This window comes from Physella acuta, unplaced genomic scaffold (assembly GCF_028476545.2).
Source record: "Physella acuta isolate Inbredline_101_S28 unplaced genomic scaffold, ASM2847654v3 ptg001386l, whole genome shotgun sequence".
Lineage (NCBI taxonomy): Eukaryota > Metazoa > Mollusca > Gastropoda > Physidae > Physella > Physella acuta.
In genome coordinates, this window is record NW_026732901.1 from 10,968 (window position 1) to 151,160 (window position 140,193).

Below are 140,193 nucleotides of genomic sequence, written 5' to 3' on the forward strand. Positions count from 1 at the left end.
CTCCGTAATCGATACTTGTACTCGATCTCCGACCACCAGTTGCGTAGTTCAAACGTACAGACCGTAAAATAACATCTGCGTCCTATCCATCAAAGTTGACAGGCCGTCTGAATACCGTTTCCCAAAATAGCACGCGTTGGCTTTGAGGTTGTTATCAGCCCGACCCAATAAGCCACCTGTTATCGGTTGCATCAGACCAGCACTGTGTCTCGGCTTCTCGTTCGTTATCATTTGTAACTGGTAGTTAGGCCTACCCCAGTTACATATATAACATTTTATTTTTCATAAACCAAAAAAAATCGTTACAATATAGACATTTTACAATTATAACTAAAGACAACCAAGCTTAAAACAGGTAAGTTCCGTTTTAAATCTTATCTTGGGAGGACTGCAGGGAGCCCAACACTACAAGAACTTTTTTTATTGTATTCAGTGTTTTTTTCCAAGACTTTTTTTTTTCCCGGAAGAACGGAAAGCACTAAAAATTTTCTAAGGGTGAGGGGGGGGGGGGAAGAGTGAGGGGGGGGGGGGCTATGTCGTAAAGTACAAAGTAGACTCGTGCACTTAGCAATAATTTCAATAAAATGTGATGCACTTGCAAACTGGAATTGAAAGAATTAGTACAAAAATTAGATTTTGATGTCTACTTATAACGTGTATGCAATTGATAATAAATTACTATGTCACTTTTAATTAAATGTTTTCTTATACATATGTTTTAGTAATTAATTTGTGTGAAAGAGGGCGTTTTAATAAGTTTTGCCTAGGGCGCTAAATAACCTGGCACCGGCACTGCGTATCCCCCACAAAGGAGGAAATGGATTCAGATATTCTCTGCAATTCCATGTACCCCCCCCCCCCCCCCGACCCCCGAAAAAAGTCTACCCCCCCCCCCCCTCGAAAGAAATTAATTTTATATAGAAAATATATACTTTTAACAGTGTCCGCCCCCCCCCCCCCCGAAGAAGGTCTACCGCCCCCCCCCCCCCCCCCCGAAAATTTCAAGAAGTGCCCCCCCCCCCCCCCCACAGGTCCACAGACATATGGTAGTTGACGTGGTTTAGGCGATAGCTAGACCAGGAACATCTTTAGTCTTTATGGTTTACCGTTAACATAGTTTGCTAAAATATTCTCAATTAATAATTTACATAGGTTATGTTAGGTTAGCCTGTCGTCCATCCAAGGACATAGGCCGCTGACAAGAGCTTTCCAGGCGTCTCTGTCCAGGTCTAGTCTCTCCAACTGTCCCCAGGTGTATCCAATCTTCTTGGTGTCTTCTTCCAGGTCACGTCTCCAGGTCTTACTTGGTCTGCCTCTCCTCCTCCTGCCCTGTGGATTCCAGGTGAGGGCCTGTCTTGTTATGCTGGATACAGGCTTCCTGAGTGTGTGGCCAATCCATTTCCATTTTCTCTGGAGGATCTCTACTTCAACTGGCAGTTGATTTGTCCGTTGCCATAGAACATCATTTCTGATGGTTTTAGGCCAGCGAATTAGCAGGATCTTTCTGAGGCATGCGTTTATAAAATAATTTACATAATGTAACGTTAATTCTTTTTTGATAGTTTTTTTAATTTATCTATTTGTTGGCGTTTTGAGAAATACTGGACCTATTTATAATTGTATTTTTTTTTCACAAATTTATTCTTGGTGAATTACTTGTCGTATTTATTTTTAATACACATTTTTAATGATTTTATTATTAAACTAAACTCCGTTTAAATCTTTACCATTCATGTTTTTAATTTTTTTTTGGGTTATATTTTTCTATAGTAAATAAGACAAGCGAAAACCAGTAGATCTATTTTTTTTAGTTATTCCCCTCATTGATTTTTTAAAAATTGAAGCTAAATTATAATCATTTCAATAAGTAAACAAATAAAATAAAATTTTCCATACAGTTTAAACACAAAGAAAATCAAATGATTACATATCTTGTTTAATAAATATGTACATAAACAAAAGATATCAATCCAGTAATATAAGACCCTTTATTTATTTATTTATTTATTTAAATTTATGGCCCTGCAGTTGCCATGTATTTTGTGCCCTTGTTATCCCGTAGTTTAAACTCTCGCTGTGTGTCACGTGACCATGAGACCTAAAGATGGCGTCTCTCCAGCCAATCAACAATCACAGGCTTGAAGTGCTCCGCCCAGTAAATATTTTTCTTTATACTGTCTATGGCCAGCCTGCGATGGCCTTCACTGGCTCCTGCGTCTGGGTATTGTGCGAAAAAGTCTTTCACCTGTTAAAACAGTGGGTATTGTGCGAAAAGGTCTTTCACCTGTTAAAAAAAGTGTGTATTATGCGAAAAAGTCTTTCACCTGTTAAAATAGTGGGTATTGTGCGAAAAGTCTTTCACCTGTTAATATAGTGGGTATTGTGCGAAAAAGTCTTTTACCTGTTAAATTGTTTGGTTTTTTGCGAAAAAGTCTTTGACCTGTTAAATAGTGGGTATTATGCGAACTTTGTTTTTCCTTTTAAAGTAATGGGCATTGTGCGAACTTGTCTTTTTCATGTTAAAATAATGCACTTCGTGCCTATTCACATGGAATAATAAAAAGGTGGGCGGGACGGGGGTGGGAGCGATCTGGACGCCACCACTGTCCACGGATGCTGTGGGGGTTACTTTAGGCATTGTAATCTGTGGGAGTCAGGCCGGCAATAGTCTGGGTGTCCCAAAACTTTGGGCCCTAAAAATATTGTAGCTACATAAAGATGAGAATCATCATTGTGGGGAGATCACCCAGGATCTGTCTGACCAATTTGAGACAAGTGCTTGGACTCGCCCCTTATGTTAGGGGTGTGATGTCTGTTAATGGAGGAATGTTGGTGCCAGCTGTGGGATCGGCGTGGTCGAGTCGGTAAAGTTAAACCGAAAAGTCTCGAGTTCGAACCGTCGTGCAGATGAGGCTCGTTAGCTGGGGACAGCCACTCTTCTAGGAGAGACAACTCCAAAATCAAACAACAATCGACATATTGTCCAGTTACCTTTTATCACAATTACCAATTACCTTATGATTGTCCAGTTACTTTATGATCAATCTGGTGGTACACTTTTCAGTTTCAGAGTATGAATGAGTCGGGTTGAGAAGAATACACACGTTACTTCAAAAGTAAAACTCAGTAATCATTTTTCTTAATTCAATGTTAAAATGATTATTGGTGGAACAAATTAAATTTCATAAAGGGAAATAACGACACATATGTTGCCAAGGGTAACAGCTCACATGACTAGCTATTAAATAATTTAGTATAGAAAGATAAACAAAATAATATCAATCGATCGATCATTTTTTTAATATTTTGTCTACCTAAACAAATTAAACTTTTCAAAGCCAAACAATATCATAAGCATCCACTGTATTATTTTATATCAAAACATATCACCATAAGATGCAAACAGTAAAACGCTTTAGCGTTCTTTCATTTTCTTTTTGAACTGAAGATCCAAACATCTTCATGTCAACACTGTCCACTGCACTGGAAACATCTCAATGAGATAGTCCAGGGGTCGGCAACCTGCGGCTCGCGAGCCGCATGCGGCTCTTTTGATATCAAGATGCGGCTCTCCAGCTCCTTGCACAAATACTAATAATCTTAATAAAAAAATAAAATATTTGAAATAAAAAAAATGTTAGTGGCTCTTTAAAACCAGGGAAATTTTGAAAATTGTAACTTTTGGCTCTTCCGCTTCAAAAGGTTGTCGACCCCTGAGATAGTCGGTCCCTACAGGGGACTCTCACACCCTTGTCGAAGTATGATGAGATCCCTGCGACTGTCGACATTGATGATGTCAAATGTGCACATTTTTTAATTACGGGATGTGACCTACTTAGGTCTGTTTGGCTTTATGTATATTTAATCTCCTGAGTTATGTATTTGTCCTTGGGAGAATTGTCAGTTCACTGGTACAACCCGGTCAACTGAACGCTGTCACGTCAGGTGACTGTAAGTTTAATCCCTGGCAGACCCTCAACCAATGGACTTGCGACCGTGAGGATCCTTGACTGACCCTCAACCAATAGTCGTAAGACTTTTGAGTTATTTCCCCTTACTCTGAGTTATATTTAATCACGGGATTCTCAAGTTCAGAGGCCGCCAGATTGACCTAGGGACCAGGAGAGGTGTGCCAGTGGTTAGGTACGCCATTTTGCAGTATTGTTATTTTGTGACATGATTTCACCTTTTGTATAAGGAATTATGTGACTAGTTGTAGTTTACTGCATTTGTGTTCTGGTGTATTATTACACCTTTTTGACTATCGGTGATAGTATTAACCTGTATAAGGATTTCTATTGTGGTAGAGGCAAATTGTCTCTCCTTGGTCTTTTGTTGTAATTATTATGAGGCCAGTTCAGTTGTGTGTATTAATGATTTATCACAGCTGTGATGTATTGTGATTTTTCCTCAAACTGTAAGTTGGAGTTGAGTTTATTTATATTACACTGAGAATCTGTATATTTTGATCTTACCTAGTGTCATTATCTTGTACATAAATTAAAAAGGTATTCATAGTTTAAGTCGTGTGAGTCTCTTCGATTTGTCGTGTTTTATCCCTAGACTGAATTAACGAGCTCACGGCAAGTTGTTGAGATTCCGTTACAACGTCTTCTATCGGTACCATACCAAACGAACCTGGGGCGTCCGCTTCCTCCGCGGCTGTCGGAGGTCGGACATAACAAGTGGGGGCTCGTCCGGGATTTTGATTTGTGTGCAAGTTTGGCACTAGTTTGAGTTTGTGATCAAGAGTTTGGTCAGTAGTTCGAAGAAGTTGAACTAGTTATTGAGTAGTTGTTTTTGTTATCAGTTGAAGGTAAACATTGTTACTTTGTAGCTATGGAGGCTTTGTTGTTAAGTCCTACTGTGGAAGCAGTTGAGAACTTAAGTAGGAAAGAGTTGATAACAGTTGTCAAAAAGTTAAACCTAGACTATATTGTTACTCAGACCTCTAGGGTGTTGAAGGACAAAGTTATTGTTTACTTCATTAATGAAGGCATGTTAGATGAGAGTCTCCTTTCTGAAGTTTTGGCACGGGAAGTGGAAATTGTTGATAGGGAGTTTGAGGCCAGACTAAAGTTAGAAAGAGAAATTCAGATGAAGAGGTTGGAATATGAGTTTGGTATTATTGACAGTAGTTCAAGGTCAGGAGGTCCTTCTCAGTTGTCTGTGGCCCAAACATTGGCCAAGTTTTTCAAATTAGTCCCTAAGTTTGAGGAGTCAGATCTTGTCGTATTTTTTAATACATTTGAGAACATGGCTGAAAGTTGTCAATGGCCTAGTAACGTAGTCACAACGTTACTAAGCACTGTTTTAATTGGTAAGGCTGCCACCACATACCAGGCACTCTCTCGCGAAGTCCAGTCAGATTACAAAAAGGTCAAGGCTGCCATTCTGAAGGCTTACGAAATAACTCCAGAAGCCTACAGAATTAAGTTCAGAAAAATTAGGAAACAACAGAACCAAACCTATGTTGAGTTCCTTTTTGAAAAAGAAAAAGTCTTTTCAAGATGGCTACATTCTGAGAATGTCGACGACTACGACAAACTCAGAAGTCTGATACTAAGAGATTTCCTCAACGCAGTACCTGAAGAGATCAGACTACACATCTTGGATAACCGAATAACAGACCTCAAAAGGGCAGCAGAATCAGCTGATACATACGAGCTGGTACATAAGAAGTCACAGGGTTCTGGTACCAAATACAATCCGGTACTACCTATCATCAGCAACAGTCCCTCTGCTGGCCAGTTGCTGAGATCTCGTCAATCAACACAGATACCCAGAGTCACAGCCAGGCGACTGATCTGCCACTATTGTTCCAAGCCTGGGCACATCATCAAGAACTGTTTCCTGCGACAGCGAGACAACAGAGAGTATGTACGAACATCATCTCGTTACGCTCTCCCCCATCAAGCAAGGCCAAAGGTGAACCTAGCCCGTCGTGATGTCACTACACCAGCGTGTCCACAGGGAGGTAACGAAGTGACCACCACTGTCGTCCAGTCATCTTATGACTATCTTCTTCACCAACCGGTTACATCAGCAGCAACCAATGGTGAAGAATCGAGAACTGTTGGCTTCACGTCATTCATGACAGATGCTGTCATCAGCAACCCTGGAGACCCAGCATCTTCGCGGAACATCGTCGTCCTAAGAGACACTGGGGCTTCTCAGTCACTTTTGCTGAGAGACTCATTGAACATCGCTCCAGAAACCAACACCGGTGATGTCACCATCATTCAAGGAGTGGGAGCTGAACCAACAGTAGTTCCACTACATAAGTTCAACCTGAGACATCAGCTCATCCAAGGAGATGTCATCCTTGGGGTGATAGATTCCATACCTGTCCCAGGAGTACACCTGCTTCTAGGTAATGACTTAGCGGGAAGCAAAGTCCACCCCCAGGAAGTTCAGAACCCGTTCTCTACAGACCCCGACGGTGAAAATGAACTGTTCTTTTGGCCGAGAATGCACAACGATGACACCCGTTATTGCAGACATTGTAAGAACTGTCAGTTGGTTGGGAATCCCAATCAATCTATTCCCAAGGCCGATGAGACCGATTCGTGTGCTAGACGAAGCATTTAACAAGATTACCAAGGACTGCGTCACCTACTTCCCAGACCGGAGAAAGAAACAACTGGTTTATCATGTAAACTCACTATCTCTTTCTCCACAGCTAAGTTTATGTTACATATAAGTATTTCTAGTAAATTTGATGATGCTACTCTTAAATTGTTAAATTTCCCATTGTTGACCCAGTTAGACCATCTTGAACATTTATCTTCTAATGAGGATCAGACATTCTCACAGGTAGTTAAAACTTTACCCTCCATTCCTTGGGATGGCAGATTACTATAGGCGGTTTTGTAAAAACTTTTCAGCTGTAGCTGAACCACTTACGGCCTTATTGAAAAAGGGTGTTGAGTTTGAATGGTCAACTAAATGTCATGAAGCCTTTTTGACCATTAAGTCATTATCCAATGCTCCTGTTATGGCTGCACCAGATTTCAGCAAGCCTTTTAAACTTGCCATTGATGCTAGCAATTTAGCCATTGGCTCAGTCTTATTTCAGGAAGACAACCGAGGGATCGATCATCCAATAGCCTTTTTCTCTAGAAAGTTAAATGAGAATCAAAAGAATTATTCCACTATTGAAAAAGAAGCATTAGCTTTAGTCCTGTCCTTACAGCATTTTGAAGTCTATGTCACCTCTTCCATCAATCCAGTCATGGTATTTTCTGACCATGATCCTCTTAAGTTCACTACTAAGTTGGGACAGAATAACAACAGAATTTTAAGATGGTGTCTATTTTTCCAAAACTTTAATCTGGTTATTTCCCATATTAAAGGAACTGACAACATTGTAGCTGACTGTTTGTCAAGAATGTAAAACCACTTTTGATGTTCACCTTGATCTTGTGAAACTTTTTTGGTTAGTTATAACCATTTTGCAAATGTTATGGTTGATTAAACTGTAGCCTAGTGGCTGGAGTTCCAAGCTTTCAATCAGATGTGAATTGTACGGTTTTTTCAAAACTGATGACTTGTTGAAAATGCCTGTTATTTTCGAATGAACCTTATTTAAAGGTGGTTTTGTATAATGTGCATTGAGTTGTTATAAAAATGTATCACATTATTCAGTGATGTTGTAGTGGGACATTTAAATAAAGGAATTAAGTTGTAAGTTTCCCACATATTATATCCAGATGGATATGTTTTGTTTCCTTTGCATAAGGAACTTTGATGTATTATTATTATGGGAAGGATTGTTTCCCTTTGGTAAATTGTAAAAAGGTGAATTGTTTCCCTTTAATATTTAAGGATGTTTCTTTCCTGATATGGAAATTTTGTTAGTTACTATAATTGGACATTTTTTGTGTCAGATTTGTTCCATATAGTGATTGCCATTTTTGTGTAACAAAAATGCCTCTCTAAAAGGGAGGGGATGTGACCTACTTAGGTCTGTTTGGCTTTATGTATATTTAATCTCCTGAGTTATGTATTTGTCCTTGGGAGAATTGTCAGTTCACTGGTACAACCCGGTCAACTGAACGCTGTCACGTCAGGTGACTGTAAGTTTAATCCCTGGCAGACCCTCAACCAATGGACTTGCGACCGTGAGGATCCTTGACTGACCCTCAACCAATAGTCGTAAGACTTTTGAGTTATTTCCCCTTACTCTGAGTTATATTTAATCACGGGATTCTCAAGTTCAGAGGCCGCCAGATTGACCTAGGGACCAGGAGAGGTGTGCCAGTGGTTAGGTACGCCATTTTGCAGTATTGTTATTTTGTGACATGATTTCACCTTTTGTATAAGGAATTATGTGACTAGTTGTAGTTTACTGCATTTGTGTTCTGGTGTATTATTACACCTTTTTGACTATCGGTGATAGTATTAACCTGTATAAGGATTTCTATTGTGGTAGAGGCAAATTGTCTCTCCTTGGTCTTTTGTTGTAATTATTATGAGGCCAGTTCAGTTGTGTGTATTAATGATTTATCACAGCTGTGATGTATTGTGATTTTTCCTCAAACTGTAAGTTGGAGTTGAGTTTATTTATATTACACTGAGAATCTGTATATTTTGATCTTACCTAGTGTCATTATCTTGTACATAAATTAAAAAGGTATTCATAGTTTAAGTCGTGTGAGTCTCTTCGATTTGTCGTGTTTTATCCCTAGACTGAATTAACGAGCTCACGGCAAGTTGTTGAGATTCCGTTACAACGTCTTCTATCGGTACCATACCAAACGAACCTGGGGCGTCCGCTTCCTCCGCGGCTGTCGGAGGTCGGACATAACAGGGAAATGACCAACGCGCATTCCCCATGTCAATTATAATAACAGGATGGTAAATAAATCAACACGATTACTGGGCGTACAACTTATCTATTTCCCCACCCCATCCGCATATCACGGAATGGCCCACTGTTCTCAGGAATTTCAGTCGCCTTTCGCGAAACCGAACATTTAATCTGTTAAAAGAAAATCCCTTTTATTTTCAGTGAGCGTCAATGTTAAATTTAATCAGATCTTCGTCTGAGTCATATCCAAATCAAGCGGTGGGTGGGGGTGGGGAGGATGGGGGGGGGGGTAGTGGGGAAGCGATACAACCCTACTCACAGTAAACTCTCAATTTTAAAAAGATTGTTTTTTTAACAAATGGCAATTTTACCTTTGAATTAATAATAGAATTGAAGCTGTCAGCACGTTCATTCGCCAAGTCGCCAAGGCTAAATACATAATTTTTTTAGAAAAATCACAAGATAATTTATCTGTCATCTCAACGTCTAGAGGATCATCAGGAGGTTACAAACATTGCCCCTATGTCATAATGTTAGACATTGTATAGTTGGCTTCACTGAATATATGTCACATATCTGCATGCAGAACATACTAGAACATATAACTGTTATTTTTGTTTTATTTGAGTAATATTTTCAGATAAAATGTCAAATTTAAGTGACATTTTTTCCAATAAGTATGACTTGAATATTAAAGGGATAGGCCTTTTTTATTTCGTAAAATATGACTTGAATATTTAAAAAACATTTTGTTTCGATAAATATGACTTGAATATTAAAGGGACATTTTCTCACCAGATCAAGCACTGGCTGGACAAGTCATCACAACCAGAAATGGACACGAGAATTCGTCGTGTAGCCATGATCAGCATCGAACTCAACATGCGCTGGATGCAGGTCCATAGACCCGTGGTGGTGGGGTGGTTGAGGCGGCTGTTGGACCAGGGGTACTTGTAGAGTGTACCCTACGCATTTTGTTGGGTGTTAAAAAAAATGCTCACATCACGATTTTTAAAATTTACGTCAGTAGTAATTGCTAGTTGTTTTTTTTTTTGTGAACTGTTTGTTTTTAGGGTGTGATTTGGAAGTTGTTCTTTGTTACAAGTTTGATCCATGTGTTGTAACATTCGTTACTTCGAGTCTTAGTGGAACTACCAGTTATTAGATATTTTAAAAAGTAACATTTACGAACGTAACATTTACAAACGTAACATTTTCAAACGTAACATTTATAAACGTAACAGTTACACGAGTAATTATAAAGTGAATTAACAGTTGTTTGTAATTTTGACAAATTGAAATCCGGGTCAGTAAGTGTGTAAATTCGATAGCTTGAATTCTGTTTCAGTTGGGTGGATACATTTGGATACATACGTTTATGTTCCCATATTTAGGTCTGTATCAACTTTTGAGCGATTTCCGAATGATGGAAGTTGTACTTTTATTCAATTTCCCCACATCTTCAGAATTTGATCATTTTATATCATACAACCACAAAGCAGTATACACAAACAACTGATGTGAAGATCTACCAAACCACACCCCTGAGTCCTGACTTAGAAGAAGAAGACATTGCACGTGCTTGTATAGAAGGATGTCGTGAAACAGGACAAACCCCTCACGGACTGTGAAGCCACGGAAACTGATGCGTGATGAAACTTGCTGATGAAGAGATCCTAAGAGGGCTGACATGACACGAGAGTCGCCTTTTTCTTGTCTTGTGCTTCACTATCGTTGTCATAAACATGTGGCGAGTCTTTTAAAAATTAGTTATCAACATAAAATTGATAGAAGTTTGTAGTTGATGAGGAGGGAAGAGTTGGATTTTGACTTTTGAAGTGTTCGTGTTTTGAGCCTGTTTTAAGTTTTATTTAACTTAATCTCGCAAAAACTCACAACTCTACAGAAAATATCCCTCCCCACCCTCATCATATCCACCCATCCCATCGGCTCTCTCTCTCTCCGTGTATGACATTACTTAAAATGCTCCTCCCAAACTTTTTTTTTTGCGCTATTCTGTCTATGGCTAGCTTGCAATTGTTCGAACAAGTCTTTTATAGGTTAAAATAATGTCTGTTAATTAAGAATATTTAAAAAAAAACGTTGAAATAAGTTCCCCAAGTAAAAGGGAAATAACGACAATCAGACAGCTAAGGGCAACAGTCCAAAACACAAGTTGTAAAACTAATATAGAGAATAAATATTTGATAACAAAGAATGTTCTTCTTTTTAATTAATTTATTTCTGCATTATGCATTTTAATTACTGTTTTTAGTCCTTTTTCTCTAATATTTGCTTTTTAATTTTATATTTAAAAATAACACAATATAATGCATAAATTTAAAAACTTTGGTATTCTATGATTATCTTTTTCAACTGATGATTCAAACTTCGTTTGTTAGATACGAATCAACAGCTCAGAAGTTCCCAATTTATCATGGGGGTCCTCACAGGGGATAGCCTCACCTTGGCGCACGTGTGGATACGCCCCTGCGACCGCCTCCATTGAGGTTAACTCTGGTGCTAAATTTTTCTAATGGGAGACTCCCCATTCGTAGTCTCCTGATTTAATTCAATGACAAGAAAGTGTAATTTGACCCCCGCCCCCCCCCCCCCAACCGATTGCAGGAAACTTGTGATGGTAGGAACTATCCCCCGCAATGGAGAAAATGGATTCAGATAATCTCTGAAATTCCATGCGCAGTCGCCTTATGCGAAACCCAATAAATAATGTGGGGGACGTTACAATATAGCTTTAAAAATATGAAATAAGAATACACACAGACACACACACACATATATATATATATATATATATATATATATATATATATATATATATATATATATATATATATATATATATATATATATAGTGCTTCACTAGGCGTAACGAAGGCGAAGTCATACGCCAGTGGCGAGTCTTTACAAAATTAAAAAAATTCGGTGTCAACTTAAAATTTGCAAAAGAAGCTTGTAGTTGATGAGAAGGGAAGTGTTGTGTTTTGAATTTTTTTTTTTGTAGCAGCTGGAGTCTATTTAAAATTTAATTTAAATTAATCTCCCGATAAATCACAGCTCTACTGAAAATATCCCCCCCCCCCTCTATCATATCCACCCATCCCATCTGCTCTCTCTCCGTTTATAACATTACTCGAATGGCTCCTCCCAAATTTTTTTTTGCGCTATTCTGTCTATGCCTTGCATGTGGACAAGTCTTTTATAGGTTAAAATAATGTCTGTTAAATTAAGAATATTTTTTGAAAAACCCGTTGAAATAAGTTCTCCATTTAAAGGGGAAATAACGACAATCAGACAACTAAGGGCAACAGTCCAAAACAGAAGTTTTACAACTAATATAGTAAGTAAATATTTTATAACAACGAATGTTCTTCTTTTTAATTATTTTCTTTTTTTGTTTGCATTATGCATTTTAATTACCGTTTTCAGTCTTATTTCTAAAATTTCTTTTTACTTTTTATTAAAAATAACACTATATATATTGCGTAAACTCAGAAACTTTGACGTTCTGTAATTGTCTTTTTCCATTGAAAATTCAAACTTTGTCAGATAGCTACGGACATCAGCTCAGAAGTTCCCTATATGTCATGGGGGTCCTCACAGGGGATAGCCACACCTTGGCGCACGTGTGGATACGCCCCTGCGACCGCCTCCATTGAGGGCAACTCTGGTGCTTAATTTTTCTAATGGGGGACTACCCACACGTAGCCTCCTGATTTAAATTCAATGACAAGATGGTGTAATATGACCACACCCCCCGATTGAAGGAAAATCCGTGATGGTACGCCGTATCCCCAGGGCCGGCGCTACCTATAAGGCGAACTCGGCGGACGCCATCCGTAGGGGGCGCAACATGTTTAATCGCGACTATCAAAAAGTACCTAATAATCCATAACTTTTAAAGAAGTAGCGATCTATTGGTAGAGCCCAGGACGAACTATCAATTGTGCACCCCCGCCCCAAAAATTAGATCTATATACTTCTATACAGGCATATCTTTATTCGCGATAGTGAAAATACAACCCCACATCCCTAATTTGGAAAGATCGGGGCGTTTTTTACCAGTCACTTTGCCTTTTTAATTTGGTGTCACATAATTGATGTAGAAAACGATTTAAATTTCGAACATTTAAAACGGTTATTTAATTTTAATAGGGCTTGTAAGTCTCGTTTTCTCTGACTTTGAATTAGAAATCTGTCCTGGTGTATAGAGTTTTGTAATGACGGGGTGTTTAAAGTATTGTACTTGTTTGGTAAGTTTTGATGAATCGTTTAGATTTGGGAGTAGCGGCGGAAGGCTGTTGCTGAAATGGTTTCGTAGGTATAAAGTATCGAAGTGTTTAAGTGTCATAATTTTTATTCGGCTGTTTTCTAGTTGAATATCTAGTGGAATCTGATTGGTAATAGAGAAATGAGATTGCAGGTGATGAAGTATCGTAGTTCTGGAGTTCGGGAGTATCGAATTATATTGACTGTTAAAGTGTAGTAGTAGGTCTAGTAAAATCGTTGATTGGGAGTACCGTTTGTTAAACTAGTTGGTGCCATAGTTCAGGAGCATCGAGTCTAGTTATGTTTAGGTATCTAAGTTTGATATGTGTTGTGAATGTTATAGAGCAGGGGTCGGCAACCTGCGGCTCGCGAGCCGCATGCGGCTCTTTTGATGTCAAGTGGCGGCTCTCAAGTTCCATGCACAAATATTAGAAATTATTGTATCATTTTATTTTTAAAACCCATAAAAAATTATATACTGTAAAAAAACACAAGTTTAAACATAATAAAAACACTAATCAGCGAACAATGAGAATAGGTGGGAGTAGAGAGTATTCGGACAGCTGACTGCAGATTGGGCACCAAACTCAGCCCCACAGCCGTGCAATGCTTGCCACCAGTGTTTCTTCCAGACTTTTTCTCCGGGGGGGGGGGGGGCACTTGAAATCTTCGGGGGGGGGGGGGGGCGGTAAACTTTCTTCGGGGGGGGGGGGGGCGGACACTGTTAAAAGCAAAAATTTTCTATATAAATTATATAAATTTCATTTCGTTCGGGGGGGGGGGGGGGGGGGCGGTAAAAAAATTTCGGGGGGTATTCACCCCCCCCCCCCGAAGAGATGCCTGGAAGAAACTCTGCTTGCCACTTTTTCGAATATCTTTAAGTGGGGAATGTTATTTTATTCAAAATGCATTTCCCTATCTGTCAGTAATCATTAATATGACCTGAGTGACGTCGTTTTTTAGTTGTTAGCTTCCTACGGTTGAGCTAGGTACTGGACTGCGGGGTACGAGTTTACCCTAGGCTATGTGGGGTGGAAGATAAGCCTGGTGAGAACCAAAGGACAGAAGCGACCGATTCACGGTAATCAAACCGATATTCAAGCCAGTTAGTCAGAGTTTGCCGTTTTGAGGCCTGCCTGGCTAATGGGAGACACCTCCTGAGCCGGTGATGTCAGTAAAGAAAAAAAAAGTTAAGAGCTTCAAAAGTGGATTGGGATAGTCCGATAATTATATTTGAAAACTAAGTTTATCATAGCAGAGCTAGCTAAAATAATTTAATATGTTTTGTGCGAAACATGTGTATGTTTTTATATGAATAAATATTATTTCCTATTTATAGCTATTTATTTTAAATACAAAAATTAAACTTATTTACCTAATCCTAATCAAATACCAAAAATTGAAATAAAAATGTTAGTGGCTCTTTAAAACCTGAAAATTTTTGTAAATTGTTACTTTTGGCTCTTCCGTCTCAAAAGGTTGCCGACCCTTGTTATAGAGTATTTCGAGTAGTCGAGTTTATCGTAAGTTAGATTATTTCAATTAAGTTCGGAACACACTGCAAAGAAAGCTAGGCGTTCTCTAGTTGAAAAATCTTTAATTTTTAGGAATTTATATTACCACTCTTAATATATAATATTAAATAGGATGGAATTTATAACTTACCGCTAACTTTGTTTTTTCCAAATTATATTTTTTAAAATATTAAATCAATAGTTCTAGCAAGTCTAAAACTGTTACCCGTGTTTTATTTTTGAAAGGCGTCCCTTTATTAAGGGGATCCAAAATTTTATGATAGTGAATAATCGATATAACGGTTAAAAGAATGTCATCGAAATTTGAATGGAAGTAATTTGTAATCAAGCTACCGTTTTAAGCCTTTCAAGCAAAACCTACAGTTAAGTATTCAATAGGTAAAATATTTTTTTTTCACAAAGTTACATAGTTAATATAAAAAAATTTATACAATGATTACGTAATGAAATTTAAACCGTTTTATTTTGAATTTCAAGCATGTCTTAGTTACACTTGGTTAATTTATCTAATCAGATGAAAGTTATTTCCCTTGAATAAAATTTTGGTATTTGTATTTCCAAATGGGAGATAATTCGTTGCTTAACTTTACATTCATTTTAAATTCCTGAACCCCGGGTTGACCGCTTACTTATAAATACAAATTTAAGTTATTATTTGATATTGTAAAAATTATATAGAGCTTAAGATCTAAACAAAATAGTTTGGTAGTTTTTTTTTTAAGCATTATCAAGTTGAGAGAGAAATACATCAGTAGCCGTTATAGATTTCAAAACGTAACGTTAGTAGACACAGTCGGAAATTAAACATCTAATTAATTGTCTTTTCATATTTTTCACCCTCTCCTAAAGGATTTTTATATAACAATTTTAGGCTGGAATCTATATTATATATAACATTTTATTTTTCATAAACCAAAAAAAATCGTTACAATATAGACATTTTACAATTATAACTAAAGACAACCAAGATTAAAACAGGTAAGTTCCGTTTTAAATCTTATCTTGGGAGGACTGCAGGGAGCCCAACACTACAAGAACTTTTTTTATTGTATTCAGTGTTTTTTTCCAAGACTTTTTTTTTTCCCGGAAGAACGGAAAGCACTAAAAATTTTCTAAGGGTGAGGGGGGGGGGGGGGGGAAGAGTGAGGGGGGGGGGCTATGTCGTAAAGTGCAAAGTAGACTCGTGCACTTAGCAATAATTTCAATAAAATGTGATGCACTTGCAAACTGGAATTGAAAGAATTAGTACAAAAATTAGATTTTGATGTCTACTTATAACGTGTATGCAATTGATAATAAATTACTATGTCACTTTTAATTAAATGTTTTCTTATACATATGTTTTAGTAATTAATTTGTGTGAAAGAGGGCGTGTTAATAAGTTTTGCCTAGGGCGCTAAATAACCTGGCACCGGCACTGCGTATCCCCCACAAAGGAGGAAATGGATTCAGATATTCTCTGCAATTCCATGTACCCCCCCCCCCCCCCCACCCCCGAAAAAAGTCTACCCCCCCCCCTCGAAAGAAATTAATTTTATATAGAAAATATATACTTTTAACAGTGTCCGCCCCCCCCCCCCCCCCGAAGAAGGTCTACCGCCCCCCCCCCCGAAAATTTCAAGAAGTGCCCCCCTCCCCCCCCACAGGTCCACAGACATATGGTAGTTGACGTGGTTTAGGCGATAGCTAGACCAGGAACATCTTTAGTCTTTATGGTTTACCGTTAACATAGTTTGCTAAAATATTCTCAATTAATAATTTACATAGGTTATGTTAGGTTAGCCTGTCGTCCCTCCAAGGACATAGGCCGCTGACAAGAGCTTTCCAGGCGTCTCTGTCCAGGTCTAGTCTCTCCAACTGTCCCCAGGTGTATCCAATCTTCTTGGTGTCTTCTTCCAGGTCACGTCTCCAGGTCTTACTTGGTCTGCCTCTCCTCCTCCTGCCCTGTGGATTCCAGGTGAGGGCCTGTCTTGTTATGCTGGATACAGGCTTCCTGAGTGTGTGGCCAATCCATTTCCATTTTCTCTGGAGGATCTCTACTTCAACTGGCAGTTGATTTGTCCGTTGCCATAGAACATCATTTCTGATGGTTTTAGGCCAGCGAATTAGCAGGATCTTTCTGAGGCATGCGTTTATAAAATAATTTACATAATGTAACGTTAATTCTTTTTTTGATAGTTTTTTAATTTATCTATTTGTTGGCGTTTTGAGAAATACTGGACCTATTTATAATTGTATTTTTTTTTTCACAAATTTATTCTTGGTGAATTACTTGTCGTATTTATTTTTAATACACATTTTTAATGATTTTATTATTAAACTAAACTCCGTTTAAATCTTTACCATTCATGTTTTTAATTTTTTTTGGGTTATATTTTTCTATAGTAAATAAGACAAGCGAAAACCAGTAGATCTATTTTTTTTAGTTATTCCCCTCATTGATTTTTTAAAAATTGAAGCTAAATTATAATCATTTCAATAAGTAAACAAATAAAATAAAATTTTCCATACAGTTTAAACACAAAGAAAATCAAATGATTACATATCTTGTTTAATAAATATGTACATAAACAAAAGATATCAATCCAGTAATATAAGACCCTTTATTTATTTATTTAAATTTATGGCCCTGCAGTTGCCATGTATTTTGTGCCCTTGTTATCCCGTAGTTTAAACTCTCGCTGTGTGTCACGTGACCATGAGACCTAAAGATGGCGTCTCTCCAGCCAATCAACAATCACAGGCTTGAAGTGCTCCGCCCAGTAAATATTTTTCTCTATACTGTCTATGGCCAGCCTGCGATGGCCTTCACTGGCCCCAGCGTCTGGGTATTGTGCGAAAAAGTCTTTCACCTGTTAAAATAGTAGGTATTGTGCGAAAAAGTCGTTTACCTGTTAAATTCTTTGGTATTGTGCGAAAAAGTCTTTGACCTTTTAAATAGTGGGTATTGTGCGAAAAAAATCTTTCACCTGTTAAAATAGTGGGTATTGTGCGAAAAAGTCTTTCACCTGTTTAATAGTGGGTATTATGCGAACTTTGTTTTACCTTTTAAAGTACTGGGTATTGTGCGAACATGTCTTTTTCATGTTAAAATAATGTACTTCGTGTCTTTTCACGTGGGAAAATAAAAAGGTGGGCGGGACGGGGGTGGGAGTGATCTGGACGCCACCACTGTCCACGGTTGCTGTAGGGGGTTACTTTACGCATTGTAATCTGTGGGAGTCAGGCCGGCAATAGTCTGGGTGTCCCAAAACTTTGGGCCCTAAAAATATTGTAGCTACATCAAGATGAGAATCATCATTGTGGGGAGGTCACCCAGGATCTGCCTGACCAATTTGAGACAAGTGCTTAGACTCGCCCCTTATGTTAGGGGTGTGATGTCTGCTAATGGAGGAATGTTGGTGCCAGCTGTGGGGTCGGCGTGGTCGAGTCCGTAAAGCTAAACCGAAAAGTCTCGAGTTCGAACCCTCGGGCAGATGAGGCTCGTTAGCTGGGGACAGCCACTCTTCTAGGAGAGGCAACTCCAAAATCAAACAACAAGAGATCGACAGATTGTGCAGTTACCTTTTATCACAAGTGTCGCAACACTTCACCACAGAGCTGAAACTGCAAGAGGTAACACTCAAATTACCAATTACCTTATCATTGTCAAGTTACCTTTATCACAATTGTCACAGCACTTCACCACAGAGCTGAAACTACAAAAGGTAACACTCACATTACCAATTACGATATAATCAATCGAGTGGTACACTTTTCAGTTTATGAATGAGTCGGGTTGAGAAGAAATACACACGATACTTCAAATACTGCAAAAAAAAAAAAAAACGTTTATAAAAATAAAATTCAGTATGATTATTAGTGGAACAAATCAAATTTCATAAAGGGAAATAACGATACTTATGTTGCCAAGGGTAACAGCTCACATGACTAGCTATTAAATATTTAGTATAGGAAGAAAAACAAAATCATATCAATCAATCATTTTTGTTATTTTTTGTCTACCCAAACAAATTAAACTTTTCAAAGCCAATCAATATCATAAACTTCCACTGTATTATTTTAATTCAAAACATATTACCATAAGATGCATACAGTAAAACGCTTTAACGTTCCATCATTATATTTTTGAACTGAAGATCCTAACATCTTATTTGTTACCATGCTCACCGCACTAGAAACATCTCAATAAGATAGTCGGTCCCTACAGGGAACTCTCACACCCTTGTCCAAGTGTGATGAGATCCCTGCGACTGTCGACATTGATGATGTCAAATGTGCATATTTTTATCAACGGGGAATTGCCATCGCGCATTCCCCGTGTCATTTATAATAACATGATGGTATTACTGGGCGCACAACTTATGTCTTTCCCCACCCGACCCGAACAGGACGGAACGGTCCACTGCTCTCTGGAATTTTAGTCGCCTTTCGCGAAACCGAACATTTAATCCGTTCAAAGAATATTCCTTTTTCTTTTTCGGTGAGCGTTAAACGTTAAATTTAATCAGATCGTCGTCAGAATGATATCCAAATCAAGCGTTGGACCGGGGGGGGGGGGGGGTGGAAGAGATACGACCCTTCTCGCAGTGACCTCTCTTTAAAAAGATTTTTTTAACAAATGGCAATTTTACTATCAATTAATGATAAAATTGAAGCTGTCAGCACGTTTATTCTGCAAGGCTAAATAAACAATTACCCAGTCTGTAGTGACGTTTTTTAGAAAAATCGCAAGATTCTATATCTGTCATCTCATCAGGAGGCTAGAAACATTCGCCCCTATGTCATAATGTTAGACATTGAATAGTTTGCTTCACTGAATATATAACAGGTTGTTTTGTTTTTTTTCGTTGATAAATGTCACAGCAATGGTTAAAAAGTTTTAAAAAGTAACATTTACAAACGTAATATTTACAAAAGTAACAATTACAAAATTAACAATTTACAAAATTAATTATAAATTGAACTAACAGTAGTTTGTAATTTTGACAAATGTCGACGTTTTACACATACCAGAATAGCATAGAATTTAAATCTGGTCACTAAGAGTGTGTGTGTGTGTGTGTGTGTGTGTGTGTGTTTGTGTCAATTCGATACCTTGAGTGCTGTTTCAGTTGGGTGGATACATTTGAATACATACGTATATGTTCCCATATTTAGGTCTCTATCAACTTTCGAGCGATTTCCGCATGGTGGAAGATGTACTTTCATTCAATTTCCCCACATCTTCAGAATTTTATCATTTTATATCATACAAGCATAAAGCGGTATACACAAACAACTCATGTGAAGATCTACCAACCACAGCCCTGAGTCCTGACATAGGAGAAGACATTGCACGTGCTTTTATAGAAGGATGTCATGAAAAAGGACACACCCCTCGCGGACTGTGAAGCAAAAGAGACGGGTGTCTGATGAAACTTGCTGATGAAGAGATCCTAAGAGGGCTGCCATGACACGAGAGTCGGCTCTTTCTTGTCTTGTGCTTCACTAGGCCTAACGTTGTCATACGCAAGTGGCGAGCCTTTTAAAAATTAGATATCAACATAAAATTGATAGAAGTTTGTAGTTGGTGCGGAGGGAAGTGTTGTGTTTTGACTTTTGAAGTGTTCGTGTTTTGAGCCTGTTTTAAGTTTTATTTAACTTAATCACGCAATAACTTACAACTCATCTGAAAATATCCCCCCCCCCCCCTATCATATCCACCCTACCCCTATCTTCTCTCTCTCTCTCTCTCCGATTATGACATTACTCAAAATGCTCCTCCCAAATTTTTTTTTGCGCTATTCTGTCTATGGCTAGCTTGCAATGTATTGTGCGAACAAGTCTTTTATAGGTTAAAATAATGTATGTTAAATGTAGAATATTAAAAAAAAAACGTTGAAATAAGTTCTGCATGTAAAGGGGAAATAACGACAATCAGACAACTAAGGGCAACAGTCCAAAACACAAGTTGTAAAACTAATATAGAGAATAAATATTTGTTAACAACGAATGTTTTTCTTTTTACTTATTATTTTTTTTTTTGCATTATGCATTTCAATTACTGTTTTTAGTCTTTTTTCTCTAATATTTGCTTTTTAATTTTATATTTAAAAATAACACAATATAATGCATAAATTCAAAAACTTTGGTATTCTATGATTATCCTTTTCAACTGACGATTTAATCTTCGTTTGTTAGATATGAATCAACAGCACAGAAGTTCCCAATTTGTCATGGGGTCCTCACAGGGGATAGCCACACCTTGGCGCACGTGTGGATACGCCCCTGCGACCGCCTCCATTGAGGTTAACTCTAGTGCTAAATTTTTCTAATGGGGGACTACCCACACGTAGTCTCCTGAATTAAATTCAATGACTAGAAAGTGTAATTTGACCCCCGCCCCCTAACCGATTGCAGGAAAATTTGTGATGGTACGAACTATCCCCCACAATGAAGAAAATGGATTCAGATATTTTCTGAAATTCCCTGCGAAGTCACCTTATGCGGAACCCAATAAATAATGTGGGGGACGTTCCAATATAGCTTTAAAAATAAGAAAAAAAAATGTATATATATATATATATATATATATATATATATATATATATATATATATATATATAAATATATATATATATATATATATATATATATATATATGGCTACAGGACATTACCCCCCTGGATATTTCCCCCCCGGACATTCCCCCCCCCCGTATTTACCCCCCGGAGCAATTACCACCTGTCAATTACCCCCCTGTCAATTACCCCCTGTCAATTACCCCCCCCCCCCCCGGGGAATTACCCCCCCTCTCAAGTTAAAATCCTAACTCTAACTAGAATTTTATACCTATATACTACTTTAATCCAAACCTTTTAAGAAAAAGACCAAAACCTAAGCATCCACCTTAGCCTAAAACTTCAGACAAAACCAAAACCAAAGCTAGACACAACCCTAACCCTAAAACTAGCTCTAACCCTAACCCTAGCCCTAACCCTAACCCTAATCTTAACCCTAACCCTAACCCTAACCCTAGCCCTAGCCCTAGCCCTTGCCCTTGCCCTTGCCCTTGCCCTTGCCCTAGCCCTAGCCCTAGCCCTAGCCCTAGCCCTAGCCCTAGCCCTAGCACTAGCCCTAGCCCTAGCCCTAGCCCTAACCCTAACCCTAACCCTAACCCTAACCCTAACCCTAACCCTAGCCCTAACCCTAACCCTAACCCTAAACCTAAACCTAGCCCTAACCCTAACTCTAACCCTGTCCGGGGGCTAATGTCCTACTGGACCGGGGGGTAATTGACAGGGGGGAAATGCCCTGTTCCCTATATATATATAGTGATCCACTAGTCGTAACGAAGGCGAAGTCATACGCCAGCGAGAAGTCTTTAAAAAATTAGGTAGCAACATAAAATTTGTAAAAGAAGCTTGTAGTTGATGAGAAGAGAAGTTTGTGTTTTGAATATTTTTTGTAGTAGCTGGAGTCTGTTTAAAATTTAATTTAAATTAATCTCCCAATAAATCACAGCTCTACTGAAAATATCCCCCCCCCCTCTATCATATCCACCCATCCCATCTGCTCTCTCTCCGTTTATGACATTACTCGAATTGCTCCTCCCAAATTTTTTTTTGCGCTATTCTGTCTATGGCTTGCATGGGGACAAGTCTTTTATAGGTTAAAATAATGTCTGTTAAATTAAGAATATTTTTAAAAAAAAAACGTTGAAATAAGTTCTGCATGTAAAGGGGAAATAACGACAGACAGCTAAGGGCAACAGTCCAAAACAGAAGTTTTACAACTAATATAGAGAATAAATATTTGATAACAACGAATGTTCTTCTTTTTAATTATTTTATTTTTTTGTTTGCATTTTACATTTTAATTACCGTTTTCAGTCTTATTTCTAAAATAATTTCTTTTTACTTTTATATTAAAAAATAACACTATATAATGCGTAAACTCAAAAACTTTGGCGTTCTATAATTGTCTTTTTCAATTTCAGATTCAAACTTTGTCAGTTAGCTACGGACATCAGCTCAGAAGTTCCCTATTTGTCATGGGGGTCCTCACAGGGGATAGCCACACCTTGGCGCACGTGTGGATACGCCCCTGCGACCGCCTCCATTGAGGTTACCTCTGGTGCCAAATTTTTCTAATGGGGGACTACCCACACGTAGTCTCCTGATCTTAATTCAATGACAAGATGGTGTAATTTGACCTCACCCCCCCCCCCCCCCCGATTACAGGAAAATCTGTGATGGTACGCCGTATCCCCAGGGCTGGCGCTACCAATAAGGCGAACTAGGCGGGCGCCATCCGTAGGGGGCGCAAAATGTTTAATCGCTATTATCAAAAAGTACCTAATAATTAATAACTTTTATAAAGGAGTAGCGATCTATTGGTAGAGCCCAGGACGAACTATCAATTTTGCACCCCACCCCAAAATTAGGTCTATATAGGTATATCTTTATTCGCGATAGTGAAAATACAACCCCATATCCCTAATTTGGAAAGGTCGGGGCTCTTTTTACCAGTCACTTTGCCTTTTTAATTTGGTATCATATAATTGATGTAGAAAACGATTTAATAAGTTCGTTATTTAAATTTCGAACATTTAAAACGGTTATTTAATTTTAATAGGGCTTGTAAGTCTCGTTTTCTCTGACTTTGAATTAGAAATATGTCCTGGTGTATAGAGTTTTGTAATGACGGGGTGTTCAAAGTATTGTCACTTGTTTGGTAAGATTTGATGAATCGTTAGATTTGGGAGTAGCGGACGAAGGCTGTTGCTGATATGGTTTCGTAGGTATAAAGTATCGAAGTGTTAACTTGTCGTATTTTTTTTTATTTGGTTGTTTTGTAGTTGAAGGTCTAGTGGAATCTGATTGGTGATAGTGAAATGATAATCCAAGTGATGAAATATCGTTGTTCTGGAGTTCGGGAGTATTGATTCTTGTGGTATTTAGGAATCGAACTATATTGACTGTTAAAGTGTAGTAATAGGTCAAGTGAAATCGTTGATTGGGAGTACCGTTTGTTAAACGAGTTGGTGCCGTAGTTCTGGAGCATCGAGTCTAGTTATGTTTAGGTATCTAAGTTTGATATGTGTTGTGAATGTAGTAGAGTAGGGTAAGGTGGGGTAATTCCACACACGGGGTAATTCCACACACTATATACTGGATACTCTCTATTTTTAATGAGAGTAAAGTTTAATTAAAAGTTATTATTGCCTGTTTCTAAGAGGTCATTTCTTGTACTTTCTGATACTGTTGGAGAAGCGTTCACCTACATTCAGAGCAAGAATTTTAATTTTATCTGCATCTATCTTCAAACATCCTTAGGTAAGTACAACCCCTGCACTTTTTTAAAAATATTTTTTTTGTCTTATTTTTAATTGTTGTCAATTATTTATTGATTATATGAAAGCTTAATCATTTTTGTTAATAATAACAGTTAATAATGCTAGATTCAGCCTTTAATTTAGAACAATAAAGCATATTTTTAGCGCAATTTCCATTCTGGAGAATTGCTTTTATTAACTCGTCATTTCTGGGAATGGATGGATGAATGAATGTATGAATGTATGGATGTATGGATGAATGTGTGTCCGGGCTTTAAGTCGTATCTCCTCCTCAACGAAGCAATATCGATGACTAGTTCCAAAAGCAATTATGTTAAGCAAGTTACGAGGATGAACATAGGCCATAAAAATTACGGGTTTCTTTCATGGATTTCCCGGAAAAGCCAAAAAACCTCAAAAAAATGCAGTTTTTTGCCCATATCTCGGCAACCAGACCACTAAGCGACTTGAAACATGTACCAATCGATTCCTGCCATAATTTAGAACAATATTGCCGAAGAAAGTTTTCAAAAATATCCTTTCGTTCGGTCACAACATTTTTTTTGAATTAATTAGAATTTGGACTGAATTAGTAGGCATTTTTTCCAACCACACCACACGCGTCATCACGTTCAATAGCTGCGCCATCGCGTTCCATGGCTGCGCCATCACGTTCAGTAGGCGCGCAATGGTTTTTGTCATGTAACTCTATTGTAAATAAAACATGTAAAATACTGAAAAAAATTAATAAAAAACGTTTTAATAACTAACCAATGGTTTTACTAACCCTGCTCTTGATTTACGCTACGACAGAGCTATTTTTAGATAACATAAGGAAATTGCGCTAAAATTGTCACTAGACTTTTTAATTACCTTGTTTTCAATAGTAGGTGTGGGGCAATTCCACACACATGGTGTGGGGCCATTCCATATACTATAGTTTGGAATGTCCCATGTTGCTTTTTATACTCCTTTGAGGGTTTAGCTTTTATTTTAAACCATTTCAAATGGTTGTGGCTAATTCTGTAATTCACAACTCATGATTTAATCTTAAAAATACTTGAATAGTACTAGATCTAGTACTATTTATTTTTTAAAAAGACTCTGCTATTAAAGTTAAGTAAAATTGCCACATACTTCTTTTATTTCTTTATCTATTATTATTTTTACTGTACCTATATTATTTATTATAATTTATGCAATATTTAGAGCTAAACATCCCCATACACACATTATTAATTAGACTTTCTAACATTTAATTTTGTATTTATTTCAGAGTGGTCCACAATTATAAACGAATAACTTCGGCCTATGACAGATGAGAGTAGAATTTAGGAGGAAGAAATTGAGACTTTCTCCTCACCCAGTGACGAAGACTGGTTGCCCCCATGCAAAATTGTTTCCAAGGGGAAAATGTTTTTTACACATTTTTAAATACATGAATTTTAAAATTTTCATAATGTGTGTGGAATTGCCCCACTTGCCATGTTTTTGCAATAAAAGTGAAATATTTAAAAGTTGTATTTTATTTTGTGAATTATCTCTAGATTTGTTTGCCATCATATAAGTAATGCATGTCTACTTATAACCTCAATATTACATTGTGATAGTGTTAATTTTAGATTTTTTACTAATTTTTTAGAAAAGTAGTGTATGGAATTACCCCGGGTTACCCTATATCGAGTAGTCGAGTTTATCGTAAGTTAGATGATTTCAATTAAGTTCGGAACACACTGCAAAGAAAGGTAGGCGTTCTCTAGTTGAAACATCTTTAGCTTTTTAGGATTTTATATTACCACTCTTAATATATAATATTGAATAGGATGGAATTTATAACTTACCGCTAACTTTGTTTTTTCCAAATTATATTTTTTTTTATATTTAATCAACAATTCTAGCAATGTCTAAACCTGTTACCTGTGTTTGATTTTTGAAAGCCGTCCCTTTATTTAAGGGATCCAAAATTTAACGATTTTAAATGATTTCTTTACAACGGGTTAAAGTATGTCATCGAAATTGAATGGAAGTAATTTGTAATCAAGCTACCGTTTTTAGACTTTCAAGCAAAACATACAGTTAAGTATTCAATAGGTGAAATATATTTTTTTTTACAAGTTAACATAGTTGATATAAAACAATTTATACAATGATTACGTAATGAAATTTAAACCGATTTATTTTGAATTTCAAGCATGTCTTAGTTACACTTGGTTAATTTATCTAATCTGGTGAAAGTTATTTCCCTTGAATAAAATTTTGGTATTTGTATTTCCAAATGGGAGATAATTCGTTGCTTAACTTTACATTCATTTTAAATTCCTGCACCCTGGGTTGACCGCTTACTTATAACTACAAATTTAAGTTATTATTTGATATTGTAAAAAATTATATAGAGCTTAAGATCTAAACAAAATAGTTTGGAAGGTTTTTTTTTTTAGCATTATCAAGTTGAAAGACAAATACATCAGTAGCCGTTATAGATTTCAATAACTAATGTTAGTAGACACACAGTCGTAAATTAAGCATCTAATTAATTGTCTTTTCATACTTTTCACCCTCTCCTAAAGGATTTTTATATAACAATTTTAGGCTAGAATCTATATAACATTTTATTTTTCATAAACCAAAAAAAAATCGTTACATAATCACACAATATAGACATTTTACAATTATAACTAAACACAGTCAAGCTTAAAACAGGTAACTTCCGTTTTGGAACTCACCTTGGGAGGGCTGCAGAGAGCCCAACACTACAAGAATTTTTTTCAGTGTTTTTTTTATCCAGACTTTTTTCTCCCGGGAGGGAAGGGAAGCACTTAAAATTTTCTAAGGGGATGGGGGAGAGGGGGGAGTGAGAAAGGAGCTATGTCGTAAAGTACAAAGTAGTCCCGTGCACTTAGCAACAAATTCAATAAAATGTGATTACGTTTGCAAACTGGAATTGAAGGAATTAGTACAAACTTTTGAGACGAAGGAGGCAAGTAAAATTAGATTTTGATGTCTACTTATAACGTGTATGCAATTGATAATAAATTAATATGCCACTTTTAATTAACTGTTTTCTTATACATATGTTTTAGTAATTAATTTGTGTGAAAGGGGGGCGTTTTAATAAGTTTTGCCTAGGGCGCTAAATAACCTGGCGCCGCCACTGCGTATCCCCCACAAAGGAGTAAATAGATTCAGATATTCTCTGAAATTCCACGTGCAGTCACCTTAAGTAAAACCCAACAAATACTGTTTGCGACGTCCCAGAGTAGCTTTAAAAATATGAAATGTAACTTTTTAAAAATGATTTAATTTTTAAAACTTGCATGCATTTGTTCATTGATTTAACATGCTACTTAGCAGTAATATGCTTTTTCAAAATTATTTGCATGTATATATACCCCAACTGTCAGATTTTTGTTTAGCAACCATTATAATCTCAACTCCAGAGTGAAGTAATCACACTTCATTGAGATGAGATCAAAGACTAATTGCTGCCATGCAAGATCAACGAACGTTTGCAAAATGGGTTTGCTAGGGAAGTTAGAGAAAGATATACAAAGTGTCAAACCTTCGCAATTACAAAGTGTAGAACGGTGTTTTGGGTTTGTAGATGTAACAGTTTCTATTTTTACGATATTAAAATAAACCTTGGTGGATTTGTCACAAAAATAAATTTCCTAATGGGATTCTAGATGGCGATAGACCTTTCTGCTGTTTTAAGGGTGGCCGGAAAGAACCGCAACGGAAAAAAGCGCAACGGAAAAAAGCGCAAAACAAAAAGCGCAACGGAAATAAGCGCACACGGAAAAAAGCGCAAAGAGAAAAAAGCGCACACGGAAAAAAGCGCAAAGAGAAAAAAGCGCAAAGAGAAAAAAGCGCAAAAAGAAAAAAGCGCACACAGAAAAAAGCGCAAACAGAAAAAAGCGCACACGGAAAAAAGCGCAAAGAGAAAAAAGCGCACACGGAAAAAAGCGCAAAGAGAAAAAAGCGCACACGGAAAAAAGCGCAAAGAGAAAATAGCGCAAAGAGAAAAAAGCGCAAAAAGAAAAAAGCGCACACAGAAAAAAGCGCAAACAGAAAAAAGCGCAAACAGAAAAAAGCGCAAACAGAAAAAAGCGCAAACGGAAAAAAGCGGAAACAGAAAAAAGCGCACAAAGAAAAAAGCGCAAACGGAAAAAAGCGCAAACGGAAAAAAGCGCAAACAGAAAAAAGCGCAAACGGAAAAAAGCGCAAACAGAAAAAAGCGCACACAGAAAAAAGCGCAAACAGAAAAAAGCGCAAACGGAAAAAAGCGCAAACAGAAAAAAGCGCACACAGAAAAAAGCGCAAACGGAAAAAAGCGCAAACAGAAAAATGCGCAACCAGAAAAAACAACGAAAAATGTGCAAAAGAGAAATTTAGCACAAATACCTATATCAACTAGATGACACATTTATACATGACAGTTAGGGCTGCTGTGAGAGTGTCGTGTTTGATCACGTGATTTACTACCATTTAAAGCGTACCACTACCATGTGCATTCCCCTCACCACGATACAGGCAATAATCGCTTTACACAATCCCTATTATTTTCTTGGTCAATAATTATTCAACTACTATTCTCGTATAAATAAACATAAAACTATCCTTGATATCGACATTATACGAAGTATCTCTCACATTCTCCCTAGTCCGAACTACCTAGCTTGCATACCATAACTACCCGTTCCTATGGCAAAACTTCACTCTCTTTCATCCGCGTCATCTAACATGCATTCGTCATATCTCTCATATCTCTCGCAACAACATTCATTCGCACCAAAATAACAATTATGTATTTAATATTATTTCACATCATGACGCACTTACCTACCTACCTACTACCTATTACCTACTACCTACCTACCTACCCACCTACACACTTACCCACCTACCCTCCTACACACCTACCTACCTACCTACCCACTTACCCACCTACCCACCTACCCACCTACCCGTCTACCCACTTATCCACCTACCCACCGAAAAAGGAGGCTGCTTTCACGGGGGGGGGGTGTAGGGTCGGGGTTAGGGGAAAGGGGGGGGGGTTAGTGTTTTAAAGCAAATATTTTCAGTGGCAGCATTGGTACTGTCGAATTCACAAATTATGAATTACTGAAAAGTAGAAAATAAAACAACTAAATAGCGGCGTATGATACGCTGCGGGTCGGCTCGTGTTAAAATAATGTACTTCGTGTCTATTCACGTGGGAAAATAAAGAGGTGGGCGGGACGGGGTGGGAGTGATCTGGACGCCACTACTGTCCATGGATGCTGTAGGGGGTTACTTTAGGTATTGTAATCTATGGGAGTCAGGCCGGCAACAGTCTGGGTGTCCCAAAACTTTGGGCCCTAAAAAATATTGTAGCTACATCAAGATGAGAATCATCAGTGTGGGGAGATCACCCAGGATCTGCCTGACCAATTTGAGACAAGTGCTTGGACTCGCCCCTTATGTTAGGGGTGTGATGTCTGCTAATGTGGGAATGTTGGTGCCAGCTGTGGTCCAGTCGGTAAAGCTAAACCGAAAAGTCTTGAGTTCGAACCCTCGGGCAGATGAGGCTCGTTAGCTGGGGACAGCCACTCTTCTAGGAGAGACAACTCCAAAATCAAACAACAAGAGATCGACAGGTTGTGCAGTTACCTTTTATCACAAGTGTCCCAGCACTTCACTACAGAGCTGAAACTACAAGAGGTAACACTAAAATTACCAATTTCCTTATGATTGTGCAGTTACCTTTTATCACAAGTGTCACAACACTTCACCACAGAGCTGAAACTACAAGAGGTAACACTCAAATTACCAATTACCTTATCAACAATCGGTTGGTACACTTTTCAGTTTATGAATGAGTCGGGTTGAGAAGATATACACACGCTACTTTAAACTATACTGCAAAAAAAACGTTTATAAAAATAAAATTTTGGTAAATATTTTTCTTATTTCAATGTTAAAATGATTGGGAGCCGGACGTTTTCCCGAAAGACACTTGCCCGAATGCCGTTTGCCCGAAGGCCGAATTCCCGAATGGACACTTGCCCGAATGCGACAAATGCCCGAATGGACACTTGCCCGAATGGGACAAATGCCCGAATGGACACTTGCCCGAATGCGACAAATGCCCGAATGGACACTTGCCCGAATGCGACAAATGCCCGAATGGACACTTGCCCGAATGCGACAAATGCCCGAATGCCACTTGCCCGAAGGCCGTTTGCCCGAAAAATGTAAAAATTGAATAAAAAATTATATAACCAAATAGACATTCATAATCAATTCAAGTTTGAAATTTTGATAATCAACACAGTTTTAAGCATAAAAACAAATTTGTTTATATTTTTAAAATTGAGCTTTTATTTTTTTTTAACATGAGAACTTGCCGTAATAAAATTTCTTTATTCTTCAATAAATGTAAGGTGATGTTGGCGCCGGTATCTTAACATTCTTTTGATGTGTAAGTTTTGACCACCTTGTGTAGCCGACGTGTTGCGGTGGTTTATAGCGTTTATCACATGATGTAGGCGGCGCGGCGTCTCGCAACATTGAACAGAGGCGCATTTGTTTGATGTATCTTGTTAACTTGTGAGGTGATCAGTCAACAAAAGAATGGGGAGGGGCCTAGGCGGCGAATTAAAAAACTAATGTTAGTCTTTTATGTTTGATCTCTATTTAAATACAAATTAATTAATAATATCTTCGTGTTAATATATCATATTAAATATTTTCCCTTTAGTTTTGTTAATATATGTATTGTTTATCAAAATTTCAAACTTAAATTGATCACGCATGACTATTTGGTAATATTTTATTGATAACATTTTTCGGGCAAACGGCCTTCGGGCAAGTGGCATTCGGGCATTTGTCGCATTCGGGCAAGTGTCCATTCGGGCATTTGTCGCATTCGGGCAAGTGTCCATTCGGGCATTTGTCGCATTCGGGCAAGTGTCCATTCGGGCATTTGTCCCATTCGGGCAAGTGTCCATTCGGGCATTTGTCGCATTCGGGCAAGTGTCCATTCGGGCATTTGTCGCATTCGGGCAAGTGTCCATTCGGGCATTTGTCCCATTCGGGCAAGTGTCCATTCGGGCATTTGTCGCATTCGGGCAAGTGTCCATTCGGGAATTCGGCCTTCGGGCAAACGGCATTCGGGCAAGTGTCTTTCGGGAATTTGTCGTAGACCCAAAATGATTATTGGTGGAACAAATTAAATTTCATAAAGGGAAATAACGACATTTATGTTGCCAAGGGTAACAGCCCAAATAACTAGCTATTCCATTATTTAGTATAGAAAGAAAAATAAAATCATATCAATCGATCATTTTTTTATATTTTGTCTACCCAAACAAATTAAACTTTTCAAAGCCAATCAATATCATAAGCTTCCACTGTATTATTTTATATTAAAAAATATCACCATAAGATGCATACAGTAAAACGCTTTAGCGTTCTATCATTATCTTTTTGAAGTGAAGATCCAAACATCTTATTGGTTACAATGCCCACCGCACTAGAAACGTCTCAATAAGATAGTCGGTCCCTACAGGGAACTCTCACACCCTTGTCGAAGTGTGATGAGATCCCTGCGACTGTCGACATTGATGATGTCAAATGTGCGTATTTTTATCAACGGGGAATTGCCATCGCGCATTCCCCATGTCATTTATAATAACAGGATGGTAAATAAATCAACACGATTTCTGGGCGTACAACTTATCTATATCCCCACCCCACCCGAATAAGACGGAATTTCGCGAAACCGAACATTTAATCCGTTAAAAGAAAATTCCTTTTATTTTCGGTGAGAGTCAATGTTAAATTTAATCCGATCATCGTCTGAATCATATCCAAAATCAAGCGTCATCTCGACGTCTAGAGGACCATCAGGAGAGGACCATCAGGGGGGAGATACGACATCACTGGCAGTGTCCTCTCTTTAAAAAGATTTTTTTTAACAAATGGCAATTTTACCTTTGAATCCTAATATATAAAACCCCACGTTCTTACTTCTCTCTCTCTCTCTCTCTCTCTGTCTGTCCGCAAAATATTTTCGCCGGACATCACGTCAGAATCGGCAGCGATATATGAAGAACTTTTTACGGACTTCTGTTGAAAATAATATGTTAGATGTTTTAAATGTATAACCACAATTTTATTTAAAGACGAAAAATAAAAAATAAAGGCGTATTTGAATATAGAGAAACAGTATTATTTATGCAACCGGAAAAGTGTATAAACTTGCGACAAGAATGATTTAACAATGACGTCGCTTATTGTTTACACTAAAATACTAAAACAAGAGCACGAAACTGATGACGTCATCTTCCGAGTTTAGAATTTAAAAAAAAATGAACTATTTCATTCAAATATGATTTAGAGCTATGTACGCTATGAAATGTAGACTACACAATACGATATTCTCGGCCTAAACTTTAAAAAAATATTTTATCTATTTGGATTCTAGATCTAGAGATTCTAGATCTAGACTAGATCTAAATCTACGCTACGTCGCTAAGATCTATTCTAGATCTAGATTTAGACTCTATCTACTGTAGAATCTATTCCAAAAATAAATTTCTATAAAAACTTTTTCAGGACTTAAATATTTTATAGAAATCTTTGATTGTTTAGCAATGAAACTGGCTAATTTTGGGTAAAAAAAAATAAATTGAAAAAATAGGCATATTCGTGTAAGTTATTTTTTTAAACACTTCTTTTATTCTCCATATATTATAAGGTACCTAATTAGCTGAGATGATAGTGTACTTGATACCAGACAGGTGGTGCTGGATCAAGACACACCAAGTCAAACCTAATTTTTAAATATTTTTTTTTAATATGTGAATCTTCCTATTTTAGACTATAAAGAAAGGAACTACTTTGAAAATCTTTGTTTATCTATGCAATTTGCTAATCTCTATAATATATGAAGCAAAGTTGTCGGGTGCCCGACATTGGGCACTTCCCGGCGCCACAGGCGCTTCAAATTTGGCAGGATTTTGCCTTGGGGCAACAGAACACGGAGGCCGGTGCCGGTTGGCCTAAAGGTCTACGATGAGGGGGTCAAAACAGACCTCGACTGACCGGCGCCTTATATGAGCTATAAATCGAAAAAAAAGTGTCCACGTAGGAACCTCTTCATAAATCCTGAGGTCGTAGACCGACCCTCGGGCGAATTAATTAAGCATTCAAATTCTCAATGTTTTTGAAAGCCTAAGCGAAGCTGGGCAGCATGCCTAGTTAATAATAAAATTGAAGCTGTCAGCACGTTTATTCGCCAAGGCTAAATACATAATTACCCAGTTTGTAGTGACGTTTTTTAAGAAAAATCACAAGATAATTTATCGTCATGTCGACGTCTAGACGACCATCAGGAGGCTACAAACATTCGCCCTGTGTCATAATGTTAGACATTGAATTGTTTGCTTCACTGAATATATGTCACAGTTCTGCATTCAGAACATACTAGAACATAAATAATATAACTGTTTTTTTTTGTTTTTTTTTCTCGTTGATAAATGTCACAGCAATTGGTAAGTTTTTTGTTTTCTTTCAGATAACTATATTTTTTGTTATTTAAGTAATATTTACAGATAAAATTTTAAGAGACATTTAAACAAAAAATTGACTTAAATATTTCAGGGACTTTTTATTTCGATAAATATGACTTGAATATTTAAAGGACATTTTGTTTCGATAAATATGACTTGAATATGTTAAGTGATATTTGTTTCGATAAAATAACTTGACTATTTAAGGGACATTTAAAAAAAATATGACTTGTTAAATAAATATGACTTGAATATGTTAAAGGATATTTGATTCAATAAATATGACTTGAATATTTAAGGGATATTTGTTTCGATAAATATGACTTGAATATACGAGGGACATTTTGCTTCGATAAATATGAAATACATATTTACGGGATATTTTCACAACAGATCAAGCACTGGCTGGACAAGTCATCGGAACCGGAAAAGGACACGAGAATTCTTCGTGTGTCCATGATCAGCATCGAACTCAATATGAACTGGATGCAGGTCTATAGGCCTGTGGTGGTGGGGTGGTTGAGGCGGCAGTTGGACCAGGGGTACTTGTAGAGTTTACCCTAGGCATTTTTTTTGGTGTTTAAAAAAATTTCTCACATCATGATTTAAAAACAAATTTACGTCAGTAGTAATTGCTAGTTGTTTTTTGTGTGAACTGTTTGTTTGTGATTTGGCTGTGATTTGGAAGTTTTTCTTTGTTACAAGTTAGATCCATATGTCGGCAGTTGTAACATTAGTTACTTCGAGTCTTAGTGGAACCACCAGTTATGAGATATTTTAAAAAATTAACATCTTCAAACTTAACATTTACAAAATTAACAATTACAAAATTAACAATTTACAAAATTAATTATTAACTGAATTAACAGTAGTTTGTAATTTTGACAAATGTCGACGTTTTACACATACCAGAATTGAAATCTAGTAAGGAAGTGTGTGTGTTTGTGTGTGTTTGTGTGCATTCGATAACTTGAGTATTGTTTAGTTGGGTAGATATATTTGTTTACATACGTATAGGATACCATATGTAGGTCTCTATCAACTTTCGAGCGATTTCTGCATGGTGGAAGTAGTACTTTCATTCAATTTCCCCACATCTTCAGAATTTGATCATTTTTATATCATACAAGCATAAAGCGGTATACACAAACAACTGATGTGAAGATCTACCAACCACACCCCTGAGTCCTGACTTAGGAGAAGATATTGCACATGCTTGTATAGAAAGATGTCGTGAAACAGGAAAAACCCCTCACGGACTGTGAAACCACGGAAACGGATGTGTGATGAAACTTGCTGATGAAAAGATCCTAAGAGGGCTGACATGACAGGAGAGTCGCATCTTTCTTGTCGTGTGCTTTACAAGGCGTAACGTTGTCATACACATGTGGCGAGTCTTTTTAAAAAATTAGGTATCAACACAGAGGCGTATCCAGGTTTTCGTTGTAGGGGGAGCGAAAAGAGCAAAAAAAGGCGCCGAATTTTTAACACGCTCTATATACGTGTATTATATATATATATATATATATATATATATATATATATATATATATATATATATATATATATATATATCTACTAGCGTACCCGTCCCCCGCGCGTTGCCGCGGGGATAGAAGAAAGTTTGACGAAATGTATTAGAAGGATTTCACCAACGCGTTACCAATCATATGTTCTTAGACGCGTGGCCGTTTTTTCTAAAAGTGAGTTATTTAAAAAAAAACAATGCCTGCGCTTCTATCATAAATATCGGGACACGGGTTTACCTACACTACCGCATGAAAACATTGAGTGTACATTAATCACTCACCGAAATAATATGGTAGAACACACTTCGGTGACCGCCTCTGTGTCAGAACGTAGAGGGGCGCTCTCAGGGCCCCCACCCTCCCCCCGATTACACTACCGCATAGGCGCGGCGTACTACCCCTGGCTCCTTAAAACTAACAGGCGCCATCGGCCAAATAGCATCCTGTTAATAATGATGCAGATTTCGTCATTGGCTAATGTGACACAAATGATCAGGATTTTTTTCTTTAACACGTAAAAAAATTATTTGACGTGTTTTAAATATCAGTGTGACTGATGCAATATGCTAGCGTTACTAATGGTCTATTATTAGATGCTCGGTCTCAATTTCGGCCTGGATCGTCTAACAATAGATGCTTATTGCATCATTCGCAAAGTGACGAAACTCTACAGTAGGCTCCTCATATTCAAACAGTTATTTTTTCATCTTTCGCAAGGTGACGAAACTGTACAGAAGGATTTCCTCGCGTTACAAAGTTATTTTTATAAGCCTGTTGTAGTTTTACCGCTGAATATAGTAGTACTCCTTACTCGCTATACAGAACGCTCGATTAACGGATGCCAAGTGCCAACATAGTCGCTCTAAAACTCTGGGCGCCAAACCGTGTATTGACGAAAGTTGTACCCTATATGGCGCCGCCCATAAGAAACTTTAGTTTTCTTTTTCGCAGAAATATTCTCGGGAGTATTCTCATCTACTCCCTAAAGTTTCATGGTACTCGGATGAACCGCATCCGAGTTTTATTTTTTATAAACCGTGTATAGAGAAAAAAAATCGCTCCCACCCCCCACCCCGGGGACGCCGCCCTTGCAATATTAAACAATATTTTTTTTGCAAACCCTACCATTGAGTGATCTAATCATCTCCCCAAAGTTTCATGGTACACGGATGAACGGTGTGAAACCGAAATTTTATAAACCGTATATAGAGAAAAATCGCAGCCTCCAGTGGCGCCGCCCTTGCGAAATTAAAAATGATTTTTTACAGAACCCTTCCCTAGAGTGGTATAATGAACTTCCCAAAGTCTCATGGCTATTGGATGAACGATGCCAAACCAAAATCGACTTTTAGTTTTATATACCGTAAATAGAAAAAAACAAATCGCGCCCTATCGGGGCGCCACCCCTGCGAATTTGAAATATTTTTTTTCGCAGAAACCTCCCCAGGAATATTTTCAACAACTTCCTAAAGTGTCATGGCGATCGTGTGAACAGTGTCACTACAATTCACGTTTACTATTTTTATATACCGTATATAGAGAAAAACAAATCGCGCCCTGTCGGGGCGCCACCCCTGCGAATTTGAAAAAAAAATTTTCCGCAGAAACCTCCCCAGGAATATTCTCAACAACTTCCCAAAGTTTCACGGCGATGTGATGAGAGGTGTAGTAATGCATAAAGGACAAACACACACACACACACAAACACACATACATTGCTTTTTATATATACAGATAATTACTAGATGTATGTCATTACTTCGCTATGATGTAAAATAAGTAGCACTCTGAAGAAATAAGAAAAAACACAATGTAGGCCGACAAAACAAAAATTGTATCAATAAAAAATATACACACTACAACCAAAAACAATGAACGTAACACAATCTGTTTTGTAGTTCTTGTAAAAAAAAATTCTTACATAATAATTCCTGAAAAATTATTTAAGACAAGTGAAATAAGGGAAATAATCACTCTCTTAATATAAATATTTATATATCTACAAATTTGATTATAAATGTCTAAACAAATAAATAATTACTTTAGAATATAATGAAATTGTTTAACACTATTTGTGTTTACAAAATGTTTTGTCTATAATCAAAATTTAATATATCGTCATCATAAATGCTAAAGTAATACAGCATAATGAAAGTTTTTAAAATCAGAGTTGGTATAAAAGCTCGTTGTTCTATACAAATGAACCACATTCGGAATAACAGCCTACATAATATAACTAAATATAGGTCTTTTAGTTCAGATCATATATTTTTAATTAACTACTGCTTCTCTGTGTTCTTTAAAGATCATATTTTAACATAGTGATAGGTATGGGTTGGATCACTGTATTGATCACACACCTTTTTACTGGTAATTGCAAAAACAATATTCACAGAGTTTTACGTTTAAAAAGCTAATTTTCTGGCGGCATGGTACTTTGGTACATCGTTTCGCGTTTTTCTACAAGTACTTAACAGATCAGTTCGGGGTGGGTTGGGGGGGGGGGGGTTCAACTTCATTCACCACTGTCCGGTCACTTTAGGTCAATTATCCAACCCAATGTATACCTAGGTGTGACATTAATGTCGCTCTACACAATTGTGGTGGTGAAGTGGGGTTGAAACTGTTTCATATAATTTTTAATCGTAATCACTATAGCCCAAACTGTAAGAATACTACTACTTCATCGTGATGAAGTTGTTGACCTTGTCAACATTTCCCCACCACTACGCTGTTTGCTCATAAGTAAATTTAAATAGGGGTGCAACATCTGTTGTATTTGTTTCTGTATTGTAATTTTTTTTAAATTAATCACACGATTCAAACTTTATATATAAAGTAATTATGTGTGAAGTTTTATGTATAACATTTTCTAATTCCATTATTCGTAAGCAAATACATTATACAGTTGCCTTAAACTTAACACCCCTCTTGCCAAGTGGTACTACCCGTAGAGGTTTATTTAAACATTGCAATGCATAGTATTGGTTATTTTTAGCATGGCAAACTGATGCAGCTGTTAATACGTGTTGTAAACGTAGACACTACTAGACTAGTACAATAATGCTTAATTGCTGAATGAAAAGAAATCCTGTGATTTACATAGATGTGCCGACCAAAAATATTTTTTTAACAAATATCATTGTTTAAAACTTTGAGTTTAAAAACTTTCCAAAAAGGCGCCACTTTGCTGAAAATGGCCAGAGGGGGAGCGGCAGCTCCCCCTGCTCCCCCCCCCCTGCGTACGCTACTGTATCAACATAAAATTAATAGAAGTTTGTAGTTGATGAGGAGGGAAGTGTTGTGTTTAGACTTTTGTAGTGTTCGTGTTTTGAGCCTTTTTTAAGTTTTATTTAACTTAATCACGCAATAACTCACAACTCTACTGAAAATATCCCCCCCCCCATCATATCCACCCTACCCCTATCTTCTCTCTCTCTCTCTCCGTGTATGACATTACTTGAAATGCTCCTCCCAAATTTTTTTTGCGCTATTCTGTCTATGGCTAGCTTGCAATGTATTGAGCGAACAAGTCTTTTATAGGTTAAAATAATGTCTGTTCAATTAAGAATATTTTAAAAAAAACGTTGAAATAAGTTCTGCATGTAAAGGGGAAATAACGACAATCAGACAACTAAGGGCAACAGCCCAAAACACAAGTTGTAAAACTAATATAGAGAAAAAATATTTGATAACAACGAATGTTCTTCTTTTTAATTAATTTTTTTTGCATTATGCATTTTAATTACTGTTTTTAGTCTTTTTTCTCTAATATTTACTTTTTAATTTTATATTTAAAAATAACACAATATAATGCATAAATTCAAAAACTTTAATATACTATGATTATCTTTTTCAACTGACGATTCAAACTTCGTTTGTTAGATACGAATCAACAGCACAGAAATTCCCAATTTGTCTTGGGGGTCCTCACAGGGGATAGCCACACCTTGGCGCACGTGTGGATACGCCCCTGCGACCGCCTCCATTGATTTTAACTCTGGTGCTAAATTTTTCTAATGGGAGACTACCCAATAGTAGTCTCCTGATTTCTATTCAATGACAAGAAAGTGTAATTTGACCCCCTAACCGATTGCAGGAAAACTTGTGATGGTACGAACTATCCCCCCAAATGGAGAAAATGGATTCAGATATTCTCTGAAATTCCATGCGCAGTCGCCTTATGCGAAACCCAATAAATAATGTTGGGGACGTACCAATATAGCTTTAAAAATATGAAATAAGAATATATATATATATATATATATATATATATATATATATATATATATATATATATATATATATATATATATATATATATATATATACAGAGAGAGAGAGAGAGAGAGAGAGAGCTTCACTAGGCGTAACGAAGGCGAAGTCATACGCCAGTGGCGAGTCTTTACAAAATTAAAAAATTCGGTATCAACTTAAAATTGGTAAAAGAAGTTTGTAGTTTATGAGAAGGGAAGTTTGTGTTTTGAATTTCTTTTTTTGGTAGCAGCTGGAGTCTGTTTAAAATTTAATTTAAATTAATCTCCCAATAAATCACAGCTCTACTGAAAATATCCCTCCCCACCCTCTATCATATCCACCCATCCCATCTGCTCTCTCTCCGTTTATAACATTACTCGAATTGCTCCTCCCAAATTTTTTTTGCGCTATTCTGTCTATTGGGACAAGTCTTTTATAGGTTAAAATAATACATGTTAAATAAAGTATATTTTAAAAAAAAAAAACCTTTGAAATAAGTTCTGCATTTAGAGGGGAACTAACGACAGACAGCTAAGGGCAACAGTCCAAAACAGATGTTTTACAACTAATATAGTAAGTAAATATTTTATAACAACGAATGTTCTTCTTTTTAATTATTTTATTTTTTTGTTTGCATTATGCATTTTAATTACCGTTTTCAGTCTTATTTCTAAAATAATTTCTTTTTACTTTTATATTAAAAAATAACACTATATAATGCGTAAACTCAAAAACTTTTGCGTTCTGTAGTTGTCTTTTTCAATTGAAGATTCAAACTTTGTCAGTTTGCTACGGACATCAGCTCAGAAGTTCCCAATTTGTCATGGGGGTCTTCACAGGGGATAGCCACACCTTGGCGCACGTGTGGATACGCCCCTGCGACCGCCTCCATTGAGGGCAACTCTGGTGCTTAATTTTTCTAATAGGGGACTACCCACACGTAGCCTCCTGATTAAAATCCAATGACAAGATTGTGTAATTTGACCTCACCCCCCCCCCCGATTGCAGGAAAATCCGTGATGGTACGCCGTATCCCCAGGGCTGGCGCTACCCATAAGGCGAACTAGGCGGGCGCCATCCGTAGGGGGCGCAAAATGTGAAGCTATTATCAAAAAGTACCTAATAATTAATAACTTGTATAAAGGAGTAGCGATCTATTGGTAGAGCCCTGGACGAACTATCAATTTTGCACCCCACCCCAAAATTAGGTCTATATACTTCTATACAGGCATATCTTTATTCGCGATAGTGAAAATACAACACCATATCGCTAATTTGGAAAGGTCGGGGCTCATTTTACCAGTCACTTTGCCTTTTTAATTTGGTATCATATAATTGATGTAGAAAACGATTTAATAAGTTCGTTATTTACATTTCGAGCATTTAAAACTGTTATTTATTTTTAATAGGGCTTGTAAGTCTCGTTTTCTCTGACTTTGAATTAGAAATCTGTCCTGGTATACAGATTTTTGTAATGGCGGGTTGTTCAAAGTATTTTACTTGTTTGATAAGATTTGATGAATCGTTTAGATTTGGGAGTAACGGCGGAAGGCTGTTGCTGATATGGTTTCGTAGGTATAAAGTATCGAAGTGTTAACGTGTCTTATTTTTTTATTTGGTTGTTTTGTAGTTGAAGGTCTAGTGGAATCTGACTGGTAATAGTGAAATGATAACCCAGGCGATGAAGTATCGTAGTTCTGGAGTTCGGGAGTATTGATTCTTGTGGTATTTAGGTATCGTATTATATTGACTGTTAAAGTGTAGTAATAGGTCCAGTGAAATCGTTGATTGGGAGTACTGTTTGTTAAACGAGTTGGTGCCGTAGTTCAGGAGCATCGAGTCTAGTTATGTTTAGGTATCGAAGTTTGATATGTGTTGTGAATGTAGTAGAGTATATCGAGTAGTCGAGTTTATCGTAAGTTAGATGATTTCAATTAAGTTCGGAACACACTGCAAAGAAAGGTAGGCGTTCTCTAGTTGAAAAATCTTTAGTTTTTTAGGAATTTATATTACCACTCCTAATATATAATATTGAATAGTATGGAATTTATAACTTAACGCTAACTTTGTTTTTTCCAAATTATATATTTTTTTATATTTAATCAACAATTCTAGCAATGTCTAAAACAGTTACCTGTGTTTGAATTTTGAAAGGCGTCCCTTTATTTAGGGGATCCAAAATTTTACGATAGTAAAGAATGGTCCAATAACGGTTAAAAGAATGTCATTGAGATTGAATGGAAGTATGTTGTAATCAAGCTACCGTTTTTTAGGCTTTCAAGCAAAACCTACAGTTAAGTATTCAATAGGTAAAATATATTTTTTTTACAAGTTTACATAGTTAATATAAAACAATTCATACAATGATTATGTAATGAAATTTAAACCGTTTTATTTTGAATTTCAAGCATGTCTTAGTTACACTTGGTTAATTTATCTAATCAGGTGAAAGTTATTTCCCTTGAATCAAATTTTGGTATTCGTATTTCCAAATGGGAGATAATTCGTTGCTTAACTTTACATTCATTTTAAATTCCCGCACCCCGGGTTGACCGCTTACTTATAAATACAAATTTAAGTTATTATTTGATATTGTAAAAAATTATATAGAGCTTAAGATCTAAACAAAATAGTTTGGTAGGTTTTTTTTAAGCATTATCAAGTTGAGAGAGAAATACATCAGTAGCCGTTATAGATTTCAAAACGTAACGTTAGTAGACACAGTCTTAAATTAAACATCTAATTAATTGTCTTTTCATATTATTCACCCTCTCCTAAAGGATTTTTATATAACAATTTTAGGCTGGAATCTATGTTATATATAACATTTTATTTTTCATAAACCAAAAAAAAAAATAGTTACATAATCACACAATATAGACATTTTACAATTATAACTAAAGACAGCCAAGCTTAAAACAGGTAAGTTCCGTTTTAAAACTTATCTTGGGAGGACTGCAGGGAGCCCAACACTACAAGAACTTTTTTTTTTATTGTATTCAGTGTTTTTTTCCAAGACTTTTTTTTCCCCGGACGAACGGGAAGCACTAAAAATTTTCTAAGGGTGAGGGGGGGGGGGGGGGGTGGGGGGAAGAGTGAGGGGGGGGGGGGTCTATGTCGTAAAGTACAAAGTAGACTCGTGCACTTAGCAACAATTTCAATAAAATGTGATTAGGCTTGTAAACTGGCATTGAAAGAATTAGTACAAAAATTAGATTTTGATGTCTACTTATAACGTGTTTGCAATTGATAATAAATTACTGTCACTTTTAATTAACTGTTTTCTTATACATATGTTTTAGTAATTAATTTGTGTGAAAGTAAGTTTTTTGGTGTGGAGGCTAGTTCGTTTTTGTTTTAACTTTGTTGTGCTCCAGGAGGGGGGGGGGTCAGATTTGGGAGATTTCTAGCAGTAAAGATTTTGGCTGTGATGATCCAATCACAGATCCAACTGACGTGTTTTGTTTAACTATGGAGAGTGAGACAGCTTATTTTACTAAACATGCGGAAATATGTACGTGTGTTTAAATGAATATTTGCAAAACTTTCCTCGCATTATAGTGGTACCATTAATAAGAACTGACAATAATAGGGCGTTTATTAGAAAATAAATTCACGTGAATATATATATATATATATATATATATATATATATATGTGACCTAGGCAAGTTGCATCTTCTGCTCGCAGCGCCAAATGTAACGAGTCTATTTGCCTGTAGTGCCAAATGTGAACGAGTCTAATTGAATCTTCTGCTCGACAACGCCAAATGTTACCGAGTCTAACCACTCATTCTACACAACATCGACCACAGTATAGATACTCGAAGATGCAGGTTCACTATTGATCCTTTTATTAGATGAATCAAAGAAATGCTTCACAATAATATAATGAATCAAAAGAAATGCTTCACAATAATAGTCTGAATCAACTGACCCCCAACAGTCCTCACTAGTCTTCACATAACTGAATGCACATGTCTAACGTCCTTATTAACACAATACGGCTAACCCGTTCAATAACCAACTTGATACTGCCACAGACTGATCTCACTGATCATCTGTCTGATCCGACTGATCATCTGTCAATCCCGATCTCCGCCGTCGCCTTCCTATATATCCCCTTCGTATTCGTAATCGGATTCGTAATCGTAATCGTAATCGTAATCGTAATCGTAATCGATTCTAATCGTTGCATCAGAATGTTAATTACGCCGCTTCTGTCGTACAGTCCGATTTAATAAGCCATCTGCATCCTGTCACATCAAAGTTGACAGACCGTATTGCGTTCTTATCGTATCGCTTCCCAAAATACTACGCCTTGGCTTTCTGATCGTTATCAGCCAACACCTGCGTTATTACATCAGTCAAGTCGTGTCAAAGTTGACAGCGCTGTACTGCGTTCTCATGTCTCTGGTAACTTCCCCTAGTTACATCTATATATATATATATATATATATATATATATATATATATATATATATATATATATATATATATATATATATATCGTATGTAGAGATACCTGAAGAACCTGATGAATCCAGTCATAGACCGGCTCGGCTTCAATGACGTGGGTTCCATGAATGACAGGTGAACATTTTTTTTTTGCCATATAAGTTATTTGTTTACAACTCCTGCATGGAGCTATGGAACTGTGGCATTCTAATCGTTGCATTCTAGATTTCTGCTGTAAATATTGGTTTTATACCAAGGTGTTGAGTGGGGTGACTCGATGCAGAATGTATATCTGGGTGCTGTAATGCATTAATAAACAACTTTCTTTTAATTAGAAGTTTCATTTTCTCTTCCCGCCCCTTCCCTCCATCCACCCTTCTCCATTCCTGCCATTGCGTCATTTCTCTCTCTCTCTCTCTCTCTCACTCTCTACTGTGTAAACCAAATCCTCAGATCCTCTAATTTAGTAAATATCCTTTATGTGAAGACATTTTTAAAATTTATATTTTCTAAAACAAACCCCCCCCCGACTCCCTTCCTCAAACGTCAGACGTCTCCGGATCAAGTTACTGCGTGCGGCTTGCCAGATTGGCCACGAGGCTACAGTCAACAATTTATCTGGCCAGTTTCTAACCTGGATCTACGACAACGAAACGTTTGAAACTTTTCCATTTAGTTTATGTTCATTTAATTTTTCAAATTACGTGTAAGACTTATAAGTTTTACATTTATAAACTCATAGGCCACATTTCAATACTTATAGGCTACATTTCAAGACTTATATAGGCTACATTTCAATACTTTTAGGCTACATTTCAAGACTTAAATAGGCTGCATTTCAAAACTTATAAGTTACATTTCAAAACTTATAGGTTATATTTCAAGACTTATAAGTCTTACTTTCCAAGACATATAATTCTTACAGTGAAATCCTATAGATCTAGCAGGATTGATGTTAATATGAGAACAACGGGTATTGTGCGGCAATATTATTTGTTTAAAATCGTAATTCGCCAAACTTTCGATTTGCACCCCCCCTTATGCTTTTTATATATACCGAGGGGTCTATGGGGGGTTATGACCCCCTAACCCCCCCCCCCCCCCCTGCCTACGCCACTGGTTATTGTTATACTTTTTTCTGAAGACATTGGAATTAGTAAAAACATTTAATCAGAAATATTCAGTTAAAAATTAGTTTTTCTTTCTTGCTATAGAGTAGTCATTTCTTAAATATATATTTATTTTATTTCCAATAAAATGATTAAAGGCACACAAAAAAATGAATATAAAAAAACGGGAAAAGAAAAAAATATTGACTATTCATTGCTAATTGTTAATTTATTTATTTATGGTTTATGGCTGTTGATTTAAATCATTTCAGATTTCTGGAAAATTTAAAAGACGATTTATCTGTAACAAGCACCTCCATGTTTCACATTTTTGCTTGTCTCGCACTCAACTCCGTGGCTCGAGAATTCGCGTGGGACTGGCTAAGGGAAAATTCTCTTGTTCTAAACGCGAGGTACGCAAGTTTCTTATCAGTAATCATTCTATTATTTGGTGCCTTTTTTATTTTATACCGGACGGTTCGTTGGGAAAGATGAAGTAGAGTTCATATCAAGAACTAGTCTGGCCAACATTGTGTTCAGTCGCCTTTACTATCCAGGTACCCGGGTGGACTCAGTGAGAGATTAGAAGTGGCTGGCCTCAAGAGACAAGAACTAAAATAAAGAATTGTGTGGAAATTTCGAAATGCTGGTTTCAAATAAGTTACAGGGGGCGCTACTATTACACGCACGTTTCACAGTCAAAAAGGATACAAAGCCGGCATCACAGTTTTTTACATTAAATTATCTTCTACTACCAATACACGCAATGTTTAATACTCCTACATAAATTACATGTAACATATAAATAAAACTGGTTTATGTTATCGTGCGCTCTGCCACTAGACCACACCGTTGCTCATTTCTTAGGACTGTACAGTATTTTTACTGAAAATTAGTATGCCAAGTAGACTGATTCTCATATATATATATATATATATATATATATATATATATATATATATATATATATATATATATATATATATATATATCACTTTTCTAATTTCAAAGTAAAGTTACAGTAATGTGATAGGTTTCGAATCGGTGACTGTATTATTGTTCTAATTATCTGAATTAATTACCAGGATCTAATTATCTGAATTAATTACCAGGTTTCCAGAGATCGACAGGTTGTCAAGTTACCTTTTATCACAAGTGTCCCAACACTTCACCACAGAGCTGAAACTACAAGAGGTAACACTCAAATTACCAATTACCTTATGATTGTCCAGTTACCTTTTATCACAAGTGTCCCAACACTTCACCACAGAGATGAAACTACAAGAGGTAACACTCAAATTACCAATTACCTTATGATTGTCCAGTTACCTTTTATCACAATTGTCACAGCACTTCACAACAGAGTTGAAACTACAAGAGGTAACACCCAAATTACCAATTACGATATAATCAATCGAGTGGTACACTTTTCAGTTTATAAATGAGTCGGGTTGAGAAGAAATACACACGATACTTCAAATACTGCAAAAAAAAAAAAAACGTTTATAAAAATAAAATTCAGTATGATTATTAGTGGAACAAATCAAATTTCATAAAGGGAAATAACGATACTTATGTTGCCAAGGGTAACAGCTCACATGACTAGCTATTAAATATTTAGTATAGGAAGAAAAACAAAATCATATCAATCAATCATTTTTGTTATTTTTTGTCTACCCAAACAAATTAAACTTTTCAAAGCCAAACAATATCATAAGCATCCACTGTATTATTTTAATTTAAAACATATTACCATAAGATGCATACAGTAAAACGCTTTAGCGTTCCATCATTATATTTTTTAAGTGAAGATCCTAACATCTTATTTGTTACAATGCCCACCGCACTAGAAACGTCTCAATAAGATAGTCGGTCCCTACAGGGAACTCTCACACCCTTGTCCAAGTGTGATGAGATCCCTGCGACTGTCGACATTGATGATGTCAAATGTGCATATTTTTATCAACGGGGAATTGCCATTGCGCATTCCCCGTGTCATTTATAATAACATGATGGTATTACTGGGCGCACAACTTATGTCTTTCCCCACCCGACCCGAACAGGACGGAACGGTCCACCGTTCTCCGGAATTTCAGTCGCCTTTCGCAAAACCGAACATTTAATCCGTTAAAAGAACATTCCTTGTAATTTCGGTGAGCGTCAACATTAAATTTAATCAGATCGTCGTCAGAATCATATCCAAATCAAGTGTTGGACGGGGGGGGGGGGGGGGTGGTGGGGGGGGGGGGGAGATACGACCCTTCTCGCAGTGACCTCTCTTTAAAAAGATTTTTTTTTAACAAATGTCAATTTTACCTTTAATTAATGATAAAATTGAAGCTGTCAGCACGTTTATTCGCCAAGGCCAAATAAATAATTACCCAGTCTAGTTTTTAAAAACAAATCACTGCAAGTTTTTTTTCTCCGTCATCTCGGCGTCTAGAGGACCATCAGGAGGCTAGAAACATTGCCCCTATGCCATAATGTTAGACATTGAATTGTTTGCTTCACTGAATATATGTCACATATCTGCATGCAGAACATACTAGAACATATAACAGGTTATTTGTTTTTGCGTTGATATATGTCACAGCAACTATTTTATCGCCAAAATTGTTAAGTTTTTTGTTTTTTTCATATAACTGTATTTTTGTTTTATTTGAGTAATATTTTCAGATAAAATGTCAAATTTAAGAGACATTTTTTCCGATAAGTATGACTTGAATATTAAAGGGATAGGCCTATTTTATTTCGTAAAATATGACTTGAATATTTAACGGACATTTTGTTTCGATAAATATTACTTGAATATTTAAGGGACATTTTGTTTCGATAAATATTACTTGAATATTTAAGGGACATTTTGTTTCGATAAATATGACTTGAATATTTAAGGGACATCATGTTTCGATAAATATGACTTGAATACTTAAGGGACATCATGTTTCGATAAATATGACTTGAATATTTAAGGAGCATTTTATTTCGATAAATATGACTTGAATATTTAAGCGACATTTGGTTTTGATAAATGTGACTTGAATATTTAAGGGATATTTTGATTATTTTCTCACCAGATCAAGCACTGGCTGGACAGGTCATCAGAACAGGAAATGGACACGAGAATTCTTCGTGTAGCCATGCTCAGCATCGAACTCAACATGCACTGGATGCAGGTCCATAGACCGGTGGTGGTGGGGTGGTTGAGGCGGCATTTGGACCAGGGATACTTGAAGAGTTTACCCTAAGCATTTTGTTTGGTGTTAAAAAAGAATTCTCACATCGTGATTTTAAAAATTTACGTCAGTAGTAATTGCTAGTTGTTTTTGTGTTTTTGTTTGCGATTTGGCTGTGATTTGGAAGTAGTTCTTTGTTTCAAGCTTGATCCATATGTCACTTCTTTACTTCGGGTCTTAGTGGAACCAACAGTTATAAGATCTTTTAAAAAGTAACATTTACAAACGTAACATTTACAAAAGTAACAATTACAAAATTAACAATTTACAAAATTAATTATAAACTGAATAACAGTAGTTTGTAATTTTGACAAATGTCGAAGTTTTACACATAACAGAATTTAAATCTAGTTTGGAAGTGTGTGTGTTTGTGTGTGTTTGTGTGCATTCGATAACTTGAGTATTGTTTCAGTTGGGTAGATATATTTGTTTACATACGTATAGGATCCCATATGTAGGTCTCTATCAACTTTCGAGCGATTTCCGCATGGTGGAAGTGGTATTTTTATTTAATTTCCCCACATCTTCAGAATTTGATCATTTTATATCATACAACCATAAAGCGGTATACACAAACAACTGATGTGAAGATCTACCAACCACAGCCCTGAGTCCTGACTTAGGAGGAGAAGACATTGCACGTGCTTGTATAGAAGGATGTCGTGAAACAGGACAAACACTCACGGACTGTGAAGCCACGGAAACGGATGTGTGATGAAATTTGCTGATGAAAAGATCCTAAGAGGGCTGACATGACACAAGAGTCGCCTCTTTCTTGTCTTGTGCTTCACCAGGCGTAACGTTGTCATACACATGTGGCGAGTCTTTTAAAAAAAATTAGGTATCAACATGAAATAAATATAAGTTTGTAGTTGATGAGGAGGGAAGAGTTTGGTTTGAGCCCGTTTTAAGTTTTATTTAACTTTATCTCCAAATAACTCACAACTCTACTGAAAATATCCCCCCCCCCAATCATATCCACCCCGACCCCTATCTTCTCTCTCTCTCCGATTATGACATTACTCAAAATGCTCCTCCCAAATTTTTTTGAGCTATTCTGTCTATGGCTAGCTTGCAATGTATTGTGCGAACAAGTCTTTTTGGCTAGCTTGCAATTGTTCGAACAAGTCTTTTGTAGGTTAAAATAATGTCTGTTAATTAAGAATATTTAAAAAAAAAAACAACTTTGAAATAAATTCCGCAAGTAAAAGGGAAATAACGACAATCAGACAGCTAAGGGCAACAGCCCAAAACACAAGTTGTAAAACTAATATAGAGAATAAATATTTGATAACAACGAATGTTCTTCTTTTTTATCAATTTTTTTGCATTATGCATTTTTATTACTGTTTTTAGTCTTTTTTCTCTAATAATTGCTTTTTAATTTTATATTTAAAAATAACACAATATATTGCATAAATTCAAAAACTTTGGTATTCTATGATTATCTTTTTCAACTGACGATTCAAACTTCGTTTGTTAGATACGAATCAACAGCACAGAAGTTCCCAATTTGTCATGGGGGTCCTCACAGGGGATAGCCACACCTTGGCGCACGTGTGGATACGCCCCTGCGACCGCCCCCATTGAGGTTAACTCTGGTGCTAAATTTTTCTAATGGGAGACTCCCCATTCGTAGTCTCCTGATTTAATTCAATGACAAGAAAGTGTAATTTGACCCCCGCCCCCCCCCCCCCAACCGATAGCAGGAAAATTTGTGATGGTACGACCTATCCCCCACAATGGAGAAAATGGATTCAGATATTCTCTGAAATTCCATGCGCAGTCGCCTTATGCGAAACCCAATAAATAATGTGGGGGACGTTCCAATATAGCTTTAAAAATATGAAATACGAATACATATATATATATATATATATATATATATATATATATATATATATATATATATATATATATATATATATATATATATATATATATATATATATATATATATATATATATATATATATATATATAGTGCTTCACTAGGCGTAACGAAGGCGAAGTCATACGCCAGTGGCGAGTCTTTACAAAATTAAAAAAATTCGGTGTCAACTTAAAATTTGCAAAAGAAGCTTGTAGTTGATGAGAAGAGAAGTTTGTGTTTTGAATTTTTTTTTTGTAGCAGCTGGAGTCTATTTAAAATTTAATTTAAATTAATCTCCCGATAAATCACAGCTCTACTGAAAATATCCCCCCCCCCTCTATCATATCCACCCATCCCATCTGCTCTCTCTCCGTTTATAACATTACTCGAATTGCTCCTCCCAAAAATATTTTGCGCTATTCTGTCTATTGGGACAAGTCTTTTATAGGTTAAAATAATGTATGTTAAATCAGGGGTCTCCAAACTACGGCCCGCGGGCCGGATGCGGCCCGCGAGGTCTTTTTATCCGGCCCGCGACGATCTTTTTGTCCACTGAATAAATGTTTGTTGGAGGTGGCTGATTAGCTTTGCACAGAAAATTCAAAACAATTTGAAAATGTAGCTTTGTGTGCAAATACAATTACTCGCCGCGTTGCAGAGATTGGTGAAAACATAGCGACTCAAATAGCGAAACATTCAAGCAAGTTTCGTCATTTTTCAATTGCAATGGATGAGTCGCTGGGCAGCTGTTCCACCTATCAAATTCTTGTGTCCATTAGAGGCAGTGTTTCTTCCAGGCTTTTTTCTCCGGGGGGGGGGGGGGGCACTTGAAATTTTTTTTGGGGGGGGGGGGGGGCGGTAGACTTTCTTCGGGGGGGGGGGGAGCAACACTGTTAAAAGTATATATTTTCTATATAAATTATATAAATTTCATTTCGTTCGGGGGGGGGGGGGGGGGGGGGAGCGGTAAAAATTTTTCGGGGGGGCTTTGCCCCCCCCCCCCCGAAGAGATGCCTGGAAGAAACTCTGCCCACGTCATTTACATACGAGATCATTAACGACCTCCAGCTGCAGTTTCAGTAGCGGTTATCTGACGGATTCAAACGCAGAAGAAGTGAGACTGTTTCAAAACCCATTTGAAGCAAATAAAGCCAGTTGCAAAGATGAACTGCAGCTGGAGGTCATTGAATTGCAAGAAAATGACTTTCTTAGAGACACGTTCAAAGAAGGGCGGATGGGTTTTCATACGGTTTTGCACAAGGAAGACTTTACTAACATTAAAACTTTTGCATCAAAGTACTTTTCAAATTTTCGAACAACATACCTGTGTGAACAAACATTTTCAAGAATGAAATACATGAAGAACAATTTTAGAACAAACGTGGACCTCGGGTGGGGAGGGGGGTGGACACTTGAAATTTGTATATATTTCTATAAAAATTATATTTCGTTGGGGGCGAGGAAGGGGCGGTAGACGTTCTTCGGGGGGGGGGGGGGGGGGGGCGCCACGACCCTGAAGAGATGCCTTAAAGTAACTCTGGCCCCCGAACTGATATTTGATAGTTAATGCGGCCCTCGGGCTGAAAAGTTTGGAGACCCCTGTGTTAAATAAAGTATATTTAAAAAAAAAAACCGTTGAAATAAGTTCTGCATTTAGAGGGGAACTAACGACAGACAGCTAAGGGCAACAGTCCAAAACAGAAGTTTTACAACTAATATAGTAAGTAAATATTTTATAACAACGAATGTTCTTCTTTTTAATTATTTTCTTTTTTGTTTGCATTATGCATTTTAATTACCGTTTTCAGTCTTATTTCTAAAATAATTTCTTTTTACTTTTATATTAAAAAATAACACTATATAATGCGTAAACTCAGAAACTTTAACGTTCTGTAATTGTCTTTTTTAATTCAAGATTCAAACTATGTCAGTTAGCTACGGACATCAGCTCAGAAGTTCCCAATTTGTCATGGGGGTCCTCACAGGGGATAGCCACACCTTGGCGCACGTGTGGATACGCCCCTGCGACCGCCTCCATTGAGGGAAACTCTGGTGCTTAATTTTTCTAATGGGGGACTACCACACGTAGTCTCCTGATTTAATTCTTATGACAAGATGGTGTAATTTGGCCTCACCCCCCCCCCCGATTGCAGGAATATCCGTGACGGTACGCCGTATCCCCAAGGCCGGCGCTACCAATAAGGCAAACTAGGCGGGCGCAAAATGTTTAATCGCTATTATCAAAAAGTACCTAATAATTAATAACTTTTAAAGGAGTAGCGATCTATTGGTAGAGCCAGGACGAACTATCAATTTTGCATCCCCGCCCCAAAATTAGGTCTATTTACCTCTTTATAGGCATATCTTCATTCGCGATAGTGAAAATACAACCCCACCTCCCTAATTTGGAAAGGTCGGGGCGCTTTTTACCAGGCACGTTGCCTTTTTAATTTGGTGTCACAAAATTGATGTAGAAAACGATTCAATAAGTTCGTTATTTAAATTTCGAACATTTCAAACGGTTATTTAATTTTAATATGGCTTGTAAGTCTCGTTTTCTCTGACTTTGAATTAGAAATATGTCCTGGTGTATAGAGTTTTGTAATGACGGGGTGTTCAAAGTATTGTCACTTGTTTGGTAAGTTTTGATGAATCGTTTAGATTTGGGAGTAGCGGCGGAAGGCTGTTGCTGATATGGTTTCGTAGGTATAAAGTATCGAAGTGTTTAAGTGTCATAATTTTTATTCGGCTGTTTTCTAGTTGAATATCTAGTGGAATCTGATTGGTAATAGAGAAATGAGATTGCAGGTGATGAAGTATCGTAGTTCTGGAGTTCGGGAGTATTGATTGCTGTGGTATTCAGGTATCGAATTATATTGACTGTTAAAGTGTAGTAGTAGGTCTAGTAAAATCGTTGATTGGGAGTACCGTTTGTTAAACTAGTTGGTGCCGTAGTTCTGGAGCATCGAGTCTAGTTATGTTTAGTTATCTAAGTTTGATATGTGTTGTGAATGTAGTAGAGTATTTCGAGTAGTCGAGTTTATCGTAAGTTAGATTATTTCAATTAAGTTCGGAGCACACTGCAAAGAAAGGTAGGCGTTCTCTAGTTGAAAAATCTTTAATTTTTAGGAATTTATATTACCACTCTTAATATATAATATTAAATAGGATGGAATTTATAACTTACCGCTAACTTTGTTTTTTCCAAATTATAATTTTTAAAATATTTAATCAATAGTTCTAGCAAGTCTAAAACTGTTACCCGTGTTTGATTTTTGAAAGGCGTCCCTTTATTTAGGGGATCTAAAATTTTATGATAGTGAATAATTTCTTGAAAACAGTTAAAAGAATGTCATCGAAATTGAATGGAAGTAATTTGTAATCAAGCTACCGTTTTTAGGCTTTCAAGCAAAACATACAGTTAAGTATTCAATAGGTAAAATATATTTTTTTTACAAGTTTACATAGTTAATATAAAACGATTCATACAATGATTACGTAATGAAATTTAAACCGTTTTATTTTGAATTTCAAGCATGTCTTAGTTACACTTGGTTAATTTATCTAATCTGGTGAAAGTTATTTCCCTTGAATAAAATTTTGGTATTTGTATTTCCAAATGGGAGATAATTCGTTGCTTAACTTTACATTCATTTTAAATTCCTGCACCCCGAGTTGACCGCTTACTTATAACTACAACTTTAAGTTATTATTTGATATTGTAAAAAATTATATAGAGCTTAAGATCTAAACAAAATAGTTTGGAAGTTTTTTTTTTAGCATTATCAAGTTGAGAGAGAAATACATCAGTAGCCGTTATAGATTTCAAAAGGTAACGTTAGTAGACACAGTCTTAAATTAAACATCTAATTAATTGTCTTTTCCTAAAGGATTTTTATATAACAATTTTAGGCTGGAATCTATATTATATATAACATTTTTTTTTTCATAAACAAAAAAAAATCGTTACATAATCACACAATATAGCCATTTTACAATTATAACTAAAGACAGCCAAGCTTAAAACAGGTAAGTTCCGTTTTAAAACTCATCTTGTGAGGACTGCAGGGAGGCCAACACTACAAGAACTTTTTTTTATTGTATTCAGTGTTTTTTTCCCAGACTTTTTTTTCCCCCAGACGGACGGGAAGCACTAATTTTCTAAGGGTGAGGGGGGGGGGGGGGGGAGAGTGAGGGGGAAGGGGGGACGACTATGTCGTAAAGTAAAAAGTAGACTCGTGCACTTAGCAACAATTTCAATAAAATGTGATACACTTGCAAACTGGAATTGAAAGAATTAGTACAAAAATTTGATTTTGATGTCTACTTATAACGTGTATGCAATTGATAATAAATTACTGTCACTTTTAATGAACTGTTTTCTTATACATATGTTTTAGCAATTAATTTGTGTGAAAGAGGGCGTTTTAAAAAGTTTTGCCTAGGGCGCTAAATAACCTGGCACCGGCACTGCGTATCCCCCACAAAGGAGGAAATGGATTCAGATATTCTCTGCAATTGCATGTACCCCCCCCCCCCCCCACCCCCGAAAAAAGTCTACCGCCCCTCGAAAGAAATTAATTTTATATAGAAAATATATACTTTTAACAGTGTCCGCCCCCCCCCCCCGAAGAAGGTCTACCGCCCCCCCCCCCCCACAGGTCCACAGACATATGGTAGTTGACGTGGTTGAGGCGATAGCTAGACCAGGAACATCTTTAGTCTTTATGGTTTACCGTTAACATAGTTTGCTAAAATATTCTCAATTAATAATTTACATAGGTTAGGTTAGCCTGTCGTCCCTCCTGGGACATAGGCCGCTGACAAGAGCTTTCCAGGTGTCTCTGTCCTGGGCTAGCCTTTCCAACTGTCCCCCGGTTTATCCAATCTTCTTGGTATCTTCTTCCAGGTCACGTCTCCAGGTCTTTCTTGATCTGCCTCTCATACTCGTGCCTTGTGGATTCCAGGTGAGGGCCTGTCTTGTTATGCTGGATACAGGCTACCTGAGTGAGTGGCCAATCCATTTCCATTTTCTCTGGAGGATCTCTACTTCAACTGGCAGTTATTTTTCCGTTGCCATAGAACATCATTTCTGATGGTTTTAGGCCAGCGAATTCGCAGGATCTTTCTGGGGCATGCGTTTATAAAATAATTTACATAATGTAACGTTAATTATTTTTTGATAGTTTTTTAATTTATCTATTTGTTTGCGTTTTGAGAAATACCGGACCTATTTATAAGTGTATTTTTTTTTCACAAATTTATTCTTGGTGAATTACTTGTCGTATTTATTTTTAATACACATTTTAATGATTTTATTGTTAAACTAAACTCCGTTTAAATCTTTACCATTCATGTTTTTAATTTTTTTTGGGTTATATTTTTCTATAGTGAATAAGACAAGCGAAAACCAGTAGATCTAATATTTTTTTTAGTTATTCCCGTCGTTGATTTTTAAAAAATTGAAACTAAATTATAATAATTTCAATAAAGAAACAAACAAAATAAAATTTTCCATACAGTTTCAACACAAAGAAAATCAAATGATTACATATCTTGTTTAATAAATATGTTTATGAACAAAAGATATCAATCTAGTAATATATGACCCTTTATTTATTTAATTTTTAAATTTATGGCCCTGTAGTTGCCATGTATTTTGTGTCTTTGTTATCCTGTAGTTTGAACTCTCGCTCTGTGTCACGTGACCTCGAGACCTAAAGATGGCGTCTCTCCAGCCAATCAACAATCACAGGCTTGAAGTGCTCCGCCCAGTAAATATTTTTCTCTATGCTGTCTATGGCAAGCATGCGATGGCCTTCACTGGCCCCTGCGTCTGGGTATTGTGCGAAAAAGTCTTTCACCTGTTAAAATAGTGGGTATTGTGCGAAAAAGTCTTTTACCTGTTAAAATAGTGGGTATTGTGCGAAAAAGTCTTTTACCTGTTAAAATAGTGGGTATTGTGCGAAAAAGGCTTTCACCTGTTAAAATAGTGGGTATTGTGCGAAAAAGTCTTTCACCTGTTAAAATAGTGGGTATTGTGCGAAAAAGTCTTTCACCTGTTAAAGTAATGGGCATTGTGCGAACTTGTCTTTTTCATGTTAAAATAATGTACTTTGTTTCTATTCACGTGGGAAAATAAAAAGGTGGGCGGACGGTGGGAGTGATCTGGACGCCACTACTGTCCATGGATGCTGTAGGGGGTTAGTTGGCTCATTGTGTAATCAGAAGCGAATATAGGGCATTTAGGCGGGGTAGCCGTCTGGGTCTCCCAAATCTTTGGGTCCTAAAAAATATTGTAGCTACGGCAAGTTGAGAATTGACTTTATGGGGGAGAGCACACAAGGAATGCCTGACCCTTTTCAGACACAGTGCTTTGACTCGCCCCTAATGTTAGGGGTGTGATGTCTGCTATGTGGAAATGTTGGTGCCAGCAATAACTCTACATCAGCTTGTAGTGTTTTCCTACCTCCAGCAGTAACTCTACATCAACTGGTAGTGTTTGCCTACCTCCTGCAGTAACTCTACATCAACTGGTAGTGTTTGCCTACCTCCTGCAGTAACTCTACATCAACTGGTAGTGTTTGCCTACCTCCTGCAGTAACTCTACATCAACTGGTAGTGTTTGCCTACCTCCTGCAGTAACTCTACATCAACTGGTAGTGTTTGCCTACCTCCTGCAGTAACTCTACATAAACTGGTAGTGTTTGCCTACCTCCTGCTGTAACTCTACATCAACTGGTAGTGTTTGCCTACCTCCTGCAGTAACTCTACATCAACTGGTAGTGTTTGCCTACCTCCTGCAGTAACTCTACATCAACTGGTAGTGTTTGCCTATTTCCTGCTGTAACTCTACATCAACTGGTAGTGTTTGCCTACCTCCTGCAGTAACTCTACATCAACTGGTAGTGTTTGCCTACTTCCTGCAGTAACTCTACATCAACTGGTAGTGTTTGCCTACCTCCTGCAGTAACTCTACATCAGCTGGTAGTGTTTGCCTACCTCCTGCAGTAACTCTACATCAACTGGTAGTGTTTGCCTACCTCCTGCAGTAACTCTACATCAGCTGGTAGTGTTTGCCTACCTCCTGCAGTAACTCTACATCAGCTGGTAGTGTTTGCCTACCTCCTGCAGTAACTCTACATCAACTGGTAGTGTTTGCCTACCTCCTGCAGTAACTCTACATCAACTGGTAGAGTTTGCCTACCTCCTGCAGTAACTCTACATCAACTGGTAGTGTTTTCCTACCTCCTGCTGTAACTCTACATCAGCTGGTAGTGTTTGCCTACCACCTGCAGTAACTCTACATCAGCTGGTAGTGTTTGCCTACCACCTGCAGTAACTCTACATCAGCTGGTAGTGTTTGCCTACCACCTGCAGTAACTCTACATCAGCTGGTAGTGTTTGCCTACCTCCTGCAGTAACTCTACATCAACTGGTAGTGTTTGCCTACCTCCTGCAGTAACTCTACATCAACTGGTAGTGTTTGCCTACCTCCTGCAGTAACTCTACATCAACTGGTAGTGTTTGCCTACCCCCTGCAGTAACTCTACATCAACTGGTAGTGTTTGCCTACCTCCAGCTGTAACTCTACATCAACTGGTAGTGTTTGCCTACCACCTGCAGTAACTCTACATCAGCTGGTAGTGTTTGCCTACCTCTAGCTGTAACTCTACATCAACTGGTAGTGTTTGCCTACCTCCTGTAGCTTTTCTCTGGTGCTGTACAACTTGACGGTGTCGTAGACAACTTCACCGAACCTGAGGTCATCTATGGTGAACCTGAAAATTGTTTATTTTACGTTGTTTTTTTTTTAATATTGTAAACGTTTTGATTTAAAAAAAAAAACTATGGACGTGAATCCGTATTTCCGAAAACTGTAAGGTTTAATAAAGTTTTGTCTTCTTCTTCTTCGTTCTTAATTTTAGTGTTGGAAGGGATCCTTCCACAATTAAGTATACGTGGCAACTGGTATGCGCCATTGAGGCCGTTGACTCCGATTTCAACCTGCTTTTCTTTTTGGATTGGCTTTCCAATCAAGAACAAACTACAAGGCAGCAGTTGTCTCTCCTAGAAGAGTGGCTGTCCCCAGCTAACGAGCCTCATCTGCCAGGGGGTTCGAACTCGAGACTTTAGCAACCATGAGCTTTACCGACTCGACCACGCCGACCCCTTAAGATTTGGTAAATGTAGCATGTTTTTAAAAATAAAACATAGTGGTGCTTAAATTACCCCTGTACAAACTCTCTAAACACTTCTAGTGAGAATTCATTTTTGTTGGTTTGCATATTACATTAACACTGAGCTATATAATGGAGGGTGTCACATTTAAAATTTGGTAACTAGAAAATTATGTAACATCAATTTACATGTCGGTAATTTGATAATTCTGTCCAGTTAGTCACTTCCTTGACGATAGAAAATTGATAATTCTGTCCAGTTAGTCACTTACTTGTCAATAAAACAATGATAATTCTGTCCAGTAGGTCACTTACCTGTCGATAAAAAATTGATAATTCTTTCTGATCCAGTCCCAGAGCATAGGATTGGCCACAGAGTTCATGCCAAGAATCTGGGTCACAGTGGCGAAGTCTTGACGTTTGATGCCAACCTCATCTTTCAGGTACCCCAACAACCTGCAGGGGATTATGATGTGGGTGCTCTAGATTTAGCTGACTGTCTAGATGACGATGTTAACACTCGGTATTTATGGGGGTTTTTGTAGTGTAAGTGTAGGAAATACCTATCAATTTCAAACACAAGTGCTGGAGACCAGTACACATGATATAAAAGCTGTTGTCAAGGATGCTATCTCAAGATGGTGTAGATGAAATAAATAATTTTATCAACGACATAAGATACCGTCAAAGACAACGATGAAGCCATCAAAATGTTTCCAATGAAGACAACAATGACACCGACAAGACAACATAACCTCCGACCACAATAAAGACAACAACAGTTCCTATAACGACAACAAGTAAGGCACGAAAACCTCCAATAACGACAACGACTTAAAACCTCCAATAACGACAACGACTTAAAACCTCCAATAACAACGACGACGACACAAAACCTCCAATAACGACGACGACTTAAAACCTCCAATAACGACAACGACTTAAAATCTCCAATAACGACAACGACTTAAAACCTCCAATAACGACGATGACGTCACAAAACCTCCAATAACAACGACGACGACACAAAACCTCCAATAACAACGACGACGACACAAAACCTCCAATAACGACGATGACGTCACAAAACCTCCAATAACAACGACGACGACACAAAACCTCCAATAACAACGACGACGACACAAAACCTCCAATAACAACAACGACTTAAAACCTCAAATAACGACAACAACTTAAACCTCCAATAACGACGACAACGACACAAAACCTCCAATAACGACGACGTTACAAAACCTCCAAAAACAACAACAACTTAAAAACCCCAATAACAACGACAACGACACAAAACCTCCAATAACGACGACGTCTACACAAAACCTCCAATAACGACGACGTCTACACAAAACCTCCAATAACGACGTCTACACAAAAACCCCAATAACGACGAGGTCTACACAAAACCCCCAATAACGACGTCTACACAAAACCTCCAATAACGACGTCTACACAAAACCTCCTTACTTGTCCACCCTCGACGTCTGACGTGTGGTAGCCAGGGCGTACATCAACAAATCCTTCTCGTGGGGCGACGGCTCTACCAGATATTTCTGCCAGATGACGTCCCAGTCCTGCGCTGTCCCCGCGAACATCATCCCAACCGTGTAAACTGTATGTTTCTGGTTAGGTGTGACGCTGGGAAAATATGTAAACTGTATGTTTCTGACAAATATGTAAACTGTATGTTTTTGGTTAGGTGAGACGCTGGGAAAATATGTAAACTGTATGTTTCTGGTTAGGTGTGACGCTGGGAAAATATGTAAACTGTATGTTTCTGACAATATGTAAACTATATGTTTTTGGTTAGGTGAGACGCTGGGAAAATATGTAAACTGTATGTTTTTGGTTAGGTGTGACGCTGGGAAAATATGTAAACTGTATGTTTCTGACAATATGTAAACTGTATGTTTTTGGTTAGGTGAGACGCTGGGAAAATATGTAAACTGTATGTTTCTGGTTAGGTGTGACGCTGGGAAAATATGTAAACTGTATGTTTCTGACAATATGTAAACTGTATGTTTTTGGTTAGGTGAGACGCTGGGAAAATATGTAAACTGTATGTTTCTGGTTAGGTGTGACGCTGGGAAAATATGTAAACTGTATGTTTCTGACAATATGTAAACTGTATGTTTTTGGTTAGGTGAGACGCTGGGAAAATATGTAAACTGTATGTTTCTGGTTAGGTGTGACGCTGGGAAAATATGTAAACTGTATGTTTCTGACAATATGTAAACTGTATGTTTTTGGTTAGGTGAGACGCTGGGAAAATATGTAAACTGTATGTTTCTGGTTAGGTGTGACGCTGGGAAAATATGTAAACTGTATGTTTCTGACAATATGTAAACTGTATGTTTTTGGTTAGGTGAGACGCTGGGAAAATATGTAAACTGTATGTTTCTGACAGTATGTAAACTGTATGTTTCTGGTTAGGTGTGACGCTGGGAAAATATGTAAACTGTATGTTTCTGACAATATGTAAACTGTATGTTTTTGGTTAGGTGAGACGCTGGGAAAATATGTAAACTGTATGTTTTTGACAGTATGTAAACTGTATGTTTTTGGTTAGGTGAGACACTGGGAAAATATGTAAACTGTACGTTTTTGGTTAAGTGAGACGCTGGGAAAATATGTAAACTGTATGTTTCTGACAATATGTAAACTGTATGTTTTTGGTTAGGGGAGATGCTTTAAAAATATGTAAACTGTATGTTTCTGGTTAGGTGAGACGCTGGAAAAATATGTAAACTGTATGTATTTGACAATATGTAAACTGTATGTTTTTGGTTAGGTGAGACGCTGGGAAAATATGTAAACTGTATGTTTTAGGTTAGGTGAGACGCTCGGAATTATATGTAAACTGTATGTTTCTGGTTAGAGGAGACGCTGGGAAAACTATATGTAAATTGTATGTTTCTCTTAAAGGCAGACGCTGGAAAATTATTTAACCTGCATGTTTCTGTTTAAGAACACTATATGTAAACTGTATATTTCTGGTTCGAAACTTTTAAAAATGTTTTTAATCTGAAGACGACGAACGTCGCCAATACCAACAAAATTTCGATGTTCTAGAACCACCTGCTGACCCTCACCTGGTTCCATTGTCCAGCCACCCACGAAACTTGGAACTAAGATTCTCTATGACTGGAGTGTAATTGGAACTCACTGCTAAGTTCCACAACATGTTCCGCAACAGTCTGACAAAATAAATCTCATTAGTTAGGACTTTGTGTGGTTGTGTCGTTGATTTACAAAAATGAATATAAGTGAGTTAATTCGTGGTGCTGATGCTGATATATACTTGAAATGTGGTGAAATTTATGTTTTATACTAATAATAATTTAACAATGCAAAGTATTCATTTAAGACAAGCCTTGCCGGATCAAAACGTCTCTCTCACCTCTCGGTGTTGGTACCTACGTCCTCAAATCCTAACTTTTCTATAACTGACTGAGAAATGTTTTTCACAAAATTCTGGCGACGAAAAAAAAGATATAAAAGATTATTTAAAAAAATATTCTTAAAACATCTATAATAATAGTTTCGCTGTCTGTCTGACAAGAACGCTCTGTCTGACAAGAACGCTCTGTCTATAATAATAGTTTCGCTGTCTGTCTGACAAGAACGCTCTGTCTGACAAGAACGCTCTGTCTGACAAGAACGCTCTAGAGAAAACACAAGCAATTTAAAAACATGCACAGTAATTCGAAAAACGAAATATGACGTCGACACATTTAGCGTAGAGTAGAACATAATCTCAAACCAGAGAGTGCACACAGTAATGTAATGACGTCATTGATTCTCGCGTAAACATTGAAAAAAAGGAAATGTTGTCTAATCTAAATGGTTTGCGTGAAGAGTTTCTTGCATACAATTCTTCGGGTAGGGGCGAAGCCCCACCACCCGCGTAAGAACGTCTGAGCCCCCCCCCCCCCTCCCCAACTCAAAAGAAATTTCCTCATCGATACTCTATAATAAAATTACCGCCTAATTAATGTGTCTAATCTAAAAAGTGGTTTTCTTGCAATGGGACGGTAGACATGTTTTTTTTTGGGGGGCGGGGGGGGGGGGGGGGTGGGGGGTGGGGGTGGGGGGTGGGGGGGGTGTGTGGGGGGGTGGGTTGGTTTCAGTGTTTCTTTCAGACTTTTTCCTCCCCGGAGAGGGGTGGGGGTACTTGAAATTTTCGGGGGCGGGGGTAGAATTTTCTGGGAGGGGGCGGACACTGGAAAAAGTATATAATTATATTTCGTTGAATGGGACGGTAGACATGTTTTTTTTTTTGGGGGTGGGGGGTGGTGGAGCGGTGGGGGGGGGTGGTGTGTGTGTGGGGGGGGGGGGGGTGGGGGGGGGTGGGGGGTGGTGTGTGGGGGGGTGGGTTGGTTTCAGTGTTTCTTTCAGACTTTTTCCTCCCCGGAGAGGGGTGGGGGGTACTTGAAATTTTCGGGGGCGGGGGTAGAATTTTCTGGGAGGGGGCGGACACTGGAAAAAGTATATAATTATATTTCGTTGAATGGGACGGTAGACATGTTTTTTTTTTGGGGGTGGGGGGTGGTGGAGCGGTGGGGGGGGTGGTGTGTGTGTGGGGGGGGGGTGGGGGGGGGTGGGGGGGGGGGGTGGGGGGTGGTGTGGGGGGGGGGGGGGGGTGGGGGGTGGTGTGGGGGGGTGGGTTGGTTTCAGTGTTTCTTTCAGACTTTTTCCTCCCCGGAGAGGGGTGGGGGTACTTGAAATTTTCGGGGGCGGGGGTAGAATTTTCTGGGAGGGGGCGGACACTGGAAAAAGTATATAATTATATTTCGTTGAATGGGACGGTAGACATGTTTTTTTTTGGGGGTGGGGGGGGGGGGTGGGGGGTGGGGGGGGCGGTGTGTGGAGGGGGTGGTGTGTGGGGGTGAGGGGTGGGGGTGGGGGTGGTGGGGGGTGAGGGTGGGGGTGGTGTGTGGGGGTGGGGGTGGGGTGAGGGTGGTGTGTGGGGGGGTGGGTTGGTTTTAGTTTAGAGATAAGAGACAGCACTATCAGCCTAGCGCCCGTTGTACCCTCCCTCAACGGGCCATTTTTCTCGTAATCAAATAATCACATTAAAAAAATCTTAAAACATAAACAAGTAATTCTCACGTAGTGAAACGAAACAATCTGTGTGAATACATTTCTAAATTATGTTTAAACCCTTTTTGTTTAGCAGAATTCACTATAGAATAACTCTTTGCTCTTTAAGTACCGTTTCGAACCTCACGATCCATGGGATAGGTGAATCAGATTTTACCTGCTTCATTGACCTCGGCGTGTGAAGAGATAGTGTGACTGGCACTATGCCAAGCCGTCTTTACTTTCCCTAACATGAGTCAGGTACCCATCAGAGCTGGATGGACTCAGTGACGTCCTTTTCACTTGAGCCCGGGATCCGAACTCGATACTTTCAGGTTCTTACCATTTACTTAATAATACGTCTTCTACACAACATAACAACTATCCAATATCTGCCACCCTACACATAAAATTGTGCAGGAAAAAGACCCTCGTCAGAGCACCTACCTTCCATTGAGGAATGTAAAGCAATGAAAAAGAACCTTGTCAGAGCCCCTACCTTCCATTGAGGAATGTAAAGCAATGAAAAAGAACCTTGTCAGAGCCCCTACCTTCCATTGAGGAATGTAAAGCAATGAAAAAGACCCTCGTTAGAGCCCCTACCTTCCATTGAGGAATGTAAAGCAATGAAAAAGACCCTCGTCGGAGCCCTACCTTCCATTGAGGAATGTAAAGCAATGAAAAAGACCCTCGTCAGAGCCCCTACCTTCCATTGAGGAATGTAAAGCAATGAAAAAGACCCTCGTCGGAGCCCTACCTTCCATTCAGGAATGTAAAGCAGTGAAAAAGACCCTCGTCAGAGCCCCTACCTTCCATTGAGGAGTGTAAAGCATCTGACTGATGGGGTTGATGCCAGACTTGATGGCGGTCGACCAGACGACATAATCCCCCTCCCTGTCCAGATAAGCCATCAGCTCCAGGGGCAGCTCGTAGGACAACTTCCCAGCGTTGGCCAGACTGAAGGCATCGTTTAGTAGCCCAGCACGGTCAGAGGCGGAGAGCGTCCAGTCCTAGACATACAAGCATGCACATTTCTAGACATAAAAAACACACATTTCTTCCATATGTGGACATACAAGTACAAAAATTTCTTCCATTTCTAGACCTACCTGTACAAAGATTTCTAAACATACAAGCACACATTTCTAGACATAACAAACACAAATTTCTTCCATTTCTAGACAAAAAGCACAACATTTCTAGAGATACAAGCACAACATTTCTAGACATACAAGCACAAAAATTTCTTCCAGTTCTAGACATAAAAAAGACATTTCTAGACATACAAGCACACATTTCTAGACATAACAAACACACATTTCTTCCATTTCTAGACATACAAGCACACCCATTTCTTCCAGTTCTAGACATAACAAATATACATTCCTTTCGTTTCTAGACATACAAGCACAAATATTTCTTCCAGTTCTAGACATACAAGCACAAAGATTTAGCCCATTTTTAGGCATACAAGCACAAAATTTATTTCCGTTTCTAGACAATACAAGCAAACATATTTCTTCCACAAGCAGAAAAATGTCTCCATGTTCTAGACATAGAAGCAAAAAAAAAATTTCGTCCACTTCTAAACTTACAAGCACAAACTTTCTCCAAGTCCTTGACACTAAAAGTAAAACATTTTTTCAGTACCTACCTCCTCCCCCTCCTCTTTACACCCACGAGAGAGCTGACTAAAAATACGACAACATACTGACGGTAAACAGAATAACAATAGTTGGCAAACCAACGTAGAGTCAACAAACTTACATCAACTGGAGTAGTGAGCAGGTAGTTCAACAATTTCCTCCACATCTCTGGGGGGTAGAGGACGATGTAGTAGCCCATCTGGTCAGTGTTGAACTTGACCCAGGTCATGTCGTTCTCTATATCCAGGTCTAAGGTGAAGGTTGCTGGGAATGTGTTCAAACACTCTCATTTAGAGGAAGTGTAATGGTGGCATCGCGATGGTATTATGATGGTAGAGTAATGGTATAATGATGGTATATTGAAGTTATATTGAAGGTATAATGATGGTATTATAATAGTATGATGATGGCAAAATGATGGTATAATGGTGGTATAATGATGGTAAAGTGATGGTATAATGATGGTATTATGATGGTAGAGTAATGGTATTATGATGGTATATTGAAGTTATAATGAAGGTATAATGATGGTATTGTGATAGTATTATGATGGCAAAATGATGGTATAATGATTACACAATGATGGTGTAATGATGTATAATGATGGTATAATGAAGGTATAATGATGGTATTATGATAGTATAATGATAGTATAATTATGGTATAATTATGGTATATTGATGGTATAGTGATGATATAATGATGTTATATTGAAGGTATAGTGATCGTGTAATGATGATATAATGATGGTATAACGATCAGGGGCGGGGGCGGGGGGTGCGGACCGCACCGGGTGACACCATTTAGGGGGGTGACACCAAGGCAAAAAATAGCAAAATATATGGAGAAAAAGTTGAGGGGGGGGTGCAAATCGAAAGTTTGAGGGGGGGGGGGGGTACAAATCGAAAACTTGAGGGGGGGAGGTGTGCAAATAGAAAGTTTGAGCGGGGGGGGGGTGCAAATCGAAACTTTGAAAGTTTGTTCCCGGGAAGGGTCGCTACGCCTCTGGGGGGGGGGGGTGACACCATTAAGTGCCGCACCGGGTGACACCCGACCTCGCTACGCCACTGATAACGATGGTATAGGAACCATGTACTTACTGTCATTCATGTCCATGCTCTGGGTCCCACTGAGTCCTGCGGACGTCTTGTAGGTGAGCTCAACAAACCATTTGTACCTGCAACATTGTACACCTTTTAACACTGTACACCTGTTAACATTGCACACCTGTTAACATTGTACACCTGTTAACATTGTACACCTGTTAACATTGCACATCTGTTAACATTGTACACCTGTTAACATTGCACACCTGTTAACATTGCACACCTGTTAACACTGTACACCTGTTAACATTGCACACCTGTTAACATTGTACACCTGTTAACATTGTGCACATGTTAACATTGCACACCTGTTAACAGTGTACACCTGTTAGCATTGTACACCTGTTAACATTGCACATCTGTTAACATTGCACATCTGTTAACATTGTACACCTGTTAACATTGCACACCTGTTAACATTGTACACCTGTTAACATTGTACACCTGTTAACATTGTACACCTGTTAACATTGTACACCTGTCTGTACTCGCTGCACAGTTTGTTTGTATACGGTTTATTTTTTAACTTACGTGTGAATGTGAGTTTGTATTCAAATGGGAAAATATTATGATATTCAAGCATGCAAAGATGTTATTTAATGTTTTAAAAAATTAAGCATGCTTTACTTTAACGCTATAAATAAATTCGAAAAAAATAATTTCTATTTTTTTATAGATTAAAGCACAGGACACACTAATATAACAATGGTAACTAAGGACTCACTATTGTAACTATAGACTCATTACTGTAACTATAGACTCACCACTGTAACTAAGCACTCCAGTGTTTCTTCCAAACTTTTTTCTCAGGGGGGGGGGGGGGGGGGCACTTGATATTTTTTGGGGGGGGGGGGTCAACATTTTCCGTGGGGGGGGGGGTGTGGACACTGGTAAAAGTATATATTTTCTATATAAATTACATTTCGTTCGGGGGGCGGTAGACTTTCCACCCCCCCCCCCCCCCCCCGAAGAGAAGCCTGGAAGAAACTGTGAAGCTCTATGATAACCAAGGATTCACTACTGTACCTAAGAATTGACCAAGGACTCACTACTGTAACCAAGGACTCACTACTGTAACCAAGAACCCACTTCTGTAACCAAGGACTCACTACTGTAACCAAGGACTCACTACTGTAACCAAGAACCCACTTCTGTAACCAAGGACTCACTACTGTAACCAATGACCCACTACTGTAACCAAGGACCCACTACTGTAACCAAGGACCCACTTCTGTAACCAAGGACTCACCCTAGCGGTGAACTGCTGGCCTCCACAACGGCCGTAGGGTTGCCCAGGAACCGGCTCTGGCTGGCTGTAACCAGAGTTTTGCCAGAGTTATCCCTCGTGAACGTGACGTTAATGAACGGAAACCCGTCTTGTAGTATCCAGGTATCCATGATGTGCTTGACGTCATGGCGATGATCCACCTAGTTTTAATCCAAGTTGGGTTAATCAACTTTTATTTGGACTCGACTTGAGTAAGAAAGTTACTTGTAAAATATCCACTACTTTGTTTTAGGGGTTAAGTTACGTGATTATTAAAATTAAACTGTAAATAAACATTATATTTTCGGCTTGTTAAAAAAAAAAAGAAGCAAAGCTTCCGCTCACGTCAGACAGAGAGTTCCAGAGATCGTCAGTCTTGGCATTTCCCCATTGGAACTTCTTCAGGTAGTTCTGTGATAAAAAAAATAAGGATGAATCTCAAACAGTATTGTAGACCAGCGGTTCTAAACTTTTTTGGAGATACCGAACCTCACCAATTTTCAAATGCGCATTCACTATCACCCGCGCTGACAAAATTATGTATCATAATTTATTTAGGTGTAGTAAGACCTCCGACGAACCTCGGAGACTCACCGAACCCCTGGGGTTTGATCGAACACAAGTTAAGAACCACTGTTCTAGACGATGATATGACTTATAATACCAATTATATCACCAAATATATGTTAAGGTTAACTTAGTTTTGTTATGGTAACGCAAAGACCACGTGACTTGATGAACTCACCGCGACGCCAGAATAGAACAAGTCGTCACCCATCATCGACTTCAGCATTCTTATGATCGACGACCCCTAAATGGAAATATGGATAGATAAATCATTATCTTATGATCGACGACCCCTAGATGAAAATATGGAAAAATAAATATTTATCTTATGATCGACGACCCCTAGATGAAAATATGGAAAAATAAATATTTATCTTATGATCGACGACCCCTAGATGAAAATATGGAAAAATAAATATTTATCTTATGATCGAAGACCCCTAGATGAAAATATGGACAGATTAATCGTTTAATGGCGGGGTTTTAGTGAGGAGAAAAGCGCAGACGAGGTTGTTTTAGGGGGCGGGTTCGTTAATGGATAAATACTGATCGAGTCCCTCTAAGGACCTGACGTATGACATTTCATCTCTTAGATATATTCATACAGGCAAACCCCTGATCTGCTATTAGCCTCCAAAAGACGAAACGTAATCTCTTACAATTGTATCTTAGAAAGTAAGGCCTTACATTGTAGTACATAATCTCATCAAAAGACTGGGTAAAGTCGGTGGCCCTTACCTTGTAGTACATAATCTCATCAAAAGACTGAGTAAAGTCGGTAGTCGTCTGTACGTCCATCACAATGGGGTGAGTGCCCACCTTGCTGTCGATCTTCATGGCCAAAAAGTAATATTTGTCCAAGAATTTCGTCAGCTTAAAAAATTATAAACCAAAGGTTTTTGCTGTGTTACAAAATTAATGCAGAATAGCGAGGAAGAACATGGATAAAACTGAAACTTTAATTTTTTAAATAGTTTTTAAACATCAAATTTTTAAAATGATACATCATCATCATCATCATCTTCATCATTCCTGTCAACCACTTATGGAGCATAGTAACGCAACTACACTTCTCTATCGTACTCGGTTCTAGGCGACTCCTCCAAGTTGGGTCCACCACATTCCGCTGCTTAACGAAAAACTGATCTTTTCCATGTTTGTTTTAGTCTACTTTCCTCTTTTCTTGGAGATTCCAATCTAGTGATTGTCTGGTCAAGTTGCTAGTTGGTTTACACAAGGTCAAATTGAAACATAGCTGAACTATGTTCCAACCACATATTTAAAGACCGACTAAAATGGCAAAGTTTGAACGAGTATATCAGAAAAACTTACAATTTCCCAGTCTGGTTCCTTGAGTGCCACGCCCACATACTCGATATAACTGGCGAATCCCTCGTTCAACCAGAGGTCATTCCACCAGTCCATGGTGACGATGTTACCAAACCACTGGAACAAAGAGACAAATTAGGGTCAAAGGTCATTCACCGGGTTACCAGAGGTCATTCCACCAGTCCATGGTGACGATGTTACCAAACCACTGGAACAAAGTGTCGTTTTAAATGTGAGGGGTAAGTCATAGCTGAATATGTAAGGGATCAGTCATTAGTGCTTATGTAGTGAGTAAGTTATAAGTGTTCTTGTGGGGGGGGGGGGGGTAATTCATCAGTGCCTATGTTCGGGGCAAGTCATCATAAGTACCAATGTAAAAGTTAAGTCAGATAACAGTTTTTTGACAGACATAACAATAAAGACAGTCCTATGCAGACATTGTTATAAACTGTTTTTTGACAAACATCATAACTTACTCAGTATAAGACAGATATCATAATTTACACAGTATTTAACATGTATACTTTACAAAGTCTTTCACAGACATCACAATTTACACAGTGAATGACAGACATCGCGAGATTACCATGTGCGAGATTTCATGACAGACCGTCTGCGCGACATCCTCATTGGCTGTCAGGGGCGACACCTCCGGGCTGTACAGGATGGTCGACTCTTTGAAGGTGATCAACCCCCAGTTCTCCATCCCGCCCCACTCAAACTCTGGCAGCGCTACCATGTCTGTGGGGAGAGGCAGCAAACAGATCGTGGGGATTTACATCAGGTATCAATACAACACACACATATACACTCACGCGCGCACACATACATACATACAAACACGCACATGCAGACAAAAAACAAACACACACACACGCTAACACACACACACGCACACATGCACACACACGAACACTAACACTAACACTAACACTAACACTAACACTAACACTAACACTAACACTAACACTAACACTAACACTAACACTAACACTATCAAACCAAAACACACACACTTACACACACATACACATGCACACACAAACACACACTATAACGCACAAACACTAGCTTGCACTAACAAACACACTAACACACACACATACCAATGTACTCCCTTCACTATAACACACACACTGACACACACACACACTAACACACATCTCTCCCCCTCTGATATTCTTAAAGGTTTTTTTTTTATTATTAAAACATTAGGATAATGACCTAATTTAGGCAAAAAACGTTATGATAATGACCTAATTTAGGGTAAAAACGTTATGATAATGATCTAATTTAGGGTAAAAACGTTAGGATAATGACCTAATTTAGGGTAAAAACGTTATGATAATGACCTAATTTAGGGTAAAAACGTTATGATAATGACCTAATTTAGGGTAAAAACGTTATGATAATGACCTAATTTAGGGTAAAAACGTTATGATAATGACCTAATTTAGGGTAAAAACGTTATGATAATGACCTAATTTAGGGTAAAAACGTTATGATAATGACCTAATTTAGGGTAAAAACGTTATGATAATGACCTAATTTAGGGTAAAAACGTTATGATAATGACCTAATTTAGGGTAAAAACGTTATGATAATGACCTAATTTAGGGTAAAAACGTTATGATAATGACCTAATTTAGGGTAAAAACGTTATGATAATGACCTAATTTAGGGTAAAAACGTTATGATAATGACCTAATTTAGGGTAAAAACGTTATGATAATGACCTAATTTAGGGTAAAAACGTTATGATAATGACCTAATTTAGGGTAAAAACGTTAGGATAATGACCTAATTTAGGGTAAAAACGTTAGGATAATGACCTAATTTAGGGTAAAAACGTTATGATAATGACCTAATTTAGGGTAAAAACGTTATGATAATGACCTAATTTAGGGTAAAAACGTTATGATAATGACCTAATTTAGGCAGTGGGTAGCTCATGTTGAACAGCTCCTGGAACTTCTCCAAGGTGAAGTTGGCGAGGTCAAGGCTGTATAGCGTCTGCTCAATACGGTCAGGCGCCGCAAATACCCGGATCTGTGGGAGGGTGAGTACGTTTTTGTAACATGGCAGCAGACTGCTTGAACTGCTGTGAAAAGCAGAATGTCTTTGAGGAAATTAAGAAATGGGCCAATGGTAACCTCAGATCTCCTGCGTGTCACACACATTCTTCGTTGTTTTTTAAATTTGTTGTTGTTGTTGTTGTAGCTATGAGTTATAATGTTTTGTTACGAGCCGTTGTGTCAGGTACCGAACTCTCCTCAACCTTTTTGTCGGGAGCCCATTTGTCGTGAATGGGGAACCGGAATGGCAAACTGTGACACGGATGGATCACTCGAGGTGAAACTCCAGCTTCTCAAGACATCAACAGCAACACCCCTGCGCCCCGCCCCCCTGCACATTCAACACCCCCCTCCCTCGCAACACCAAACAGCATGCAGTATAGCACGGCAGGTAACCCTTCCCTCTCCCCCCCCTCCCAATCAGTAACCAAGTGACCTCTCCCCCAACAACACTTACCGGGACACCTGACCTTGTCCGAGTCTCCGTGTAATTGAAGTCACAGATGACGAAACACACCAGGTACGTGCTCATCTTGGGTGAGCGTTGAAACTTGGTACTCACGAGCCCAGTATTCCAATCACTCGTCTTTTGGCGTGTGAACAAACAGGAATAAAGAAATAGTATAAGAAGTATTGAAACATGCATTTACTTCAATATTTGTAAAATAGTATAAGAAGATACGGGCATAAGGAATGGATTTACTTCGATATTTAGTTAAACATCCTTTATTAAGTTTATAGGTTTATCGAACCAGCGAGTTTTTCATAGAATCTCGGCTGGACAGTAACGGACTCAACCGAGGATAGTCTCGAAATTATTCGGAAGGGGCATATAAAAATCTGACTAATTTTTGTTCGACTTTACTAAAGATTGGATGCAGAGTTTCTTCCAGGTATCTCCACTCCTCGGAGAAAAAAGTCTGGAAGAAACACTGATTGGATGTATTTGATGTTTGTAGTATTTTCGGGCTACCTGTCAAGTGCTACTACACAGATAAGTTACCTCCCCGTCCTGAGGCATGTTGGACAAGGCGATGTACTCTGGTCTGTGGATGAGGGTGATGGTGAACTCGGCCTTGATGTTGGGCTCGTCAAAACACGGGAAGGCTCGGCGGGCAAAGTTTGGTTGGAGTTTTGTCGTCACGACGTTTCTAAGTTCAGACAAAATCAAATGGGTTGTGACGTGGTAGGAAGGCAACACAACATAGTTAGTGTTGTAAGGTGTTAGTGTTGGTGTGGGTACTCTAGTCTAGTTAGTGTTGTAGTGGCTACTCTAGTCTAGTTAGTGTTGGTGTGGATACTCTAGTCTAGTTAGTGTTGTAAGGTGTTAGTGTTGGTGTGGGTACTCTACCTAGTCTAGTTAGTGTTGTAGTGGCTACTCTAGTCTTGTTAGTGTTGTAGTGGCTACTCTACCTAGTCTGGTTGGTGTTGTAGTGGCTACTCTACCTAGTCTAGTTAGTGTTGTAGTGGCTACTCTCGTCTTGTTAGTGTTGTAGTGGCTACTCTAGTCTTTTTAGTGTTGTAGTGGCTACTCTAGTCTAGTTAGTGTTGTAGTGGCTACTCTACCTAGTCTAGTTAGTGTTGTAGTGGCTACTCTAGTCTAGTTAGTGTTGTAGTGGCTACTCTACCTAGTCTCGTTAGTGTCAGTGTTGTAGTAGTCGCTCTTGTAAAACCCGACCGTCGTTTGGTCGAAGACGCCGTGATAATTCAAGGTCAGCCTGACCGAATCGTTGACGTCACTTCCGACCTGTATTACAAAAAACTCGTGTGGCGTGTGGTAGAAGGTCCTGATGACGTCAATCTCAGCTCCCGTCCTGTTGTCGGTCACGTGGGTCCCGGTCACGTTCACGTACAGGGGGTGCGCGTGCAGGATGATGTAATGGGTTGACGTCACAACTTGCGCCTGGAGATTTAAAAAAAAACTTTTAAAAAAGTTAGAAACGGCTGAAGACAACGTTTAGAAAATTACTATTTACACTTTCTGTTTATTTTTATTTTGAATACTATTCAGTTGGTGTTAAACTTTGGTGAAGAAGCATTCTTTTTTTTCGAAAATTATGGTTATGTTAAAGTAGGTGCGACCTTGTCTAGGTGAGGTCGGGGGGGGGGGTGTTAAACCCGCACAATAAATAGTAGATGCCATCCCGTACTTTTTCACAAACCTCACTCGGATAATCTGCAGGTCACGTCTGCCCATAGAGAACGGACAAAAAGGTCACGTGACGATATGGGAATAGGGCTGGTAAGTAGGTCACCAACCAGTTTTAGGGCTCATTCAGGTTTTATTGAGCCGTATAACCGGTTGGTGACCTACTTACCAGACCTATAGCTGGGTGGATGAGACCGTTGTGTGACGTCATTGAACACAGCTCACCCAATGAGACAAGGACACGATTTGTTCAAGAAAAACAAAGTGAGTACCTCTATGGTCACGTTTCCAGAGAACTCGTGAGCCTCCTCGTAAAAGTTGGGGTAGATTGTGACGTCATAATGCACCGGAAGTACGTCTCGCGGCAAGCGATAGGACAGCCATGGGGTGACGTCATCTTCCTGCTGTAAATGATGGCCGAAAAGGAAAGATTTTCATGAAGCTACTGTCAACATTTTCAAATGTCTGTCTGTCTGTCACGTAACTTGAAGCATCCAGGGAAACTACTCTGATAGAATTTGCTTTTTTTTTTAATATTCGATTGTCTTACAATTTAACTACATTTAAAAAAAATAAAATGTGTTATTTGCAATTTCTTTTAATTAATAGATTTCCATGTATACTAATATTTTCCAAATGCTGGATTTGATATGATTGTGCTCATATATGATGATTGTTCTGTCTTCCTCTCTAAAGGGAACAACCAACAACAGATCAAAACAAAACAAGGCAAGAAAATCGAAAAGTAAAGGGAAACAACCATTTTTCAGATTTAAGTATTTGAGTCTTTTTCTTTTTTTTTATGCGTATCGTCGGATAAGCTTTGATGCTCTTTTCAAAATAACTAAAGTTGTTTTAAAAAATAAAAGAAAAGAAACAAATAAATAAATTATAAATGTTAGCATTGCCAAATTTGATTGTAATATAAAAAATCTAGCAGCGACCCCGTAAACTTTTATTGTGTCTGTATTTTATTAATCATAATGACCGACACTTTCAACAATCTAGTGGTCATTGTTAATTTTCCTGTAGTGTTTAGTGACTGGGTCCTTTATCGATCCATCGTCATCCCATTTAAATAAAACGAACAGGCTCTCAAGATGGAGCTTGCGCATGTATTAGCACAGGGGTCGGCAACCTTTTCAGACGGAAGAACCAAAAGTTACAATTTACAAAATTTCACAAATTTTAAAGAGCCACAAACATTTTTATGTGTAATTCGGGTGCCCTGTCAAAACGGCCCGGGACAAATCGGCCCCGTCAAAACGGCCCCGTTAATACGACCCCGTCAAATCGACTCCCGACAAACCGACCCCGTCAAAATAGCCCCGTCAAAAGGGCCCCGACTTATTGGCTCCCGTCAAATGGGCTCCCGTCATATTGACTTGCGACATATAGGCTCCCGACAAATGGGCTCCCGATATTTAGTCTCCCGACAAATGGACTCCCGACATATTAACCCCTGACAAATAGGCTCAGGACATATTGGCTCCCGACAAAGCGGCTCCCGACATATTGGCTCCCGACATAAGGGCTCAAGACAAATGGGCTCCCGGCAAATGGGCTCACGACATTTTGGCTCCCGGCAATTGGGCTCGCGACATATTGGCTTTTGACAAAATGACTCCCGACATATTGGCTCCAGAAAAATGAATGATATGACCACTATTGGCATAAAAGTAACCATTGTGTCCTACCTCCAATACCACCATAACCTCTTTTTAATGCCCGAATGAAATTATTTTTTTCATGAACCAACATTAATTCACAAACAAATCGAGCCCTTAACAGCTAAATTCCACCAATTCTAAAGTTTTGATAATGTTTACAACAGAAAAGATCTGTTGCTTAAAAGCGAGCACAGAAGTGTAAATGTATGATATACATGATGTTAACATGATAACAGCATTTTGTTTTGATAACCTACAAGCACAGTGGCGTAGCGAGGTCGGGTGTCACCCGGTGCGGCACTTAATGGTGTCATCCCCCCCCCCCCAGAGGCGTTGCGACCCTTCCCGGGGACAAACTTTCAAGTTTTCGATTTGCACCCCCCCCCCCCAAACTTTAGATTTGCACCCCCCCCCCTCAACTTTTTCTCTATATATTTTGCTATTTTTTGCCTTGGTGTCACCCCCCTAAATGGTGTCACCCGTTGCGGTCCGCACCCCCCCCCCCCCCCGCCTCGCCTTCGCTACGCCTCTGCGTTAGGCTACAGAGGAGTTAAACGAAGAGATCAACTTCTACTTACGATGGATATTTTTTAATATATAAATATTCTGAAGGCAACATTTTGTATTTTATATGTCCTGATTATGTATTTATACTATATTATTATGATTGCCTACTACTGCTAAAAAGTTTATTTATAGGCTGATTCTATCAATGTCTTGCACGACAAAGTGATGTCGCCTGCAGTGTTATTATAACGATTGGGCTCTGTTTGACCCACAAACACTGAATCCCACTGCCGAAACGGTGGGGGGGGGGGGCTTTTTGGAACTTTTAACCTTTTTCTTTTTTAAAATTATTTATATGTAACAAATATTAAAATTCCATTGTAAAAGTTTTAATTTTTTATGAGGGAAAAGGGCCCCTATGTGCCTTGGGCCCCCATGCCTTGCTTACGCTAGCTTTACGGTAGCTACGCCACTGTGTCAGTGGTCCTTTTGTCTGGAGCCAAATTGACAGGAGCCTTTTTGTCGGGAGCCAAAATGACGCTAGCCTATTTGTCGGGAGTCGTAATGACGGGGGCCGTTTTGTGGAGAAACTAAATGGCGGGAGCCTATTTGTCGGGAGTCGTAATGACGGGGGCCGTTTTGTGGAAAAAACTAAATGACGGGAGACTATATGTCGGGAGCCAAAATGACGGGAGCCTATTTGTCAGGAGCCTTATTGACTGGAGCCCTTTTGTCGGGAGCCTATATAACGGGAGCCTATTTGTCGGTAGCCTAAATGACGGGAGCCTATTTGTCGGGAGTCTATATGACGGGGTCCATATGTCGCTGGCCTTTTTGACGGGGCCGATTTGACGGGGTCGTTTTGACGGGGTCGTTTTGTCGGGGTCGTTTTGACGGGGCCGTTTCGTCATTGGCCGAATTGACGCCGCACGGTAATTCGCTAGTGGAAAGCATGGAACCATTGACAAGGGGCTGGCCACAACACAGTTGTGGGCCTGGCCACAGCACAGTTGTGGGGCCGGCCACAGCACAGTTGTGGGGCCGGCCACAGCACAGTTGTGGGGCCGGCCACAGCACAGTTGTGGGGCTGGCCACACAGTTGTGGGGCTGGCCACAGCACAGTTGTGTGGCTGGCCACACAGTTGTGGGGCTGACCACAGCACAGTTGTGGGGCTGGTCACAGCACAGTTGTGGGGCTGGCCACAGCACAGTTGTGGGGCTGGCCACAGCACAGTTGTGGGGCCGGCCACAGCACAGTTGAGTGGCTGGCCACAGCACAGTTGTGGGGCCGGCCACAGCACAGTTGTGGGGCTGGGCCTGCTGTGGGTTAGCTGTCCCTGTACGCTCTACTCCACCTAATCTCAGTGGGTTTTTTTTTTGTTTTGTTTAAAGTTGTTTCTAGTTTTACAGTATCATATTTTTTTGAGTTTTGAAAATAAAATAATATAATTATTAAGGAACTGGAGAGCCGCATCTTGACATCAAAAGAGCTGCATGCGGCTCGCGATCCGCAGGTTGCCGACCCCTGCCATAGAACTATGGGACGTCTATAAATTATTGAAACTGAACTCTGTTTTTACATTAAACGTGTGTACATTTTCTATTGAAAAAAATCTACAATATGTATAGTATGCTCAAGTACTTTATTATGTGTGAAAAAAAAAATCCATTCTGTTAAATACGAACAGACTGTTCTATATAATAGTTTCGGTATTCTGTCACTCTGTCTATATGTCACTTTGTCTATATGTCACACTGTCTATATGTCACTCTGTCTATATGTCACTCTGTCTATATGTCACTCTGTCTATATGTCACTCTGTCTATATGTCACTCTGTCTATATGTCACTCTGTCTATATGTCACTCTGTCTATTTTTCACTCTGTCTATATGTCACTCTGTCTATATGTCACTCTGTCTATATGTCACTCTGTCTATATGTCACTCTGTCTATATGTCACTGTCTATATGTCACTCTGTCTATATGTCACTCTGTCGATATGTCACTCTGTCTATATGTCACTCTGTCTATATGTCACTCTGTCTATATGTCACTCTGTCTATATGTCACTCTGTCTATATGTCACTCTGTCTATATGTCACTCTGTCTATATGTCACTCTGTCTATATGTCACTCTGTCTATATGTCACTCTGTCTATATGTCACTCTGTCTATATGTCACTCTGTCTATATGTCACTCTGTCTATATGTCACTCTGTCTATATGTCACTCTGTCTGGTACTCTTTAGAGAAAACATAAGGAAAATTAAAACTTCCACAGGGGACTATAGTGACGTTACATGAAACGAATAAGACTTTTTTTCAAAATGAAACCAAGTATATTAATCTTCAACGCCGGAAAAGTATACACAATAAAATCACGTCATTGATTCATAGGGAAAATAAAATTAAAAATCTAATGTCGAAAATAATACACGATAATAATGACGTCCTCGATACTTGATTATAAAAACACTAACATTACCACTTAATGGTCTCTACCGAATGGTCTCGAAATTATATATATATATATATATATATATATATATATATATATATATATATATATATATATATATATATATATATATATATATATATATATATATATAAATTTCGCAGTGGCAGCACTTTGACAGGGTGCGATGCGATTTTTCTCTATATACTTTATATAAAAAATAAAAGGCGAATGCAGTTTGACACCGTTCAGCCATGAAAGTTTGGGGAATTGATTGAATTACTCTCTAGATCTGCGAAACAAAATTAAATTTCTTATGGGCGGCGCCCGGGAGGGTGCGATCTTTGTCAATACATGGTTTGGCGCCCCGAGTTCCATAGCGGCTAACTTAACATTTGGTATTATGTCAAATGGGCGTCCTGTATAGTGCTGGTAAGTAGGTCACCAACCAGTTTTACGGCTCAATAAAACCTGCATTAGCCATAGAACTGGTTGGTGACCTACTTACCAGCCCTATAGCGGGTAAGCGGTAAGGGATACTACTATATTCAGCGGTAGAACTGCCGCAGGAGCAAACGCCATTATATTACTAGTAATTATCCTAATATATAAAAGCCCATGTGCGCAATTCTCTCTCTCTCTATCTCTCTCTCTCTCTCTCTCTCTCTGTCCGCAAAATATTTTCGCAGGATATCACATCAGAATCTCCAGCGATATATGGAGAACTTGATACAGACTTTTGTTGCAAAAAATATGGTAGGTGTTTTAAATGTATAAAGACAATTTAATTTAAAGAAGAAAAATAATAAAAAAAAATATAGGCATATTCGAATGTAGAAAAACAGTTTTAATTACGCAACCGGAAAAGTGTTTATAGTTGGGACAAGAACGCCGAAATCGATGACGTCACATGTCATATGTTTGAAGTACGGGAGAGTAAACAAAACCAATGGCGTCATCTTCCAATTTTAGAATACGAAGAAATGAACTATTTCATTAAAATTTGATTTAGAACTATAGATTTACTTATCGAGACGTCCTCGGCTAAAACTATGACAAATTACTTTAAAAAGCAACATAAATACCATTAAAAAGCCGGGTTTTTAACGGAATCATTTAAGTCTTTTAATCAATGTGTGCATTTAATATGGTTTTTTTTTCTAATAGGTATTAATAACCTATGTTATTTTAAATGTGTCGGAATTTTAGCTATTTAATTATTTCTTTGCATTGCCACTAATATTGTAAAACATGTAGTAAAGCACATTGCGTTTTGACCAATAACTATTTTATAAAATATTCTTCTAAAAATGTATAACATTAAAAATATATAGACCTATAATTCACGTGTAACGGGTACCGACGGCTAGTTACCTCCTAGGCTTAATAAAAACCATAAGTCATTTTGTACTTATTTCTAAAATGATATAAAATATTTAATTTTGGTTGAAAAATATGCTTTCTAGCAACAACTATTTGGAACCGTTTGGAATTAGCTTTCCAAGCTTATTTAGTTTATAGCACTTTTTCGAGTGGCGACCTCCTTTTATAAAATGTAAGAGACCCTCGAAAAATATATAATATGGAGGGTTATATTAACCAACAACATCATAATTGATTTACATATTCTACAGCGCAACACTGATATTTCCGGTCATGGTAAGCCCTAGTTTTAAATACCAAAATAAAACAAATGTGCAAAACCTATTAATTTAGTTTCGTATAAAATTTTACCCCATCCCTTCCATCGGATTCCCTCATTAAAATGTCACCGTCCATTTAAAATTTTCCAAGTCATAAAAGTCAGACTACTGTTTCCAAATGTACACGACAAAACTGGTTTTGTACAAATAGTCACATACTGTTAATTGGTAATAATTCATTGCCCTTGTTATTAAATTTAAAAATTTAGCCTGATAGAACAAACACCAACTTTGTAACCGTGATATCAGTCAAAGATTTCATTGTAATGTCATTATTTAACGTCGCCTATATTTTTTTTTGAGATATTTGAAGAGATTTCCCTGTGTAGCCTATATATATATAGCTATTTGTTAATACATTTGTAGTATACTTGTGCTGTATGTTTTGGATTTGTTTAGGCTTGGGTAATGACAACGAATTATCTCCCGTTCTTCAAACTAGAAAGAAAATTTGAGCTAAGGGAGACAACGTATAAATGATTTGCTTAAGGCTAAACAGAAATGAAGAGATGTATGAATAACATAGTAAAATGTGATGATAACTATTTTATTAATTGCTTTGAACAATAGTATTATTGTTGTTGTAAATTTGTGTCGAAAAATTCGTTTTATTAAATTTCTATTTAAAGTTCTATTGTATTTATAAGTGACAAAACCCTTAGCCTTATTTCAATGATTTCAAATAAAGGTGAGATTATTCCGTAAAATCGTAGCCTCTTTCTTCCTAAAAAATAATATAATTTTGACTCCCTTGAAAGTGAGGGACAAGAATGATACCCTTAACGTGCCTTGCCATTTCTCCTTAATGCCTCTGCGAATTTCAAAAGATAGCAATTGTCATCAAAGTTTCTTTTAAAATACTTGAAATATTTGTTACTAAACGTTAATACTAAGTATATTTAACAATGGAATATCACTACTCGATATACACACACAGATCAACTTCTTCCGATTACAAGATAGAATAAGCATAGAACCACAGCATTAAACTGTTAATAACGAACCTTAAAATTATAAAAATCATATGAAAACAATCACAATATCCTACTTACAATACAGATTCAACAAGCAGCAGTGCTCTTAAAAAAGTAAACTAACCATGAATCAAAACTCTCATGGCGAAATTACAGCCACTTCAGTGAAACTCATTTCTTTCAATCTAGACACGTTAGTCCAGACCAAATAACAATGGAATTTAACATAAACGTTGACATAATTAGGTGTTTAATTATTTTTCAATTTCTGAAAAAAATATAAATATATATGATGATATAGGTCGTTGGGGACTATGATGATACAGGTAGTTAAGAACTATGGTGATTAGTAGGGAACTATGGTGATACAGTTAGTAGGGACTAAGGAACTATGGTGATACAGGTAGTAAGGAACTATGGTGATACAGGCAGTAAGGAACTATGGTGATACAGGTAGTAAGGAATTATGGTGATACAGGCAGTAATGAACTATGGTGATACAGATAGTATGGAAATGGTGATACAGTTAGTAGGGATATGTTGATACAGGTAGTAGGGAACTATGGTGATACATGTAGTATCGCATTGGACGATGTAGAAAAGCTATATAATTTAAATAAAAAATAGATAGCTTAAACCGTGTCCGTCCCCCCACTCCCCTTCCCGGAAGTTGCAAGTAACCCCGAAGAGAAATGTCGAAAAGAATCCCTGGTATAGGTTATAAACCTATCAAAAGGGTACTGGTAAGTTTTTAACCACGGATCTCGCACAAAACTAATTCCACCCCTGAACTTCATAGTTAATATATTCCGACCCCCGAACGGTCTTACATCACCGGGTCACCGCAGTCAGTCTACCCCAGCCCTATATTCAAACCGACACCATTAGGCTGACATAAAGACTAAGTACTTATCGCGGTTTAATGTCACAAAATATAAAATGTGGCTACCTCCTGTGGTTTGGGTCCTTGAAATCCCATTTAGATAATTGTCATGGTTTATTTTTATTTTATTTTTGCAAAATATAGTGGTAAAGCCACCTCTCTGTTTACCCTTTGTACACTCCCTTATAGTTTGTCGGCCTTATGGTTTGTCGGCCTTATGTCCTGTCGGCCTTTTTCTCCGTGTTGACCTTTTGTCTTGTCGGCCTTTTGGATGTCGGCCTTTTGTCCTATACCCGTCTTGAACCCGGGACTTTTGGATTAGCATTCCAGCTCTCTACCGCTAGGCCACTCCGTAATATTAAATGCATTAATGTAATATTAAATGGTTATGAAATTTTTTATTTAATTTTACCCCCCACCCCCTCCATCGCATTCACTGATTAAAATGTCACCCTCCATTTAAAATGTTCCAACCACTTCCATTACCAAGTCATAAAAGTCAGACTACGATTTCCCAATGTACACGACAAATCTGGTTTTACACAAATAGTTAAATACTATTAATTTGGTAATAATTCATTGTCTTTGTTGTTACATTAAACAATTTACCTGATAGAACAAACTAGCATTAACTAGCATTAACAATTAAATTTTGCAAATTTAAGAATTCATCTTGAAGGAAAGCAGAGAATGGGGGACAATGCAGATTCTTCTTCTTTCAACTCGGGGAAAATAACGCCGCAATTCGTTGTCAAAAGATTCAAGATGCACATAATCCTTTTAAAAATGTATCTATCACACCACACTGCGGAGTTTCTCAAACATGGCAGTATTTCAAATATTTATTTTTCCTCGCCAATTTTGCAGCTTTGATAAAAATGCCGAGAGATTATCATGAAAAGAGATAATATTCTTTCCTTTATCAGTTTAAGCTTATGTTGATGTTCGAATATATCTGCTAGGTATGATACTCTCTCCAACCACACCATGTCGTTAAAGTATATCAAAAGGTCTTGTTTCCTTGCACTTCCAAGAACATCTTGATTTCATCTTTCAATTCAAAAACACGATTGACATTTCCTATTGACAGCCAGCGTACTGAAGTGTAGAACCTCGTGATCTTTATCCATGTCTACAGTTCTTTAAACAGACAGGTGTTTAGGGCTCCAGATTTAATATGATTTACGACTTTTATTAGCAATGGAGTCGGATAAGTCTTGCTGGCGAGGGCATTTGTGAATCATGCAGTGTATTCCCTTTCATTAGGGAGCTAAATCTTTTACCTTTTACTTTTTTCTGAAACCCCCATTTTGACCCAAACATGACGCACCATCCGTACAAGCCCCATAGCCGTTTTCCCATTTTAATCCTCCAGTCTCAAAAAACGTATTTATTTTCTCCATGATATCTTTACAAAACATCAACTTTTATTTGCTAACATCTGAATGAATATATTTCACAAAGACAAGCATCTGCGAACACGAACTCACGTCTGTCGATTCGTCAACTTGAAATTCAAACAATGGTGAAAGCTTGATTTCATTCTAAATTTGTCTTTTAACATAAGCCGCTGCATAGTATTATTAGACAGAGATATTTGTTGCATCTTTACTGCACTGGAATCCCCAAGAATCAATTTTACCATCTTCAGCATACATGGTTTGATGAGATTTTCTCCTTTGTGTGAGAGGTTTTTTGCCTGGCAATTTCTTATACTACTTCATATGATGCTTGCACTAATGCTGTGTTTTCTTTGTGAAAACGTTCTGTTCGATCAAGTCTCTGGCGTTTGCAACTAGCTTCATGCCGACAAAAGAACTACATATCTTTTTTGGTGTGTTCCGAATGACTCGTCTCAAATTGACGTTTGGAAGTTTTCATAGACTCCTGACTAAGAACAACTTTGCACAGTACAAATTGTTTATTCTCTATTCCGAATGCCGAATTTCAAATATTTTTTCTAAATATTTATGTTTTTTATTCATTGCTAGAGTTTAGTCTACCAGTTGGCGACCCCTTAGAAAGCCCTTCGCGACCCTCAGGTTGGGAACCCATGATTTAGAACATTGTGTAAGCTTGGGTAATGACAATGAATTATGTCCCGTTCTTAAAACTAGTAATAAAATTTGAGTTAAGGGAGACAACGTATAAATGATTTCCTAAAGGCTAAACAGAAATGAAGAGATGTTATAAATAACTTAGTAAAATGTAATGATAAATATTTCATTGGATATTTTAAAATAACTATTACTTTTATTGTAAACTCATGTGGAAAAAGTTCGTTTTTATTAAATTGATATTTAAAATTCTATTGTATTAAAAAATAACAAAAACCGTTAACATTATTTCAATGTTGTTTAATAAAAGCGAGAGGATATTTAAATATAGCATGAGTGAAAAATAAAAATTCTGAAAAATTTTTGACTCCCATTAAAAGGGGTAAAAAAAAAATAAAAGAGAGCTGGACTGCTATCCCAGGGGTCGGCAACCTGCGGCTCGCGAGCCGCATGCGGCTCTTTTGATGTCAAGATGTGGCTCTCCAGCTCCTTGCACAAATATTAATATTTATATTATTTCATTTTTAAAACTGATAAGAAAATTATACTGTAAAGAAACATAAGTTCAAACAGAAGAAAATCTTATCAGAGAACAGAGAGAATAGGTGCAGTAGAAAGTAGAAAGTATACGGACAGCCGCTTGGGCGCCAGGTCCAGCCCCACACCCGTGCTGTGTACAGCCCCGCGACAACAATTCCTTTATTAGTTTATTAGTTATTAGCTTCCTACTTCTGAGCCGGGTACTGGACGGTGGGGGACGAGTTTACCCTGCGTTAATTGGGTTGAAAGAAAAGCCTGCTGAGAACCTAAGGACAGAAGCGACCGGTACACGATTATCAAACCGATATCCAAGCCAGTTTGCCGTGTTGAGACCTGCCTGTATAATGGGAGACAACCCCCCCCCCCCCCCGAGCCGGTGATGTCCGTAAAGAAAAAAAAATTTAACTGCTTCTAAAGTGGTTTGGGATAGTCCTTATATTTTTTTATTTTTTATTAATAATTTCATTATTCTGGCGAAACAAGTGTGTTTTTATGTGAATAAACATATTTCATATTTGAAGCTATTTATTTTACATAACACATCACATGATTTACCTAATCCTAATCAACAAGTAAAATATTGAAAGAAAAAAATGTTAGTGGCTCTTTAAAAACTGGGAAATTTTGAACATTGTAACTTATGGCTCTTCCGTCTCAAAAGGTTGCCGACCCCTGTGCTATCCCGACAGTCTCGAGTTCGAATCCGGGTTGAAGTCAGCAGACCGTCCCTGAGTCCACTCAACTCTGATGGGTACCTAACTCACGTTAGGGAAAGTAAAGGCGGCTGACCATAGTGTTGAAAGGTCACAGAAACAAGTGAACTCTACTTCACTTGCCCCATCGACAGTCAGGTTTAAAAAAAGCGAAACTTTACATTGCATCAAAGTATGTACATAATTTCGAACATCAAAAATAGAAAAAAACGAAAAGTTAAAAAAAATAAAAAAGTAAAAAAAATAAAAAATAACTATAAAGTGATTCCACCACGACGAGGAAAAAAATCCATTGAATCATTTAATTACACATTTGCAGTTTCAGGTTGGTTTATATATATATATATATATATATATATATATATATATATATATATATATATATATATATATATATATATATATATATATATATATATATATATATATATTTAGACGTTTTGTATTAGATCTATAGATAAGTAAACCATCTTAAATGAATGAAATTATGCTACAAGTAAGAAAGAAATATTACTATTGTAAATCTGTATCACTCCTCACAAGCCGGTGATGAAAACTGTAATACTAAAGCGAACACACAACTGACGCTGTAAATTACATGTCTGAGGCAAAAAAAAAAGAGAAAAAAAAACTAAAAGGGACAATATTAAACAAAAATAAACCGGGAGTGATCTCCCCTAAACTTTCTCGAATATTCTTATATAACTTGAAATATAGACATGATTTTTAATTACTTAAACTTTAAAAAATAGAATAGAATCTAATAGAAAAAAGAATTGCGCACCAAGCGAACGCCAAAACAAGATGTGCATAAAAGTGCGCAATATTATTAGTACTTTACAAATGTACATGTGTTTTTTTGAGAAATCAAAAATAGCGTAAATTAGTACTTCCGTTCAACGGAAATTACTCAAAATTTGACAGAAAGTAGAGAATTAGATCTTTTACTTACATGTAAAATTTCATTTATCTATCTCAAATAGTACTCAAGTTATAGGCTTTTGAAAAATTCAAAGTAGAAAAAGTACCACTTCCGGTTATTGGAAATCGCTCAAAAGTTGATCAGGATCTACGATTTTGATAAAATACTTATATATGAATTTTCATCAACCTAGCTGTAACGGTGCTCAAGTTATCGTGTTTACACACAGACAGACAGACACACAGACACACAGACGTACGGACAAGATTGCAAAATTATGTTTTTCCGTATCAGTGAGGTGTAAAACGTCGAGATTTGTAAAAATCTCGATTTTTTTTTTGCACGATTACAAGACTTTCTCTATACGAGAAAGTAAAAAAAGTATCTGTTCTAAAATATTAAAAAATGAACCGGGAGTGATCTCTGCTAAACTTTCTCGAATTTTCTTATATGAAACAACAAGGGATGGCAACTCGGGATATAGACATGATTTTTAAAAGCTTTTATTTAACTCACTTCCTCTGTCTGTCGTCAGTCTGTCTAGATCGAAAGTGAAAATTCGGACACTTCTACTTGATAGATACCATTCACAGTTGGCACGTTGGTCAAGACATGAAGACAATGCATTGTGACATTAAATTTGACTTAATTGGATGCCTAACTAATTTTTTATGATTTAATTAAAATTTTGACCGAATTAGTAGGCATGTCTATCCAACCGCCCCACACGGTGCCCTGTCAAAACGGCCCGGGACAAATCGGCCCCGTCAAAACGGCCCCGTTAATACGACCCCGTCAAATCGACTCCCGACAAACCGACCCCGTCAAAATAGCCCCGTCAAAAGGGCCCCGACTTATTGGCTCCCGTCAAATGGGCTCCCGTCATATTGACTTGCGACATATAGGCTCCCGACAAATGGGCTCCCGACATTTAGGCTCCTGACAAATGGACTCCCGACATATTAACCCCTGACAAATAGGCTCAGGACATATTGGCTCCCGACAAAGCGGCTCCCGACATATTGGCTCCCGACATAAGGGCTCAAGACAAATGGGCTCCCGGCAAATGGGCTCACGACATTTTGGCTACCGACAAATGGGCTCCCGACATATTGGCTCCCGGCAATTGGGCTCCCGACATATTGGCTTTTGACAAAATGACTCCCGACATATTGGCTCCAGAAAAATGAATGATATGACCACTATTGGCATAAAAGTAACCATTATGTCCTACCTCCAATACCACCATAACCTCTTTTTAATGCCCGAATGAAATTATTTTTTCATGAACCAACATTAATTCACAAATAAATCGAGCCCTTAACAGCTAAATTCCACCAATTCTAAAGTTTTGATAATGTTTAATTTACAACAGAAAAGATCTGTTGCTTAAAAGCGAGCACAGAAGTGTAAATGTATGATATACATGATGTTAACATGATAACAGCATTTTGTTTTGATAACCTACAAGCACAGTGGCGTAACGAGGTCGGGTGTCACCCGGTGCGGCACTTAATGGTGTCACCCCCCCCCCCCCCCAGAGGCGTTGCGACCCTTCCCGGGGACAAAATTTCAAGTTTTCGATTTGCACCCTCCCCCCAAACTTTCGATTTGCACCCTCACCCCCTCAACTTTTTCTCTATATATTTTGCTATTTTTTGCCTTTGTGTCACCCCCCTAAATGGTGTCACCCGGTGCGGTCCGCACTCCCCGCCCCTCCCCTCGCTACGCCCCTGTACAAGCATATTGCAGTTAGGAAGGTACAGCGTGGACCCTTCTCCCCACACAATGAGTTGGAACAGCCTATAACCGACTCAATTATGGATGTCATAGATAGATGACCCTTAAATTAAAACATACTATATTTTATAATAGATAAACTAATATAAAAATAAGCCCTGCCGAACAAGAGATGCATACGTTGTATTACATAAGACTGTTGGATAAGCTAACTCTAAAGAATATTGATGAAGGGGTCCCACTGGCAGATGTCATATTCAATGAGACCGCTTTGCCGGGAGACTTAGTCTCTACAGAAACGGTATTGTCAGTGCAGTGGCGTAGCTAGGATTCTTGGGCCCCTATGCAAAAATTATCAGTGGGCCCCTTCGTCAGCCGTTAGGCCAGTGGCGTCGCTAGGTCGGGTCTCACCCGGTGCGGCACTTCGTATTGTCACCCCCTCCCAGGAAACAAAGCATATATATATATATATATATATATATATATATATATATATATATATATATATATATATATATATATATATATATATATATATATATATATATATATATATATATATATATATATATATATATATATATATATGTATATATATATATATATATATGTATATATATGTATATATATATATATATATATATATGTATATATATATATATATATATATATATATATATATATATATATATATATATATATATATATATATATATATATATATATATATATATGTGTGTGTGTGTGTGTGTGTGTGTCGGCCTACATAGGCCTAAAATTTATATATATGCCACATACTGGTACACGTACGTGTTTAAGCTTTAATCACTGCTGACTTAATAGTAACGATGTTTATCTACAGTCTGTTTATAATACAGTTGGAAGTAGCATTGTTTTCTTTATAGTTTACGTTTACGTCGTGGTGTCACCCCACCCCCCCCCCCCCCTCTTGATATAATTTTCGATTTGTACTTATAAGACTATTTAACTTTAACTAATGGATCTGGAAAATGGCATTTCAATCTATAAATTTTACATTTTTTTGCCTTTGGTGTCACCACCCCCCCCCCCCCTAAATGGTGTCACCCGTTGCGGTCCGCACCCCCCGCCTCGCCTTCGCTACGCCTCTGCGTTAGGCTACAGAGGAGTTAAACGAAGAGATCAACTTCTACTTACGATGGATATTTTTTAATATATAAATATTCTGAAGGCAACATTTTGTATTTTATATGTCCTGATTTTGTATTTATACTATATTATTATGCTTGCCTAATACTGCTAAAAAGTTTATTTATAGGCTGATTCTCTCAATGGCTTGCACGACAAAGTGATATAGCCTGTAGTGTTATTATAACGATTGGGTTCTGTTTGACCCACAAACACTGAGTCCCACTGCCGAAACGGTGGGGGGGGGGGGGGGGATTTTTGGAACTTTTAACCTTTTTCTTTTTTTAAATTATTTATATGTAACAAATATTAAAATTCCATTGTAAAAGTTTTAATTTTTTATGAGGGAAAAGGGCCCCTATGTGCCTTGGGCCCCCATGCCTTGCTTACGCTAGCTTTACGGTAGCTACGCCACTGTTTCAGTGGTCCTTTTGTCTGGAGCCAAATTGACAGGAGCCTTTTTGTCGGGAGCCAAAATGACGCTAGCCTATTTGTCGGGAGTCGTAATGACGGGGGCCGTTTTGTGGAGAAACTAAATGGCGGGAGCCTATTTGTCGGGAGTCGTAATGACGGGGGCCGTTTTGTGGAAAAAACTAAATGACGGGAGACTATATGTCGGGAGCCAAAATGACGGGAGCCTATTTGTCAGGAGCCTTATTGACTGGAGCCCTTTTGTCGGGAGCCTATATAACGGGAGCCTATTTGTCGGTAGCCTAAATGACGGGAGCCTTTTTGTCGGGAGCCTATATGACGGGGTCCATATGTCGCTGGCCCTTTTGACGGGGCCGACTTGACGGGGTCGTTTTGACGGGGTCGTTTTGTCGGGGTCGTTTTGACGGGGCCGTTTCGTCATTGGCCGAATTGACGCCGCACGGCCCCACACGCGTCATCGCGTTCAATAGCTGCGCCATCACGTTCAAAGGCGCGCAATGGTTTTTAGTCATGAAACTCTATTGTAAATAAAAACATGTAAAGTACTAAAAAAAATTTCAAAAAGACGTTTCAAAAATAAGTTTTTATGTACTAATGCACTAAATAGTAGAAAATAAATTATAGACTACTATTTAAATAACTATAAAGAATAGCGTGGGTCTCTTACTAAACATTAGTAAAGGTATCCAATATATACTAACGTTATAGTTATTTAAATAGTAGTCTATAATTAATTGTGCATAATAGTGCGGAATATTATTAGTTCTTTATAAATTGACAAGCGATTTGTGAGAAATAGGAAATAGCGTAAATTACTACTATTTTTTTTTTGCACGATTACAAGACTTTCTCCATACTTCCTATATGCGAGAAGGTAAAAATACACATGTTTCGCACAAAACATATTACAGTATTTTAGCTACCTCTGCTAAAATAATAAAATTATTAATCAAATATTAAAACTATAATAATGAAATATTTACATAGTTACATCAATGGGAGCATTCGCCTTGCATGTCTTTTAAAAGTTAGTTTAAACCTGGCTCATAACTTGTTTTCAGCTTCAAGCACGCCTCTAGATTTTCGTTTTTTAATTGGCTTCGTACTTAACTATTTATTATATATTTATGTAAGAGAACTCTTGTTAGCACGAATATGTTGACCTAAAGATCGTCAGCACTCCAGATGTCAACTTCTCCACCCTATTGTAGCATTGTGGAAAACTGTTCCATGCGTCTAATACAAGTGCTACAACTCGCGGCATTTCTTTTAGAACTGTGTATTTTTCAAGTGTAACTTGCATGCTTTTCTTAACATCCAGCTCTTACAACTTGCTCTTGAGTTCAACAAATGTTTTGTTTTCAAATCCAGCAAATGCATTTTAAGCAAACTAACATAAATTCCAAATGGCTCGATGTTGATCTCATTTGTTTTTGTGTTGAGAGGATCTACTATGAACGCCATCTGTTTTGAGTTGCCCAAATCTCTCAGCGATAACATCCTTCATTTTGTTGATAGTAATGCTGAAGTTATTCATGTTAACAGAAGCATTGCTTTCATCACGATATTTTTTTTACAGATTTGTCCGTGTATTTAATAAAAACAAGGAATTTTTTTTCGAAACAATCCACTTTTTCAAGCAAATGATAGCCACCATAACGTTAATTTTTTTTCAATTTGGGATGGACACTTTAAATGGAAGTAGGGAGTAACTAAATATTCTAAAAGAATAGCGCGTGTTTATTGGTTATATTTATTAATATAATAATATTTGCGAATGGAACTCGAGAGCCGCATCTTGACATCAAGACCGAATATTGAACGAGTGAAAGTGTTACGCGGTACGCAAGAAAGTGACGTTTGAGTGTGAGTTTGTTGTTGCCGGGGAAGAACTTAGATAGGAGGCTTGTTCTTGTAGTCCTGGTGAAAGGGTGTGCGTGAGTTCAGGACGGGAATAAATCTAAAAAGAAGAACAATTGTATGATGCCTGCCTTTGGGTGCAACATCCTGACATGGTAGTAAGATTTAAATGGTATTGAATCGGAAAGCTCAACCTCTTACATAGCAGGCGTAACACAGACAGATTGGCTTTATTGTGTTGACTACATCCAGTGAAATCATGGATCATGAGGAAGCAAGAAGAAAACACTTGGAGGGGGGGGGGGAGAAGCAAGATTGTAGGTTTTTTTCTTTTAATGTGAAGCTGCACTGAATACATTTTAAAAATAAAAAAAGTGGCTGACCGTATTGAGAACATAATGGGTCCCACCTGCACTAAATAACAATATAATCCTCTGAGCACTAAGAACAATGAGCAAAACATAACCCACAATCACTGCAATCCCATACACTAACAACCGTATATTCACCATCTACAATGATAATCCACAACAAGAAGAACCAACATCAACACAGGCAATAGAGTTATCAGCAACGTAGCCACCAACAATGATCCCAAATACTGCGCCAACCAGTACAAAGGAACCGCAGAAGCGTAATTTCACGAAAAGACAGCACACACACACAAAAACCGCAGCCACTGCGATGGCAAAATAATCCAAACCGACAGAAATTTCCAACGAAAGTGCCTTCAGATGTACTTACTGCATTATAACACACCCACAATCAAAAGGAATTAAGCTGCACATAATGCACCTGCATACGCATTCTATACTATGATGACATTTACTACAGCATCACCAAAGAACCCCTCCAAGAATGCATAACATACATCTACAGCGGAGCTCTAGAAGATGAACGCTAACACTGCACCTTACCAAATCAACTTTTCTTTCATTTTAGACGTTTTGTATTAGTTTCACACCAAAAAACGAAACATTTCAACCCATGTATTGAAAACTCCCTCCCCATTTTAACCAATCGTTAAATGTTCTTTTAGTAAATGATATAAGTAATACTAGTAATATAAATAAGATTATGTATTATTGTATAAATGATGTAGTATTTTCTGTATGTATTTTTTATGCAAACCTGCTCTTACCGCATGAACCCCTTGCTCGAGTGGGGAGGCGGTAGGAGAGAAACAATATTAAACGTTAAACAAGGTAATTAAAAAGTCTAGTGACAATTTTAGCGCAATTTCCTTATGTTATCAAAAAATAGCTCTGTCGTAGCGTAAATCAAGAGCAGGGTTAGTAAAACCATTGGTTAGTTATTAAAACGTTTTTTATTAATTCTTTTTTCAGTATTTTACATGTTTTATTTACAATAGAGTTACATGACTAAAAACCATTGCGCGCCTAGCTACCGAACGTGATGGCGCAGCCATTAAACGTGATGGCGCAGCTATTGAACGTGATGACGCGTGTGGTGTGGTTGGATAAACATGCCTACTAATTCGGTCCAAATTTTAATTAATTCAAAAAAAAAATTTGTGACCGAACGAAAGGATATTTTTGAAAACTTTTTTTCGGCAATATTGTTCTAAATTAAAGCAGGAATCGATTGGTAAATGTTTCAAGTCGCTAAGTGGTCTGGTTGCCGAGATATGGGCCAAAAACTGCATTTTTTCGATTTTTTTTTTGGCTTTTCCGGGAAATCCATAAAAGAAACCCGGAAATTTTTTTGGCCTATGTTCATCCTCGTAACTTGCTTAACATAATTGCTTTGGAACTAGTCCTCGATATTGCTTCGTTGAGGAGGAGATACGACTTAAAGCTGCGGACACACATCCATTCATTCATTCATTCATACATTCATACATCCAGAAATGACGGGTTAATAAACGCAATTCTCCAGAATGGAAATTGCGCTAAAAAAAGAATTGAGCTTTATATACTCTGCTCTCTACATGTCATAAAAAAAATTTAAAAAAATAACACAATGCATTAGTTTGCAAGGTTGAATGAAACAAAGTGGGGATGATTTCCCTTAAACGTACTCGAGTTATCTTAGATAACATTAATGGGGATGGCAACTCGAGTGCATTCGAAATAGACATTTTTTAAAATCAAATTGTAAATACTTAATCTTGTTTAAATAGAATAGTATCTCGTAGAAAAAAGAATTGCGCAACAAATGAACAGAAACCAAGTTATATTTAATAGTGCGGAACATTAGTACTTTATAAAGAAAACTTTGATTAATTTTCAAAGAGTTAATTAATCATCTAATTAAGTAACATTTAATTATTCGTGTCGTGACCTAGGTGAAAAGTTTAAAATAACTCTGTCCGGAAGAAGTTTTCGAAATTTTGCCGAGTATGACGAAAGACAGAGGAATCAAGTTTAAAATAAATTTATATGCGTTTTTTGAAAAATGGGAAATAGGCTAAAGTACTACTTCCGGTAGTCGAAAGTTACACCAAATATGTTAAAAAAAAAACAAACAGAAAATTAGATCGTCTACATGTATTTGATATTTCATATATCTAATATAAACAGTAATTAATTTATAGGCTTTTGTTAAACCGAAAGTAGAATAAGTTCCACTTCCGGTTACCGAGAATCGCTAAAAAGTTCATACAGAACTACAAATCTGTCAACCTAGCTGTATCGGTACTCCAATCATCGTGTTCACAGACAGAGACACACACAGACAGACACATAGACATACTCAGGGAGGTAAAACGCCAAGATTTGTGAAAATTTCGATTTCGTTTTTTTTTTCACGATTATAATGACTATAATACTTCCTCTATACGAGAAAGTAAAAAAGGGAAATAATGCATATATATATATATATATATATATATATATATATATATATATATGAATCTATATATATATATATATATATATATATATATAATCATTAGGGTGAAAAGAAAATTGTCCTTATTGCCGTCAAGTCATAAACCTACGCTTAAACCTAACCCTTAGCTCCTTAACCCAATCATGTATGAATGGGAAGCGCTACCTTATAAACACACTTTTCTTCACTATTCTTCTTACACTTTAGTAAATTACCCTTGCTGGCTGGTCGGCCCACTGGACAGATGAAGTAGAGTTTATCTCTTTCTCCTACCTCGGCATCTGAAGGGACCATATCGTGAGCGCTATAACCAGATGCCTTTACTTTTTTCTAAATCTTCAGGTACCCATTAGAGCTGAGTAGGCTCAGGGACTCGAACTCGCACACCGAACTCAACACATTTGGGTTAGCAATCGTGCCCGCTACCGCTCAACCACTGCCGTATAACATGTCATGCTTCACAGTGTCTAAAACGTCCTACCTTTTGAACAACGGGTTTTGACGTCACGGACGTTTCTGACGTCGCACACGTCCGGCTGTCTGACGTCTCGTAGGCGTCTTTGGTCAACTTCCAGACCAGGACACCCTCGGCCACCGCCACGACGATAAAGAAAATAGACAGGAAGATGAGGTCCCACGGACACCGCCTCCTCTTTGTTCCCTCCATCCTCCACAAACCAAAATGGTGTCAGGAATGAAGTTTGAAATGTAACTAAACGCGATTTATCTATTCGGTTTAGGTTTGGTATTGGGTGTACCCAAGTGGATTATGTTTTGTAGATAGCGTACCCGGCAACGTGTTCCTCTTAGGGAATGGGGTGCAGATAATGCATAGATAAAGACAGGTTAAATGCGACACTCATGCAAAAGCTAAAAAAAAAGTATAGATACAAATACAGTTTGTTTTGGACACAAGGGAGACAAATTGTCTATTTGGTTGGTACTGCTTACACGAAAAGTTTTTATTTTTAACAAATTAAATTTATAATGAGAGTTCCTTTACAACAAATCAACAGTTACAACTAATTAACGTAACTAAGACGTGTAAGAATTCGAAGGATTTAAAACACTGAACAAGATTTGATGACATGACGACTTCTAAGAGAAGGATAGGGGTTGTGGATTCTCTCGTCTAGTTGAAGTTTTTGTCTGAAAGATAAAGAGATAACTGCTGGGTCACAACATCAGGGGCAAACATACAAACACGCATACATACATACAGTGGCGGAGGTAGGGAATAGGCCCAAAAATTAATCGCGTATAAACATACTAAAACATACGTTCGTGGGGAAAATGTATATATATATATGCATGATCTATATTTCTAACTTATATCTGTTTTATATATATTCCATAACGGTTTTAAGCATACCACTATTGTTAATATGACATTTCAAATTTAAAAATAGTAAGGATATATGTATATACTCATATACTTGACCGTCCGTCGCTTTAATTTAACTTAGGACATCTTGTAAGTTGGGGAGGGGGGGGGGTCCCGTGTGTCTCCTCCCCCCCCCCCCAGACCCCCCCCCCCCCCATCCCCAACCCGTCACCTCCCCAACTGTCGCCACTGCACAGATACACGTACACGTATTTTGACACGGAAACTTTAGATGAACTGACAAAAGGAATTTTTATACAAGTGCTACTCTGCTTATCTTCCGCTACAATAGAGTGTTTGATTCAATGTTTAAGTTCGTAAAGCTAGGTAAACCAACTAGGTTCGTTCACACTCGCTACACAAGCACAATTTACACAGAAAAATACTTTAGCAAATCTCTCACAGAAGTAATTGCACCGGTCTGGAGAATGGAGCAGTTCAAAACATTGAGTTTTTTCAATATGAGAATTATGAATTAGTTATCTCCCTTTAATTAATTTATTTTTACAGACAGGAATCATGGGAGGTAACCAGAATAAAAAGTTAAAGTGTTGTCTGGCGGTGGTGGTCATCATCTCCGTCATCGCGGCCGTCGCGGTCGGTGCTGTCGTCTGGAAACTGACCAAAGACGCCTACGCTAGCTCGACTGGAACCAAAGCTCTGGCATCAGGCAATGGGAGCGTTGATGGTCAGGTGGAATCCACTACGTCATCGACTCAACAACCCACCAGAAGAACTTACACAGCCGAGGTAAGTGTTTCAGCAGTAAGTCTAGTAAGTGTTACCTGTCTGTATGTCCAGGTAAGTGTTATCTGTCTGTATGTCCAGGTAAGTGCTACATGTCTGTAAGTCCAGGTAAGTGTTACCAGGTGTTTTTAACAGTAGTAAGCCCAGGTAAGTGTTACCTGCATGTAAGTCCAGGTAAGTGTTACCTGCATGTAAGCAAAGGTAAAGGCTACATGCATTTAGGTCCAGGTAAGTGTTACCAGGTGTTTTTAACAGTAGTAAGCCCAGGTAAGTGTTACCTGCATGTAAGTCCAGGTAAGTGTTACCTGCATGTAAGTCCAGGTAAGTGTTACCTGCATGTAAGCAAAGGTAAAGGCTACCTGCATTTAGGTCCAGGTAAGTGTTACCAGCATGTAAGCCAAGGTAAAGGCTACATGCATTTAGGTCCAGGTAAGTGTTACCAGGTGTTTTTAACAGTAGTAAGCCCAGGTAAGTGTTACCTGCATGTAAGTCCAGGTAAGTGTTACCTGCATGTAAGTCCAGGTAAGTGTTACCTGCATGTAAGTCCAGGTAAGTGTTACCTGCATGTAAGCAAAGGTAAAGGCTACCTGCATTTAGGTCCAGGTAAGTGTTACCAGGTGTTTTTAACAGTAGTAAGCCCAGGTAAGTGTAACCAGCATGTAAACCCGGTAAGTTTCACCAGCATTTAAGTCCAAAAAGTTACTCACACCTACAGATGGCTACAAAACGTCGAGATTTTACCCAGTCTTACAGGTGTTTTCGGTTTTTGGTTGTAGTCACTAGTCAACGTCGTTATAGTTAGAATTTTTTTAAACTTTAATCTTGGCCTTTCGTGTTACAGGAAATTAAGGAAAAGCCTTGGCTGTCTACCAGACTACCGCGTGACGTCATCCCGGTTCATTATGACGTCACGCTCTTTCCAAATTTTTACGACGGGTTCGGAGAATTTTCTGGAAATTCTACCATAGAGGTGGGTAAAGCTAAGAATCAATTGCGCGCGGTCATTAGACAATGTGTCCAAATGCCGCACGCGACCGCGTTAGATTTGAGAGTAATTAAAGTTTGTCTTCATCAACCTGTCCCCACGTTTTAAACGAAAGACGGCACTGATCATTTTTAAAATTTAAAACTCAACTTAAACAATAAAACAAGTCTAAAACTCATTGAGGTAACTGGAAAGGTGCGCAACGGAAAACTGGGCACAAAAAGTGCGCAATGGCATTTTTGTTTTGATAAATCGAGCGTTTATAGACTTTACCAAAGAGTGACTGAATCTACACTGAAGCATAATGAAACATATTTCAACGAAATACGACAACATTGAAGCGTAGTAAAACAATTAGTTTGTATCTGCGCATTTTTTCTTTTTGCGCAGTTTTTCGATGGCGCATTTTCTGGGAACTACTCATCAAATATCGAGTTCAAATTAATTGATTGTCATCAAAGAACCATCAAATATTTTTTTAATACGCTAGAGGTCCATATTCCAAAGTCAACTGTATTGTCGTCATGTTGCGGATGTAAACACTGAATACATTTAACAAAAAAAATGGAACTGGTTTTTGGACAAAACTGTTCAATAAAACAATTAATGATGGTAGACGTCAATATTATTTATTTATTTATTTTTGGTTTTTGCAAGTTAAAGCAATTTAATTGTAATTAAATTTAAAAAAAATATTTGCTTCGAAAGCTTTTACCTCTACTGTACGCTTGAGTAGGTGAACGTGACGTCACCAACCCGCTACATCCTCCTGCACGTGCACACGACCTACATGAACGTGACCGGAACCCACGTGACAGACAACACGACGGGAGATGAGATTGACGTCATCAGGACCTTCTACCACACGCCGCACGAGTTCTTCGTCATACAGGTCGGACGTGACGTCATGGGCTTTGTCAAGCTGACCTTGCAGTTTCAAGGCACCCTCAATAAAACCCTCGTGGGCTTTTACAAAAGTAGTTATCTCAATACGCTGAATGGTCAAACCAGGTATATAGTAGATCAGGAACTAATTTACCCAAGATATACACATGTTATACACACACACACACGTATATATATATATATATATATATATATATATATATATATATATATATATATATATATATATATATATATATATATATATATATATATATATATATATATATATATATATATATTTATAGTTTGAAACGATTTTAAACTTACGGGAGGTAACTAAGAGGAGTTTACTTTCACGGGGGGGGGGGGGGGGTCGGGCAAAAGACGGGAGGGGGGGGGGGGTATCGTCCTTAACGATCTACTGATGGTGTTTGAAAGCAAACGAGCCGACCCGCGGCGTGTCATACGCCGCTATTTAGTTGTTTTATTTTCTACTTTTCAGTAATTCATACTTTGTGAATTCGACAGTATTAATGCTGTCACTGAAAATATTTGCTTTAAAACACTAAAACCCTCCTTTCCCCCAACCCCCCCCCCCCCCCTCCCCCACCTTGAAAGCAGCCTCCTCTTAGTTACCTCACCTAAGTTTAAAATAGTTTCAAACTAAATTATCTGCCCCTAATAGGCGTCACTAAACCCGGCTCTACGATAGTAAACATTTAGCGCGAACCACAGCTCACCAGACAATGTAGGGGGTGGGGGTGGTTGCGATATGCGTAGAGAGGAAGAGAGGCGACTGCTAGGCCTACAGCTTGGTGTTTTCTAGCGTCTCCAAGAAGAGAATTATTTATATAGATATTTTCAATAGCAGCATTGGTACTGTCGAATTCACAAATTATGAATTACTGAAAAGTAGAAAATAAAACAACTAAATAGCGGCGTATGACACGCCGCGGGTCGGCTCGTATTTAATAAAACTGCTGTTCATTCTACAACCTATATTTGTACACTGATTAACACATCACATGAGACAATCATCCTGTGAGCATTGTATCCATGTGTAAGGTATCTGTCCACTGTCAACCTTTTGACACCAGGAACTTGGCGGCCTCGAAGTTCGAACCCACGTACGCCCGCCGAGCCTTCCCGTGTTTTGACGAGCCCAACATCAAGGCCGAGTTTACCATCACCCTCATCCACAGACCAGAGTACATCGCCTTGTCCAACATGCCCCAGGTTGGAAACGTGAGTACTTATTTTTACTTCATGCTATACTGTCACATGATTAAAAAAAATAGGCAACCAAAAATGCGCATTCGTTGAATTGATTTTTGGACATGCTTATTTTAGGAATCAGTCAAAGAGTTTAATCTCAATGCTAAAGTTCGACACAGATACAAAGATAGTCCTTGAAAAGACGGATCAGTGTAAAGCCAAATGTAATCTACATGTTAATTTCTTAGCAGACCAGTGGTCATCTTTAGAAGACGAGCATCGCTTTCTAACAGAAACTCCGTGCAAAAAAATTGAAAAGTTGCGCAGGACGATGCGCCTTTGACTTATGATTGTAAATGAAAACATATTTACTACCCTAGTCTATGACATATGTACTGCTGTAGTGTATGACACATGGACTGCCGTAGTATATGACATATGGACTGCCGTAGTGTATGACATATGTACTACCCTAGTCTATGACATGTACTACCGTAGTCAATGACATATTTACTGCCATAGTCTATGACATATGTACTGCCGTAGTGTATGACATATGTACTGCCGTAGTGTATGACATATGTACTGCCGTAGTGTATGACATATGGACTGCCGTAGTATATGACATATGTACTGCCGTAGTATATGACATATGTACTGCCGTAGTGTATGACATATGGACTGCCGTAGTGTATGACATATGTACTGCCGTAGTATTTGACATATGTACTGCCGTAGTATATGACATTTGTACTGCCGTAGTATATGACATATGTACTGCCGTAGTATATGACATATGTACTGCCGTAGTGTATGACATATGTACTGCCGTAGTCTATGACATATGTACTGTCGTAGTATATGACATATGTACTGTCGTAGTATATGACATATGTAGGCCTACTAAGTGCTTAGATCTAACCACGACACGACTTACTCTCCTCTATATGGGTAACGAAACCAGTACATAAAATGACTGATGTTGCATTACTTTATTGATGGTATATAAATATTCTATCTTATAGACTGCATATCACCGACATTCATCGGGTAGTGATTACAGTTTTTGTTTCAGCCCACTGAATGGGGCGCGCCAGATTTGGTGGTCACCAAATTTCAAAGATCGGTCAGAATGAGCACATACCTTGTTTGTTTTGTTGTGTGTGATTTCCCGCACACAAGTATAAGTTCGGGCAGTGGATTACCGGTAAGTGTAACATACTTATATATATATATATATATATATATATATATATATATATATATATATATATATATATATATATATATATATATATATATATATATATATATATATATATATATATATATATATATATGTGTGTGTGTGTGTGAACACGTTTTAATGTTGGCTAGTGTATTACTTGCATGACACACATATGCACACACGACTAAAATGTAAGCAAGCAGGTTGCCTCTATGACACACATATATGTGCACAGACGATTAAAACGTAGGCTAGTGTGTTGCCTGTATGTACCACATATATGTTCCTACACTGCCAACATGTAGACTAACATGTTACTTATATATATATGTACTTACATAAACTGCTACTATATAGACTAGTGGTCACCCATGTTAAATTATGTGATGGTTGTAGCTAATAAGTTGGCAAACTTCACTCTGAGTTTTCTTCCTTATCAGATCCGTATTGTCTTACCTCTCAGATCCACCTCTTCGATTGTTTTTCAATTTCTTAAAACCGTGTTTTCTATTGTTTCTCCATTCCTTACATCCGTGTTTTTTATTGTTTTTCCATTCCCTAGATCCGTGTTTTCTATTGTTTTTCCATTCCCTAGATCCGTGTTTTCTATTGTTCTTCCATTCCCTAGATCCGTGTTTTCTATTGTTTTTCCATTCCCTAGATCCGTGTTTTCTATTGTTCTTCCATTCCCTAGATCCGTGTTTTCTATTGTTTTTTCATTCCCTAGATCCGTGTTTTCTATTGTTCTTCCATTCCCTAGATCCGTGTTTTCTCGGCACCAGACAGACTGGAACAAACCGAATACGCTCTTGGAGTCGCCCAACACGCACTGGAGAAATTCACGAATTTATTTCACATCGGCTACCCTTTGCCTAAACTAGGTACTCTATCTTAAAGCTTTTATCTTATAAATTCTTATCAATATTAAACAATTTAATTTAACATCGGCTACCCTTTCCCTAAACTAGGTACTCTATCTTAAAGCTTCTAACTTATAAATTCTTATCAATGTAAAACAAATAATGTCAAAGTCTAAAAAACACAATACAACTTCTCGTGTAGCATTTAGTACAGTTACAAACAAGTACAGAGCAACTTTTCGGAACTTGAACTAATCTTACACCTTGTTGCAGTAAAACGTGTTTTGCTATTTTCAATGCAGATCTCATTGGAATTCCCGAATATGAATCCGGAGCTACGGAACATTGGGGGCTGATCACTTTCCGGGAATCCACACTTTTGTATAACTCCAACTCGACAGCACTCGCTTACCAAGAGCATGTTGCCCAGGCCATCACACATGAGATATCTCACCAGGTCTGTATAACCGACATGAGATATCTCACCAGGTCTGTAAATATAACATGAGATATCTCACCAGGTCTGTATAACCGACATGAGATATCTCACTAGGTCTGTAAATATAATATGAGATATCTCACCAGGTCTGTATAACCGACATGAGATATCTCACCAGGTCTGTATAACCGACATGAGATATCTCACCAGGTCTGTATAACCGACATGAGATATCTCACCAGGTCTGTAAATATAACATGAGATATCTCACCAGGTCTGTATAACCGACATGAGATATCTCACCAGGTCTGTAAATATAACATGAGATATCTCACCAGGCCATCACACATGAGATATCTCACCAGGTCTGTATAACCGACGTGATATATCTCACCAGGTCTGTAAATATAACATGAGATATCTCACCAGGTCTGTATAACCGACATAAGATATCTCACCAGGCCATCACACATGAGATATCTCACCAGGTCTGTAAATATAACATGAGATATCGCACTCGGTCTGTATAACCGAGATATCTCACCAGGTCTGTAAATATAACATGAGATATCTCACCAGGTCTGTAAATATAACATGAGATATCTGACCAGGCCATCACACATGAGATATCTCACCAGGTGTGTTAATATAACATGAGATATCTGACTAGGCCATCACACATGAGATATCTCACCAGGTCTGTAATATTAGCAAAAAATTGTAACTATAAATTTACCATCAATAGTAATCTGGGTACTGTATAGCGGTGGAATGACCTCTGACCCTAATTTGTCTCTCTGTTCCAGTGGTTTGGTAACCTGGTCACTATGGACTGGTGGAATGACCTCTGGTAACCCGGTGTATGACCTCTGACCCTAATTTGTCTCTCTGTTCCAGTGGTTTGGTAACCTGGTCACAATGGACTGGTGGAATGACCTCTGGTAACCCGGTGAATGACCTCTGACCCTAATTTGTCTCTTTGTTCCAGTGGTTCGGTAACCTGGTCACCATGGACTGGTGGAATGACCTCTGGCTGAATGAAGGAATGGCCAGTTTCCTGGAGTATGAGGGGGTCCTTGACCTTGAGCCCGACTGGGATAGTGTGAGTAGTGTACTGTACAACACGAAAACTTGTCTAGAACATTTGGTGGTTTAAACAAACAACAAATGTCGTATTTGGACATTTAGAATTCAGGCACGCCTTCAGTTTAAAAAAAAAAAGTTTTTTTTTAATTGAAGAATGGCAAAGGTTATGGAATGGGAGACAGTCCTTCAAAACACAATTGGCAAACAGAGGGTTGGTTAATTGCTGAAAAATAAGAGTCAAACACATTGTTTAGATGACTTCACTCTTGTCAAATGTTGTGTTTGGTGAATTATTTAGCAGTCTTCGTGGTTGAGGAATTTACTGAGTAGCTCTGTTGGTTATGGAATGTAATGGTTATGGGTGTAACTTCTATGTGTAATTATGTTGTGTAGCTGTTTTTACAAGCTTTTATTTAACTCACTTCCTCTGTCGACAGTCTGTCGACAGTCTGTCTGTCTAGATGGAAACGCAGGAGTGAAAATTCGGACAGTTCTACTTGACCGATACGATTCACAGTTGGCACGTGGGTCAAGACATGAAGACAATGCAATCTGAATCTAAATTTGACTTAATTGGATGCCTAATTAATTTTTTATGAATTAATTAAAATTTGGACCGAATTAGTAGGCATGTCTATCCAACCACACCACATACGTCATCACGTTCAAGCAGGTTTAATAGCTGCGCTATCACGTTCAATAGACGCGCAATGGTTTTTAGTCTTGTAACACTATTGCAAATAAAACATGTAAAGTACTGAAAAAAAAAATTCATAAAAAACGTTTTAATAACAAGCTTTTATGTAATGATGCACTAAAAAGTAGAAAATAAATTATAGACTACTATTTAAATAACTATAAAGAAAAGCGTGGGTGTCTTCCTTAACATTAGTGAAGGTATCCAATAGATACTAAAGTGACCCACGCTTTTCTTTATAGTTATTTAAATAGTAGTCTATAATTTATTTTCTACTTTTTAGTGCATCATTACATAAAAGCTTGTTATTAAAACGTTTTTTATGAATTTTTTTTTAGGGAATATAGTGTGTGAATCTATTGTTAAGGGAATATAGTATATAACTCAATCTACTCCCTAAAGCGTTACATACTATATGTAACTATGTAGTTAGGGGAATATAGTGTTTATTATTTAGGAAATGTAGTGTGTAACTATGTTGCTTAGGGAATATAGTGTGCAACTGTTAAGGGAATACAGTGTATAGCTCTGTTGTTTAGGGAATATGGTGTGTAAATGTGATGTTTTTTTAATTAAGTGTCTCACTGCTATTTAGGGAATAATATATTGTTTAATTCTGCTATTTAAAGAATATAATGCTTAACTGTTGTTTATGGAACGTAGTGTGTAACTGTATTGTTGATGAGATGTTGATCACTAGTGTGCTGTACGTGTTTAGATGACCCAGTTTCTGGCCACCAACGTGTTTAAAGTGATGAAACAAGACAGCGAGCTGGCGTCCCATCCCATTGTTGCAAATATCGTTGAACCCAACGAAATCTCGTCTGTGTTTGATGACATCTCGTACTCCAAGGTCAGGACCTTGTCATTGGATATTTCAAACATTTTTCTCACAACTAAACATGAAAAATACATAGATCTAGAAATCCTAATATCTGTTAGATAATTTGTTGAATTATACAACTGGAAATTATATTTTACGATTGGGCCATTTTCCAACAGGGATCTTCAGTTACCCGGATGTTGAAGGCTATAATAGGACATGATAATTTCTACTCCGGTATTTCGGTAAATCACTGTACACATATATTAATTTCTTTTCCTACATTAAAATATGTGAAATTTTGTTTTGTATTGAGAAATAATAGTTTATTACTTTTTAGTTAATTTATATGTAGTAATATACATAATAATTAAACTTGCATTCGTTTCGTGTTTACAGAAATATTTGAACAAGTTTCAATTCAGCAATGCTAAAACGGATGACCTGTGGCAGTGTCTATCTGAAGTAGGTGGTCAGTAGGTTTCCAGTTAGGGTTCAAGAATCAAGTCCGCAATACTTACCTGAGTCTACTCAGCTCTAACTGGTACCTGACTCAATGTAGGAAAAAAAATAATTGTGGCTGGGTGTTACAGTGACCGCTCGACCACTTTACATTCTTAAGTTACAGAAACAGGTGAACTCTACTTCACTTTCCCCAATACCCAGCAGGTCCGAGTTTATATATTAAACATTCGTCACTAAGTTGCATCAACCAGACAGCTTACTGTCTCCTTTACATTATATTTTAATTAATATGTTTTAACTACATTAAATCATATGTATTAAACACACACACACACACACACACACACACACACACACACACACACACACACACACAAAGATTCAAATTAATTATTTAAAAAAAGAAAGTGAAAACGTTTTGAGCCTATTGTGACCTACCAGAGTGCTGCCTTAAGTTAACCAACGATGTCCTATCATCTGGCAGGCAGACGGCAGCCATAATGTCAAACATCTGATGGAAACCTGGATCATGCAAGATGGCTTCCCCTACATCAACATCACCGCCCAGCACACGGACCAAGGACAGACAATCCTGCATGCCCAACAAGCCAGATTTTTGGCCAACCCTGAGTCAACTGCCGACCCTCGCAACTCTCCATTCGGGTAAGTACACCATTGCCACATAGTGTCAATTATTATTACTGCTGTTCAATTCTGTATTAAAATCATTTGTTTTTTTTTCTGAAGAATCTTTAACACTGTATTCTAGCTGAGAGGAAGAAATTATAATTATATTTTTATTACTAAACATTAAAATGTGAAGTTTATTTGTGAATGAGGGTCAGATATGAAGAGTGCAAGTATATTTGTGACAGGGTAAAATATTTTATTATACTATAAGTATCCAAACACGGCAGCTTTTGTTTTCATCTATAGACTCTACGCAGCTTTTTACTTTTGAGACATTGTGTTTTTTTATCTAAGACACTTGGTCTCAGATATTTTGTTTGCCGTATATTATCTGAGATATTTTGTCCTGTGATATTTTGCCCTGGGATAATTGTCCGGCGATATTTTAACTTTAAATAAATTGTCCTGTGATATTTTGTCTTGGGATTATTGTTCTATGATATTTTGTCTTGGGATAAATTGTCCTATGATATTTTGTCTTGGGATACTATTTTGTTATGTCACCGCCCTAACAACGACATTAGGTGAGAAGCCTGTAGCGACAAAAACGAATGTCTTCCATTAATTCTACTTCAGCTACAGGTGGGTGGTGTCGTTGGACTACAGGACGTGCAGTGGTGCCAATGGGACGCTCTACATGGATTTACAGGACGGTAAGACACATGGCCAGTCTATACGGTAAACAAGACCATAGATGGGGGTCACAGTTCGAATACCTGGGGTCGGAGTGGTCGGGTCGGTAAAGCTCTTGATTACTAAATCGAAACATTCAGTGTTCGAACCTACGGGTAGATAAGGCTCGATACCTGGGGACAGTAACCCATCTAGGACAGGGGTCGGCAACCTGCGGCTCGCGAGCCGCATACGGCTCTTTTGATGACAAGGTGCGGCTCTCCAGCTCCATGTACATATATTAATATGACATTACTTCATTTTCAAAACTTATAAAAAATATTATACTGTAAAAAACAAAAACAACTTTAACTTAAACAGAATTAACACACTCATCGGAGAACAATGAGAGTAGGTGAGGTAGAAAGTGTACAGAGAGCTGACAGCCGCTTGGGCACCAGGCCCAGCCCCACGGCAACAATTCCATGCTAGCCACTGCCCAAGTACCGACTTTTCGAATATCATTAAATGGGGAATGTTATTTTATACAGAATGCATTATTCTACCTGTCCGTATTCATTAAATTGACCTGAGTGACGAAGTAAAAAGTAAAGTTCCCTTTTTCAAACCTGACGGTCTATATTGCAAGTGACCTCGGCATATGAAGAGATGGTGTGGACAGCACTATGCCCAACCGCCTTTACTTTCCCCAACGTGAGTTAGGTACCCATCAGAGTTGGGTGGACTTGTACCCGGATTCTAACTCGAGACTTACGGGTTAGCAGTCCAGCTCTCTACCGCTAGATTACTCCGTCCCAAAGAGACGAAGTATTTTAGTTATTATGTTGAGCCAGATACTGGACTGTAGGGTACGAGTAGGGTGGAAGATTAGCCCTGTGAGAACCGAAGGACAGAAGCGACTGATACAGTAATCACACCGATACCCAAACCAGTTAGTTGGGGGTTGGTCGTTCTGGGGGCGCCGTGGCTATGGGAGACACCTTCTGAGCCAGTGGAGTCCGTAAAGAAAGAAAAAAATGTTATTGACTTCTGCAGCGGATTCGGATTGTCCTTTAGTTTAAAAAAATTGAATGCTAATTTTATCATAGTGCGAAACATTTGTATGTTTTATATGAATCAATATTAGTTAATATTTCCCGCTATTTATTTAAAATCATAAATAAAATTTATTTCCCTAATCCATATCAAAATATTGAAAAAAAATAATGTTAGTGGCTCTTTAAAAACTGGGAACGTTTATAAATTGTAACTTTTGGCTCTCCAGTCTCAAAAGGTTGCCGACCCCTGATCTAGACTTGTATCAAAGCTCTTGAAGTTGTTTGAGAATGTTATTTTTTTGTACGTTTATTCAGCCAACCTAACATTATGGTAGTCTAAGTTAAGCCTGACATAATGACACAGTGGCGTTTCTGGGTCGGGTGTCACCCGATACTGCACCTCATGGTTTCCACCCTACTCACCTTTTTTCCACTGTTCATTTTGCAGTTTGAACTGGCAAAATAACTGTGGTAGAATCAGTTGCGTTGCCGGGTCGGGTGATACCCGGAGCGGCACCTCATGGTGTGTCGTCGTCCCCTCGTCCCCGTCGTCCCCCCCCCCCCCTTTTCACTGTAAATTTTCCAGTTTGAACTGGCAAAATTAAACATTTATTCCAAATATCTTGAATTTTTTCGTCTTGGTGTCACTCCCCCCCCCTAAATGGTGTCACCCGGTGCCGTACGCACACCCCCACCCCCCACCCCCGCCTCGCGACACCTCTGCGTTGACTTGAAATTGACGTACCAGGGTACGATCCCAGGTACTTCTTCTTAACATAAATGAACTAACACAAAATTTAAAATTTCGAGTTTCTAGATACATTTGCTCTGGGGCTGGGGGATCCTGGATTTCGAGTGGCTGTGGTATTTGTTTACCTTGGTAGTCGCCACACCACTGCCAGAAAGTATATAGGACTCCATTGATGTTATTAAGTGTCCCGTGTTAGGGGATCCAAAATTAATATTCAACTTTCCGATTTGCACATATTAATACATTTTTCCAACCTTACTTATAAAAATACTTTAAAATAAAAAAAAATTATGTTTCACATTTCTGAGTATGTTTAATTTTTAAATTTATATCTATATATAGTTGAAACATATACATAAATATTTATAGAAAGTTTTAATAAATATATAAAATAGAAATTAACATGCTTGATTTAATCATCAAAGCATTATTTTTTTAACTTAAGTGTTGGTTTTAGTATTTTAATTATAATTGCCTCCCTTGGATTTCTTTCAGGTTAGGGGAGGGGTGGGGGAATTTACACAGGGGAAGTAATTTTTTAGCTCTAGCCCTCATCTACCACCCATTTAAGAATAATACGTGTGGTCCAGGGGTCGGAAAACCTGCGGCTCGCGAGCCAGATGCGGCTCTTTTGCTGTCAAGATGCGGATCTCCAGATCCTAATACAGATATTAATAGTTATATTTTTCATTTTCAAAATTCGCAGCAAATATTTTACTGTAAAGAAACTCAACGTTAAACAGGATAAAAACACGCATTAGAAAACAGTGAGCTTAGGTGCAGTAGAGAGTACAGGGACATCTGACAGCCGTTTGGGCGCCAAGCCCAGGCACACAGCAGACAGCCCCGTGGCAACAATTCCATGCTCGCCTCTGGCCAAGTGCCGACTTTTTCGAATATAGTTAAATGGGGAATGTTATTGTTATTCAGAATGCATGTCCTTATCTGTGAGTAATTATCAATTTAACCTCAGTGACAGTAGCGTACGCAGGGGGGGGAGCAGGGGGAGCGGCCGCTCCCCCTCTGGCCATTTTCAGCATAGTGGCGCCTTTTTGGAAACATTTTAAACTCAAAGTTTTAAACAATGTTTTCTGTTAAAAATTATTTTTGGTCGGCACATCTATGTAAATCACAAGATTTCTTTTCATGCAGCAACTAAGCAGAATTGTACTATTCTAGTAGCGTCTACATTTATAACACGTATTAACAGCTGTATCAAGTTTGTCATTCTAAAAATAACTATTACGATGCATTGCAATTTTAAAAAACCTTAACGGGTAGTACCACTTGGTAAGAGGGGTGTTAAGTTTAAGGCAACTGTATAATGTATTTGCTTCAGAATAATTGATTTAGAAAATATTATACATAAATCTTCACACATAATTACTTCATATATACAGTTTGGATCGTGTAATTAATTTTAAAAAAATTACAATACAGACACAAATACAACTTATGTGGCACCTCTATTTAAATTTACTTATGGGCAAACTGCGTAGTGGTGGGGACATTTTGACAAGGTCAACAACGTCATCACGATGAAGTAGTAGTATTATGACAGTTTGGGCGATAGTGATTACGATTACAAATTATATGAAACAGTTACAACCCCCCTCCCCCCATGGACCTCTCTGTAAAAAAAATAGTGTCATAATACCACTGCTACTTATTTAAATCTATTTCTGAATCAGTATATATGTGCAATTGAATATGTATGTTTAGAACAGTCATCTAAAAACTGACGCTATGTTCACTCTGTTCACCACACACACACCTCACCACCTAAATTGTGTAGAGCGACATTAATGTCACACCTAGGTATACACTGGGTTGGATAATTGACCTAAAGTGACCGGACAGTGGTGAATGAAGTTGAACCCCCCCCCCCCCCAACTCACCCCGAACTGATCTGTTAAGTACATATGGGAAAACTTATAACGATGTACCAAAGTCCCATGCCGCCAGAATCATAGCTTTTGCAACAGGTAAAACTCTGTGAATATTGTTTTTGCAATTACCAGTAAAAAGGTGTGTGATCAATACAGTGATCTAACCTATACCAGATCACTATGTTAAAAAGATCTTCAAAGAACACAAAAAGCAGTAGTTAATTAAAGGATGTATGATCTGAACTAAACGACCGATAATTTAGTTAGATGTAAGCTATTATTTCGGATGCTTTTCTATAGTATTTAAAGGGTGTTTTTATACCAACCTTCATTATGCTGTAATACTTTAGCATTTATAATGACGGTATATTTAATTCTGATTGTAGACAAAAAAAAATATTTGAAAACACGAAAACTGTTAAACAACTATATTAGATTCTAAAGTAATTATTGATTTGTTTTGACATTTATAATTAAATATGTAGATATACCTATTTATATAAAGAGCGTGATTATTTCCCCTATTTCGCTTGTCTTAATTAATGTCCCAGGAATGTTAAATTTTTTAGCGCAATTTCCATTCTGGAGAATTGCGTTTATTAACCCGTCATTTCTGGATGGATGGATGGATGGATGGATGAATGTGTGTCCGCAGCTTTAAGTCGTATCTCCTCCTCAACGAAGCAATATCGATGACTAGTTCCAAAAGCAATTATGTTAAGCAAGTTACGAGGATGAACATAGGCCATAAAAATTCCGGGTTTCTTTCATGGATTTCCCAGAAAAGCCAAAAAATCTCGAAAAAAAGCAGTTTTTGGCCCATATCTCGGCAACCAGACCACTTAGCGACTTGAAACATGTACCAATCGATTCCTGTCATAATTTAGAACAATATTGCCGAAGAAAGTTTTCAAAAATATTCTCTCGTTCGGTCACAAATTTTAAAATTACATAAACACCTACAAACCGATTGTTCTTCTAGCTTGAACGCACCCCAACATTATACGTCAGAGCTATTTTTAGATAACATAAGGAAATTGCGCACAAATGTCACTAGACTTTTTTAATTAACTTGTTTTTACAAGAATTACAAAACAGATTGTGTTGCGTTTATTGTTTTTGGTTGTAGTGTATTTATATATATATATATATATATATATATATATATATATATATATATATATATATATATATATATATATGTATATATATATATATATATATATATATATATATATATATATATATATATATATATATATATATATATATATATATATATATATATATATATATAATACACGTATATAGAACGTGTTGAAAAATTCGGCGCCTTTTTTTGCTCATTTCGCTCCCCCTACAACGAAAACCTGGATACGCCTCTGCTCAGTGACGTAGTTTTTTTAGTTATTAGCTTCCTACTGTTGAGACGGGTACAGGACGGTGGGGTGCGAGTTTACCCTGTGTTCTGTGGGATGGAAGATAAGCCTGGCGAGATTAAAAAGCGACCGGTACACGGTAATCAACCATTATCCAAGCCAGTTAGTCGGAGTTGTCGTGTGATGGCCTGCCTGGCTAATGGGAGACACCTTCTGAGCCGGTGATATCATGAAAGAAAGGAAAACATAGTTAACAGCTTCTAAAGTGGATTGCGATGGTCCTATAGTTATATTATTTGATTACTAAGTTCATTATTCTGACGAAACATGTGTATGTTTTTATATGAATAAATATTATTTCATATTGAAGGGTATTTATTTTAAATAAAAAATACAATTAATTTACCTAATCCTAATCAAATACCAAATATTGAAATAAAAATGTTAGTGACCCTTTAGAAACTAGAAAATTTTGAATATTGTAGCTATTGGCTCTTCCGTCTCAAAAGGTTGCCGACCCCTGATCTAGGAGAGACAACAACTGCTGCCTTGTAGTTTTTTCTTGGTAAGACAGAGGCTATGGAAGCAAATACATAAAGAAAAGCAGGCTGAAATCGGAGTCAACGGCCTAAATGGCGCATTACAAGCTGACACGTAATACTTTTTTTGAGGATATCCTGTCCAAGATTACAATTAAAAACGAAGAAGGAAAAGAAGTTCGAAGACCTTAGTCCATCAGACACATGATTTGTTTTCAATTAGTTATTTTGTCGCTATGGTATCTTTATCAATGCTTTCTTGTTTTCAAGATATTTTTTCAATTAGTTTTTTTTGTTCTGCATACTTTATCTACGTGATATTTTGTGAATAGGGTATTTTTTGTCAAGCAAACAATGATTCCTAGATGTATTGACTTTCTGTTATTTACCCTCAAGATTATTGCATCCCCCTAATCAATTGTCCATGGTATAGTTTGTATATCGGATACTTGGTTCGTGAAATCTTTTGCTCATTAGCTGTATTTTAATAAATGTTGAATTAACAACCCAGCAAATATGACCATAACGAACGCCCGTGACTGTTGGATTAAATTTAACGTGGACAACGGGGGCTACTACATCGTTCTCTACCCTGATGAGATGTGGTCCAGCTTTGCTCAACACTTGACCACCACACCCAACACGGTAGGTAACTTTTGTTTTTATGATACACCTGTCACCTAACCGTACACAACATAAATACAACATTTTTTATGTCATCACCCTTTCTACCACAACCGTTTAGGTATGTAGATTTAGTTATCTCATTTTACAATACAGGAAGACTTAGTTTTAAGATGTAAAGTTATCCAGATCTCAAATATATCACTGTCAAATATTTCATTAGGTCGTTGTTTTTTTTTTTCTTTTTTATTATTTGTTAGGTTTTGTGTGGGTTTTTTAAAAATATTTTATATTTTATTCCTTAATATTAGTCAATAATTATTACTTGCATTTATTAATTAAATAAATGCCGTTAATAACTTAGTAAATATTGTAAGAACTTTAGTAATAGACGGTATTTACAAACCATTTTAATTGGCTGCTCACCATGGTTCGACCAACCTGCGTCATCAGCCTTTATACTTTACAGGAGTGGCGCCTCACTCCATCTGACCGAGCTGGACTTCTGCATGACGCCTTCGCCCTAGCAGGAAGCGGGAAACTCTCCTATGAAATTCCCCTGGATATGCTTAGTTACCTGCAGTATGAGACGCATTACGTCCCCTGGTCGGTTGCTATGGTAAAGGGGGCCAGCTATGTAACAAGCATGCTGAGAAAAGTTCCTGAATTCTCCGTCTGGAAGGTAAGTTGATGTATTTTTTTAAAACTGATTTGAGTTTATTGAATCTTTTGAGATGACAGGGTAGTCGATTCGATGCTAAAGAACCAGATTTAGCAGCGGTTTTACAATCGGCCTGACTTTTACACGATTTTTGGCCATGCGAAATAATTTAGGACGATATTGTTTACATTGGCAACAACTTGTAACCTTTGACCTACTAACATAGAAATCTAGACAAAAAAAAAGGTGAGCAACATTTTAGTTCAACATCGGTACTCAGGAACATTAAATAATTTGACATTAAGTCTAAACTAAAAGATAATATCAACAAGCCCAGGACCATAACATATCTCATATAGTCTAACGGTTTACGACACTAAACTCTAGACCAGGGGTTCCCAAACCCGTGCCCATGGGCGCCATGGCGCCCGCCGAACGATTCGTATGTGCCCGCCTCTCACTATTCGACAGAGACAGAATTTTTTTCATAAACATTATTGAAAGGTTGAAGGGGATGGAAATCGAAAGTTTGAGGGGAGGGGGGGGGGGTGCAAATCGAAAATTTGAGGGGGGGGGGGGTGCAAATCGAAAGTTTAAGGGGGGGGGGGTGCGATATTTTAGAATGTGCTCTAGAGTAAAAAAAAAGGTTGGGAACCCCTGCTCTAGACCATAGAACAATAAGACTGTAAATCTAAGCTTTGACTTCTAACATTGAAAACCAACGCTTTGTCTTACACTGACATTTATGTTCGCACAATCTTTTCAGAAATTTCTTATTAAGTTATTAGCACCCGCTGTAGACAGACTAGGGTATGAAGAGAAAGGCTCTAGCACCGAAAGGTCAGTTCAGACAAGGTCAAAGTTCACAAAGGTTACTCCAGCCGTCAAAAGTCACGTTTCGACAATTGACTGTAATATTCAAACCAGGGAAATTATCGTTAAGATCATCGGATGTAATTCTCAGATGTTAAAAGTAAATTTTTGACCAGTGGTTCTTAACCTGGGTTCGATCGAACCTAGGGTTCCGTGAGTTAGTCCTAGGGGTTCGGCGGAGGTCGAGACACATCCGACTCGGATTGTTTCAGTTCGGACAGTAGATCAATTAAAAGGGTTCGGTGAATGTGCATATACAACTGGTGGGGTTCGGTACCTCCAAAAAGGTTAAGAACCACTGATTTAGAACATTAAACCTTACGATCAGCAGATGAAAAATAACGTTTAGACAAATAATAGTACAATTTTAAAAACAAAGCAACATTTAAACATTAAAAACTCGAATTCATAAATTGAATAACAAAAACTTATAGACAATAATAATTTAATGTGATGTATGAATGTGTATATTTCATACAGTAATTCTATACGTACGGTGTATGAATGTGTATATCTCATACAGTAGGCCCATACGCACGATATCTCATACACACGGTCATACAGTAAGTCTATACAGTACGATGTATTAATGTTTATATCTCATAAGTAAGTCTACATGTACGATGGTTGTTGAAACTAATGTTCCACAAGTAAATGAGTTGGTTTTGTATTTTTGAACAGATTACTACGCGGGTTTGTGATAAATCTGGCTTGCAGCTCTGGAGAAAAAAGTGCCATCTCTAACATCACTACACTCTTCAGAAACTGGCTGGACTATGGGGTCAAGTAAGTCAACGAAGGCAGCTCATTTTATTAAACTGTGTTTTTGAATTTTGTGTATAAAATGTCATTACATACTTAATTGGCAGGGGCAGGTGATGTAGAGTCTTTAAAACTCTATTTTAATACATTCGGCCATAATTTCCTTAAACATGATGATATGACGTTTTGTTATCACCTCTAGTCGACCTGAGTAGAAAACATAAATGGCCATGTCTTGTATCCTGTCGGCCCCCAATATATGATCATGTCTTATATTCTGCAGGTCCCCAATAAATGGCTATAGTTTCATTAGTTAGTATCAAACAGTACCTCAATGAATGGCCATGATTTGTATCCTTCAGACCCCCAATATATGACCACTATTTGTTTCTACTTGGCCCCTAAATATGGCCATGACTTGTATCCAGCAGACCCCCAATATATGGCCATGTATCCCCAGACCCCCAATATATGGCCATGTCTTGTATCCCCAGACCCCCAATATATGGTCATGTATCCACAGACCCCCATATATGGTCATGTATCCCCAGACCCCCAATATATGGCCATGTCTTGTATCCAGCAGACCCCCAATATATGGCCATGTATCCCCAGACCCCCCCAATATATGGCCATGTATCCCCAGACCCCCCATATATGGCCATGTATCCCCAGACCCCCAATATATGGCCATGTCTTGTATCCCACAGACCCCCAATATATGGCCATGTATCCACAGACCCCCAATATATGGCCATGTCTTGTATCCCAGACCCCCAATATATGATCATGTATCCCCAGACCCCCAATATATGGCCATGTATCCCCAGACCCCCAATATATGGCCATGTCTTGTATCCCCAGACCCCCAATATATGGCCATGTATCCCCAGACCCCCAATATATGGCCATGTATCCCCAGACCCCCATTATATGGCCATGTCTTGTATCCCCAGACCCCCAATATATGGCCATGTCTTGTATCCCCAGACCCCCAATATATGGCCATGTCTTGTATCCCCAGACCCCCAATATATGGCCATGTCTTGTATCCCCAGACCCCCAATATATGGCCATGTATCCCCAGACCCCCAATATATGGCCATGTATCCCCAGACCCCCATATATGGCCATGTATCCCCAGACCCCCAATATATGGCCATGTATCCCCAGACCCCCATATATGGCCATGTATCCCCAGGCCCCCAATATATGGCCATGTTTTGTATCCCCAGACCCCCAATATATGGCCATGTATCCACCAGACCCCCAATATATGGCCATGTTTTGTATCCCCAGACCCCCAATATATGGCCATGTATCGACCAGACCCCCAATATATGGCCATGTTTTGTATCCCCAAGACCCCCAATATATGGCCATGTCTTGTATCCCCAGACCCCCAATATATGGCCGTGTATCCCCAGGCCCCAAATATATGGCCATGTTTTGTATCCCCAAGACCCCCAATATATGGCCATGTATCGACCAGACCCCCAATATATGGCCATGTTTTGTATCCCCAAGACCCCCAATATATGGCCATGTCTTGTATCCCCAGACCCCCAATATATGGCCATGTATCCCCAGGCCCCCAATATATGGCCATGTCTTGTATCCCTAGACCCCCAATGAACATCAGAATGGCTGTCCATCAGTACGGCATGCGTAACGCGGGCTCAGACGACGACTGGGAAAAAATGTGGGACATCTATCAGCAGGAGACGTCGGCCCAAGAGCAGGAACTCCTGGCCTATGGTTTGGGTCACGTTCGTGATCCTTATCTCATTAGCAGGTAACAGATCTCATTGCTCTCTGACCTGTAGTGGTCACCGGTAACAGGTGATTGCTCTTATAACTGTAGTGGTCACCGATAACAGGTGATTGCTCGTATAACTGTAGTGGTCACCGATAACAGCTGATTGCTCTTATAACTGTAGTGGTCACCGGTAACAGCTGATTGCTCTTATAACTGTAGTGGTCACCGGTAACAGTTGATTGCTCTTGTAACTGCAGTGGTCACCGTTTTCATTATTCCAAATCTTTGTAGGATAAACAGGTGTCATTAAAAAAACTCATTGTTTAATTAATTACACAAATTATAAATCATCTTGTGACCTTGTGATGTGTGAAGGTAGGTGGAGGGGGAGGTTGTGGAACAATTTGATTTACGCTACCATTCTGTTTTAGAAATGAACCACATGTCGTGTTTCGTTAATTTTTTAATTTTCTTGTAATTTTGGGGAGCTTCAGAGATAAAAGTTGTGAGGTGATTTTAAGGGGGTGGGGGTGTCTGATTTATTGTGATGGCTTGTCTAGGTAATTGGGAGGGCGGGGGGATAAAGTTCTGCTATAACTGCATGTCATTTCTGGTCGCTTCTTATTTGTGGACGCCCTCATGTAGGGACGCCTTCATCTATCGACGCCCTCATTTATGCACGCTCCTCAATTAACGACGACCTCATTTATGAACGCCCTCATTATCGACGCCCTTCTGAACCTGACTGGCATTTTAATACTCTGGTTTTTCTAAAACCGTTAGACAAAAGTAAACGATAACAAGTTCGATGAAGACTTGACAGCTATCATGGTTATTGCTGTAGGTTGCTGACGTACGCTAGAGATGAGGTCGGCATTAAAAGACAAGATTTCTTCAGCATCGTCCAAATCGTGGGCCTAAACAGCGCAGCCACGGACATTTTGTGGGAGTGGACACGGGAGAATTATCAACTTTTTACTGACAGGTAAGACAGGTGGGGAATTATCAACTTTTTACTGACAGGTAAGAGAGGTGGGGGAATTATCAACTTTTTACTGACAGGTAAGATAAGTGGGGGAATTATCAACTTTTTTACTGACAGGTTAGATAAGTGGCGGAATTATCAACTTTTTACTGACAGGTTAGATAAGTGGCGGAATTATCAACTTTTTACTGACAGGTAAGGGAGGTAAGGGAATTATCAACTTTTTACTGACAGGTAAGACAGGTGGGGAATTATCAACTTTTTACTGACAGGTAAGACAGGTGGGGAATTATCAACTTTTTACTGACAGGTAAGAGAGGTGGGGGAATTATCAACTTTTTACTGACGGGTAAGGGAGGTAAGGGAATTATCAACTTTTTACTGACAGGTAAGATAAGTGGGGGAATTATCAACTTTTTTACTGACAGGTTAGATAAGTGGCGGAATTATCAACTTTTTACTGACAGGTAAGGGAGGTAAGGGAATTATCAACTTTTTACTGACATAGTTAGAGAGATGGGGGAATTATCACCTTTTTATTGATAGGTAGATGTGCGGAAATGATCAACTTTTTACTGACAGGTTAGAGAGGGGGGGGGATTATCAACTTTTTACTGACCGGTAAGAGAAGAGTGGCTTACCGGTGGAGCGCTAGACTGCTAACCCGATAATTTTGAGTTCGAATCCGGGTTTAAGCTAGTGGAACGTCCCTGAGTCCACCCAACCCTGATAGGTACCTAACTCACGTTCGGGAAAGTAAAGACGGCTGGGCATAGTGCTGACCACATTATCCCTGTATATGCCGAGGTCGAGAAACATATGAACTCCATCTGCCGAATGGGTCGATAGGTCCTAAGAGGAATTTTTAAGTGAAGCAGTAGAGTTATCAACTTTGTATTGATAGGTGAGGCATGGCGGGAGAATTATCAATTTTCTGTTGACAGGTGAGCGACTCCAACTTGTTTTATAAGTTGTTTGACTGTCGTCTTTGTCTGTTTACCTCACAGGTTTACTGTTATGGACAGCTACTTTGCACAAATGATCTACGAAATGGTCAAGAACTACAACTCGGAGTTTAAGCTGAGAGAGGTGTGAAGCTCCCTTAACTAATTACTTATGTTGTATGTCTTTGACACACATTGTGATGATTTTTTTCAAACTCCGAAGTGCAAGACTAAGATGTATATCTAGTCAGTATCATCGGTAGCTTTCAATCGTTGTGTGGGGTAGGGGGTCAGGTTCTGATGTATAAAAATGACCTTCACTCCGAGATACATCCTCTGAACATCCCATCCTTGTAAAATTATTATCTCCCGTCATGAAGAGTTGTGTCTAAGGCACGAACATTGGAGACCTACATTAGCCCTATAAAATTATAAAACCTAACAAATGTCCGTGTCTCACCGGATATGCTTGTTCGTGATATTGCTTTGAAGAAATCTTTTATTTTTAAGTCAGTTTGTAGGCTTTATGTGATGCTGGGGTGGTGATCTAGCTAGAACTTTCGGTTCTTGTCCAAATAAAACAAATAAAATAAACCTGCCTATAAGTTAACCCCCACTACCTAGTAAAAATTATAAAAAGAGGATACGAAACTTGTAGTATTAGATTTGATTGAAGAGAATGGAACTCGTACATGTCATTGATAATTTACATGAACAGGTCTATATTTTGGTAGCTTTAACCCTAACCCCTAAATCCTAACCCTAACCCTAGATAAGGTGTTGTTTTTATGGTGTGCCTTTAAATATTTAAAAATTCTAGACATCAGAAATAGGTCACAATCGGCGGTGCTTAACTTTTTGCCCGAGCACTTTTTGCATTACTGGCGGCGTTTATCTAGTCAAAACCCGAATCTTATGTGGCATGTAGATCTAGTACCTGCACAGTTTACTTGCCAGTACTATTCGTCTCGATAATTCTTGTTTTCGTTACAGGTGAAAGATTTTTTCGACAAATACCCGGACGCAGGAGCCGGTGAAAGATATCGAAAATTGGCCATTGAAAGTATTGAGCGAAATATTTATTGGATGAAGCATTTCAAACCCGTTGTCATTGACTGGCTAAGAAAACAACACTTCTAGTAGCCTTCAAACTTTATTTTCGGTTTATAGTTGAAAGAATTATTATATTAAATTTGTTTGGTTTACTAAATCTTATTTCGCAATTGTTTTTACTAGATTCTAAATGCCTATGATCATATTTTTTTTGTAATTAATTTCGTTGAAAAAATTACCTTAGCTCAACATAGTGTCTTCGCATTTTTTGAAAGTACGTAAAAATATTTATAGTTTTATTAGTTCACAATGTTATTTGTGGATTTGTTCCACATTTTATAGCTCAGTTTTGATCCACTTATAATGCAGCGATTTCGTTCCAACCAGTGTTTCTTCCAGACTTTTTTCTCCGGGGGGGGGGGGGGCACTTGAAATTCGGGGGGGGGGGGGGCGGTAGACTTTCTTCGGGGGGGGGGGGGGGCGGACACTGTTAAAAGTATATATTTTCTATATAAATTATATAAATTTCATTTCGTTCGATGGGGGGGGGGGGGGGGCGGTAAAAAAAATTCGGCCTCCGAAGAGATGCCTGGAAGAAACTCTGGTTCCAACTTTCCTGGTGCGTTCGTCTTTAGCTCTTTGGGGACAATGCAAGAATATCTCATTTTTAATTTAATAAGATATTAAATTAATAATTTTAAAAAATATATACATTACTATAATATGTAATAATAAAAGGGGAGATAGCAACATAATTAAGCGATTATTCTTATTACAACGTTAAACTGTTTGTCACGGACGATTGATTTCTAAGGGCAGATAACTGTCATTTGGAGATCACGAGTCATTGGTGTGGCTGTAAAGCAAATATTTTTTGTCGTATGTTAATTTCATCAACAAAATATTATTAAAAGGCTTTTAAATGTGCTGAGAATTTGAAGAATTTTCTTTTAAAAAAGCTTTGGTCACTCATAAAATGTTTTTTTTTAATTAAAGAAAGCAAGTTATTTATATTTATTTATTGTCAATGCATTTAAAAGCTTATTGCTGAAAATACATTTTCTTTATATTTGTTTTATTTATAATTGATGCCATCGTCCGGTAACTTTTTAAAAAGCGCATTCATTGCATGCAGTGCCGGTGCCAGGTTATTTAGCGCCCTAGGCAAAACTTATTAAAACACCCCCCTTTCACACAAATTAATGTTGTGTTGGGCTCCCTGCAGTCCTCCCAAGGTAAGTTTTAAAACGGAACTTAACGGAATGTAACGATTTTTTTTTGTTTATGAAAAATACAATGGTATAAATAATATAGATTCCAGCCTAAAATTGTTATAGAAAAATCCTTTAGAAGTGGGTGAAAAATATGAAAAGACAATTAATTAGATGTTTAATTTACGACGGTGTGTCTACTAACATTACGTATTGAAATCTATAACAGTTACTGATGTATTTGTCTTTCAACTTGATAATGCTAAAAAAAAAAACTACCAAACTATTTTGTTAAGATCTTAAGCTCTATATAATTGTTACAATCTATATATATAATTCTCTTCTGGGAGACGCTAGAAAACAAGCTGTAAACGCGCTCCCTACCATCCCCACCCCTACATGGTCTTAGTGAGCTGTGGTTCACGCTATGTTTACCTTCGTGGAGTCGGGTTTAGTGACGGCTGTTAGGGGCAGATAATTTAGTTTGAAACGATTTTAAACGTTGGGGGGGGGGAGGGGGGGTATGGTCCTTAACGAGCTACTTATAGTGTTTTAAAGAAATATTTTCAGTGTCAGCGTTGGTACTGTCGAATTCACAAATTATGAATTACTGAAAAGTAGAAAAAACAACAACTAAATAGCGGCGTATGTTATGCCGCGGGCCGGCTCGTAGCAAATAATAACTTAAAGTTGTATCTATAATATAAGCGGGCTGGTTGTGTGTCAGTCCGTCATCGCTATAGATTTTGGAACCATAAAAGTAAACATCCCACCATGCAGTGCTTTTCAGTGCATCGCAGTGTCTTATTATAAGTAGTAGAGTAGGGTTTGTTTATATAACGACATAGAGTTATTTTATGGTCGCCACTGTTTTTACTCTTTTGCATAACGTAAAGAAAATATTAAATACACGCACATTCCTAAAACATATTAAAAGGATCAATGTCAAATATCATTTTCGTTTATATTCCTAGAAAAAGTGGATACATTTTAATAACATAATAACAGTAGGGTAGAAAAATCAAATTAACTTAATTCTTTTTTTTTCTAATTTTGACAATGGAGGTAATTTAAAAATAAATTAAACCCACGCTAATTAAAAAATGTGAATGCAAATCTACGGACGTCCTAGGAGGAATTAGTGTCGCAATAATATAATTAGCAAAATGTGAATGCAAATTATACGGATGTGTAAGAGGAAATTATTGTTAGAAAATTAGAAGGAATATTCACCCCAATGCGGGGATCCACACGCAGCGCGTAAACGCTGAGGTAATATTCATATCCACACTGTGGCGAAGCACGGGTATAAGCTAACTTATAAGTATGCGGTCAACCTAAGAAGCAGGAATTTGAAATGAATGTAAATTTAAGCAACGAATTATCTCCCATTTGGAAATACAAATACCAACATTTTACTCAAGGGAAATAACTTTCACAAGATTAGCTAAATTAACCAAGCGTAACTAAGACATGCTTGACATTCACAATAAAACGCTATAAATTTCATTACGTTATCATTATATAAATTGTTTTATATTAGCTATGTAACTTTGTGAAAAAATAATATTTTACTTAATGAATACTTAACTGTAGGTTTTGCTTGGAAGCCTGAAAACGGTAGCTTGATTACAACATTTTTCTATTTAATTTCGATGGCATTCTTTAAGGCGTATACTTCAGATCAGCACATATCGGAAAATTTTGGATACCCTAAATAAAGGGACGCCTTTCAAAAAATCATACACGGGTCACTGTTTTAGACATTGCTAGAATTGTTGATTAAATACTTTAAAATATTATAATTTTTTTAAAAGTTAAGGGTTTAGTTATAAATTCCACCCTATTTCATATTATAATTAAGATTTATAATATAGATTCCAAAAAACTAAAGATTTTTCAACTAGAGAACTAGACTCGATGCTCCAGAACCACGACACCAACTCGTTTAACAAACGGTACTCCCAATCAACAACGATTTCATTGGACCTACTATACACATTAACAGTCAATATTATTCGATACCTTAATACCACAGGAATCAATACTCCCGAACTCCAGAACTACGATACTTCATCACCTGCATTAACATTTCTTTATTACCAATTAGATTCCACTAGACTTTGAACTACAAAACAGCCGAATAAAAATTACGACACTTTAACACTTCGATACTTTATACCTACGAAACCATATCAGCAACCGCCTTCCGCCGTTACTCCCAAATCTAAACGATTCATCAAATCTTACCAAACAAGTAAAATACTTTGAACACCCCGTCATTACAAAACTATGTACACCAGGACAGATTTCTATTTCAAAGAGAGAAAATGAGACTTACAAGCCCTATTAAAATTAAATAATCGTTTGAAATGTTCGAAATTTAAATAACGAACTTATTTAATCGTTTTCTACATGAATTATGTGAAAACAAATTAAAAAGGCAACGTAACTGGTAAAAAGCGCCCCGACCTTTCCAAATTAGGGATGTGGGGTTGCATTTTCACCATCGCGAATAAAGATATGCCTATATAGACCTAATTTTGGGGTGGGGGTGCAAAATTGATAGTATGTACTGGGCTCTACTAATTAATCGCTACACCTTTATAAAAGTTATTAATTATTAAGTACTTTTTGATAATATCGATTAAACATTTTGCGCACCCTAGGGATGGCGCCCTAGGCGACCGCCTATTTCGCCTTATAGGTAGCGCCGGCCCTGATTGCCTGTGGTCTGTTTGAATAGATTCTGTAATGATAGAAACTGAAGCCTTATATTACAAATCTTTTTGCTTACTGAAAAAAAAATCGATAATCATTTGTTTTGCTTTAAAGGTGGTGTACATATTTTATAATACATCGACCCACCTCTCATCATATATGACGCTCTATAACAGTCATTTCGATAGCCCACCCCATACGTCTCAAATGTGTTTTATCTATACAAGGGATATAATTCAAGCATTTAACTGAACCAAACGGTTCTATTACTGTGTTTTATACCTTGAAATAATTGTGTTTCAAAATCAGTTAACTTAAACATATCGCTTTTTTTCATTATTCATTTTCGTCTCAAAAGTTATGTTAATTTGAAACATGCAATTTTAATCAATATTAAGAAAAACATTGATCCTACTTATTACATACAAAAATATATTTATGACAATCAAATTAAAATACTAGAAAATATATGAATTGAGTTATCACACGTAAAATTATTTTGCATTAATAATGCAGTTGGCATCTATTTAAAAATATCTCAGCGACTTCTCAGTTAATAAAAAATGGCTTTAAAAGGTTTATGAAAATTAAAAGCAGATGGATTAAAGAAGTTGACGTGAAAAGGCGGGGGGGGGGGGGGTAAATTAACACTTTAGAGGGAGTCAAAAATAGATAACCTTATAGAGGCCCTCCCATTAGACTTACATGCTAAATATTATGAGAACCATACCAACAGATTGCCATCAAAGAAGAATTAAACATAGCGACATCTTGTTACGTAGAAATACAAACCCACTGAATAAAAGAGAAAAATTAGATCTACTTCTATTTTTAGACTGGATCTCAAAAAGCTTTGCAAAGGGGTCATCCATAAAAGACGCCACGCATTTTTGACAATTTTTACGCCCCCACCATCCCCTCTATTACACATCGTCACAAAAAGCCAGACCGCCCCCGCCCCCCTAAAATGACTTCACATCACAACCTACAATCCCCCCCCCCTCAAATCTGCAGTTGAATTTTTTTTTAACATCGATTTTTTTACTATAATACTGACTGAGCTCGATGAACATAGATTATTGAATCTATTCCTATTACAATTTATTACAAGTTTTCTAATACACAAAAAAAGATAAAATTCAGTTTCTAACATTACTTTTTTTTTATTGCAAAAGTGTGACAAAATTACGGACCCACCCCCCCCCCCCCCCCCCCTTCCCCCACACACACACCTTACGAGAGAGACATTTTATGGACAACACTTAAAAAAAAAAAAAATATTTGACAATTATTGATACCATGTTTTTTTTTTTATTCGGTTGATCTATAGTCAGTTTATGTACAGCTAGATGTAACATTGTTTTCTCTATCGTTAGCAAGCTTACATCACGGAGTCACTTTCACCCGCTTGTCCGAATCGTCAATACTTAAAAGGCTAATTAACTATATTAATTATTAACTGAACTGGAATAAAAAATAATTGTTCTTCCTTATATTTTGCTTTTTTTTTTTGCTTTGGTGTCACCCCCTTAAATGGTGCCCCCCCCCCCCCCCCCCCCGTAGAGTCCACACCCCTCTTAAATCTTATGTTCCCTGGTGGTCACACAGGCTAAGACTAAAGGGTCGTTCAGATATGACCATACATAAACCAGCATATAAACCTTCCCGTCAGCATTAACACATAGTAACTTTTTGTCACAAATATATAGTCAGAACCTTCTCCCCCCCCTACCCACCCATACACACACGCCGCAGAGGCGTAGCGACGGGGGGGGGGCGGGGTAGATATGTACCCGGGCGCCGACCCTGGGGGCGCCAAAATAAGCTCATGTATGCTGCTATTTTGAATTATAAATATAAAAAATATATTGAAAGTTTGTCCCCGGGCGCCGGGAGGGATCGCTACGCCCCTGACACACCGACTAAAATGGCACACGGTTACACCAATTAAAATTATATGCCTTTCGTTATTTTTTTTAAACACAAATTGTACGTTGAAATAAATTATACCCCCCCCCCCCCTCGTGTTCTACACCAGATTCTTTTCAGCCCTCTTCACCACCCAATTGAGATATGGTATTGTTCATGGACTTAACTACACTGTTTAATGTGATTGAGTATGGCCATACAATCGCGCGGTGTCAAAATGGCCAGTGACAAAACGGTCCCGATTTGTTTATTACTGTTGGTTCATGAACAAGTTCTTCATTCAGGCATTTAAAAGGTTATTGTGATAAATGGTTACGTCTAGGCTAAAAGAGGTCATACGATGTATTTGTCTGGAGTCAAGATCCATATTTGAGCCCATATGTCGGGAACCAATATGTCGGGAGCCCATTTGCCGGGAGCCAATAGGTTGGGAGTTTATTTGTCGGGAGCCTAAATTTCAGGAGCCCATTTGAAGGAGTCAATATGTCCTGGCCCTTTTGTAGGGGGGCCGTTTTGCACTTTATACAATTGTTAAATGACTTATAACGATAGAATAAAAACGATAGCTCATAAGGGTCTTTGTCTTTTCCTTCATTATAAAAGTATTACTATATAGGTAGTCCGACATGGTAATAATTTTAGGTGGCCTAAATTTCTGTTTATGGATGATTTTATGACCAAAGCAGTTTCTTGAAGTTACGAACCTTGATCCGATTAATTTTTTTAAAAATACTGAAATAGACCTACATTCAAATTCAAACCGTATTCTATACAGGCCCCAGATGACTAGATCTAATTAATTTGTATTAATTTAAGGAAAAATGATTTGGTTTCTTTTTTAACTTTACACCGCATGGGGGAAAAGTGCTTGTGACGTCAGAGATTTTGGGGTTAAGTTCACTCACAAAAATGGCGAAGCCCTGGGATGTACAACATAAAACAGATCATTTCTGGACAAAATACGCTATCATTTTAACCATTTGTGTCTACGGTTTGTATGAATTATATAGATCTAGATCCATTTATCGAGTAAAAAGCTTTATAATAAGACTGTAAACGTTAGATCTAGACTAGATTCTAGATCTACATTATTTTAGATTCTAGAATTAGAATCTAGATTCTAGAGATTTTATCATTTTCATTTTATTTTTAGATCTCTGATCTCAGGATCTGGATCCTAAAAATACTAAAATCTAGATTTCTTAAAGACGAGTACTCTACTAATCTAGATCTAGATTAGATATAGATTTCTAGATCTACTGGACTACGCAGACTCGGTGAGTGTAGGTAGAGTGAATTAGCTCTGAACTTTTTCACTGTGTAACACTGAGTACAGCAGTTCAGTACAGTAAACAGTAGTTCGGAGAGTATTGTAATTGTAACAAACAACAATTACTGTATTTTATACTATTTTTGTAGGCTTGGAGAATAAGTTAATTTGTAGATCTAGTTTCATATTGTAAACAGTACAGATTACTTTCCAGCAGCCTAATACTTATACTACTACTGTAGATATTCTTGCTAAGTCTAAAATCTAAAATAAAATTAACTCAATTTTCAATTTAAATTAAACATAGTTAGGCCTAATCACTGACAGTGAATAGGCTGTAGATTTTCTCACCAAATCTAAAATTTACCCTATTTTCAATTTAAACATGACCACTGAATAATAGACATCCATATTTAATCCATTAAGCACTAATTTTGAAGTTTTTAGTTCTAAATTAGGCCCCTACTTAATTTAAAATATATTGTCACACAACACACAGCAATGGCACGATACACCTTTCCATTTCAACCATGTTTCATAACCCTTGTGTTTGAAGCCACGAAATTGGATTTGACTTTTAACTGGCTATGCATCAGAGTTCCTCACTAGTGGTCACTTTTATGTTTTTTGAAAAAAAATTGGTTGTTATTTTATTGGCCGGTCTTATAAAAAGACGGCTGACTATAGGCCTATTTCATTTATTTTTTGAAGTGTTAAGTCAGAAGAAGCTTTTGCCCCCTAGCCCAGGCTGGCCGGCAGAAGATGCAAAAATGCAATGACCCTAAAAAGGCAACCTGCCCCGCCTCCAGGGTAGCAAGCAATACTACTGCTAGTAGTGTAGTATTACTTCATTCGTAATAATTAGTATCAACTTGTCACTATCAAGTATTGCAAGATTTTTTTACTTACTTAAGTTGAAAAAATTGTTTCATTAGTTTGTGACAAAAAGGGTAGTCTTATCCAAAATAAATATTATACTGCCTAGATTTCTAAACAGGCCAATGGGCTATACAATTTATTATTTAGCAGATAGCCTAATATAAGGCCTATTAACTTTTGTCCAAAGTTATTACTAGGCCCCCACTAGAAAAAAATTCTGAGGTCAGCCTATCTGTACATCCGAGGTAAAAAGAATTACTAGAATCTAGTATTAGTAGTGGCCATAAACTGATTTCATATTAGGATTAATTCTCATTTACTCTAAAAGTCTTTTTATAAAACTTGATACTAGCATATTAATTAGGCGTAAATATTATCAGGCTATAAGTATAGGCCTATCATAATATCATATGAATTTTTATGATAGCTATAGCTACACCTAAAAGTTACCATGATTGAAAAAGAACAATCCAAATTGGAGCCTGCTGTTCACTGTTCAGTCTTAAATAGAAGAAAAACCACTATACTTTTTTTTTTAATTTTGAACTGAAGATTAATTTAAATTTTTCTGGTATAATAAGGTTGATAATTCTTTTATTTATTTACCGAATAATATTTAATTTATAATCAAGTTAATGTTTTCTTTATTAAACAGAGGCATTTGGACTGACATGTTTCTGCAATCCATGCAAGGATTCTGACACAAATGGCACCTGTGAAGCCCAACCTCTGGGGGAATGTTATGCATCAATGCACCTGATTAACAATGGATTTGAAAATGTTGAAGTGCTACAATGGGGATGTTTGGCACCTGAAGAAGGAACACTGTTGCAGGTAAACTTAAGCTCATCTAAAGATATAGGGCATTACACTTCTTCTTGAGAATATATATTATATTTCAGCATATCCTTAAATCTGACATTAATTGATCCTTAATTACTCATCCCTACTCAGAGTAACTCTATTCCTATTAGATATAAGGTCAATTAGTAATCAACTGTGTAAGGGGGGGGGGGGGGGTTTGGAGTAATTGCCTAATGCAGTTTTTTTTATTGGGAGGGGGTGACATTTACAATGTTCTGCTCTGTGACAATATATTATTAAATTTGTTTATTCACATTTTTCTTTTAGATTATTAACTAAGTATTTATATTCTCTATTGTCTACATACTAGCAAATAAAAAATGCATACAATTTATAGTTGTAATCAACATATGTGTGGTTTAAAAACAAAACATTGTTTTTTTTTCAGTGCCAGCCCTCAGTTGTTCCATATAAACATGTAGCAAAATGCTGTAAAGACAAAGACCACTGTAATGAGAGGTTAAACCTTACATTCACAGAGACAGGCACAGAGCTGGATGTCACTACAAGATCTGACAATGGTATTTACAGTCTGTTACTTTCAGCTTGTAACCTATAGCACTATAGATCAATATTTATCAATAATGTTTTATACATTTAATCCTACCATAAAATAATATATTAGTTACCATATTGTTTACAGTACGTTGTGTTTGGTGATTTAAAATAAAGAAGTGGACCATATGTATTTTAATTATGATATAATATTTACATGTATAAAATTATCAGTTAGACATTTTAGTAATTTTTTTTAAATTCCAGGAACATTTAACCAAAAGAAAAGGACAGAGAGCATCACTCATATAATTCTACTCTTTTCTGTGACCCTTTGTCTCTTCATTCTCATTGTTGCCATAGCAGTCATTTGCCTACGGTAAGTTGTGTTTTAGGGTAGTTTTTCTTAAAGATGCTGCAGGCTGTGGTGTCATTGTATTATTCTCAGCACTACTATATATTATTTTTACAATAACAAGTGTATTATTTAATTTACAAATTATCCTGTTGAACAGGATAAGGTAGCTTGCTAAAGTTTTGCATGTCATGGTTTTTATAATCTTATTTCTAATCTTATCAGGAATAAAAGACAACTGTTAAAGAAGAAGCAGCTGCAGATAGACTCTGAGCATGAAAATTTCATCCCTTCACAGTCTCTACATAGTATGATAGATGAAAGCTCTGGCAGTGGTTCTGGACTTCCACTCATAGTAAGCTTATCGTTTATCTTCATATATTTGGTTCTCGTATAACTTGGTATGTATGTTGTATTCCATCTCTTCTACACAACAGCTGACATATAACTGGGAAAAAATGTTTACTTTTTAAGGTTCAGAGAACTATAGCCAAACAGATCACCCTTGTTCGGAGTATTGGGAAAGGCAGGTTTGGTGAGGTATGGAAAGGCAAGTGGAGGGGGGAGAATGTGGCAGTCAAAATATTTTTCACCACAGAGGAACAGAGCTGGTTCAGGGAAACTGAGTTGTACCAGACAGTCTTGCTAAGGCATGACAATATCCTGGGTAAGTCATAACTCATGCCTTTTTTTTTTCTAAATTTCCTTTACATTGCTTAATTTATGTTTTTGCTTCTTGCTAATAGTTATATTAAAATATACTTTTGAAGTCAAATGGTTAGTTAAAACTCAAACCTTTTTTTAACCTTGATGTATGTTTGGTGTTTATTGGTATGAAATATATTATGATTTTAAAACATCCGTTTATTTTGAAGCTGTTTACTTTTGTAAAAAAACAAAAAAGGAGAGCTTTGGCTAATATATGTTACTTTTATTTTCCCAGGATTCATTGCAGCAGATATCAAAGGCACAGGTTCCTGGACACAACTGTACCTGATCACAGACTACCATGAGAACGGCTCACTGTATGATTACCTTCAGGCTCACGCCCTGGACACCTCAGAGATGCTCATCCTGGCACATTCAGCAGCTTGTGGCATATCACACCTTCATGTCGAAATCTTTGGCACCAGAGGTATGGGAGCAGTTGTAGCCCCTGTTGTGTTTTTACTTGTTGTGTTGGGAGAAACTATGGGCGGCAGCTGGCGTTATGGGTCATTAATGGTTAATATTGTTCTAAACATAGTGAAAATATCTTCTAAACTAGAGAAAATTATAACTTGTTTTCTACTGAACTAATGTCATTACTGTTTTAAAAATCATGCAGGGTAAAAACAAAACGTATCAAAAAATAACCTATAAAAAAATAACTTGATCGAGACAACAGCTAACTAAGCCCGTCCATTTTGCCCAATATGTAATTGAATGGGGAGAAATCTAGCAAACAACACATTTCTGTCAAGCAGCAGTAAACTTTCAATTGAGTCACAACAACACTCCTTAAAAAACTAACCTACCATATCACTGAAAATCAGTCATATCATCGTAGCCATTTAAAAGCAAATGCGTATTTTTACAAACCATTTTCTAGGCTACCAATTAAATTTGATAAATAAAATTGGTATCAAATTAAAGGTAAATAAATGTAGTTTTTAATTGTTTAAGTCATCTTGAACAGCAATGAAGTTAAATCTTAGGTGACACCCTAAGTATAAGTCATCTTGAACAATGATGAAGTTTAAAATCTTAGTTGCCACCCTTCAAATACAAGAGTGTGAGAAATGTTTGTTTTTTAAAATGTAACATTATTTATGTTCAGGTAAACCAGCTATAGCACACAGGGACATCAAAAGTAAAAACATTCTTGTGCGCAGAAATGGGACCTGTTGTATTGCTGATCTGGGGTTGGCTGTACGATATGTCAGGTTTGAAAAATATTTCTTTTATTCTCCTAAACTTTCACTTACACTAGGACTTATTTTTATATTTGTCTAAACTAATTTTTTATATTGAAAAAGTTGACATCTCATCTTATAAAGAAAATTTGGTAAATAAAATAAGATATACCTTTCTGAGTTTGCATTGACAAATTATGTATATACCAGTCCAACTAAAATTAAAAAAAAAATTTTGAATATTGTTCTAAAAATTTTTTAACCCACATTGATTACAGTGAAACTAACGAAGTTGACATTGCATCCAACACCCGGTGTGGCACCAAAAGATACATGGCCCCTGAGGTTTTAGAGGAGAATCTAAACAAAAACCACTTTGACTCCTACAAGCAGGCAGACATGTATTCCTTTGGTCTGGTCCTGTGGGAAATTGCCAGGCGATGTGTTATTGGAGGTTAGAATCTATTGCTTATTTATAGCCGAGGTTGAGACAAAAATAATAGTCTGATTTTGTTGGAATTCTTATTTAAAGATTTTTTTTTTTCAAAATGATTTTTTTTTTTTTTTTTTTGTCATAGACACTAGGTTTTCTCTATATAGTAAGTTTTTGTAATGGCTCTACTGAAGACAACCAAAATGTTTTTAAGCCTTGTATTAAAGATATATTTACTAAAGCTATAGTATCTGGTTTTACCTTTTAAAATTGTATCCCTAAATTTACCCTTGTCTGTAGGTATTGTACATGAGGCCCAGCTTCCCTATTATGAGTTTGTTCCAAATGATCCCAGCATAGACGACATGAGAAAAGTTGTTAGCATTGAGAAAATTCGACCAACAATTCCAAAGCAATGGGAAAGTGATGAGGTAAGTACAACTGTTTCCTGTTGATTCTTGTGTTTATTTTAAGTTTCTCTGTAAGATCTGAGGGAAGGTAAAATAGAGTAATGCTAGTGCAATGCTGATTGTTTTATTTTTAGCTGCTTTCAACTTATGTCTCATCACTGAATCCTCTGTCGCAATGTTATGTCCTGTATATTGAATTTACTTTGTCTCAGTAGCACTATTTTGTCCTGTGTATTGAATTCTCATTGTTACTGTAACACTTAAAAATGCTGTATGTTGTTGTTTTGATTTTGACAGTACCTAAAAGTGATGTCCAGACTAATGGGTGAGTGTTGGAACCCCAGCCCAGCGGCCAGACTGACCTGCTTAAGGATCAAGAAAACACTGGGCAAGTTGGTGGAGGCAGTCGAATCTACCCCAAAATAAGTTTCTAGCAGCAGAGGTGTAGGGCCACATGTGGCGCTGGGTGGTGTGGCCACATAAGGGGCACGATGGTGTGGTATTGCAGTTTTCCACCAGCTAACCTGGAAGTGCTGAGTACTATGTTGACCAAATATAGCATTTAACTTGAACTTCTGACAGTCTTAACTGGCAAACTTTAGGTCACTCATCAGTGTTGAAACTTTTTTATAAATTGATAGAGGCTACACTATACAGAGTTATTTAAAACAAACTTTTAGATGTGTTAGGAACACATCATTAAAAATTTTATTCTTCTTCATTTTCACTCAATAGTTTTAATGGTAGGTGAGAATTTCTTTCTGTATATTGTCCGTTCATTTATATTTAATGAAACTAATCAAGACTCTTTTGTTAAACATAAGCTCCCTCTTTGTCCTTGTTTTCTACACAACAGGTTTTCTATTCTCAAATGTTAATGAACACTTCAAAATAAGATTTGGCTTGAACAAATGTTTTTGTTAGTATTGCAACATATACGTTCAACAGTTACTTTTTGGTAAATGGCATTTAACAATTCCATAGCTGGTATTAGCTGGGATAACAAGAAAAGCTGAACAAATGATTGTCTAGAAGCTGCTGGCCAGTTCTCTACCCACACAGCTGTGGGTGTCATTATACAAATTACATTGTCCAAAAGCTCAAAACATAGCTCCATTGCTTACTTGATGGTTGAGAAATGGTACTTGATGTCTAGTTGTTAATGTTAATATAATAATGCTTTAAATAACTGTAGGGTAGTAAAAGAACTGTAATTTCACGCTTCTTCTATAACTCCAGCAGTGTAAGATAGTCTTCCATCATAATGTGACCATTACCCCCTACCCCTCCACCATCAAGTAAACCCCTGAGCTGTTTACCTCCCCTTGAAGCAATATTTATGTTCTTTACAATGATAAATTGAACAATCCCTGAACAATTTTACTTACAACTGAATCATTTCAGATTTCCTATATATAAAATAGTATCAGACCAAGTATGTTCTTACTGCGTGTTGAATTTCATCAGGAGTATGTAAAATAAAATGGGGGGGGGGGGTTACCAAAATGTTGATTTAGTGGTCGAAACTGTAGAGCTGGTAGTTGTATTGTGAGGTGTAGAGGGATCTGTAGGAACAAGTATACTGTAGTCCCTGGCAGTCTATGTACATTTCTCAGTGGCCTTTAGTTATTGTTGGAGTCTACATGAGCCATTGGATTTCAATTATCCAGCATTTTATTGTATTTATTTTATTCACACTTAGCATTCATTCACTTTATACTTTGTTTACCCATGTATATCATTTTTATGAAGTTTTCAAAATAATTATTTAAAAAAATTATGTTTTTGTAAATATTTTGTGTAAAATGGCTTAAATTTCTCATCTTACTTAACTCATTTGGACTTGTATCATTGAATTTACTTGAAATAGTATAGGTAGAACTTACTAGATTAGTAGATCTGTTTCATGTGTACATTTCAGATCTAGATTTCATTTCCAAAACTTAACAAAAGAAACTAAGTAAAATTAGTTTTAAAGTGATCATTTGTACAAAAAAAACCTTTACATATAAGTAACAATATCATGTTTACATGCTGTAAATATTTAAATATAGTGTTTTAGTTCTGGCGCAAGTGTGTATACAAATGGCTAATCCTTGTATAAAAATATTCCATGACTTGACTGCACAATTTGGCTGACAGATTCTGGCAACCTTGAGTTTGCTTGGCTTGTTTTGTTTTACATTTGTTTTATGTCTTATCTTTGAATCAAAAACCTCAGCTAACCTCATCAAGTAATCAGCAATCATGTGTATTTATACAAGTTATTGTATCTGTGTTAATATTTTATTTACATTCTACAAGGCCACTCCAAACAAAACAGTTGAAGTGGTGAGCACTAAGTCTGTGAATAGCTGACTCATCATGCATGACAGTTAAGTCAGTGAACCCTGTCAGACTCAGCTGGGGATTGAGGACTCATCCATTTACACCCTATCCACACATAAAAATGTCAATAAAATATACATGAATATTTTCCCTGTTGCTCTTTAAAGCAAATTTGTGTTAAAGGGCAGGGTAATAAATGGATGACCTATGGCTGTAAACATTGTGACAGCTGAGAGTAAAAAAAAATGTACAAATCTATTGTAGTGGCTGCACATTGTCTCTACTTATTTCATATTACTGTAACCCCTTTTATTCCATGCTGCACATTGTCTTGACTTATTTCATATTACTGTAAACCCTTTTATTCCATGCTGCTTATCCAATGAGTACACCTGCTGGTTTAACTTACATTTGTTTTTTTGAGCAGCTGAGCCATTGTTTTATTACTTATACTTCCAATAGTTCAGTTATAATGTGGTTGATATTGTTCTCTGTGTCTAGAACTTCGGCATTTAATTAACTCCTACCAAAGAACTAGTAGTGCTCGATGCATGAACACATCCTATACTGTCTAGTAATATCCTGTTTTTATACTTACAGACTAATACAGTCAAGCTGTTATTTTAAATTATGTCACATGATTTACTTATAACAAATAGTTAAGTACTAGTACTCTAAAGCTGATGTTATGTCTGTTGTTTTATGACTTTTTCATGCTGATTGATGCAGTTTTTAGATCTGTTTCATATCATTAGTCTTATTCTAATTATAGAAGCCCACAGTAAAGATAATTTGTTAGTAGATAAATTTTCTGATCCATACCTTCCTTCGACAATGGTAAATTTTCTACACATACAATGTGATGTAAGAACCCAGTGTAAGTAGGGCCCTAACAAATGTCTGAGGTTGGAACACATAATAGATCTGTCTTCCATGTTTTTAATGTCCATACGGGTAGGTGTGTTTTAAACTGAACTTGTACAGAACTTAGTGATAGAAGTAGCAACAGAAAAAAAATAATGTAAATATCAAATGTCTAGCACGTGGATATGTGTACACTAAATTCTTGAGTTAAACAAAAATAATTTGGGCCTTAAAGCTTTTGTTGATCCTTATTTGCTTACTATGCATTAATTGATGGGCCTTTCTTGATCTAAGTTTAAATCCAACATTTTGTGTCACTTGTACATTTATGCAATATTTATTTATAATATGTTGTTGTATCATTATTCTATTATGTTGTACCATTATTCTTGTATATATTAACTACATTTTATTGGCCAGATTTATTGTTTAGTTTTATACCTTTTGAGGCTAAGATTTTTTTTTTAAATTATGAATTAGATATGTTTCATTTAAAGTTTTTACATTTTTACATCCTAATTTTTAAAAAAAAAAAGAATTCTTGAAAACTGAGCTAACATGACGAAAAAACATTTTATTTTTGTATTTTTCTTAAGCTTTATTTTAATAATTCATCAGTTTTATTTTTCTGCTGAATTTTTATTATTAATTTGACTCATTCATCAAAATATTCTTTTGTAACTGAATGCAGGCACAAAATTTTGTTTTCAAATGGTCAGTATGCAAGGTGGCCAAGTTTCTCTACTTAACTGAAGAACAACCCACCTTCTAAAAGCAATAATGTCATAATGTCTTAGAGAATCTCTAATTGTATTTTTTTAATTAGCTCTGCCAGTCCTTGTGTAAATACTGTAACATTTGAATTCAGTTAGAGTTTATTTATTTACAAGCTGGCATTGTCCTGACTTGGAGGCGACTTTTTTTTTCTTGTAGAAGTCAGGTCTAGCTTATGATTATCCAGGTGGCTGACTTGGAATTGACTTTGTTTTTTTTGTAGAAGTCAGGTCTAGTTTATGATTATCCAGGTGGCTGACTTGGAATTGACTTTGTTTTCTTGTAGAAGTCAGGTCTAGTTTATGATTATCCAGGTGTCTGACTTGGAATTGACTTTGTTTTCCTGTAGAAGTCTGGTCTAGCTTATGATTATCCAGGTGGCTGACTTGGAATTGACTTTGTTTTCTAGAAGTCAGATCTAGCTTATATCCAGTTAGCTGACTTGGTGACTTGGAATTGACTTTGTTTTCTTGTAGAAGTCAGGTCTAGTTTATGATTATCCAGGTGTCTGACTTGGAATTGACTTTGTTTTCTTGTAGAAGTCAGGTCTAGCTTATGATTATCCAGGTGGCTGACTTGGAATTGACTTTGTTTTCTTGTAGAAGTCAGCTCTAGTTTTATGTGTTCATCTTGAACCTGGCATCTGTTCCATCGCAGCAGTGTTATGTGTTAGCTGTCCATTGAAGACATGCAGGCCACTTAGGGCCTAATTGATTACATTTTACATTTCATTATTAAATTCTAATACCTATTCAAGTTGTGTTTGCTGTTTTTTGTTTTTTACATCACTGGTGAATACCCATCATTTTTTTTTACATCACCGGTGAATGCACATCATTTCTTTTTTTTTTCACATCACTTATACCTAAGACCTGGCTTTATTTGACAGCTTTTCGGTTAATTGTACGAAGTAATACAATCATGTAGGCTACCATTTGAAGCCTCCGTTATTGGCTACATGATACAGGCCTTTTCACGCTTACGTTTATATGAGGTGTAGGGGTTGTAAGATATGACCAGTCCCATATCTTGGTCCTATTACTTTCAGTAAGGTACCTCTAGGGTTAATTTTCGGACGGGTTATATGTGAACGAGTCTGAAGTACATTTAAACGAGGCATGAAAGGGCTCTGCATCTAAATATGGATAAAACATGGGTCTGCATCTAAATGTGGATAAAACAGGGGTCTGCATCTAAATATGGATAAAACATGGGTCTGCATCTAAATGTGGATAAAACATGGGTCTGCATCTAAATATGGATAAAACAGGGGTCTGCATCTAAATGTGGATAAAACATGGGTCTGCATGTAAATGTGGATAAAACATGGGTCTGCATCTAAATGTGGATAAAACATGGGTCTGCATCTAAATGTGGATAAAACATGGGTCTGCATCTAAATATGGATAAAACAGGGGTCTGCATCTAAATGTGGATAAAACATGGGTCTGCATCTAAATATGGATAAAACAGGGGTCTGCATCTAAATGTGGATAAAACATGGGTCTGCATCTAAATGTGGATAAAACATGGGTCTGCATCTAAATATGGATAAAACATGGGTCTGCATCTAAATATGGATAAAACAGGGGTCTGCATCTAAATATGGATAAAACAGGGGTCTGCATCTAAATGTGTGTCCTCTGCGATAGATGAAAGCGGCGTCAATTCTGAGTGGCTGCCCCTGATGTGCTTATCTTGTGAGAAAACCTTCCTTCAGACACGGTAATGCGAGATTTCTCAGCTGTATTCACCTGAACAGGTACCCTGATAATGTTATGATTGCTCTGGTAAGCGAGACTAAAAAAAAAACACGGGCGTTTGATATAAGTTGTAAAACAATCAAGACACGAACAGAATAAATGTCAATGTGACCACGGCTGAAAAAAAAAAACATTTTATTTGGCTGTTTTTTTTCTTCTTGCTTATGGGTTATTCCCTTTTTCTAAAAAATAAATAAAAAAATAACCCACTTTGTTTATTATCTAAAAAAAAAAACCCGTGTGATGATTCTATTATCGATGTAAACATCAATGAACGTGCAAAAGTGAAGCGTTTGATCCGACATTTGTTGACGGAACTGGAAGGAGTGCTAATCGGTGCCAATGTGTGTGTAGGGGGTGGGTGGGGGATAGAAATTTATTTTTAAAACTTTACTGTATTGAATAGGCCTATTTCACTAGGATTTTTTTCAAACACACTAACAATTTACGAAATACATGTTCCATGTATATATATATATATATATATATATATATATATATATATATATATATATATATATATATATATATATATATATATCACAGCTATTATTTATGTTGTCAAACAGATTTTGAGGGCACTAATTAGTGACGTATTTACGTGTAAACTAATGAAGCAATAGATACTGTGTTAGTAATGTCGGGGAATTCGTTTGTTTACCATTTACGGCTTCCAGTTCGTTATTTGTTACTTTGAAAATAAAATCGAGACGTCGTTACCTAGACCTTTGTATGGCTCCATTGTTTAATAAACTATTTTATTATTGTGGATTGGAAATGAAAGTACAAAGCATGGGCAGTAGGATGATAAGACCCAGATTTTTGTTCTCCGTGTAACAGGTCCCCCTCTCTCCACTCAACTGATGGATCATAGGGACAGGACGCTACTTATACAACTTGAAATCAACCGTGTCGCTAAGATTTGCTTGTTTGATTTTTGGAGTTTTGTCTCTTAGATTTGTAGATGCGTTAATATCCCCCAGCTAACGTACGAGAATCGTCTACTCGAGGATTTAAACACGGGACTTTCAAGCTAGCAACCATGCGCTTACCCGCTCGACCACCCTGACACCTCTGTTTAACAAGACAAAACTATAAAGGCACAGCATATTTTTATCCTCACCCCACACACACCCCACACACCCCTACCAACCCCGTCTCAGCGTGACAAATCGTCACGAAAAACCAAACCCGCACCCGAAAAGTTACACCCCGACCAAAGAGATTTTAAAAAATTCTAAGTATTACCACTTTGCCGTCGATGTTTTGTTTTTATTTATTTCTAAATCTAGTTTGCTGCGTCGAGAGTCCTTGTCATTACCCCCCCCCCCCCCCCCCCCACCTACAGTCAGTTCTTCCCACCATCACCCTTCAGACATTCATGACGTCATTAAGGATGTATGCTCGTGACATCATGTAAATAAGCCGCTTTAAGTCTGTCACGCATGCGATTATTTCCCTTCGCACACTCTAAAACGCGAGCATTTCTGTGCTACACAAATACTAGTGGTTGTTTCCCCTGTCCAACACAGTCAATGTTCGCCAATAGAGCAGGTTTTGAACTTGCATGTTTTTCATTAGCCGGTTTTTTCAAAATGCATTTTAACAGCCACTTAACAAACTGCTTAAGCCTTCAGATGAAACGTAATTGCTAAGTTAACGTTCTGTTTCTACTCAGAATATTCAACACCCTTCTAATTACACCCCCCCCCCCCACATAAAACTCTCTCCTAGATTTCCCACATAAACCTTCCCCCCCCCTCCACCCTCATATAACCTCCCCCCCCTAACACACATAAACCTCTCTCCAGAATACCCCATGCCCCACACACAAAGCTCTCACCACACACATAAATCCCACATAGAGCCCCTTCCATTCCCCACACATAAACCTCTCCAGACATACAACCCCCCCCACCCCAACACACACACAATTTAACCCCACATAGACCTCCCTCCCCAGAATCTCTCTACAACATAGAAGCATTTCTAGAATACCACACACACACACATACACCCCCCCCCCAGAATTAACCCCACACACACCTCGCTCCCCAAAATCTCTCCCCTAACAAATAAACTCTGCAGGATACCACACACAAATACAACACCCCCCCCCACACGATTTAACCCCACACAGACCTCCCTCCTCAGAATCTCACAATAGGAGTGCACTGAATAAGTAATGAGCTTTGGCTCAGAAACTTGTCACGTGACACACGCACGTGCTTGTAAATAAATCTTATCGATAGGAAAAACTGGAGGGGGGAGGGGGGGGGAGGGGGGGGGGGAACGGGGGAAACAATTACTTCGTTAATTTGCATCCGTGTTCCAACTTTTAACTAAGCTGTCTATAATAACACACGCTCTCATTTTTGGATTGCCATTGAAGGCGTGGGCATAGACTGAAGCAAAAAGAAAACATCAGGCCTCACTTAATAGTAGTCATCAGTGGCGTAGGCAGGGGGGGGTTAGGGGGGGTCATAACCCCCCCCCCATAGACCCCTCGGTATATATAAAAAGTATGATGGGGGGGGGGGTTGCAAATCGAAAGTTTGAGGGGGGGTGCAAATCGAAAGTTTGAGGGGGGGGGGGAGCAAATCGAAAGTTTGAGGGGGGGAGGGTGCAAAACGAAAGTTTGAGGGGGGGTGCAAATCGAAAGTTTGTCCCCCGGTAAAAATTGGAACCCCCCCTTGAGACGATCCTGGCTACGCCACTGGTAGTCATGCCCAGAC

The 140,193-nt window shown here is 37.6% G+C and overlaps 6 protein-coding genes across 6 annotated transcripts; 3 read left to right on the plus strand and 3 right to left on the minus strand.

Annotated features, from left to right (window-relative positions):
- Nucleotides 1-55,516: 55,516 nt before the first annotated feature.
- Nucleotides 55,517-69,905, minus strand: LOC131927234 (glutamyl aminopeptidase-like). Its single transcript, XM_059283001.1, has 15 exons — nt 69,753-69,905; nt 69,170-69,283; nt 68,576-68,710; nt 68,016-68,081; nt 67,616-67,681; nt 67,253-67,431; nt 65,998-66,074; nt 65,019-65,161; nt 64,061-64,261; nt 61,570-61,643; nt 61,262-61,366; nt 59,637-59,807; nt 58,470-58,610; nt 57,674-57,755; nt 55,517-55,838 (listed from the first exon to the last, which is right to left on the minus strand). The coding sequence occupies exons 1-15, from the start codon at nt 69,903-69,905 to the stop codon at nt 55,692-55,694; spliced, it is 1,854 nt and encodes a 617-aa protein (XP_059138984.1). The 3' UTR covers nt 55,517-55,691.
- Nucleotides 69,906-71,062: 1,157 nt separating this feature from the next.
- LOC131927236 (endoplasmic reticulum aminopeptidase 1-like) lies at nt 71,063-72,664 on the minus strand. The gene is made up of 4 exons (XM_059283002.1): nt 72,655-72,664; nt 72,245-72,392; nt 71,699-71,827; nt 71,063-71,215 (listed from the first exon to the last, which is right to left on the minus strand). Exons 2-4 carry the CDS (start codon nt 72,260-72,262, stop codon nt 71,063-71,065), a joined length of 300 nt encoding a protein of 99 aa, XP_059138985.1. The 5' UTR covers nt 72,263-72,392; nt 72,655-72,664.
- Nucleotides 72,665-72,865: 201 nt separating this feature from the next.
- Nucleotides 72,866-94,571, minus strand: LOC131927237 (glutamyl aminopeptidase-like). The gene is made up of 3 exons (XM_059283003.1): nt 94,353-94,571; nt 73,663-73,794; nt 72,866-73,144 (listed from the first exon to the last, which is right to left on the minus strand). Exons 1-3 carry the CDS (start codon nt 94,536-94,538, stop codon nt 72,866-72,868), a joined length of 597 nt encoding a protein of 198 aa, XP_059138986.1. The 5' UTR covers nt 94,539-94,571.
- A 1,023-nt stretch (nt 94,572-95,594) lies between these two features.
- LOC131927238 (glutamyl aminopeptidase-like) lies at nt 95,595-99,288 on the plus strand. The gene is made up of 6 exons (XM_059283004.1): nt 95,595-95,662; nt 95,766-96,005; nt 96,844-96,972; nt 97,724-97,998; nt 98,973-99,120; nt 99,226-99,288. The coding sequence occupies exons 2-6, from the start codon at nt 95,775-95,777 to the stop codon at nt 99,286-99,288; spliced, it is 846 nt and encodes a 281-aa protein (XP_059138987.1). The 5' UTR covers nt 95,595-95,662; nt 95,766-95,774.
- Nucleotides 99,289-100,172: 884 nt separating this feature from the next.
- Nucleotides 100,173-119,472, plus strand: LOC131927239 (aminopeptidase A-like). Its single transcript, XM_059283006.1, has 17 exons — nt 100,173-100,297; nt 101,079-101,199; nt 101,481-101,635; nt 102,606-102,719; nt 104,119-104,253; nt 104,403-104,468; nt 104,623-104,688; nt 105,173-105,351; nt 105,955-106,031; nt 112,118-112,251; nt 112,700-112,912; nt 113,658-113,731; nt 114,446-114,550; nt 116,151-116,321; nt 117,130-117,270; nt 118,278-118,359; nt 119,208-119,472. The coding sequence occupies exons 1-17, from the start codon at nt 100,223-100,225 to the stop codon at nt 119,352-119,354; spliced, it is 2,055 nt and encodes a 684-aa protein (XP_059138989.1). The 5' UTR covers nt 100,173-100,222; the 3' UTR covers nt 119,355-119,472.
- A 6,561-nt stretch (nt 119,473-126,033) lies between these two features.
- On the plus strand, nt 126,034-132,878 carry LOC131927240 (bone morphogenetic protein receptor type-1B; the record flags this gene model as incomplete). Its single annotated transcript, XM_059283007.1, is given in 11 exon segments — nt 126,034-126,119; nt 127,933-128,111; nt 128,530-128,662; nt 128,904-129,015; nt 129,217-129,346; nt 129,466-129,658; nt 129,935-130,126; nt 130,811-130,916; nt 131,165-131,340; nt 131,620-131,750; nt 132,027-132,878. Coding segments are annotated over 11 exon segments (1,563 nt in total). The 5' UTR covers nt 126,034-126,037.
- Nucleotides 132,879-140,193: the final 7,315 nt, after the last annotated feature.

What these genes read in the sequence shown, in the direction of transcription:
- LOC131927238 (XM_059283004.1), top strand. Translation starts at nt 95,775, where the DNA reads ATGGGAGGTAACCAGAATAAAAAGTTAAAGTGTTGTCTGGCGGTGGTG. An exon ending in CTGGAAATTCTACCATAGAG is followed by an intron (nt 96,973 to 97,723) that starts GTGGGTAAAGCT and finishes ACGCTTGAGTAG; the next exon opens with GTGAACGTGACGTCACCAAC. An exon ending in ACGCTGAATGGTCAAACCAG is followed by an intron (nt 97,999 to 98,972) that starts GTATATAGTAGA and finishes TTTTGACACCAG; the next exon opens with GAACTTGGCGGCCTCGAAGT.
- LOC131927237 (XM_059283003.1), bottom strand. Translation starts at nt 94,538, where the DNA reads ATGGAGGGAACAAAGAGGAGGCGGTGTCCGTGGGACCTCATCTTCCTG. An exon ending in CAAAACCCGTTGTTCAAAAG is followed by an intron (nt 73,795 to 94,352) that starts GTAGGACGTTTT and finishes CATCATTTACAG; the next exon opens with CAGGAAGATGACGTCACCCC. An exon ending in CTGGAAACGTGACCATAGAG is followed by an intron (nt 73,145 to 73,662) that starts GTACTCACTTTG and finishes TTAAATCTCCAG; the next exon opens with GCGCAAGTTGTGACGTCAAC.
- LOC131927239 (XM_059283006.1), top strand. Translation starts at nt 100,223, where the DNA reads ATGAGCACATACCTTGTTTGTTTTGTTGTGTGTGATTTCCCGCACACA. An exon ending in GTTCGGGCAGTGGATTACCG is followed by an intron (nt 100,298 to 101,078) that starts GTAAGTGTAACA and finishes TCCATTCCCTAG; the next exon opens with ATCCGTGTTTTCTCGGCACC. An exon ending in TTGAGCCCGACTGGGATAGT is followed by an intron (nt 102,720 to 104,118) that starts GTGAGTAGTGTA and finishes GTACGTGTTTAG; the next exon opens with ATGACCCAGTTTCTGGCCAC.
- LOC131927236 (XM_059283002.1), bottom strand. An exon ending in GGACAAGGTCAGGTGTCCCG is followed by an intron (nt 71,216 to 71,698) that starts GTAAGTGTTGTT and finishes ACCCTCCCACAG; the next exon opens with ATCCGGGTATTTGCGGCGCC.
- LOC131927234 (XM_059283001.1), bottom strand. Translation starts at nt 69,905, where the DNA reads ATGGTAGCGCTGCCAGAGTTTGAGTGGGGCGGGATGGAGAACTGGGGG. An exon ending in GTCATGAAATCTCGCACATG is followed by an intron (nt 69,284 to 69,752) that starts GTAATCTCGCGA and finishes TCTTTGTTCCAG; the next exon opens with TGGTTTGGTAACATCGTCAC. An exon ending in TGCTCACTACTCCAGTTGAT is followed by an intron (nt 64,262 to 65,018) that starts GTAAGTTTGTTG and finishes TTGTATGTCTAG; the next exon opens with GACTGGACGCTCTCCGCCTC.